The 144179-nt window shown below is 38.2% G+C and overlaps 3 protein-coding genes and 1 pseudogene across 4 annotated transcripts; 1 reads left to right on the forward strand and 3 right to left on the reverse strand.

The window, feature by feature from the left end:
* The first annotated feature begins 5305 nt into the window (after positions 1-5305).
* LOC127622908 (estrogen-related receptor gamma-like) lies at positions 5306-12251 on the forward strand. Its single transcript, XM_052097071.1, has 7 exons — positions 5306-5462; positions 6176-6570; positions 8973-9089; positions 9250-9360; positions 9666-9827; positions 10018-10287; positions 11471-12251. The coding sequence occupies exons 1-7, from the start codon at positions 5407-5409 to the stop codon at positions 11713-11715; spliced, it is 1356 nt and encodes a 451-aa protein (XP_051953031.1). The 5' UTR covers positions 5306-5406; the 3' UTR covers positions 11716-12251.
* A 1799-nt stretch (positions 12252-14050) lies between these two features.
* Positions 14051-25221, reverse strand: LOC127623053 (SH3KBP1-binding protein 1-like; annotated as a pseudogene).
* Positions 25222-29288: 4067 nt separating this feature from the next.
* LOC127622903 (zinc transporter 10-like) lies at positions 29289-37301 on the reverse strand. Its single transcript, XM_052097059.1, has 4 exons — positions 36819-37301; positions 32703-33365; positions 30424-30681; positions 29289-30256 (listed from the first exon to the last, which is right to left on the reverse strand). The coding sequence occupies exons 2-4, from the start codon at positions 33358-33360 to the stop codon at positions 29472-29474; spliced, it is 1701 nt and encodes a 566-aa protein (XP_051953019.1). The 5' UTR covers positions 33361-33365; positions 36819-37301; the 3' UTR covers positions 29289-29471.
* A 4541-nt stretch (positions 37302-41842) lies between these two features.
* LOC127622901 (protein phosphatase 1 regulatory subunit 37-like) lies at positions 41843-102098 on the reverse strand. Of its 2 annotated transcripts, none has more exons than XM_052097056.1 (13): positions 100325-102098; positions 77194-77291; positions 62854-62899; positions 62195-62295; positions 55290-55409; positions 55010-55160; positions 53227-53382; positions 52942-53054; positions 51745-51886; positions 51295-51461; positions 47459-49106; positions 43105-43206; positions 41843-42988 (listed from the first exon to the last, which is right to left on the reverse strand). In XM_052097056.1, exons 1-12 carry the CDS (start codon positions 101040-101042, stop codon positions 43118-43120), a joined length of 3549 nt encoding a protein of 1182 aa, XP_051953016.1. In that variant the 5' UTR covers positions 101043-102098; the 3' UTR covers positions 41843-42988; positions 43105-43117. The 2 variants fall into 2 exon arrangements, with proteins under 2 accessions (XP_051953016.1, XP_051953017.1); XM_052097057.1 differs by having other exon boundaries at positions 43102-43206.
* Positions 102099-144179: the final 42081 nt, after the last annotated feature.

The raw sequence follows: 144179 nt of genomic DNA on the forward strand, positions 1-144179 counted from the left end.
ACAAATAGGCTGTTCCCAGAGTGCTGTATCAAGGCACCTCAGTGGGAAGTCTGTGGGAAGGAAAAAGTGTGGCAAAAAATGCTGCACAACGAGAAGAGGTGACCGGACCCTGAGGAAGATTGTAGAGAAGGACCGATTCCAGACCTTGGGGACCTCAGTGAAGCAGTGGACTGAGTCTGGAGTAGAAACATCCCCGCGATTCCCCAGGTCAAGCCACTTTTGAACCAGAAACAGCGGCAGAAGCGCCTGACCTGGGCTACAGAGAAGCAGCACTGGACTGTTGCTCAGTGGTCCAAAGTACTTTTTTCGGATGAAAGCAAATTTTGCATGTCATTCGAAATCAAGGTGCCAGAGTCTGGAGGAAGACTGGGGAGAAGGAAATGCCAAAATGCCTGAAGTCCAGTGTCAAGTACCCACAGTCAGTGATGGTCTGGGGTGCCATGTCAGCTGCTGGTGTTGGTCCACTGTGTTTTATCAAGGGCAGGGTCAATGCAGCTAGCTATCAGGACATTTTGGAGCACTTCATGCTTCCATCTGCTGAAAAGCTTTATGGAGATGAAGATTTCATTTTTCAGCACGACCTGGCACCTGCTCACAGTGCCAAAACCACTGGTAAATGGTTTACTTACCATGGTATTACTGTGCTCAATTGGCCTGCCAACTCTCCTGACCTGAACCCCATAGAGAATCTGTGGGATATTGTGAAGAGAAAGTTGAGAGACATTCTGGGCCTCCATAACACCTCAGCAGTGCCACAGGCTGATTGCCTCCATGCCATGCCGCATTGAAGCAGTCATTTCTGCAAAAGGATTCCCGACCAAGTATTGAGTGCATAACTGAACATAATTATTTGAAGGTTGACTTTTTTTTGGTATTAAAAACACTTATTTTATTGGTCGGATGAAATATGCTAATTTTTTGAGATAGGAATTTTGGGTTTTCATGAGCTGTATGCCAAAATCATCAGTATTAAAACAATAAAAGACCTGAAATATTTCAGTTGGTGTGCAATGAATCTAAAATATATGAAAGTTTAATTTTTATCATTACATTATGGAAAATATGACCTTTATCACAATATGCTAATTTTTTGAGAAGGACCTGTATTAATGTATTTACATGAATACTTTTGTTTCCCTGTGTTACGTTTAATGTCTGAGAAAAGAAAATCTCCCCATGTTACTAATTGTTAATGTAAGAAATGTTTTTGTTTGTTTTATGTTTTCTGCCTTCTGTTAAAAAGTCACTATGAATATTATGTCTGTATTAATATTAAATGCACTGTATTGGGGGGAGGGGAGGGTCTTACTGCAGTTGTGTGAGTTTTTACACAACTATTATTGTACATTTTATTAAGATGTCTCAGATGTTTGCTACATATTTTTATGTATGTTTAAAACATGTTTAACCATGTTAAAATCATTTGAAAATATATTAGCACACATTTCATTGTATTGCAGTGTTTGTGCTTTTAAAACAATGTATTTGTTAATAAGCTTCCTGAAAACTAAATCAATCCTGTAATTTGAAGATAATTTGATTTTAATTTCTATCTTAATGAAGATAATTATTTGTTGTTCAAGAATGGGCTTTAAATTTTGCAGACTTTAACGACGATAATTGAAAGCCTGTTTGTTGTCATTCTTAGACAGAGTCTCTACACCTCCTCACATGCTTTGTTTGAGAAGGTTTGTAACCGGCTTATCTTTCTGCGTGGCCCTAATGTGCATAGTGTTTATATGAATCCAGCTCATAGTCCTTTTATAGGCCAATCCACCCACATTACAGAGCCAAGCTGATTAAAAAGGTTCACTTCGCTCCTAATGTACTTCAGTGGATTGCACTGACCAGCAGAATATCAGCTTTCACTCCTTTGTGGCTCATGTTACCATTCAACAAAACTTAGTGGAGAATTTAAGTTTTCCCCACAAACCGTTTTGCTGTGTACACTTAATACACTGACTGCTCTGGGCTGGCATGAGTGCAAATTACTCACACAAACACATACAATCAAATGCAAGGTTTCAATTGGCTGCCAAATGTTTATGGTGGAATTGTGTGTGTACTGTCTTCAAAGGACAACTGGCTCTAACAAGGACAGGAAGGGATGTGGAAGGTCAGACATACAACTAAACAAGAATATAAGTACATCAGAGTCTCTAGTTTGAGAAATAGACACCTCACATGTCCTCAGCTAACAGCTTCATTGAATTCTACCTTCTTAACACCAGTTTCATGTTCAACAGTAAAGAGAAGAATCAGGGGTGCAGGTCTTATGGGAAGAATTGCAATGAAAAAGCCACTTTTGTAACAAATATGTTAGAGTAGGTAAAGAACACAAACATTGGACAACAGATAATTGGAAAAGAGTGTTATGGATCTTAACCCCATTGAGCTTTTGTGGTATCAGCTAGACTGTAAGGTGCGTGAGAAGTGCCACATCTATGGCAAGTGCAACAGGAAGCGTGGGGAAATGTCACCTGAGTATCTGGACAAACTGACAGCAAGAATGCAAAGAATCTGCAAAGCTGTCATTGCTGCACGTGGAGGATATTTAGATGAGAACTCTTTGAAGTAGTTTAAAAAAAAACATTTGTAATAGTAATTTTTCACGTTATTAATGTCTTGACTATACATTGTGAACAGTTGAATGCCACTTTGGTGAATAAAAGTACCAATTTCTTCCCATAAGAGGAAAATCTGTACATTATTCCAAACTGGCTGCCAGTGTATATATAATACTATATATTTATACATGTTATTTATTTTGCATAATAAAACAAAGACCATTTTTAAAGGTTTTAATTATTATTATTATTACTACATTATTTTCATGACAATTAAGAACATTTTGTAAAACTTATACTCAAAAGCATACTCATCCAATAACAAAAAAGGGAAGATAAAAAATAAAGAAAAAAGTAATGTAAAATTATTTATTCCTTGAGCTGTGGTGTGCTGTCTTTTTCTTTAACAAAAATTAAGAATATTTTTCTAACAAAATTGTATTACAATAATGCAAGAAAATCTGATGTTTCCACATTACAGACAGCTACCAAAAATTATTTCCAAATGCAAAAAAAACAGAAATGTTAAGTGTTATTCAGTTAAGTGGTATTAAGTGTTAACACGCAGGCACAGCCTGCTCCTGCTCTCACCCACTGGCCCTGATTTATCAACTCTTGCACACTGTGTGTGTGTGTGTGTGTGTGTGTGTGTGTGTGTGTGTGTGTGTGTGTGTGTGTGTGTGTGTGTGTGTGTGTGTGTGTGTGTGTGTGTGTGTGTGTGTGTGTGTGTGTGTGAGAGCATGTATTTATCACTTTGTGGGTACCAAATGTCCCCATAAGGATAGTAAAACCCAAAATGTTTGACCTTGTGGGGACATTTTGTCGGTCCCCATGAGGAAAACAGCTTATAAATCATACTAAATTATGTTTTTTGAAAATGTAAAAATGCAGAATGTTTTCTGTGAGGGTTAGGTTTAGGGGTAGGGTTAGGTTTAGGTTTAGGGGATAGAATATAAAGTTTGTACAGTATAAAAACCATTATGTCTATGGAAAGTCCCCATAAAACATGGAAACACTACGTGTGTGTGTGTGTGTGTGTGTGTGTGTGTGTGTGTGTGTGTGTGTGTGTGTGTGCTAGAGAGACATATTTCTTTAAAAAAAGGATGAAGTATTTATGCTTAAGTGAAAAAGACTACAGAGGTGTGTCATTGATTACTTATGTGCACAATACGCACAGCATCCACATTGAAAGTGATTGCTGCAAATTTACATACTCTCACTGCATGTTTGCCAAAACAAATTGTCTCCATTTGTTGCTGAGGAGGGCTTTCCTGGATTAAGAAAACGAGGACAGGTGTTAATGGTTGAGGAACAAGACAGGTGTTACTTGGGCCTAGACAGTAATCCTCTCACCTGCCTGAGATGGATACCGGGATTGCGTTGGGCCAGAAATGGGTCAGTGTTACGTAACACTCCAAAACAGGGTCATCACCTCACACACAAAATAGGGTCAACATCTCACTGCCGAGTGAGTAGAATGCCCCATATTTATATGAAGCTCTCTAATCCTCCTCTCATTGGAATGTAACACTAGCAAACAAATATCAATTATGTTAAGTACAAAAGGTGGAGTGAATCTGAGAAATGGTTGTGCATATATATATATATATTTCTATAATGCTTTTCAGCCAAGAAAGTTTGCATCTGTAAAGGAAGTATCTGCCTGTTATTAAGTTGCATAGATTACACATAAGTATTGCATCACTGTGGAGTGTGCAAGACAGTTATGACACCGTTTTGATTCTTATACTAGGTCACTTGAGTATGAAGTGTGCCAGCGAATATTGCACCTTAGTTAATTTAACAGGCATCACCAAATCTGAAATCGTCCAACTCCTTACAAGTAATCTTTGCATCTGCACAAAAAGTGATGAACGCAAAGTATCCTAACACAATAATAAATATGTGTATCCTTATAGTGTCAGACCTATTCATTACAAATAACAAAAGAAAAACTATTGGCTTTCAGCTTTGACAACACTACACTACTAAAATGATAGATAACAACTCTTTTCATTTTAAAAACTACAATGTAACCAAGCATTAAAAATGCCAGAAAAAAGTATGTTAAACAATTCAACTAAATAGTTTTATTTTAGCAAAGAATATGAATTATAAGTAGGCAAATAAATTTGTTTTATAACGTAAATATTCACTTTCTTTACACTGATGTGGACCGATTAATACATCAAGCAATTGGATTTGACAGCTCTAGCAGTTCAACCCTTTAATATATTTTGGTGATGTAGAATACTTGTAATTCTAGTAAGGAGAAATCAAATTGGAGACTGTTTTGAGGGTCAACAATGAAGGCAGGAACAAGGAAATGATGATGATTTGATGCCCCGGGAGTGGTTTGTTGGTGTACTCAGCCAGCTAGAGATAAGGAATGTCTTTATATTTATTTACATAAAACAAAACAGCCAGGCAGGATGCAAGTCAATAGACATAAAAAATGGTGAACATTTACTTTAAACTCTCCATTGATCTATAGTCTTGTCATTAGAAAGCAGTCTGTAAATATGTTTATTTAAGAAACAACTGGCATTGCTTGAGTGATTTGCAGTTGGCCTGTATGTATTGTCATTTTTGAGGATTTGACCTGTCAGTTATGAGAACCCATCAATAGGGTTTTTAATCAGCATGCATCTGGATTAGACAGCTTGACCCCGCCCAACCCACTGCATCACTTAAATAAACCTGAAGCTCTGGAGGTCCCGTTCAGTGTGCCAGCACTATTGCCTCCCTCTATCTACTCTAGCATTCTCTCTCTCTCTTTCTCTTATTCATCTCTTGGACACAGACACTTCAAAGTCAGAATCCCTAGGAAGAAATAGTTATGGACCTGAAGGAGTTTTGCTTGAGTGAAAACTACCAGTTTCTAAACCAGCACAAGTAAGCCTTTTTACTTGTCCTAATAGAAATGTTTTTATTATATGAGTTTTATTTTGGATTTATTTCAATATAATGTGTTGACACATATCTGTTTTTAAGTTCCCTGTCATTACAAATGTTAATAACTCTAACAATACAATATACTGTAATATAATGTGTTTTCATTACTAGACTTTTGCAGTAAATTACTTCTAACCTATATGCACTGACTGATATAATAAGATAAGTTCCTTTTTATATATATAACTTTACTACTTGCATGCATGATATTGTTTGTAAGCTGTGCAAGAATTCTCATCTAAGCATTTTGGTAATGACTCACTATAGAATTGTTATTAAGTTTTGCGTAATCTGTTTACAAGCTTTTTTAAATCAAATATCTGGTCTCATTGGATATTACTCTTAAAATGTAATAAATCTTTTATTAAATAACTTCCATTTAAAATGTAGGCTATTAACATTCATTTGGGCTAGTGCTAAACAGATTAATATTCCATTCAAATATATATATATAGCTATATGAAATACAGGTGGCCTTATATTTGTAACACAATTTGAATGCACAATGATCTTCTGTGCACTAATTATCTGTTAAGCATTATGTTTGTTAATGACTAATGAAAGTAATGAATGCTTCACCAGTAGAAGTTTAGAAAAATCAAGGTCACTCTTTGAGTCCTAATGCATTTAAACTGAGTCTGAACATTTTTCAGCTTTTTGGATTCGTCCTCCACGGATGAGCCACCGTCCCCCAGTGATCCGCCGGTCAAAGCCGACTCTCTGAGCCCTTCGTTCGGCCTGGACAGCTGCGCGACCCCGTTCAGCCCCGGCAGCAGCTCGGACAGTAGCGGCTACAGTCTGTTCTCTCAGAAACACTCTCTGAACCCGGACTCCCCCATCAGCTCCAGCTCAATCTCCAGCAGCAGCGCTTCTGCTCTCTTCAACCCCGTTAGTCGCACGCAGTCCATCCTCAGCTGTGACTACATCTCTTCACTGACCTCCGGAGCCAAACGCCTGTGTCTGGTCTGCGGAGACTTCGCATCCGGCTATCACTACGGCGTCGCGTCTTGTGAGGCGTGCAAGGCCTTCTTCAAAAGAACCATTCAAGGTAATGAATGGAACTGTAAAATAGATATTATGTAGGGATTTTATTTATACACTTATTAATAAAAATTATTATAACGTAGGCTACTATCTAAAATTATTAAAATAAAATTTTAATAAATGTATATTTGTTTGTTTTTTTATATTAAATTAACTTTTTGGGGAGATTACTGAATTCTCAATGCAAACTATTATTGCATTAAATACATACAACTTTTAATGAAGGACTTATTCATGAAGCCCTTTATTATAAAGTATAATTATAAAAATATATATATATACATACTAATATGCTCATTTGTATACTATATAACAGATTGAATGTAGATACACCACCAAATCACTAAAATAAATGTTATTTTTTTAAAGTTATATTATATTATATACTGTAACTTTATCACAATAACTTCTTAAGTCTTCAACAAATATTAGGCTATGTAATGTTTAATATATCACTAGTTTCTGTGCATTTGAAAAGCATTTAGCATAGTCGACCTGTTGATGACATCATTTAATTTGAGTTATTTATATTAATGGTAATATATGTTATGTTACTGTTAATATCATTATTTAATAATGAAAGTTATAAAGAGTTCAAGTGCGTGTGTGTGTGTGTGTGTGTGTGTGTGTGTGTGTGTGTTGGGGGAGCTTAGGGTGCATTTCAAAGCAGGACTGCTGTTAATGAATGAAATGATCAATATCTTATGAGCTAACTATCTGTCTGAGATTGATTTGTGTGTGAAGACTCAGTGTGCTGTTTTAATCAAAGCACCTCATTTGCAGGGAGAGATGCCTTTGCCAATAGCCTACATTTCTCTTATTTCAACATTTGTCTTCTTTCAATATTTGTCTTCTTCCAATTTAGATGATTTTGGATGCTATTTTCAAATTACCATGCAATCAATTAATATATCAATCAATGATAGATCTAGCATTTTTGAAAATGTTTGACAATGTGCATTTACATTAGATAGAATCTGGCCATGATGTTTAAGAAAACTAACATTATTAAACTGTTTTGAGGGTCAACAATGAAGAAAAACTCTGAAATTGTATTGTCTATATGAAAGACCAACTCAAAAACATAAAAAAAAATAAAAATAGGTTCCTGACAGAGGGTATGTTTTTATTGCCATTGGTCTGAGGTGGACACGGACCAAGTGTAAGCAGTGTGTGTGTGTGTGTGTGTTAACATATCAATATATTGATGAAGTGTTCAATCACATAATCATAATGTAGGCCCTAATCTCAGCATCTTGTTCAGTGTCGTGTTTTAGAGAAATCTATTGATCGCTGTGAACTCTGGAAATGGAAAAAAGCATGAATCCAGGATTTGCTTCTCTGCACATGAATTGATGTTGAACAGTCGTCAATATTCTAGCCTTTGGGAAGCTACAAACTTTCTAACTCTGATTATTAAATTATCAGACTGTGTAAATCAATACACAAACTCTGTCTGGGCTCCTATAGATTTCTGTGTGAATGGTCAGCGTGTGAAGCGTCAAACAAATAGACGCAGTGTATGACTGAACAAAAATGGCACGTCTTTATATGTTATCAAAATACATTTTCAGAATGGCATTCATGAATGACATAACAGGAAAAGAAGATTTTTTTTTAAGTCAGATCTGTAACACATGAGTTTGACATATTGAGCTGTGGTGCCTCTACTGGCATGAGTTCGAATTTCCCCCCTTTTCTGTCTTTGAATCTACCTTGTAATTAGAAAAGTAGCTTAAGACCAACAAGAAATGAACAATAAGGTTCTATATGTTAACATTAGTTCATGCATTATTTGTTATCAGTATTTATAGAAATTTGCTGTTGAAGTGCTGTATTTTTTTATATAGAGGTTGACCGATAGTGGATTTTGCCGATACCGATTACTAAGGCAGTGGAAAAGAACAATAACCAATTAATCGGCCAATAGTTAAAGAATAAAAAAAATCTATTTATAGTTTTATAATGATTAAAATTGTCTTTGTCTTTCCTTACTGTGAAGGGCACTGACACTGAAGAGTCTGAAATGTATCAAATCCCAAAAGCAGTTTGTTGTGGAACCACAAGTCCCTATAATAAGCAGAAAATTGAAGATTTGGTGCATAACACGAGAATTTTAAATTAAAAAAAAGCTTGAAATACACCAAGGACTCTTATTTTAAAATGGAGACTTGGCTGGTACACTGCTAAATAAAAAATAAAAAAAATTAATAAATAAATATTGGCAGATAGTTCCAAAATGCAACTATTGGCACCGATTAATCGGTAAAAGCGATATATATCGTCTACCTCTAGTTCATTATGTGTTCATTAATGTTAATGTATCTATACAACCTTATTGTGTTACCAAATGCTTTTGAATGTGCTATGTACATTGTAAATAGCTCTTGATTGTTGATGTTTCAGGAAACATTGAGTACAGTTGTCCTGTGGTAAATGACTGTGAGATCACCAAGAGACGCCGAAAGTCATGTCAAGCATGCCGATTTCAGAAGTGCCTGCGTGCTGGCATGATGAGAGAGGGTGAGTTCCTGTGACACTTGAGATCGCATGTCCCTTACTGGTTTGACTCCCTTTCCTTTTTTCTAAAACTGAAACAAAAAGTATTATTTTGACCTTTTGAATGTTTCCATTTCTGTGCATAAAGTTGTTTTTCCTCAAAAGAATATTGTTACCTTTTCAGGTGTGCGCATGGACCGTGTGAGAGGTGGCAGACAGAAGTACAAGCGCAGAGTGGATTCAGGCCTCTCTCTTTTCACCAAAACACCTTACGCACATCCAGGCAGATCTATCAGTGAGTCTCATCAAATACAGTTGTGCATTACAACAGTGTGTGGGTGCTAACCTTTGTTTTTATTATTTATCTATAATATTAAAAACCCAATACAATTGCTTAAAGAGCATTTTCAAATTGATTAAAGAGCAAAGTTTTGTTTCCTGTGTTGATATATCCTATTAAAACAGGACATTTGAACAGGACATATCTAAAGTCTAGTCCCTTTAAAAAAACTAAATAAGACTTAACATCATCATTAAAACAAACTGCTTTTCAACCTGTTCTCTGATGCATTTAAAAGCATTATTTTTTGTCCTTTCCAGGAAACAAAGTGATTTCTCAGCTCCTCGTTTCTGAACCAGCTCCTCTGCGAGCTGCCCCTGACCCCTCGACCCCTGACAGTGACCTTAAAACGCTACTGACCTTATGTGACCTTTTAAACAGGGAGCTCCTGGTAATGATTGGCTGGGCAAAACACATACCCGGTAAACAGTCAATGGATATTAAATATATATACTTTTGTAACAAATATAAACCAATTTTATAAATCAAAATGGTTAAATAGTTATTCGATGGAGTATAGCATCACACCACAGTTCAACTTTACAAAAATATTTCATGTTAAATATCCAGTAACTGATCCAGCATTATACATTTTTTATTATATTTTTGCAGGATTCACTGCCCTCTCATTGGTGGATCAAATGGCCTTGCTTCAGAGTGGCTGGATGGAGACCCTGGTGCTGAATGTGGTTTGGCGGTCTCAGGGCTTGTCCGATGAGCTGGAGTTTGCAGAGAACCTGCAACTGAATGAGAACCAAAGCAGAGCCGCAGGACTGCATGACCTCTACGCGGCACTGCGACATCTCACCTCCAAATACCAACAGATGGGCCTGAACCAGGAGGAAGTGGTCACTCTCAAAGCCATGTCACTGGCTAACTCAGGTATATTTATACTCACATAGGTCACACTAATCCATTTTCCATTTCCTTTAATCACCGTTTTACAAAATATAATGATACTTGAAATGAATGCTCTGTTTTCAGTGGAGAAAAATGCAGTTCCAATGTGGATGAGAATCCTAAATGTAGCGATATTAAAGCATTTTCAAGTGAAAACATTTAAGTGTGGACCTGACCTCAAACAATTACCAATATTTCACATATGTCATCATTTGTGATGGATAAAGTGTGTTTATTGGTGATCTATAAAAGCTGTTTTGCTATAGCTCATAAGCTTTCCAAAATTAAATATGCTTTAATATCCATAAACAATAATTATTGTCTCGCTTATATATACAGTGGGATCCAAAAGTTTGAGACAACATTGAAAATCTGGAATTCAAAACCTGGAAGTTTTATGAAATGTGAAGAATTATGAAAAATGTAAAAAAAAAAAGAAACGTTATTACAAAATAATAATAATAATAATAATAGTAATAATAAAAAGATTCTGCACTATTAAAAATGTATGCAAAATGTTTATTAAAACATGTATTTAAAAAGTTATTAAATTAAACTAAAATTGTTTTAAAATATAATTGTTCACTAGTGGTCTATCTTAGACTTTTAGTTTGCAAATTGGTTCTGTTTTACCCCAATATATTGAATAATAGTTTTAGTGGATTGGAGTACCAAATTTACACTATTTGTCTTGCCAAAGTGTCCAGGGATGTATTAAACCGTTTCATTCATTTTCAGTTCCATTTTTAGTCCCAGACACATTGGTCAAGGAAAAAAAAATCAATATGGATAGAGGAGCAGTCCAGAGCACAGATCAATAAATCCATCCACTGCACAACGCTGGCTTTCTAAGCTACAAAACCATTAGCATTGTCTCTCAGTTTGCATCTGACCGCAGGGCATTGTGGAACAGACAACACTGAGGAAACTATTGTTTTTACTCTTGACACAGAACAATCCTTGGGGGTCCTTCCAGTTAACTGAAATGAGTGTAACCAAATAGATGCCCTTGATAATCCATTAAGCATCAATGGCTAAACAAAAAGGGTGGACAATGGGAGCTGATGTGGTTTTAAGGAAACACAACAGAGAGTTTAGCACTCAATCGGACACAAACCCAAACACCCAAGAGCCCAGTTTGACCTTGACAAACGTTTCCTTTCAGATGCGGAGAATGTAGAGGGTGCAGATGCCATGCAGTGCTTTCAGGACGTGCTCCACGAGGCCCTAGAGGACTACGAGAGCAATCAGCGACCTTCCGAGCCTCATCGCGCCGGCAGACTGCTCATGACGCTGCCCCTATTACGACAGACGGCCCACAGAGCTGTTCGCTGCTTCTGCCGGCTGCACACAGAGGGACAAATCCCAATGCACAAACTCTTTCTGGAAATGCTGGATGCCAAGATCTAGAATAGGACAGTGTAGAACGAAGGAAGGTACTGGGATGGTGGATAACCACTAATGTCATTATAGGGCAGCTGAACTTACATGGAAATCAGTGGAAGATTCTTTGCTGACTTATTCCTTTTAACAATGCATCAGTAAATAAAGGAGTTGGAGCAGCTCTTTGGAGTTGGGCAGCTAAACTGGACTTACTTAATATCACTCTCTGTCTCAATGAAGCACAATCTTGTTTTATTTTATTATTTATTTTATTTATATGAAATTCAAGGAGAATATCATTTGTATGGTGTTGGAAATAGTTTAGATGCATTTTAAATTATTGTATTTGTAGGGTTTTACATGATATATCATCATTTTTCTTTTGTATTCATTAGATTTTTAAAATTGGGGATTTGGTTAAAACTCTTTAATGGTTTTTGTTTGCAAAAAAGAAAAAAAGATGCAGCAATCAAAAGCTCTCACAATAATACATACTGTATAGCCTGCAATACTGCCAAGCTATGGAGCAGTATGCCTTTCTATTTATTGTCTAATTTATTACAACTACATTCCACGTATTTATTTATATATAAAAAAAATAAACAATTTTTGGAATTTTTAAGAGTGCTTTTTTCCAATGATGCACATTTTACTGAAATTATTCCCAACACAAGCACAAAAACTTGCACGCAGAAAAAAAGTTTTATTCTGTGCCATAGGAAGAATAAAGTTAAAAAAAAAGCAACTACACAATGTCTGGGTGCCTTTACAGTCATTGCCTGAACAAAGTTTAACATTACATTCTGGGATATCTTTCATGTAACAACTGCATATAAACCAATATTTAATCATACAATATCTGGCATATATACAAAATTTGCAAGCATCATCATAAACAGTATCACAGATCTTAGATGAGGGGGGAAAACATACATTAAAAAAAGTATTTTGAGTAAATAGCAGTAAAAGCAGATGACAGTCAGAGCAATAGGGGTCTATATACAAATATAATCATGTAAACAGAAACAATGTGCACATTAGCACCCCTTCAAAGTAAGACTGCATCTAACTGCATGGTTTAGGATTCTTTCTATACAAATACAATCTAATTCAAGCAGACGTTAAGATGCGATTTAAGTGGTTAGCATAGTAACGCCCCTTTTCTTGTTCAAAGGCACACCAATCCTCATACAGATGCGAAAACTTTAAACAGTTTGCTTTTACACACAACAACCACTCCTTTCAGGTGTATTGTTAAGTCCCAACTGATAGTCTATATTCTATTAGCAGTGTTTCCATTGATGCCTCACTGACCAGAGAAAGCCAGCAAGTGCACTATGAGCAAGAGTTCAAACATTATTAAATGAGTTAAACTCTCTCTCTCCTTGTGTTTTATACCATATACCACAACATTTGGAAGTTATTCAGATTTACACATTGTATCATTTTTTCAAGTCCTTCAGAAGACAGTTGGTCTTACACAAAACTAATGTGTATTGGCCATGATTTGGCATTTTGCTATTCTTCTCACCACAATTGTACAGAGTGGTTATCTGAGTTACTATAGCCTTTGTCAGTTCAAGACCTCTCCCAACAAGCCGCTCACTGGATGTTTTTTGTTTTTGCCACCATTTGGAGTAAATTCTAGAGACTGCTGTGTGTGAAAATCCCAGGAGATCAACAGTTACAGAAATACTCAAACCAGCCCATCTGGCACATTAATTTGATAGAAGTGATCATTTCACCTTCCAAACTGACAGTGCATAAAGTACATTTTCTGTTCTCAAAAATACAGTATTAAAATGTTCAATTGAAATTCAGCAATTTTGTGTTCATCGCATTTACTAACATTGAATTGTATGATATACTGTATATCTGCCACCCTGCTCTATTGATATCGGCATATGTATTGCTATTAAAAAATATATTGGATGACTACTAATTAGTTACACAAACCTATTAGATTGAAACATTTGGATTCTAAAAAGTGAATTCAGTAATATCAGCCAGTACACAACTAACCAGTGTGATGTACTGGACAACAATAACAAAGCTTCACAAAATTAAAGCTACATTCTACCATATTTTTGTATGGTGTCATTTAACAAGTCTGCATATTTAATACAATTACAGATTGTAGGCACTAAGCAGGAAATGTCTTTCATCTTTTTTCCAAAAATCTCATGGAATGTGAATTCATTTGTCATTTGTATGCAGTAAATCATAATGACTTCACATTCAATATTCAAATTCAATAAGGCACCTTGCAATAATAAGATTACTGACCAGAAGGTCGGGGGTTCAAGCCCCAGCATCGCCAAGATGCCACTGTTGGGCCCTTGAGCAAGGCCCTTGACCCTATCTGCTCCAGGGGCGCCATATCACGCATTGCACTCTGACTCCAGCTTAGCTGGGATATGTGAAAACAAATACATATGCAAAAAATGTATGTGTAATGTGTGCCCAAAATAAAGGTTTCTAAAAACTGAATTGGTCCTTTTGACCTGGAAGACATTCCTCAAGTGAAACAATAAGTAATATGAGCTGTTCTGACTTGAAAATCAGCCTTATATGGAATGTAGAAAATTCAGCCATTTGCACAACAACAAATGAATCAGAATTTAATTGTGTTGGCTTCAAAACAATTTGTTTTCTAGATTAATTTCTATATGTATATAAAAATAGCTCATTAGAAGCTGGTTTCATTCATATGAGGTTTGGGGCTGGTAGAAGGTGAAGAGGCAGGGCTTTCGTGGCCAGACACATTATCAGCGTTTATGATCTTGCTGGACTTAGGGGCAAAGGAACGGGGCATGGTTTTCATTGATGATGATTAAGATGATGAAGGTGGTGTTGACAAGCAGGCCCCTGGCAGCGCAGAAAATGATGATGGCATTCTGAGGCCGAGTCGTGCTTCAAGCTCATTGCAGACAGCTAAACTCCTCTTCCACACATCTAGGCTACCTGCGTCTGAGCACTTGGCTCTCTCCTGACAGCGCTCCACAAAGCTACCTCTTCAGATAGCTTCAAGGCCATCCTGGTCCTTGTCACAATCCAGAGGGGCCCTGCTGAGATGCGGGCTGTTGCTGCCACTAGTGTTACTGTCGAGAGAGGACTGGCTAAGGCAAGCCCGCAAGGTTTGCTGAAGGGCACTAAAGGAGCCTGGAGAGGCAGACTGCCATCAAGAAGAACTGGACACCGGAAACCACCACCAACACGACAACTCTCATTCAACTGGGACTGCAAACTGCGGAGGAGAGGAGAGTGGTTAAGACAGAATTCAAATAAGCAGACAGCACCATCTCTAGGTCATGGAGAGAACTGCAACCATGAACATGTCTTTTAAAGGAACAGTTCACCCAAAAATAAAAATGATGTCATAATTGCTCCAAACCTTAAAAATCCATGAGCATTGATTTTTTTGATGTAGTCACCATATTTGATTTGGGGCTCTGTATACAGGGGTTGATGAATGATATGATTTGAGAATGAAAAAATAATACAATTTTGGTCTACAATGTTATCCAATGGCTTTAGAAGACTTGGAATATAGTATACCAGTTGTATCAACTCCTTTGCTGTGGTTTTATGGTGCTTTTATTGTCCTTTATGGGTCTTGACAGCCTGGTGTCACTACTCACTTTCATTACATGCCAAAAAGACGACTAAAAAACCCAAACAAATTCCATTTGTGTGACCGACTTAGGGTGAGTAAATAATGGCTGAATTGTACATGTTGTGTGCAATATTAAGATATAAAATTGCAATATTTGTCTGTAAACATTGAGGTCATCTTTAAGTAGAGCAGGTTGAGGATGTGGGCAGAAAAGAGTTTGTGTAAATGTTTGTGCGTGTTTACCTGCAAGCAGAGATCAAGCAGAGATGGCTGGATCCTTCACATTCATGCACCACAAATGCAGTGATGGAGGTCACATCCACTGATCACACCTCACATACCCTTCAGAAGAGGGACAGATTGGAGTAAGCGTTCAAGCTACACTGAATTTAACTTTTCAACAGTTAAATAATGATAGGTTGGTGTGCTATAGCTATTAGAGTTTTTCAGTATATGCGAGTGTATTCAGGAATCCACAATAAGGATGTCCCGAAGGCCCGAGGCCAGTGTGAGAGTGTTTCGATCCAGTTGAACTGTCCCTTGCCTTATAAGACTAGTTCTGTTGATCATAGAAATGTGCTTTTAATGCATTGCAAACAAAAAACATTTGGATTTTTGTGATATATTAACATTGCTATCGAATTAAGGTAATTTAAAGGAATAGTTAACCCAAAAACAAAAATTCTCTCATCATCATTTACTTACCCTTGTGACATCCCAGATCTTGTGTTATTTTTTAACTACTGCTGAACACAAATGAAGATTTTTGGAAGAAAATCTCAAATCTATTTGTCCATTCAATATAAGTGTATTATTCCCAAAACTTTGAAGATCCATAAATCACATAAAGGCAGCATAAAAGTACAAAGCAAAACTTTAATAACACAGCAGACTGACTTCTCTAAAGTGCCATGTAAACAGATCTGCAGTAATATGAAGGGGTACAACAAAAATCAAACCAAAAGCAAAACATTATGAATTGGAATCTTACCAATTTCATTGCCATTGCCATCAGGACAGATAGCCCATAGTATGATCTCCGAGCCTGATGCCAGAGCAACCATCTTATCACTGTCCCCAAGTGAACCACCCATGACTTTAGCATTAAGAGCCACCCTGTCAATCACCCAGTCTAGACGTGGGCTTGTAAAGACCTGTTGCCATCCAGTAGACTCCTTAACCCTGACCATGGGACAGTGATATCAGAATGTTAACATGCCCTGTATAAAAATCCAATAGTTTTTGCCAGTTCAAGAATAACCATACCTGTAACACACCACAAACTGGGCATAGACCACAGCAATCCAGTTATGATGACCACATATGATTCTGACCATGCCAGGGTTAGACATCTGACCTAAGAACAGAGATCATTTTTAACAGAGATTTTTTTTTCAATGATTAGTAATAATAATAAAAAAAAGGTGTGCCTATGAGAAACGTTTATTGGAGGCTGCAGATACATAGAACAGACTAGAATAGAGCAGCAGAGTACAAAGTACAGAATACAGACTAGAATAGAATAGAATGAAAGTGAAGAGAAAAACAGAGATCAGAAACAGTTAAACAAAGTAGATCAGAATAGAATATAAAGAAAAGGGAATATTACTATAATAGAATAGAATTGAATAGAAAGAAACTTAGAAACAGAAAGAAAAACAGAAATCAGAAACAGTAAAACAAAGTAGATCAGAATAGAATATAAAGAAAAGAGAATAGAACAGAAAAGAATAGAAACAGAATAGAAAAGAGAAAAACAGAGATCAGAAACAGTAAAACAATGTGGATCAGAATAGAAAGGAAAGGAATTGAACAAAGAAGAGAAAATGGAGATATGTAACCCTTGTTCCCTGAAAAAAGCGGAACGAGATGTTGCGTTGCTAAGCACTACGGGGAACAGCTTTAGCTGTGAGCCGAGCTGAATAATGTGTGGAACACGTCAATGAACATTGACCGGAATTTATAGCCTCGGCTGATGTAATCATTAGATGCACCTGAGGCCAGGCTATAAATGGATACGTCACCAGGTGTCGTCAGATACTTCTTTTTGAAGAGCAGTCCTGGGACGTCCCAGTGCGGCAAAGCAGCGCAACATCTCGTTCCGCTTTTTTCAGGGAACAAGGGTTACACATGTAACCCGAGACGTTACCTTTACAAAAAGCTTCACTACGATGTTGCGCTGCTAAGCGCTATGGGGAACGCAATACCCACGCCACCGCACTTGGGGCTGTCCGGACCCCTACGGTTGTGCAGTGTACTCACAAAAACGCGAGAGGTCTCAGACATGAGCTTCAGATGTTGACTCAAGGGCATAAGAGCCCGGAGTAGCATAAACATCTAAACCATTAAATTTTGATGAATGTGTGCGGAGAGGACCAGCCTGCCGCATCACAAACTTGTTCAGACATGAGCTGAGATGTCGACTCAAGGGCATAAGAGCCCGGAGTAGCAAAGCATCTAACCCATAAAGTTCGATGAATGTGTGCGAAGAGAACCCTATCGCCACACAAACTTGTCATAAAAACTGATGAATGTGAGCGGAGAGGACCAGCCTGCCGCATCACAAACTTGTTCAGGCATGAGCTGAGATGTCGACTCAAGGGCATAAGAGCCCGGAGTAGCAAAGCATCTAACCCATAAAGTTCGATGAATGTGTGCGAAGAGAACCCTATCGCCACACAAACTTGTCATAAAAACTGATGAATGTGAGCAGAGAGGACCAGCCTGCCGCATCACAAACTTGTTCAGGTATGAGCTGAGATGTCGACACAAGGGCATAAGAGCCCGGAGTGCAGAACATCCAAACTAAAAAAGTCCAATGAATGTGTGCGGAGAGGACAACCTGCCGCATCACAAACTTGTTTAGGGATGGGCTGAGATGTCGACTCAAGGACATAAGAGCCCGGAGTAGCAAAGCATCAAACCCATAAAGTTCGATGAATGTGTGCGAAGAGAACCCTATCGCACCACAAACTTGTCATAAAAACTGATGAATGTGAGCGGAGAGGACCGGCCTGCCGCATCACAAACGTGTTCAGGTATGAGCCGAGATGTCGACTCAAGGGCATAAGAGCCCGGAGTGCAGAACATCCAAACTAAAAAAGTCCAATGAATGTGTGCGGAGAGGACAACCTGCCGCATCACAAACTTGTTTAGGCATGGGCTGAGATGTCGACTCAAGGACATAAGAGTCCAGAGTAGCAAAGCATCTAGCCCATAAAGTTCGATGAATGTGTGCGAAGAGAACCCTATCGCACCACAAACTTGTCATAAAAACTGATGAATGTGAGCGGAGAGGACCAGCCTGCCGCATCACAAACTTGTTCAGGTATGAGCTGAGATGTCGACTCAAGGGCATAAGAGCCCGGAGTGCAGAACATCCAAACTATAAAAATCTAATGAATGTGTGCGGAGAGGACAACCTGCCGCATCACAAACTTGCTGCAGAGGGAGACCTCTATCCAAGGTTTTAGAGGAGGAGAGCCATCTGGTAGAGTGCGCCCTGAAACCTACTGGCGAAGCTTGACCGCGTGCCTCGTAGGCCCGGGCAATAATGAGGATGCCTCTTTGAGGGCACCCCGCCCACCAAGCCGTGGCAAACCGCAGTGGCCACACAGAACCTGGCAGTGGTGAGGCAAGTGCCCGCTGACAGTTCTTTCTACAGAAAATCCAGAACTGAAACAAACTGGCAGTTAGCTGGTTCTGTAATAAGAACTTTAGTAGAAGGAAACGTATGCAGGCGCATTTGCGTTACTATGTTCAGCCCCTCCCAAGGGGAGGGGGGACTGGGCGACTCGGGAGAAGTAGAGGAGACATTGCGCTATCAACAGAGGCGAAGAGGTCCTCTTCTGCCCTGTAAAATCTACCCAGATCAGTTCCAAGTGGAGGGAGCCCTAGCACTTGAAATGGTCTCGATAATCTCAAGACAAAACCCTGTGAACCTCATTTGGTACCCTTAGGGGCCAGACATGAAAGGTTTCACAATTCGGGCCAAGGATGAGAAGGTCCTCCCTGTTCGGAATCGCCCAAGGCGAGCCGTCGAGGAGAGGAATTAGTTCCGAGAAACATATCCTGTTCGGCCAGCGTGGTGCCATTAATAGGAGGCAAGACCCTTGCTGGTGAACATTGCCAAGACTCCCGGGAGCAGATAAACCGGGGAAAGAAATACATACAGACGCATTCTGGGTCATGTATGTGTCTTAACGTCCAGACCCAAGGGGGCTGGGTGATTTCAGGGAGAAGTAGAGGAGACATTGCGCTATCCATAGAGGCGAAGAGGTCCTCTTCTGCCCTAAGATCTCACCCAAACTTGTTCCATGTGAAAAAAAGAAAAGCCCTGTGTCCCTCAGTTGGTACCCTTAGGGGCCAAACATGAAAGATTCCACAATTCGGGGCAGAGATGAAATATTGCCCTGTGCCTGAGATAGAAGATCCTTCCTGTTCGGAATCGCCCAAGGCGAGTCGTCGAGGGAAGAGATTAGCTCCGAGAACCAAGCCCTGTTCGGCCAGCGCGGTGCTATCAGTAAGAGGCAAAAACCCTTGCTGGCTAACTCTGGGCAACTACTACCTTAGGGTGGAGTTCTTAACTCCCCATTGGTATTTCCTGTCTGGACCGTGAATCTGCTCCTCGTGATAACGGGCATCTAGGGATATAACTGACCTGAGTGACAGGAGCTTACCCTGGGCCCTAAGGAGAAGCCGACGTGTCAGAAATACAGCTGACAAGAACGTGGGTCTCCTTGAAGATTTATGTAAGAGGCTACCGCTGTATTGTCCACCCAGCACCAAGACATGGCAGCCTCAGGAGGAGGTATTTCAGGGCCAGAAATACAGCCATCAACCCGAGACAGTGACTGTGACAACCGAAGCTGACTGACCCTCCTATCCCCTTAAGCTGGATCGACCACTTAAGGCCGCTACCCCGCCCGGTCAGGGAGGCGTCTGTCGTTAGCAGTCTGCGACAACAAGACGCACCTAGAGTGGGACCCAAGGCAGAAAACCGGGTCTGAACCACATAGAAAGGGAACGAAGCCTGAGGCGCGTAACCCTATTTAGCCCAGGGGTTTTGGCCCTTGGAAGAAATCCCCTGGCTTTTGGCCACAACAAAAACGGTCTCATGAGCAGAAGGTCCAGAGGGATCACCGTGGACGCGTTCGTCCTGAGACCTGGAAATCGTTGATACTGATAACAGTGCAACCTTGACCTAGCCTGACTTTGCTCAGGGTGATCTGAATGGACTCAATCCTAGCGGGAGACAGTTGTGCCCGCATTGTGATTGAACTCCATATGATGCCCCGATAGACAGTGTTCTGAGTGGGAGAGAGGACGCTTTTCTTGGCGTTGAGCCTCAACCCCAGAGAAACAGATGAGCTAAGACGATGTCCCTGTGCTGAACTGCCAGTTCCTGGAACTGCGCTTAGGATCAGCCAGTCGCCTACGTAATTCAGAATGCAGATGCCCCGAGTCGCAAGGAGCCAGTGCTACATCATGCATTGTGAATGTGCGGGTAAAAAGGGCTAGGCTGAGTGAAAGTACCTGACCCTGGAAGACTTCGCCCCCGGAAGTGAACCTCAGGAACTTTCCATGTTGTGGCAGAACTTCTAAATGAAGTATAGAAGTGCGTCATAAGATCGATGGTGACCAGCCAAACGAGTTGTAGGGCTTGAGACACGACCGCCTTGACAAGCATCATCTTGGACTTGAACACCCACGGGTAGTTCAAGCTTTAAGATCTAAGCCAGACGCCACCCCTCACCCTCCATGGGAAACGGGAAGTATTTAGTGTAATAACCTAACTCTCTCTCTGGAAGGGGAACACATACCATGGCCCCTTTAACCAGAAGATTGAGTTTTTTTTTTTTTACAAAAAAAGAAATCTGATTACGGTAGTGAGAACACGCCGTTGAAACACGGAAAAGCGGCGAGAGAATTAAATCCTGACGCTCTTATAAGACCCACAGAAAAGAATATATCCGGCAGAAGTTTCCATGCTACCAGGATCTCTGAGATGGGTATTATATTTTAACACTTCCTGTTGAGGGGTTGTCGGGTGTTTCAGCGCCCTGAATAAAATGCAGGAACAGCTGAAAACACCCAATTTTGACGGAAGCCTCTGCAACCCGAAACACCAAGAGGTGGCGGGAATGGAGGGGCTTCGAGGGGGTACCGGAGGGGTGAAGTGAAGCACGCTGCCCGTCCCGAGGGAGCTACCCCCAATCTAGGCGCAAGACCGTCAGGGTTTCTCTTACTAGAATTTATAGTCCTGAGGTCTTGCTTCGGGGCTGGCGAGGGCGGCGAGACTGTCCCCAATCCCTGGGAGGAGGAGCACGACTCACCACGCTTTGCTTTTGAGCCTCCCTTCATTCAGGACCGAGGTGGGTCTGAGGCTTGCTCGCCAAGCGCAGAACCCACACTCAGGTCGCCCAGGAGGTCAGCCTGGTACGCCTGAAAAACAGCATAGTGTGCAGAGCAGCACCAGCCTGACCTGCTGCTTGATAAGCCCTTCCCACTAAAGTGGAGGTTGTCCTACAAGGCTTTGAGGGAGAGAGGGCTTTAAGTGATGATGCCGAGCCCGGGCAGAGAGAGCCCGCAAGCGTCTCTTCGACCGGCGGCATCACTGAATACCCCGTGCCTCAGCACCCACGTATAGTCGAATATAATGACGCCGAGGGTATGTGAACACGGGAAGAAAATATATATATATATTTATATATATATATATATATATATATATATATATATATATATATATATATATTTATTTTATTTTTTTTAGAGGTTCTCCATGAGCTGAAAAAGCTCTTCATGGAGGTTATCAAAGAAAGGGAAGGGACCCATGAGGCGTTCCTTTCTTAGACTGGAAGATAAAATCTATCCCCTAATTTGGAGCTTTTGGGGGTCTCTTTTTCGTGTGGCCAGTCCAATCTGGCAACCGCACGAGTAACAACATCCAGCAATTCCTCCGTAGATTTTTTATCGCGGACGGAAAGCTCGGAGGCGGGAAGAGAGTCACCGTGATCCACCTCATGATCCGAAGCAGCGTCGGAACGCGCTTCGAGATCATGTGAAGGACCAGCTGTGTTTGGGGAAAGAGTGAGAGAAAGGGGTCAACCCGTCTCTTGCTCCTCAACCAAATCCATGCACGAGCCCCACGAACGATCTTTTCGTGAGTGCTGACTCCCGGAAGCAAGCGAGGCGAGCACGACGCACTCTGCCTGTTAAAGCAAATCGCAGTGCTCGCGACCGCCCTGCTGCAACGCCAGAGCAGTGTGCTCTTACCCCCAAACAAACAGCAAAAACTGATGTGTGCCGCCTTCAGCTATAGAGCGAGAAGAGGGGAACATGCACCGCTTATGCTTTCAGTCATTCTCTCTTTTTTTTTAGAAATATATATATATATATATATATATATATATATATATATATATATATATATATATATATATATATATATATATATAATATTTTCTAAACAGAAGAGAAAAATAGAACAACGTTCACTGCACACTGCCTAACTGATTCTATCTCCTAACAGAGGAAAGAAAGTTTTGACAGGGTTTGTGAAACACACAGAAACAGAATCGCTCTGAAAAAGAGTTTCTGACGACACCTGGTGACGTATCCATTTATAGCCTGGCCTCAGGTGCATCTAATGATTACATCAGCCGAGGCTATAAATTCCGGTCATTGTTCATTGACGTGTTCCACACATTATTCAGCTCGGCTCACAGCTAAAGCTGTTCCCCGTAGCGCTTAGCAGCGCAACATCGTATTGAAGCTTTTTGTAAAGGGAACAAAAACAGAATAAAAACAAATTAGATAGAATAAAAGAGAATAGAATAAAACAGAGCAAAACAGGATAGAATACAATACAACAAAAATAAATTGAATAGAATAGAAAGATATTGAAGAAGAGGAAAATAGAAATTAGAAACAGAGTAAATCAAGTTAGATCAGAATAAAATAGAACAAAATTTAATAGAACAAACAGGATGAAATAGAATAGAATTAAATAGAACTGAAGTAATTAGAGAAAATCAGAGCAGACACTAGACCTGGCACTCTCTCTTCCATGACAGTTTTGCTCAGTATGCCAGCATTGCCCAGATTAGGTGGCATGGTGTTACTCCTCCTGACGGGGGCTCTTTCCACTTGTCCCACACGTGCACCCATGAACTGAGGTCCTGCCACACTGTGCCCGTTTCTGCGCTTCACCGGGTACACTGTCACACAAACAAACAATGCATTATGACTATAGTGTCTTTCTAAAAGATGCTCTCTTTATATTGTGCAAAACCAGGTCGTTTTGAACACGGTATTGAATGGATTGTGCACTCTGTAGTGCTCACCTGGTGGTGGCAGGTAGCTATTGAACAAGACGTTCCCACAGGAGGAGCGATCCAACTCATCACACAACTGCAGCTTTCACACTGGGGATATAAAGACCTGATTAGAGGCCATGTGAACCACACAGCACATAACACTTCACAAGGTCTAAAACACACATATGTAGAGTTATTTTTATGTAATCTCATGGTAACATAGTTTTAAATAATTACTGTCCAGTTTTTAAATTAGTATTATTTATTTTGTGTCCTGGCATGAGTATTGGGGTGAATCACTTATATGATCTAGTATCAATCCATTAGAATAACCCCATCTTACCTAGAGGTGTGATTCCATAGAACTCTGCCTCGAGCATTAATTGGTGAACATCTATGGACCAGTAATAGAAAAATATTTCTAACTAAATAATTTCTACTCAATCCATTCTATGTTAAAATAATTAACTTGTCAGAAAATACCATACAGTATGTGGGCTGTAGGTTTAATCTGGGGTGTAGCACTTTAGTGCGCAATACATTTAGAATGGGAGCAAAGAGTGATGGATCTCTGTCTATAAATATCTGGAACTGAGAAAACATCTACATTTCAAAATGAGAGTATTTTTGAAAAAATGTGATGCAATATTTAATAGATCTGCCACACAACCGCAGTAGAAAAGAAACCTTACCGCTCCAGTCTCATCTTTTAGAGTTGATATCCGTCCACTTAATAAACTAAACAAAGAAGAAATACTATTTTTTATTAGATTTGCAATAATATAGAAATTTTAGCAGCCACAATATAATTTCTAAGCTGACTGATTTTATCAATCTCATGGTTTCATTTGTCAAAACATTATAATGTACTGTATAAAGTAAGGTTAAATGCTTATTTCTACTTTTTGTATTTATTTTTTTATTTTTATAAAATCAGTATACCAATATGGACACTCATCATATATCTGCTACTATAAACCTATGCACTATTATAATAAAATAAAAACAAATATTATATTTAAATAAATATAATATTTTGTCTTATATGCACTAACATTCTGAAGATAAACCTAAAAGTAAACAAATATCTGATCTAGTTTAGGGGATCTAAGACACAAACCTTGAGAAAAATGATTCAGGAACCAATGTCAGAGTCTGCCTGGGGGTACTGAACCTGTTTAAATACATTTAACAATACAATAAATACATTTTAGACCTAAACAAAGACTTCGTGATCAATTTACAGTATTTTAGCCGTCACAGCTACTTGCATTAACAGGAAGACTGCAGATCATCATGACAGTTTTAAGAGTTAATAATACATTTATAATCATCGGCATGAACTAATGGCCTGCTATGTGAACTGATGTGGGATCAGGCTTTATAGCTGCTTGTATAGGTATGATGATGTTTATTAACGCGCCTTTATACACCCTGCTATTACTTACAATGCGTAGGCTCGATAACAACAGTTGTTGGTAATTAAGCAACTGGTTCTAATAAAGATGTTAATAACAATTGTAATGTACAGTCTGAATAAATACACAATCTTTTGCCCCCTACGTTTAAATGAATGATCTCTCTAATCCTCGCCATGGTAATCCTTTTTACGGGAAAACACGAATATCTTATTTGATAATTAAGGAATTATCATTATTCATTTCATAATAAAAACTAGGGCTGCACAATTAATCGAAATAAAATCGAAACCGCGATATGACCTTTTAAATTAAATTGCAAAGGCTGCGATTTAATTAAATAAATAGTCTAATCCCTTCAACGTTTATTTGCGCTGCTCTGTCCAGGCTATATTACATTAGCGCATTGTTACAGTGTTTTCAGAGCAGTTCTGTGCTTCACAACTCCCTCTCATGCTTAGAGTAACAGAAGTGCTCTTGAGTTCGGTTCCGTTTGCTTACTTGCTCTAAACGCTTTATTTTCACTAAACTGGCACGTCCTACATGAAGCGTTTTTTATTCGTATCTGCGGTAGCAGCATCTCAGTCTCCGCAAGGCACAGGTATCATAATAATATCGCAGAATACAAGATGGGGTATAATTCAAACATCTTTATTAAATAATTGCTGAGCAAACAGCATTAACAGAAACACATGTAGAGTCCAGAAACATCATTCCTCCAGTCTCCTGTCATTTGTTTACCTCACAAGAGAGCGTGTCGCTCTTATTACACTCCCCGCGGAAACAAGTTAAAGCGGAACTAATATTACCAACATCCAACAAAATGAAAGGGAAGGAACATACATATAATAAATCTATATCAAATATTTAGTTACTATAATATAATGCATTGCTAAATTAAATATAATAAAATAATGAATACAAATAATTAAATGAAATGGTGACAAACTAACCAATATTTTCACTTTAAACTTAATTAAACCAATGGGTTATCAGTTCAACTTCAGTTTGAAATTAAGCCTCATTTTTAGGACTATCTTATATACAGTAAATAATAGTTTATATAAGCCTACTACTTTTAAGGCCTAGAATAAAGAGTAACATTTAAATTTTAAAATTATATTTTGTTTAATACTGAATTATTCAATCAATCAACGTTATTTTTGACAGCAAAAACTAGGCAACAACTATGGTTTTACCAACAGGGAAATGTAGTTAACAGTGACATTGAGCAGAAAGCTTATAACCAGTTTTGACAGAACTGCTGATAAAAAGTTAAATGATCAGCATCGATAGATGAGATGAAAATTGGAGGTCGGATGTTAAAATCGTGATTTGAGCATCCCTAATATTCAACTTGTTTCAAAAACTAATGATGATGATTAGTGGGCTGAGATCCTATCACAAAATGGACAAAAACACGTACACGGTGGATGGTAACATGTGGATATGAAGAAGACTTTGTTTCACTGTTTATATATTTATTTGTGGTTGAACTGAAAAAAAGGTCTAAGTTTGGTTCTTTTTAAGAGGGCTCAAGTGCAAAAATCCCAGTAGCATTTTTGCAGTTGAACATGTGTAAAACATTACATCATAATCGCTGTTCAAATCGCAATCGCAATATTTTTCGAAATAATCGCAATATGGCATTTGACAAAATCGTTCAGCCCTAATAAAAAGCTACTTTATCACAGTTGCCGTTTTCAAACAGCGTTTAAAAAAAAAAAAAAAAAGTGTTGCGGAAGTGGATACATTTCAAAATAAAAGTCTCTACCATTATAAATAAACCTAATTAAAGCGATGGAGTGTGTCGTTTTCTCTTTTAATTCTCAGTTCGATTAGATTGTGTTCAAAATGAAAACTACAAATGCACTTTTTTTTTTTTTTTTTTTTAAAGTATATAACAAATTAGAAGTTTGTTCTCTGTTAGATTTCATTACATATATATATATATATATATATATATATATATATATATATATATATATATATATATATATATATATATATATATATATATATATATACCAGGAATGGGTTAAGACCACTACGGAGGCAAGAAGCCCCTATGGTAAACTTGTTCCAGAAATGTCATCCGATTTTTACAGAATGTACAAAAAACATCTGATATCATTCTTAATAATGTATTTTTTTTATGTTTAAAGTTACATTTTAAATTCAATATTTTATGTAATTGTTTATTAATGATGTTAGGCTACTGTAATTATAATGATGCCCATATTTTTTTTATTGAAGGAATGCCATAGCGATACTATGAATTCAGATTGAATTCCATTCAATTAGCCTTTTAGGTTATTAGGGACAGAGAAGACGTTTGAAATGTACATCTAATGCATGGACGTGTTTAACAATAACCCCATAAGTGATAATGTTTATTCAATTAAATAATGACACCATAAACATTCTTCTGCCCCAGTTCTGAGAGCATCATCTTACCCCAAGGGTCTAACGTTACCTCGTTACTTCAAAATAAGAACAATGTTTTTTACTCCAAAAATCTAAATATTTTACTGTGTCCACAGATCCCCCATTAAAAAAATAGACATAAAAACTTTCATATCAAACATAATAGAATGTCACAGATCCCTACTTTTACAATAACACGATTAGATCAATTCACTTCAAAACTGTTTGGATGGAATAAATCTTGCAAACGTTGATATTCAGATGAAATGCAAAGCTTAAGAGGAGCACAGCCATTCAAAAAAGGTATTAAGATGAGATGAGATTTGGCATCTATGGTCAAGATGAGGGGATCGGACATCTGGGAGATCACTAATCTCAAACTATTTGTTAAATATAATATTAAATTAAAGTTCATCATTTAAAAATATATAACATCAAAATTAATCCTTGTTTTTAAGACACTGTAGCCTATAATGCTATTTACAAGCATTATTCATTTACCGATTATATACAGTATGACTTATGCCTAATTATGTAATCAACATGTAGGCTACTAAGCCATTGTTTTAATTAATTATTACAAAATGGCAAAAGAAAATGTAAAGCATAACAATTACAATCATAATGGCATTTAGCACTCAGTTGGCTGTCACAGTTATGAAATACTTATTTATAAATTATATGATTTTGGATATTTCTATTATGATATATATATATATATATATATATTTATATATATATATATTATTATTATTATTTTTTAAAGGGAATCTTGAACATTCATAAACAGATGTGCATAGGCTGCAAGAAAATGTTTATTAGTGACTTACTACAAAAGGCATTATTAATAGTGTGTGTGTGTGCATTTATTCTGTATGAAAGAACAAGTGATACAAATAAACAAATAAGTTTAAACAGCTTTACATATGAAGAATTCCACAAAATTATTATTTTATTTGCATGACCTCTTAACTCTGAGTGAGGATTATGAGGGGTAATTTTCTTCATATGAGTGAGGAACAATGCTTAATGTCTGTCTGGTGTTTTAGAGACTGGGGGAAATACATACCTCATCACGTACAACTGCATGATGGACTGGCCTGGAAGAACAGATGCACGCATATTTACATTTACATTTATGCATTTGGCAGACGCTTTTATCCAAAGCGACTTACAGTGCACTTATTACAGGGACAATCCCCCCAGAGCAACCAGGAGTTAAGTGCCTTGCTCAAGGACACAATGTTGGTGGACGTGGGGATCGAACCAGCAACCTTCTGATTACCAGTTATGTGCTTTATCCCACTACGCCACCACCACCACTGCATATTCCTGAAGCACATCAAAACAAGTCGTTGCTATTTGGGCAAATTGTTTGGATTTTCCCACCAAAGGGAATTTACTGCCAATTTTTGCTTTAGTACATTAATTCATTCTTTAATTTCATTGCTAAATGTATTATAAATATATATAGTGATAAAATGGATTCATCTAAGTGTCCAGAAAATCCAGTTTGCTATTAATCTCTCAAACCATAAGGCATCTGGGGTTAATTACATTTTGTGTGGTCAGTGTTTTTAACTCCATGATGACTGAGATAACAGTTGTAAGAATCTCCCCTGATTTTTGCTGCTTAACTTTTAGTTTCTATATTTGTTTTAAGCTTTAGCTCTTGATCGGTGTTAGACCACCATAGTAATATAAATCCACCATATACTTAAAGAACAATAACAGAGATGCAGCCTTCACTTCTCCGATGCAAAAAAAAATAAACATTCCTTCACAAAACAAAAAATGTAGACTGGTAAACAATCCATTATTCTTTAATTATATATTAGCGATATACATGTTGTTTGCAAAAAATGAATTTGGTTAGAAAATGTAGCTTATTTTGTATGGCCGACAATGGAGAAAGATCCTCTTTGGAACCAGATGGTCTAGTTACTGCATCTTCCAGCAAACTGGCCACTGCTTATTACCCATCTTGACCAATTGATTCGATTACAGGTATGTGTTCTCAATAACAATGTCTCTAATCATGCCAACACTAGAGGATGCAGGAGATAAGCTTTCCCCATGGAGACAGCAGGAACTCTCCTCCAGGCGACAGTCAGAGCTTCCCTTCTTGGGAGAGGTGGAACCATCCTTTTGGAGAGAGCAGGATTTCTCCACCCTTGGAGAGCAGCAGAGCTTCTCAGCACACTCCTGCCCACAGCGCAAGCTGCAAACAGGTTTCACAGGTACCTGTTCACTGACCACAGAATCACTCCTGTCTGAAGTGAGTAACTCAGGCTGCACGGTGCAGTGGTTTATGCCAAAAGTGCTCAGCACCCCTGTGATCTTCAGCATTAGATCTGAGCACTCTGCTGCTTTCAGCCCTCCTGGGCAGTGGACATGCACGGACGCCACAATACACGCATCTGAGAGCTGCCACACGTGCAGCTCATGGACCGACAACACACCTGGAATATGTGCAAGAGAAAGTCTCACCTGACTGACACAAAGATGCAGTGGGGTTGCCTGGAGAACAAGCAATCCATAGCGATACAGCTTGGGCAAGACAGTAGCCAACAGAACTAACACAACAACTATGGATAAAATTGCATCCAAATAGACCAGGGGATGACAGTGTGAGTGAGGACAATGGCATTGTGGTTCAAAGAGCAGGAAAACAAGACCATTAACCAAAATGAGGACTGAACCCAGAAGCTCCTGGGTCCCACTGATGAGGAGTCTGAAACAGCCAGTCTTCAGTCTCTCAAAGCTGGATCTCTCACGTAGAGGCACTTTTTTGAAAACAAAACAAAGGTTTTGTTGTAGTATTGCATGTCAAATTTCAAAACAATTGTCCAATGTGAATCTAACAATTTTATATACTATTCAATCTTGGGTAATGGGGAAATAATACTGGGATTAAAGAGTTTGACAAGCAGTTAAAAAAGATTGCACTCACCATCAGTGGGATCCATGCAGGTAGAGTGTATAGGTTCCTCTGGATGTTGGATTGTAGGCTGAAAAACTTCCTGAGAACTTTCACAGATGTAAGGTGTGGAGTTTTGAGCTGGACTGGACTCAATAACTGGTTTTATAGTGTGGGGGTTTGGCAACTCAGAGCATGATGAAGGGCAGTCCTGATATCCTTGATCTGGATCAAGAACACTAGATGCTTTAGGGTTGCAGAACACCAACGCATCGTCCTCGAGAGCTCTCTCTACAACAGAATGGTCATGATAAAGATTGGCCTGCTCACATGCTGTAGTAAAGCCAGTATGTTGCAGACCCTTGTTGTAATCATGATAAAAGGCATGAAAGAGAAGAATCAATTTTTGTATGTTTAAATTTATGAGTATTGATTTAAATTCACTGTATCACTAAATGCATGCTTAAATCCATTTGCGACAAGTACTGTATATATATTAATACATTTTAATAAAGCACTTACATAATTATTCTGTTAAAACTTGTATATTATTTGTTGAACTGTAAAGTTGTTTATATGGTCATGATATGGTTCAATGTCATTGTGTCACCATAGCAACAAAATAGTAAAATTGGATGTAATTGGTTGGCTATGGTTATTATTGATGTATATAATTATTAAATATGTATATTAATGGTTATTAAACAGTTTTATCACACTAAAATCTTTACTATTCCTTCAATAAAAAACTTTAAAACAGTGATTTTTTTTTTCATGTTTACAGATTGGCCTCATTATTCATTGTAAGTGCCTCACTGAAAACTTGATTGAGCTTAACTTGTATTAACCCTGAATATTCCTTTAATATAAACAAATATTTAACCTTTAACATTTAAAATAAATACTAATAACTAGGACTATGTAAGAAAATAAAGAACTTTAAATAATAAAAAAATAAAAAACAAATGTAATACAATTCTAGCAAAAGGCATGATTACACAGACTTTTAAATGACTTCAAAGTTTCATAAAATCACATCAAATGTGATTTTTTTGTATTTAATTTAATTAAAGATTAATAATGATTTGTGATGAAACTGAAATGCGTAAATCTTAAAATAATAAATTTTTCTGTAACTATTAATTAAAAATTCTAAAACACACAAACAAATGTGCTAATATATTTCATATTTTTTCTTGGTTAATTTCGAGTTAGATATCATAACTTCCAGGGCTGCTTTCCCAAAAGCAAGCATAAGTTGATTATAGACAACATTGGTGCCAAACGTAGCCCAGGTCAGTGAGAATTCACTAACTTGTGTTTTTGATTTAGTAAAAAGAACCCCCTCATATAAGGTGCAAATGGTTACGCTAAGTGCTTCACACTATATGTTCAAAAGATCCGTCTCATAAAAGTAACTCATTTGAGAATCTGTCTAAACTTGTAGTTCTGTATGTTACGTATGTTATGTGTTTAGCGCTATTCAGTAGTGCTACTCTGAACAGTAGAGTTCGGGGTGGCATCGCTGTTGGCAGGAAACACTGTCAGAGTATTTTATCGGTGAAAAAATGCACATTCAAGAACCATTAACGGAACCAAACAGACTGATCCGACAGTAAAATTGGAAACAATAGGTTGACTTTAGCTAAAATCGGTCTGTGCTCAACAAAATTCAAAACACTGCCCCCAGTGGCCAATTCTGTAACTATTGGCGGGCATATGGGCATATTTGAGTTCCATTTTCCAGGTGTAATGTCCATAAAGGGGATCCAAAAGAAAGTTGTGAAGCGAGCTGTTTTCAGCAGAACAGTATGTCATACATTGAAGAAGAATGCATGTTTAATAAATTGCGCCCCCAACCCAAACCTAAACCTAACCATCAGTGGAGTAAAAATTTAACCTTGCAGGGAAAAATTCAACCTCCAAATCAAGCTCGTCACTAATAATACAAACATGATTACGCTGACTTAATGTGCTTCCGGTCATGATACAAGGGAAAGTATACACACTGTAGATGATACATAAATGTCTGATAGGAGAGGCTGCTTGTCAGTGAGTTTGCATAATGTGGCCCTTCCTAAGATACCGAAACTCTGGGGAAAAAACATGCCGACTTCCCGTGTGATCATGTTGCACTAAAATGTATAAAAATCATACGGTTATGATATTTTTATTTAAAACAGATAGGGCTCCAGATGATGTAAGAAAGATCTAGTAAAAGACAATGTAAAAAAATTGCTTCTAGCCTTCCTCTTGTTATCTAGATTACTTTGCATTAATATGTAAATTCCATTGAAATGTATCATACACACCTTTATCTTCTGATGCAGAATGAGGGACAGTTTTTGTCAGTTCTGGACACTTATTGAACTCCTCAATGGCTTTATTCATCCCTCTAGTTCTGCTTCTCCAGGCCAATACTGTTATATTGAATAACAGACTAGCTGCCCCAACAACAATGGACAAGAATTGGTGTTGAATGGGTTCTGGCTGCACAAGGTGGTTGAGAATCTCCAGACTAATGGAGACACATTGTGAGGCCAACAGCAGAGATGAGATCAGAATGCCAAAAGGCTTGAGACGCATCCTGCTGTAGCATTCCCCATCAGGTAGAGGACTAGGTGCTCCAGTTGGGTCTGAAGCTGGGTCGGCTGGTAGGGAGATGTTTGAATTGGATGGGCCAGGGGTTGTGGAGGTAGCAGCTGAGAAGGGAGAGTGAGGATCAGATTTGTGTGACTCTGGGAAGGAGGGAGAGGAGAAGTTGGGGTTAGTGACAGAAGCTTTTGGCTGATGCTTTAATCCAGATAGAGCCATATGTATGAACATGTAGAGTGTGTGGAAGCTGTCCACTACGATGAGGATGGATCTGCAGATTTGGCCAACCACAATCTCACACACCAGGAAGGCAAAGGTCAAGACCAGTATGCATGTGCGAGTAGAGCCACCCAGGAAGGCAGATATCCTCGCCATTGCATCTGTACAAAACACATACACTACTGTGAGTCTTGAAGTCTTTTAACGCTTTCAAGTGAACCAGAGTCAGATGCATTGAACACATATCATAGGAATCTACCCGGTTAAATATTACAATATCTAATTTCAAAATAGCTTATGTAATTCATATATATATATATATATATATATATATATATATATATATATATTTATATATATATATATTCCCCACTTCATAGTGATCTATGTAAAGAAGTGGCTGTTTCCATTGTGTAAAATCTTGTGTAATGCCTTTAGGGTTTGTTGCAAGAGAAACAGTGAACAAAAAGCACAGGGTTGACCTGAATACTAAGTTTCGAAGATGTAGCTCTGTTGCCATGACCTCTGTCTCAATGCATTCAGACAGTAAAAATTTCACAGACTCAATAGAATTTTCTTTATGGACATGTTTCAAACTGAACTTGAATAACTACACTACCGAAAGACCTGGGAAAACAACTAGAGCACAACGTGAAGGTAAAGTAGGGAAAATAAGTGGTATAGCTTGAACTTCTGGATTAGATTGAGAGATAATGAATTTACCCTAGCTCAAACATCTCTCTCTCTCTCTCTCTCTCTATCTAAATATAAAAGTTTGGAATAATGTACAGATTTTGCTGTTTTGGAAAGAAATTGTTACTTAAATTCACCAAAGTGGCATTCAACTGATCACAAAGTATTGTCGGGATATTACTGATGTAAAAAAATCAGCACCATCACTATTTAAAGAAAGTTATTTTTGATCAAATCTAGACAGGCCCTATTTCCAGCAGCCATCACTCCAACATCTTATCCTTGAGTAATCATGCTAAATTGCTAATTTGGTACTAGAAAATCATTCTTTCAAACAATAAGCCATTATATCAAACACAGTTGAAAGCTATTTGGTTTGTTAAATGAAGCTTAACACTGTCTTTGTGTTTGTTTTTGAGTTGCCACTGTATGCAATAGACTCACATGTCTTAAGGTCAATATTAGTTCAAAAATGGCAAAAAAAAAAAAAAAAAAAAGGAATGAAGGCTATAAAATGCTTGAAATTGCCAAAAAAAACCCTGAAGATTTCATACAAAGGTGTATACTACAGTCTTCAAAGGACAACTGGCTCTAACAAGGACAGGAAGGGATGTGGAAGGTCAGATTTACAACTAAATAAGAGGATAAGTACATCAGAGTCTCTAGTTTGAGAAATAGACACCTCACATGTCCTCAGCTGACAGCTTCATTGAATTCTACCTTCTTAACACCAGTTTCATGTACAACAGTAAAGAGAAGACTCAGGGGTGCAGGTCTTATGGGAAGAATTGCAATGAAAAAGACACTTTTATAACAGAAAACAAAAAGAAAAGTTTAGAGTGGGCAAAGAAACACAGACATTGGACAACAGATAACTGGAAAAGAGTGTTATGGATCTTAACCCCATTGATCTTTTGTGGTATCAGCTAGACTGTAAGGTGCGTGAGAAGTGCCACATCTATGGCAAGTGCAACAGGAAGTGTGGGGTGAAATATCTCCTGAATATCTGGACAAACTGACAGCAAGAATGTCAAGGATCTGCAAAGCTGTCAATGCTGCACGTGGAGGATTATTTTATGTGAAAACTTTGAAGTAGTTTAAGAAAAATATAAATCTAATTGTAATAGTAATTTTTCACGTTATTAATGTCTTGATTATACATTGTGATCAGTTGAATGCCACTTTGGTGAATAAAAATATAAATTTCTTTCCACAAGAGCAAAATCTGTAAATTATTCCAAACTTTTGGCTGCCAGTGTGTTTGTGTGTGTATAAATATATAAAAAAAATATTTTGGTAACACTGTATTACAACCTATTAATAAGCCACTGACATGCTATAATGCTTGAGAGATCAGTTGGTCAAGTGCATTAAAAAATGAAAATGGGACAGACCTTTTGCATTTAAACATTATTTTCACTTTTCTTTACAGTCATGTGAAAAAAATTAATTACAAATATGCCTAAAAGTAAAACATACAGATGCATTACAGTACTGATCATTAGGGGAAAGTGTACTTAAATGTCATGACACTAATGTCACAATGCAAAATAAAAAAGGACTTGATGAAGTCCTTTAATTCTCTCATCATTTACTCACCCTCATGCCATTCCAGATGTGAATGACTTTCATTCTTCTGCAGAACACAACTGAAGACTTTTAGAAAAATATCTCAGCTCTGTCGGTCCAATGCAAGTGAATTATGCCCATATCTTTGAAGCTCCAAAAAGCACATAAAGGCAGCATACAAGTAATCCACATGACTCCATCCCATGTCTTCAGAAGTGATATGATAGGTGTGGGTGAGAAACAGATTAATATTTACATTTGCTTTTATATCAATCTCCACCTATGACCAGCCCCAACCAGTAGATGGCAATGTGGATGAAGAATGTGAATCACCCAAAAAATCTAAAGTTTATAGTACAAAAGGACTTAAATATTAATCTGTTTCTCACCCAAACCTATTATATTGCTTCTGAAAACATGGATTTAACCACTGGGATTTATGGATTATGTTTATGCTGCCTGTATTTGCTTTTTGGACTTGCAAAGTTCTGGCCACCATTCACTTGCATTGTATGGACCTACAGATCTGAAATATTCTTCTTAAAATCTCCAAATTCTGCAGAAGAAAGAAAGTCATACACATCTGGGATAGTATGAGGATCAATATGAGATCATTTACATTTGTGGGTGATCTTTGTCTTTTTATGCAAAATGTCATTTTTTTATGTTTTAATGAGATTCACTGATACATTAATCAAGATTCAAAAATCACATTAATCAAATAATGTAATCATAATGTTAAAGTTAGTAACAAAAGTTCTCTTATATTTCCTATTTTAATTGTTAAAATATAAAATATTTTGGAAAAAGTAGTCTTACTCAAACAAAAATCTGGATTTAAAAAAAACAAAATATGTAAATTTTTAACACTTGCGCATTTAAATTGTAGCCTATGACAAACTTCCATCAAAAGGAATTGAGTAATCGTAAAAAAAAAAAAAATCTACATTATTAGACTGTAAAATAGACAATAATGTGCAGTATTAAAGTTTATTGAAATACTTTTGATTAAGTCGTCATTTTTATTTGTATAGAGCTTTTCACAACACAAAGCAGCTTTACAGGAAATCATGCAGTAAAAAAAAAAATCAAACTAATATCTATAAAGTTTTAGATTGAGTATTGTGTAGTTTGATTAAATATGATTGTAAATGATGTATAAAATGAAAAAATTATTGTATTTAGAACTTTTATTGTTGTATTGACATCAATTGTATTTAGATTAATTTATTATACAATATGACATTTTATTAAGGATTACTCAGTTCATTTTAATGGAAATGTATCATGCAATAAAATGTGTTAATATAAAACATAGATTGATGTGTGTGCGTGTGATGCAAAATATTTACCAGGTTGAAGCGTAATGTCCAGAGTTTTACAGAAACTTGGGCTTCTCTCCAGCCTGCATGTGATTCTTTTTCAAATTCACAGTGCAATAGAGTAAGTTTATAGACAGCCCACCACTACAAAGACCACCAAAGAGAGCTGCCTCTAAGCACTATCATGTGAGATGACTCTCTGTCCTGTCTCATTCACACAGGCGGAGCTTGTGTAGTTCAGTGCGATCAGAAGCAGACTGTCAGTGCAACAGCGGTGTCTTACTGCCCACATCATTTCACGACTTGCATTTAAAACTCCAACTGTTCAGAGAAAAAGAAGAAGAAGAAAAAGAAAAAAGAAAACGTCTATGAAAGGAATTCACATGGAAAGCCTGGGGGCTCTTTTTAACTCTTTGCCTAAGGGTTTCTGGTCGAGAACAGTGGGCAAAACTAACAAGTCTGATTGACTTTGACAACTGAAAAGCTCTTTAAAGCACTAAATAAACAAGAGGCCATTCACCACACCATGTATGCAAAAGGACACATGCAACTACTAGATCCCTGGACACAGCTCTGACCAGTCTGTTCATTACCTAATTTTCAGGTTGATCAGTATCCTAACAGTGAAGAATAAATGCAATACTCTGGCTGATCTGTCAGCAGATTTTAAAGGCTAACAGGGATCAACGTACAATCTTCAGTAGAGAAGCGTATTCCTTACTTTTTGCGCATGCACAAAGAAATTCCCCTTTTCATTATGCTGTAAAATCAGTTTGTGAAATAGTCATTACAACTACTGACTAGGGGCCGACAATCCTCCTATGAGTTCTCCCTGTGGTTATGTAAGAGGGAGTGCAGATTACAAGGAAAATTCCTTTAAAGTAGACTTATAATATTAAGCCCCAAGTGTCAAATGCCTAAAAAAAAAACCTTCTATAATGTATGGGACTCCCAAAAGTACAGTGACCAAATTGCCTTTATGTGGGGTAATTAAAATCTGTCAAACAAACAACACTTGTGTTTTAGAATAGGAATATACAGTGGCCCCATAAAGTTTTTGGACACTTAAGCCACACTTAAAGGAATATTATGGGTTCAATATAAGTTAAGCTCAATTGAGAGCCTTTGTAGCATGATGTTGATTACCACAAAAATTAATTAAGGATCGTCTCTCCTTTTCTTTGAAAAAAGTAAAATGGGTTACAGTGAGCTACTTACTATGGAAGTGAATAAGGGCCAACATTTTCTTTTTTGTGTGTGTCGTGTGTGTGTTAATCAACATTGTCACAAATGCTGTCGATTGCGAATAACTTAAGCACTACATTTCACAAAAAACACGTTTTAACATTTAATTTATAAAGCAGAAGATAGATATGAATCATTAATGTGATGAACTACACATGGAACACCTGTGTGAACTTGGGGAACTGAAATGGTAAATGGTCTGCACTTATATAGCGCCCTTTTAACCTTAACGGTATTCAAAGCGCTTTACACTGTGACTCATTCACACACACACACACACACAGTAGAGCTGCCATGCAAGGCGCTAGTCTGCCATTGGGAGTACATCTTGGGGTTCAGCGTCTTGCCCAAGGACACTTCGGCATGTGGAGTCGTGTGGGCCGGGAATTGAAACGCCAACCCGCTCTGCCGCCTGAACTAACTTCATACATCCACTAACATTACTGTGGGACCAGCTTGTTTAGTCATTTTTATTGAAAATAATTTTTTATTTTAATTTGCTATGCAAATCAAACATTTGAAGTGATCAAATAGCAGAATTTTTAAGGCCACTGTACTTCTAATTCAACAACAAAAAAATGGTTCATACAATAACTCAAAATATCTGTCAAGCTTACTTTAAGTTTGACTGCACTCCGATGCTTTTATTCAAATATCTAAACTCAATCGACCTTTTTACACAGGTAGAGAACTCCATACTGTATATCTAAAAGAACAGTATTTATAATGTATTATATTTACTCTCATCTAAATAATGTCTTGGGGTTGGCATCCACCAGAAGCTTGATAATCTCAAACATATTGCACTCCTGGGGCAGGGCTGTTTGAATTTGCTAGCATGCAACTCATGGTGTGTAAGCATACCAGACCACCTGAAGTGTGGCTTTCTTTCATATAACCCCCCAAAACAGTTACATTCTCCTTTGTCAGTCCTCATGTATACACTGGCAGCCAAACGTTTGGAATAATGTACAAATTTTGCTGTTTCGGAAGGAAATTGGTACTTTAATTCACCAAAGTGGCATTCAACTGATCACGAAGTATTGTCGGGACATTTTGATGTAAAAAATCAGCACCATCATTATTTGAAAAAAGTAATTTCTGATCAAATCTAGACAGGCCCCATTTCCAGCAGCCATCACTCCAACACCTTATCCTTGAGTAATCATGCTAAATTGCTAATTTGGTACTAGAAAATAATTCTTTCAAACAATAAGCCATTATATCAAATACAGTTGAAAGCTATTTGGTTTGTTAAATGAAGCTTTAATGTCTGAAGTCTTTGTGTTTGATTTTGAGTTGCCACAGTATGCAATAGACTCACATGTCTTAAGGTCAATATTAGGTCAAAAAAAGAGTTTCTTTCTCTAGAAACTCTTCAGTGAATCATAGTTTTGAGGAATGAAGGCTATACAATGCTTGAAATTGCCAAAAACAAAAAACTGAGGATTTCATACAAAGGTGTACACTACAGCAGGGCCCCAGACTAAAAACATTCATTAAGAGCCATTGGCTGAAATATTATGGAGCCAAATCACAGAATTGCTTGATTTAGATTGCTGTTCAGAAACAACCTAGCAAGCCGAAGAAAATGAAGACACCTGATAACTCATAAATTGGAGGCTTAATAAACAGAATACATAGTTGAGAAGATAAGTTTGCATTCCCTTGTCTCAAATGTTCACACCCCTTTTATAATTTATACAAACATAAGAAATAAAACATTTCATTTAGTTCTGCTCTTTAGAATCTACATTACAGATATTTACATAAAGTAGGCCTATAGTATGCATATAGTAGTGTGTTGCCTTCTTGAGCATCAATGAATGTTTGCACCTTATGTAATAGTTGTGTACAAGTCCCTAAATTGTCCTAAGTGTCAAAAGCTTGATCTCTTGAGATACATATATATATATATATATATATATATTAAATTGTTTTAAAATATTGGCTCTGTCTTTCTTTACTATTACTGGATGGACCAGACACAGAGACTACTAGAGTGCAAATTGAAAGAAATTCCAGATGCAGTTTAGTGGTAATAATTACCAATAGAAAAAAATGTGGTATATAATATGGGACTTTTAATTATAAAGAAACCTGAAATACAAATGGGACTCTTATTTTGAAATGTCTGCACTCCAAGCTGTGAGCTCACTGACTGCTGATTCAAACAGCAAACCTAAGCTCCTGAGTTCAAACACTCTGTTCTTTTCGAGTGATTCATGAAAAAGATCCGGTTCAAGAGTAATTAAGACTCTCACGCCGAGTTTGTTATTGCATGCAGTGCAGCGACAGAACGGGTGAAAAGTGGCGCCTGCTCTACAGATGTATTCAATATCTCAAAAGATTATATCTGACGAAACCGCATAGGAACGCGCAGTTTTTGTGGGATCTGCTAGACTGTAAGGTGCATGAGAAGTGCCACATCAATGGCAAGTGCTACAGGAAGTGTGGGGTGAAATATCACCTGAGTATCTGCACAAACTGACAGCTGGAATGCCAAGAATCTTGAAAGCTGTCATTGCTGCACGTGGAGGATTTTTTTATGAGAAAACATTGAAGTAGTTCAAGACATTTTTTCAAATTGAAATAGTAATTTTAACATTATTAATGTCCTGACTATACATTGTGATCAGTTGAATGCCACTTTGGTGAATAAAAGTACCAATTTCTTTCCATAAGAGCAAAATCTGTACATTATTCAAAACGTTTGACTGCCAGTGTACATAAAGGCGTGCACACACACACACACACATTATATATATATATATATATATATATATATATATATATATATATATATATATATATATATATATATATATATATACACACACTACAAAAGCATAACACTATCTCATTCATAAGTGATAATTTTTTAAATATTTTCTTTATCCTAAATTGTATAACAAATAAATAAGTGTAAATGCTACACACATTCTAAACAGGTACACTATTTATCTAGAAACATTTGCCAGACATGCTATTTTTGTCATTACATGCATTTATTTGAGAGGAAAAAAGCCATACACATCTCTTTTATTTACCAGTACATTTTGATTAATTTAACAGGTAATTTTAAAAATGACTAAAAATAAAGCTTGGGATGGGGGCAGCACGTAAGTGTTGATTTTAAAGTTAAAGAAAATCTGGATGTAGAAACAAAGTTTCTCTGGAGTTGATGAAGCCTGGTAGATAGAGGTCTCTTTTCAAAGTCAGAGTCAACATCCACCAGACATTTAAAAGAAAGAAAGAGAGAAACCAAAAAGCACCAACCATAAACCCTGGAATGGTGGTTAGAACATTTATCAGGTCAAGATTTCCTTTGATATCACAACCTTTCCATTTGTCTTAAAAATCACATCTTAAGTTGGTGACTTGGTCTTTCTCTCGAGGTAAAGTTTAGACTCTAGTGACCCCAGCAGCAGTAGCTTCACAAGTGTAGTGTTTTCTTCATAAAGTCTTGTGGTCCAGCACTCCTACTGCCTTCAAACACACTCTTGATTTACATAAGGTACTTTCCCCAGAGCTCCACCCCCATTAATATATATTAACAGAGTCCCGCCCTTTCTCCCAAACCCCCACCAATCAAAATAGGAAAACTTTAAACTCAATATTTGCTTTTTATAGAATCTGAAAATATACACCAAAGGGGTAATCCCACAAAAACAGCTTAAAAAAGATGAAGAACATTAGGTGGAAAGAAAAAAAAAAAAAAAAAGAAATCACACAATAGAGATTGTTTAAAAATAAATACAAACTGATTCATCAAAGCAGCCAGAATAAAGAGCTGGAAAAATTGAAGGAAAAAAAAAAAAAAGGGTTTCAAGGCAAACGTGTCATGTCCTGTCTTCAGATGAGTAAGTATGGTGAAAAAGAGGGTTATACCGATGGAGGACAGGATGAGTTTTTGTGTGTGTGTGCAAGAAAGAGTGAAGTTTAAAGTTCATTCATTTTAAACTTTCATGTTGTGTTTCTTCAGCAAAGGATGAAGTATTCTGTGACACCCGAAACATCTTGTTGATTCAGATGGCTCACTCAAGATCAACAATTTTCCAGCCAAGGCAGATGTCAATTGTTCCACTTCCAGATATTCACGCAGGTTTCAAAATGCTTTCGAGTCTTCAGAAGTGCTGGTTCATGGAGGGAACTTGGTGAGATCAGAGAGTGAGAGTGGAAGCCAATATGTTTTGACAGATCAGAGTCTCGCCTGGTGCTCAAAACACAAACAACAATTCCTGAGCAGGACACAAGCAGCAGGAACAAATGAAAAGTGGATGTGTGCCACTTTGGTAGAAGTCTTTTTTGTTGTTGTTAATGAGACACTTTGTTGAACACACATTCACATGCAACAGCACACACACTCTCAAACTAAACAAGTCCTGTCTGACCAGCATGGTCTGAGAGCCTATTCCGATGAAATGTCCCTCACAAGTTCAACTTGTTGCGGTAATTTGAGCAGGTCAGTCGTTCTGCATTATGACTTCCAGTCCATTTGGGGGCAGCAGTGAGCAATGTGCCACAGTAAACAGCATAATGGGATGAAACTAAAGAAGGTTGGCAGTGAGCGAGTGTGTGTTTCTGTGCATGTGTGTCTTTGGTAAATGCATGTTTCGAAAGAACACCATCACTGAATGAATGTAGTGACAGGGGACATGACAGCTTTAATGTCTCATTATTACATAAACATTGAGACTTGATATTTACCACAATGCACAAATGAGATATTCCTAATTTGAGGAGAATGGCAATCTTTTTTCAATCATTTTAGGGGTGTAGATGTGAGGGAGGGTAAGTTGTCTGTACTGTAATGAGTCAGTACAAAGTCTTGGAAAACTTTGGGAAATGACACAAGAAGGACAGACATAAAGAGAATGGGACCCAAGGACTTTGAGCAAATTCCAGGTGGTGAAAACAAACTGGTCCTTCAATTTTCACTGTATGTGTGCACCCTGAGAAAAAAAACAGAGGGGTTAACTGAGCCTAATGGATTTAATAAAAAAAAAATCCTTCACGACTTTAGAATTCTTGATATTGTTTGCTCTACAAAGGCACAAAGACTCACTACCTTGGTTACAGCATTAGGGTGCATCTCTGCTGGTGTCCAGACTGGCATCAAGAAGTAGCTCCTCTAAATCCTGCCCACAGCTCAGCTTTGCTGTCACGCTCACTAACATGCACACATGACAATTAATACACCTTTTATCACACTGTGTCATAATCTACATGTTAAAATGTTCACAGGCCTTTACGTGATTCCAATAAGACAAGTACAATTCTGAATTTTCAAACAAAACAACGCATCTCTACGAACTCCTTAACATCAAGTCTGAAATATAATATTGTGATGACCTATCTATCATATTTTATTGTAGGTCTGTTATTAAATAGTTTGCATGTCAAACGATTCAATCAGGTATCCAATTTTTAAGACAATTCCAGAAAATCAGACAAAAATGTTTCACAAAAATCTTATACTGTCAATTTGTTACTTCAGACTTTGATTGAACAGGCCTTAAATGAAGAGCTCTCCTAAACATGTATATTAAAATCTACTCTTCTAAGATTATTTTGCATTTGTGCATTTCAGATGATGGCAGCTTCTCCCTGTTTCTCAGAATAAAACTAATTGAACATAAAGTGCCCTGTGAAAGCATTGACCAGGTTTACATGGACACCAGAAAGCAGTTTATTGCGAGAAAGCTGCTTAGAGGAATATTCCGGGTTCAATACAAACAAGTTTAGCTCAATCGACAGCATGTGGCATAATATTGATTACCATAAAAAAAAAATCAATTTTCACTAGCCCCTACGTTCCTTAGAAACAACAACACAAAATCAATCTGGGTTACAGTTGAGGCACTTACAATGGAAGTGAATCTAAATGTAAGTAAAACTGTATGCACGTATTTCACTGCACGGAAACAAAACTCTGTGAATCCAGATATCATATTTAATGGTGACGCAATTACATTTGTGACGCATGTTAAATATTTAGGAATAATAATAGACCAACACCTGTCTTTTAAAAAGCAAGTAAAAAGGGTTATAAATAATGTTAAATTTAATTTGAATAATTTTAAAAGCATCAGGCACCAGCTCTCTGAATCAGCTGCACTTCTTTTAGTACATACTCTGATTCTACCTCACTTGTCGTATTGCATAACAACTTGGTCACAAGCAGATGCAACTACACTTAAGCCTGTGTACTCCCATCATAAACAAATCATGAAAGTGTTAGATAAAAAACCAAGTGACTACCATCATTGTACTATTTTGAAAAGGTTACATTTTTTAAATATGAATAATTTTGTTTTTTATACTGATGTTTGCCTGATGTACAAAATTATTCATAATCTTGCTCCACCCCCTCTTCAGGGATGCGTGACCAATAATAGAAGTGCAGGTAGGACTAGAGCATCTGCCAGGGGAGATTTGGTACTGCAGTACAGAAAAACAGCCTTTGGGCTAAAAGCTTTTTCAGTTAGAGTAGTGGGGTTGTGGAATTCCCTACCTACAAACATTCGAAGCCTCAATAGCTTCTTAATTTTTAAAAATAAGCTAAAGTACTGGCTACTATCACAACAGATCTGCAACCACTAATGACTGTGTCGTACATTATCTGTTTTATATTCTGGTTTTAAATTTTATATTCTGTACATGTATGTATTGTGATGTTTTATGTGGGGTATATGTAATGTATGTTATTTTATTTGTTTTGTTTACCTGCCCAGGGACAGCAGATGTAACTAGCTATTAGCTAATTCTGGTGCAATTACTTTTAATTGTGCATTGTCCCTGTAAAAATAAACAATAAAATGAAATTAAATGAATGGGGACCAATTTTTGAATGTCAAAAAACTCACTTTTTCAAAAGTTAAGCCACAAGACAAACAACATCCATGTTAACATGATTTTATTGTGGTAAAATCACTTACTAACCTTTTCTGTGTAAAGTAATTGACAATTTTACAACTTTGTTGCCATGATGATGAAATGTCAACAAACCCTAAAATGACTGTAAAATGTCAATTTAAACAACTTAACATCTCAAATAATACATGTGTTTTAACAGAAGAATTAAAGTGCCTAAAGAAGTGAATAAAGTGCCTTTATAAAATTATAAGCTTCAAATTTCTGCCTTTAATCCCTTCAAAAATTGGCCACATTCACTTCCATTGTAAGTGCCTCACTGCTTGATTTTTGCTTTTTTTTAAAGAAGAGTCTAAACACATTTTTGTGGTAATCACCATTATGCCACATATGCTGTCAATTGAACTTGCATTGAATTCGGAACAAGCTTAAGGCTCCTTGACGCTTAAAATCGGTGTATGCATTTACATGCACTGTATAAGTGCCGTACTCTTTACTCCTGTATGCATGAGGCCCGTTCAGTAAGCAGTTTTCTCCACAGAAATTTAATTTCCCTGCGATACTTGTGTAAATAACAAACTTGGCATCCGAAGAAGACTGCTATTTTATTCTTGGTTGCTTCACTTCATTTACAGGTATTACAGAGTAGTTGTTGTTTGTTTCCTAAAACTTTATAGTGCGACCTGCAGGGGAATTGCGCTGCAATAGTGGGGTTTCCCTATTACATAAAACTTTGGGATTCCAAAGTGCATATACAAACTTGAGCCAATATTTTACATTTGTGTTTATAAATGGGTATGGTTTATAGTCCCACTGTACTCCCAGAAAAACTGAATTCTTTCCACTATTTTCACTTGTTATTGGGCTCAATCCTATGATATTTGTTATCCAGTCAGTCCACACTCCTCAAAATCTGTAACAACACCGCTTATGCGTTTACATGACCACAATAAGCCATGTTTTCTGGGAGAAACCCAGGTGTGTAATATCGCTTCCTCTTGATCCCTTAAATGGCGTAATGTAATATCTGCATTCTTGTTTACATGTTCATGTATCAGTATGCTGCTTTCTGCAAGAACTGGAATAAACAATTTTCTTAAGAGCATGTAAACGTGCTCATTAATAGTGGCCTTAAGAGCACTTTAAGCTCTTTGAATTGCTCACTTTCCCCTGCGGATCCAGCGAGAGCAGTAATATCCTGACCGCTTACAGTTTACACAGCCCATTTCACCGCCTTTGTGTGTCACGGACTGTTCATCACGCAACATTTGTGAGTCAAAGGGACACAATTTGGATCCAGACTGATATGACATGCGCTTCAGAGAAAGATCTGTGAGCGCTTCACACACTGATCTATAATATAGAACCAGATTGCTGATAACGTAATAACATTGAAGCCACTGTGCCGCCATATTTGTATGCCCAAACATTCGAGTGTGCCTACTGGCTTAATAGATAATCTTCTAATTTCAATCAGTAAACAGCCATCAAGTCACAGATTTGATATCTAGAATCTGACTGTACAGCCTAACAGCACAAGCTTCCTTCACATGTAATGTTTTATTTATTATAAATCAAGAATTTTCCTGCTTCTTGAAAGCCTGTGCAATTTATGCAGATCTATATTTGACAGTAGCTTTAACTAACTTCAGCAGTGAACAGATCAGCTGAATGTAAACAAGTTCACTGAAACTAAGGTAAGATACAAATAGACATTTTCAGACATACGTATTTCAAAAATCGAAGTATTAATTCTAAGTTACTTTTGTGTAATTTTCTTCATCACCTTTTTCTCACAGTGACTTGCCTAAAAAAGCGGTTTCTAGCTCTCTCTCTCTTTCTCTCTTTATCTCACAAACGGCAGGCATGCAGAGGGAGGAAGACAAGCAAAATAAAGATGGTTAGATTTAAACTGATGCGCTAGGTTTAGATGTTTTTTTTTTTTAAATGGAAAATACAAAAACAGAATGTATGATATGTATGTTTGAATAAAGCCAACTTTCAGACATTTTAAAAATCCTGGCCATTCTTTTAGGTCCGAAAAGGGGATGTCGGGAAAAAAGGAAGCGTTGTCATCCAATAAAAAGCAGACTTAACAACTTTTATGAGGTATACCAATACGGCGGCTCAAACACTTCCGGTTGCTTCACCTCCTGCATGCAGTTTACCGTTGTGTCTGCTTTCCAGTTCTATATTATAGATCAGTGACTGTGCAAGTTTTGTAAGGTTCGCAAATTAAATCTTTGAAAGATAATCAATCATTTAGTTTAAATGAGATATCTGCATATCTACCTTTTAACACAATGGCTAGTAACAACAAAACAAACTGTGATTGGTCATTTACATTCTGAGACAGCTCCTTCACATGCGCAGTCACGGCTTCCAAAACTAATCAGGAAACTCTTTCGAGTTCTATAATTTTAAAAGAGCAAAAATTGGCCTATTTACCAGTTTCAACAATAAATTGGTCAATCAATACCCAATATGCATTTTATAAGTGAAATGGAATATGCAGTAACCATCTAATGTTGGAGCAGATGATAACTCACCATGCTCCGTAACGTAGCTAGCTGGTTTGGGTCCCTCTGGTTCGAGCAGGTGAAAGGCAAATTCTGGCTTCAGCCCGTTTGGCAGTGCTGCCACTGTGGTGACAGTGAGTAGCCCTTCTGCTTCTTCTGAAGAGATTTCCTCATGATATCCCGTTGACGACTCCACTTCTTCTGGAGTAACACAGCCTTCTGCCTCTAGGGGGCCATGACTATCAGTGACATCTGGTGAAGTCTGAATATGAGCAGTCTGTTGCTGCTCTTTGGATTGCACTTGTTCATCTTCACTCCTGCCCTGCTGAACAGATTTGGATTCAGCCTCTGCGTTGAGCGTCTCCTCCCAGGATTGTTCTGAAACCGATGGCTCTGTTTGAGAGGGACCAAATTCCTGCACATTGTGATCACAACTTGTTTCCACACAAGAGGACACTGCTTGGTCCTGCTCATGTAGTCTTTGCATGCTTGTATCAATAGTTATTTGTTGTCCTAAGAGAGACTGATTTTCAAGGACAGAGTCTGTTTGGCTTTCTAAAAGCTGCTGTTCCATTGAAGTTTTCATTGTAGTCTGATTCTCTGAGCTAACAATCTGAGATTCCTGTGTGCTTTCTGATATTGAAGCTTGCTGCTCAGAGAGAACCTTATCAGAATGAATGCGTTCTTGCACATTGTCCTGCTTATCCACAGGAAATGAAGGCGTCAACGTCTCATCTTTGTGGCTGAGTGGCTCAGTGGGGGCCTGTCCTGGTGTTGTTGCTGCATCTAGTTCATGTGAGGTTAATGTAGTGAGCTTAGACTCTGCTGGTTGTGTCCGTGCTGGCTGTGGAGACTCATGTTTGCCCATGTCTGACTGCGTTGGTGGCGGCTGTTTTTCAGAGCACTGCTGGACCTTTGTTGGTGTCTCTGTTTCATTAAGGCCAGTAGAAGAATTGGTTGATTTCTGCTCCGACAGCTGTGAAGGTGCTTTTGTAGGTTCTTGAGGAGCCGTTTTATTAGTTTGGCTCTCTGCTGCCTTCTCATGGATGCATATAGACAATGCAGTTAGCTGTTGCTTCTCTGGAGGGCTCTCCACTCGTGTCACCATAAATATCTTGTGCCCTCTTCCAGGGCTGGACACGGAGAAGCACCGGCCAGGGGATGGTGGTGTTCCGGGGGCAACGATGGCATCGCTCACTGCAATCCCCGAAATAGCTGGAGATGCATGGGGAGGGGGAATAGGTGGTGTGGCCTTACAGGCAATTGGAGATGCATTTACAGCAGAAGCTGAGAGAGGAACCGGCATTGGAGGTGTTGTACTTGCAGAAGCATTTACCTCATCGGTTACATCCTCATCCTCTGTGTCGGTGTCAGAGTCGTCTTGCTCTGATGTTATTTGATCTTTGTTCTGTTGGTTCTCAGATAACTCCTCACTGCCCTCCTCTGATACGTCTTTCTGGCTAGACGCAATTTCATCCTCTTGCTTCTCAGCAGATGCAGAAGGGTCCTCATCTTCATCATCTTGAGCTAGGTCCTCAGTGGCAATTTCTGCCATAGAGGCTGAATGCCTCATCTTCTGCTCTGTCTCTTCCTTCTCTTTGGCTGAAATGAAGTTCCTCTTGCAGCCATTCTGAATGTCTGCCAGCAGGGCGCGCTGTGTCTCAATAAAGATCTTCACCTGAGAGAAAGACAGCAATTATGTAATGTGAAAGGCCTATAGCAAAGATGCTGGGCCAAAGCAATACGAGTAAGTAACTTTATATTTAGGCTGGGCAATAAAGACAAAAAATAAAATAAATATATTTAACCCTTTTGACAATATTCAATATCTAAAAATGTATGTATTTGCTCTGAAACTGCTAAAAAAGGGTGATTTATTTATTTGTATTTTTTCAGAGGAACCATCCATTCAACCAAGTGTAACCAATTGTAGGCATTTTAGTTTAAAATAGTTAATGTAATAAAACACAGTAAAGAAATTATCAAGGCGTCTTTTCCACACAGTTTTTATCTAAATAAACAAAAGAATTACATTTTATCAATTTCATTTATATGCACCAGTGTACAGCCGTGGCCAAAAGTATTGGCAGTGACATACATTTTGTGTTTCACAAAGTTTTCTGCTTCAGTTGTTGTGGTGTTGATTCACATTGTTTCTAGTTTATTGTGCAAAGCGATCAGATGCATTTTAAATAATTGCAAAAAGCTTCATTGGTCAAAAGAATTTACTTTATCACAAAAAAACAAATTTCACTGTTTTTTGGTCCTGGCACAAAATGACCAGCTAACATCATTTCACCTATCATATCAGCAGCTCCTGGGAAAGTGTGAATGAGTACTAGTCAGGTGAAATTACTCTATCATTCTGATTGGATTATAAGAGCAGACTGATTGCTATAAAAGGAGGGAAGAAGTACTTCCAATCATTGAGAAGCCATCATCGCTTTGCCTCAAAATGGCCTCACATGCGAGGAAATTGCTGCAAAGAATATTGCACCTGAAAGAACCGGATCATCAAGAACTTCAAGGAGAGAGGTGCAGCAAAGAAGCCACTTCTCTCCAAGAAAAACATCAAGGACAGACTGAAATTCTGCAGGAATTACAAGGATTGGACAGCAGAAGACTGGTTCAAAGTTATTTTCTCTGATGATGCCCCTTTTCGACTGTTAGGGACATCTGGAAAGAATAGTTGAATGCTACCATGAGTCCTGTGTCATACCAACAGTGAAGCATCCCGAGACCATCCATGTGTGGGGTTGCTTTTCATCCAAGGGAGTGGGCTCTCTCACAATTCTGCCCAAAAACACTGCCATGAATAAAGAATGGTATCAAAACGTCCTGCAAGATCAACTTCTCCCAATGATCCTGGAGCAATTTGGTGATGATCTGTGTATTTTCCAGCATGATGGAGCACCATGTCACAAGGCAAGAGTGATAATGAAGTGGCTCAGAGATCATTACATAGAAATTTTGGATCTGTGGCCAGGCAACTTCCCGGATCTTAATCCCATAGAGAACCTGTGGTCAATCCTCAAAAGGCAAGTGGACAAGCAGAAGCGCACAAACTGTGATCATCTCCGAGCACTAATAAGGCAAGAATGGATCACCATCAGTCAGGATTTGTCCCAGAAGCTGATATCCAGCATGCCAGAGCGAAATGCAGAGGTTATGACGAACAAGGGTCAACACTGTAAATATTGACTCTTTGCATATATTGAATGTTTTTGCCAATAAAAACCTTTAACACTCATGAAATGCTTATCATTGTTTTCCAGTGTACCATAGAAACATGTGGAAAAAAAAAAATCTACAAATACTGAAGCAGCAAACTTTGCAAAACACAAAATTTATGGCACTGCCAATACTTTTTTGGACCCGTCTATACCAATATATAGTAATTACCAGCAATATTTACCTAAAGATATTTTTACTAAAACAACGTAATATGTGAAATATGCCTAATGGATACTTAAAGTACCTAAACATTTTTAAGTGATGACATACAAAATCATTTAAAACAAATCAAATAGTTCCAAGAAATCAAGTTTAAAATCAATTCACTGAAACAGACAGTTTGAACTGATTCACGGAAATGATTTCAACTTTCCAAATCTACTGTGGTTTAAATCTCAAATGAAAAAGTAGACTTTAAATCTGTCTTGACAATCTCATACTCTCAAAAAGAAAGCTTTTAGGAAACTAGTCAAATGAAAACACAATCTTTAAGGAACTTAATGGCTAAACAAAAAGCAATCCCCAGAAAAATTATTGTTGTGTATTCACAAATATATTGTGAATACTCAATATATGGCCCAGCCCTACTTTACATTATGTGAAATCTCTTCTCTTCTTTAACCAACTCTCACCGTCTCTTTTTTGGGTTCTCGGTCCAGGTCGAGTCGGAGCAGAGATGTGTTCACCTTAAAGGCAAGCGAGAGAGCCATGAGGCCCCCGGTCTTGATTTCATTCTCCCGCAAGTCTAGGCGGAGAAGCCTTGGACTGTCAGCAATGAACTCCGCTATAGCGACCGCACCTATCACACACACACACACACACACATACACATCATGTACATGCTAATACACACTACAAAAGTCAGGCTCAAAGTCATGTTATACTCTAGACCCAAATTCATAAGATTTTCTTCTGATCTACAATGGCTGCATCTGAAAGCTAAGGCCTTGCTGACTCACTGCCCAGTCAGTCGATGACTTCACATGCAGCATTTTGTATATGAAGGCACCTCCTAAAGGCTCCGCTAACATAATGTCTAATTTCTCTGGTTTGCAGACACAAATGTGTCTTCTAGAGCTCACCTTCACATGAAAGTTTGGTGGAAGCCAGACCCAGCCTGAGGATGGAACGGTTTGCTATTAGTCCATCTTTTAGTTTGTGCACTCCCTCATTCCCCACTGCATTATGTCCCAGGTTCAGTGTCTCCAGGCTCTGAGTGAATGGCTACATCAACAGAGAGACAGACAGATCAGTAAATTTTAAGGTGTATAAGAAAAACATATAGAGGGATTGAAAGTCGAACAGAGGGGGAGAAAATTGGATTCATACTTTCTTAAAGGAATAGTTCATCCAAATGTGAAAAATTCTCTCATCATTACCCTCTTGTTGTTCCAAACAATTGCGACTTACTTTCTTCCATGGAACGCAACAGGAGCTATTAGGCAGTATGTTATGTTATGTCTCAGACACCATTCACTTGCATTTTATGTTTATTCCACACAATAAAAGTGAATGGTGACTGAGGCTGTCATGCTTCCTAAGATCTACTTTAGTGTTTCACAGAATAAAGAAAGTCATATGTGTTTGGAACAATACGAAGGGGTGAGAAAATAATGACAGAATGTTGCCTGTCAGTGTGAACGCATCTGATAATGAACGTGCAGTCTTTGTATCTAGATATTTGCTCATGATGATCGCTTTGATTCTACACCTATGGTTATTTTTGTAAGAGAACTAACATGAAATCCAGTTTTTTAAAGGCCTACAAAGACTGCAGTGCATTACACGCAGACCTGTGTGTGTGTCACAATCACACACTGGCCTAAATGAACATACAGACATAAGGACAAGCAAACAAGTGTATTGCACAGTCAGCAGCTGGCAGACATGAAAAATAGCACAGGATCCTTTCTGGCAGCCTCTCAATCTTCATAATGACAATCTGACTGAATGAAGACTAGTGCTCCTGTTCATCTCATACTCATCTGTTTTGCGTGTGAACGTGCTTTATTCGGAGTAATTTTACATTAATTCACAAGGTGTGATTGCATACTCATATTTTGTTTATAAGAGGTCTAATGGATTGCAAGCATGTAAACAAATGCATGCAACATTTGTGGCCTATTTACACAAAGCATGAATCTTCACAATGAAAAAGATTTTTAAAAAGCTCATCACACAGACGTTGAAACAAATTCATCTGTATTGTCAGATTGGTTGCATTTGAATTTAAGTGAGTGTAACCTTGGATATTATCTATTGTAGGTCTGTGTATTTACCAAAGCTGCAGCTAGGTAACCCATGCCATTGTGTGTGAGCTGGTTGTTCCAAAGCACCAGAGTGACCAGACCTTTCCTCTGTTCCTTGAGACCCTCACAAACATACGCCAACCCTGTGGAACACACACACAAGAAACAAGCAGTCACGTCATTCAGGGTAACTACAGCAAAGTAGACAGGAATTAATGAGGGAAAATCAAACATGTGGAGGGAGTGACATAGAATTTACAAAAGAGAAAGAGATAGCGGTACAACTGTTTGAAAGAAACAGAGTTGCAATTAGACCTGAGTCTAATATGTGATTGTTTCTCAGGTCCAGAATCTGGATGTTGTAGTTGAACTTCAGCAGGTTCCCCAGCTGAGCTGAATCCTGCAGACCATTGAGCTTATTATCAGCCAAATACAGCTCTCTGAGGTTCATGTTCATCTTCAATGCTGTGGCTGCACACATAAGACAAGTTTATTTGATTCATTCACATTCCATTGTGGGAAAAAGGTCATGAACCACTGAGATTTGCTGAAGGAGTTTCAGAGTAATCCACTCCTCTTCTAAAAAGTGGCATTGCACAATTAATCACATCAGATAACAAGAACATCACAAGTGTTAGAGTACATCACAAGTAAGTTACAAACCTAAATCTGATTCCATCCCATATCAACCATTAATTTTTTTTTTGTATTTGAAATTTACTGTATCTAAAATATCTATCAATATTTTATCTTGGATGAAAATGTTCACTAAGCTTGTTGAGATGCATTTTGAGGTTTACACATGAAGGATACATGCAATACTGTCTTAAAGGAGTAGTTCACCCAAAATGAAAATTCTCTCATCATTTGCTCACCCTAATGCGATCCCAGATATGTATGACATTTTTTCTTTTTTCATCTGCTGGACACAAACAACGGTTATTTTGAAGATTATCTCAGCTCTATCTCAGTATATTCAAAGCAAGTGAATGGTGACCAGAACTTTGAAGTTTTAAAAAGCATTTTAAGGCAGCATAAAAGTAATGCATATGACTCCAGTGGTTAAATCTATATTTTCAGAAGTAATATGAAAGGTGTGGGTGAAAGACAGATCAATATTTAAGTCTATATTTTTTTTTATTATAAACCTACTTCGAAAACAGCCCTACTATGCACTTTTAAGAAGGTTTTTATTCTTCTGTTTTTTGCTGATTCGCATTCTTTGCTATCTCCACTTACTGGACTGTTGAGCAAATATGATTCATTTTCTCTTTCCTTTGTTTTATCTCTCCTTTTTTTCTTTCTCCTCCCTGCCCAGTAGGTGGTGATATGCATGAAGAATAAGAATCACTAAAAAACAAAAGAAGTAGGTCCTCTTGTGAACACACATTGGAGGGCTGGTGAAATTGTAGATTTATTGTAAAAATTACTTAAATATTGATTTGTTTCTCACACACACTTATCATATCGCTTCTGAAGACATGGATTTAACAGCTGAAGTCGTATTAATTACTTTTATGCTGCCTTAACATGCTTTTTGAAGCTTCAAAGTTCTGACCACCATTCATTTGCACTGAAAGGACCAACATAGCGGAGATATTTTTCTAAAAATATTTGTTTGTGCTCTGCAGAAGAAAGTCATTCACAAATAGAATGGCATTTAGAATTAACATTTTTGGGTAAACTATTCTTTAAAATTTTGGCCAAAAGGACAGCTCTTTGAAGGCAGCATAATTGTTAAAGTTAAATTGTTAAAATTGAGGTTCTATTAACTTGACATGGGGTCTTAAAAATGTGATGCTCCACTGCAAGATGCAAAACAAAACAGAGATGCAGTTACAGTTTCACACATTTGTACATTATCCACTACAATGTATTTTTTTGTTGACTAAAATTGTCATTTTAGTCAGAGTAAAATCGACTAAAATGAATGAACGTGACATGATGAAATACTGATTCAATTTAAAAGGCATTGTTATCAAAAGATTACATTTATGAATAAAATACAAAACTATGTAAAAATGAACACTGGTTCTGTGTGAATGGCCTCTAATTGGGCAACTCAGTAAGTTGAGTCACAACTGCACTCCAGTCTTACCCAGTAGCATGAGTGGTCGTCCTGAGAGGCTGGTGTTCTCCAGGTGCAGAATAGTTAGACTGCCGCTGATCCGCAGAGCTCTGGCCACAAATGGAGCAGAATGGTCCAACAGCGGGGTGTTACGGGCTTCCAAGTACTGCAGAGAACTCGTCTGCACATCCACATGCAGATGGGTGGAGAGAAGTTAAAACAACAGAATGTTTCGCTTGTGACCACCCGACTAAACAAAAAGTGTAAAATGATAGTACCGGTGACAGCTCAACAAAAGCTGAATCCTCACCTTCCTCATCATGTGGGCGGCAGCCTGCCAGCCCCGGGTGCCGATGTGCTTGTTGAAGGAGATATTGAGATGAGTGGCAGATTCATAATACTCAATCATATCAAACAAAGCTGATGCTCCCTGAGAGAGAGAGAGAGAGAGAGAGAGAGAAACATGCTTTATTATTTAAGTATTTTCTGCATTGTTTATGGCATTTCACACTAAAGAGTGAATCAATAGCAGTGTCTGTTTGCTGTTTAGATTCCAAGGGCATGTCAGCAAAACATGACACACGCCGGCACCTTGAGTTACCATGACAACAACCTGCTGCACCTGTTCAGAGACTGCTGATGGATAAAACTTCCCTCCCTTGAACACACACACACACACCTTTTCAGTTTAAAATTCTATTGTCACTCTGCTGCTCTGTAGTAAAACAAATTTATATGAGCTTATTTCCACTTAAAAAAAGCTGCGGTACCATGGCAAAATAACATACCATGATACTAAATGATCATGCTCATTAATCATACATTTTCATGGCACTTCAAAGAGTACCATGACATTACCATGGTGCATAACCAAAGACCATGGTATTCCCTTGGTACATGTTAAAAAAAATACATTAAAAAAATGGTATTGTCATGATTCAAAAGCATGATGAATCTTTCTTGGTTCAAACACCAAACAGTGTCCCATCTGATGTGCTATGTTGCTGATAATTAGCGTGCATGTTTGTGCATAAGCATGTCTATACATATATGTGTCTCAAGAGAAAATATGGTTTTGTTTCTAACAATTTACACTAGAGATTTACACTATCCTCTGATGCAGCAGGAGTAATGCCCTGTTCACACAGTGACAACAGACAAGCCGAGACAAAACACCCTAAATATTCCTTTCTGACACAATGAGTTGAGAGAGAAGACAGACAAGCTGTCAGAATAGGGCTGTCACGATTATGAAATTTGGTTGATGATTGTCAAACAAATAATTGCCTGTTTTAGGGCTGTGACGAATAATTGTCATGTTAAGGGCTTTCACGGTTAATTGTAATATTTTCTAAAGTGTACTTATTTTCTGAATGTGTGCTTCATACACCTTAAGTTATTTTACTGTGGAAGTAGACACTTGTCTACCTGTTTCCTCCAGCATATTCAGGTTTGCCTTTGCTGTTGTTCTGAGATTTATTTGCACTTTTCACACCAAACTATGTTCATTTCTAGGAGACCGAATGCATCTCCTTCTTGAGCCGCTTGATGGCTGTGTGGTCCCATGGTGTTTATACTTGTGCACTATTGTTTGTACAGATGAACATGGAACCTTGAGGTATTTGGCAATTGCTCACAAGGATGAACCAGACTTGTGGAGGGCCACAATTGTTTTCTGAGGTCTTGGCTGAGTTATTTTTATTTTCCCATAATGTCAAGCAAAGAGGCACTGAGTTTGAAGGTAGGTCTTAAAATACATCCACAGGTACACCTCCAATTGACTCTAATTAGCTTATCAGATGCTAATTGTCTAAAGGCTTGACATCATTTTCTGGAATTATCCAAGCTGCTTAAAAGGCACAGTTAACTTATTGTATGTAAACTTCTGACCCACTGAAATTGTGATATAGAAAATTAAACAATCTGCCTGTAAACAATTGTTGGAAAAATGATTTAGTTCATGCACAAAGTAAATGTCCTAAATGATTTGTCAAAAATAAAGTTTGCTAATATTAAATCTGTGGAGTGGTTAAAAAATGAGTTTTAATGACTTTAACCTAAGTGTATGTAAACTTCTGACTTCAAATGTAAATATACAGTACTGTGCAAAAGTCTTAGGCACATAAGATGTTTCACAAAAACATTTGTTTTAAGATGGTTATTTATATCTTCAGCTTTAGTGTGTCAATAGGAAATATAAAGTTTAGACTCACAAACTTAACTTTTATAAATAGAAACTAGGGCTGCATCTAACGATTATTTTTGTTGTTGATTAATCTATCGATTATTTCTTCGATTAGTCGACTAATCTAACGATTATTTTTCCGATTAATCTAATGCATATTTTTGGGATTAGCCGATTTATCCATTGGCAAACTTTCCAATAAATAATAAGTACAACTTCTACATTAGTATTTCAAACTTTTATTAATTCATTTTCTGAATTTTTTTTTGTATCTGTCCCTATTCAAATAAACAATAAATAAATAAATACACTAGATTACAGCCTAGGCTACTGTTAATATGTAAATATAACGTTATTGTTTGTTTTTAAAGTCTACATTAGAGACATGAGCGGGACAGATTTCTCCCTTAATAATTCCTAAAAAGCGGACATCTCTGTTATTATCAATGAAACTGACTGCACAATGAATCTTTCATTATATCGATTTGCCAGTATGCAGAATTCAGCACTGAACAAAAAGTCCATTTTGAGCGGTGAGGAGATTCCATCTTAAATGCTTCTGATTGGCCATTGCGTTCAAGAAATCTACACATATGTCTGTGATTGGCTACATTGTTAAACGCTGCAAACATGTTATACATAGAAACGATTTACAGGCCAGGGTCTATCTATTTTGTTTTAGTTGTTCTTGTTGCTTTTGTGCAACAGATGAATGACAATTTATTTGTTTTGAGATGTTCAATTTATAGATTTCTATTTTGCGGGAGTCCTGCGAATCGTTTTATTCTCCCGCAACCAGCACACACACGAGTGCATTACCGCCCGCGCCCGCACTCGGCCATCAGATCCCGCGCCGCACTCTGTTGTGTTGGGTCCCGCGGGAGTGCATGTCTCTAGTCTACATGTGCATACACAACTTTTAAAAACGGGCAATTTAAATGCACTGAAGGCTTCGTTGACAGATTTAAGTTGAAGTTATAAATGAAAGTCCATTTTATTGTCGCCGAATGGGCCAATAAATTACATCTGCACCGTTAGCAATTAACACTATTAACTAGCACACAAGCTGTAATAGCTGAAAAAGAAGGTATGACCGCAACAACAACTCCAAAAACTCACTGTAATAAAGCCTACTACTTACCCAGCTGGCTCGTCATTTTGAGTTCGCAGAGTCACAGGATGTTTCCTTTTAAGATGCTCGTTCATAGCAGTTGTGCTGCCATGGTATGACATTTCCGCTTTGCATAGTGAACAAAGCACCTTTCTGTTCGGCTGTAGTTTAAAGTATTCCCATACTTTGGATGATCGTGGTCTGGCTTTATGTGATAAAGCCAGATTGTCATTTTCACCATGAGCTGGAGCAGAAGCCGCCATTACTCGATATTTAAACGTAAATAATGCATGTGACGCGTCGACGCATTTCATTCGTGTCGACGTATTTTCATAGTCGACGTAATCGATGACGTCGACGCGTCGTTGCGGCCCTAATAGAAACATTTTGAATAGAAGAACAGGGAGCCCTGCAACAGATGTCATGGCCCCCACAAAGTCCCCCACTGAACATCGTGTCAGTCTGAGCAATTCAGAGCCTAAATAGATAGAAGAACTGTGGCGAATTCTCCAAGTTTGGATCATGGGACTCAGACAATGACCCTAAGCACACAGCCAAGAGGATGCATGAGTGGACTTTCGAACATCTTTTGAACATCTCTGGAAATACCTGAAAATAGCTGTCCACCGATGGTCCCCATCCAACCTGACAGATCTTGAGATGATCTGCTGAGAAGAATGGCAGAAAATTCCCAAATCCAGGTGTGCAGAGCTTGTCGCATAATACCCAAAAAGACTTGAGGCTGTAATCACTGTCAAAGGTGCTTCAACTAAGTACTGATTTAAGAGTCTGAATACTTATGTCAATGTGCTATTTCAGTTCTTTTTTTTTGTTTTTATAATTTTGCAAACTTATCAAAAGTCTGTTTTTTGGTTTGTCATTATGGGGTATGGAGTGTAGATTGATGCAAATTATTTTTTGGGGTTTGGTAATTGTATAATTTTTGTTTAATTATGAAATGTGGTTATTATGAAACACTGGTTTACAAATCATGCACAGACACACATACACTTCAGGAGCCCTGCCACATTGAATGATGATGACAGAAGCTAAGCTCCACAGAGTTTAATTAGTCCAAGCTCAACAGAAGAAGCCCAGTTTATGGATCCACCCAGAACACACACCTTCACACACCCTGCAAACACAAAGTGACACTGTAAAATGTCTCAATGTTGTTAAAGGACTAATAAAAAAAAGAACAATACTTTCTTACAGAGGGATTATAGGTAAAGAAGATTAGGAGTGCTACAGAAGTATGGCCGTGTGCTTACAGGGACAGGAAATCAACATGCTGATTTAAATGCTGAGTATTTAAAGAGGTCCAGCAGGGAAAAGAAAATCTCAACAAAAAAATATATCAGAGCCAAATTTAGGTCCAACAACACCTGACATTAAAATAAACCAAATAGTGTTGCAAATGTGGGCAGTCACATCTTAATGTGCTGATAGTTCATATAATAACCAAGCAGATTTCTAAATGAGTTATTTTCCATGAATGTGTGATTGGACTGCAGATAAAGATTTGCATTTTGAAAAATAAGAGTATGTCTATGAAGCACACAGAACTCTTATTTTACAGTATAAGAGCAAAGAAAATACAGTTTTCCATGACACATCCCCTTTAAGTTGTGTTGTTAAGGCGTGTATGTGCGAGTGGGAGATGTTAAGAGATACGTCCTACTTATGACTTACAAATTAGCCCCATTTGCCCCTACTGCTGCTATACACAAACGCGCGCACGCACACACACACACACAACTTCTAATCAGTCAATCTTGTGGCAGCTGTGCAGTGCATAAAATCATGCAGATACAGGTTAGGCTCTTCAAGTTAATGTTCACATCAACCATCACAATGGGGAAAATGTTTTGATCTCAATGATTTGGACAGTGGCATGATTTTGGTGCCAGTGAGTGGCAGTTGTGCGGATGGAAACACCTTGTTGATGAGAGTGGTCAACAGTGAATGGCCAGAATGGTTCGAACTGACAAAGTCTACAGTAACTCAGATAACTACTCTGTACAATTGTGGTGAGAAGAATAGCATCTCAGAATGCTATTCTTAGATGCGGGTTGGCGCTGTTTTGGCAGCAAGACAGGGACATACACAATATTAGGCAGGTGGTTTTAATGTTGTGACTGATCGGTATATATATATATATATATATATATATATATATATATATATATATATATATATATATATATAAAGTGGTGTGGGACTTTTAATTATAAAGAAGCCTGAAATGCACATGGGACTACTATTTTGAAGTGTCTGCACTCCATTTGTGGACACTGACGGATAATTAGCTGAGCAATTGACTCTGATTCAAACTGCTAACCTGAGTTCACACCCTCAGTTCTTTTTGGATTATTCACGAAAAAGACCAGGTTCAAAAGAGTCATTTGATCATGACTCTCTCGCGCTGGGTTTATTGTTGCATCCGGTGTGGTGCAGTGAGCTCGTCATCACAACAGATCGGGTGAAAAGTGGCACGAGATGTATTCAATAACTCAAAAGATGATATCTGACAAAATCGCATATGAATGCAGACTGTCACCTGACTGGAGCCCTGGAAATGTGACCTGCTCATTTGGACACATGCTGGAATAAGAAATGCATTAAACCATAATAATTGCTATCAAGTAGAAGATGCAAATTAGATGTCATCAAAAGCGGTTCACTTCCACGATTTGGTACGATCATGTTCATATCAGCAGTGAACCACACCGAAGTTCACATGAACCGTACCACCTTTTAAAGCGGAATTGGATGCAGTTCGCAGGTGCACACCTGAGTTCAGAAAACAGCGTTCACACCACACAAAAGAACCAAATTTTGACGTAATTCGAACTCGGCTGTGCACCAAAAGTGCTAGTGTGAAAGCATTCTTAAACCAAGCCTGAATCAAGAAAAGTGAAGATAAAATCAGACATGATATTTGATATTTTGATTATATTCCCACATTGAATTCTTATACATAATATTCAGCATTGTATACAGTTTAGTAGATTAATATAGCACTGTCATTAACCGCTTTAATTTTCTCTCATGCAGTCAGAACTGATCACTCTAGTGCTTCAAACAGACATTCAATTCCTTGCACTGTCACTACATACAGTAGGCTTAGGACGTTGCGCGTATTAGATAGAACAGGCGCAAAAATAATAATAATTAAAAAAATCAGATCATTACATTTTTGAACCACAATGTATCGTGCCATGAAAAACTTTTATACAGGCCTAGACTGCAAATGATTGGCTGAATTTTAATGCAGAGCCAATGTATCCTACATTTAGACAAAAAGTAAGAGTGAGCTTATTGGACAATCCTGATACCTGCGTGAACAGAAAATATGTGTTTACAATATGTATTTACTCACAAATGTGTATGTATGTACTGTTTGTGAATAAGACCCAATGTATTAATTAAAAGCAAAGCAATCAGAGTTTAAAAACAGCCTTTAGTAACCTTTTAGAAATATGCTCAATTTGGGTTTCCAGAGCTCCTATCTGTGTTTATATTGCACAAACACAAACCATATAATAAGGAGCACAAGCCTAATGCATTCCAGTAACAAAGCACATATTAAATGTACGTACACACACACACACACACACACACACACACACACACACACACAGGAATGCCTTAAGAAAACCCATTACCATCACTGCTCAGCCACCATTTAGATTCTAATTAGAGCACTGACGAGCATTTTGTAACAGCACTGATAAATAAAATCAGAACTCTGTACGCTACAAAACAGAAGCTCACACAGTTTGAAAGATTCCCCAAACAAAAATCAGTGACCCTGCGGTCAGAAATCTAATTCCATTTAAGGACAAAGCAGGAAATAATTTGATAATGTACTCAAAAGGGGTAAATGGGGTGTGACAAAAAACAGATCAGAACTTACGTCCTCGTCCAGGTTGGTCTGTTCCAGATCTACCACTTTAAACTGCACCCTCTTAAAGATCTCCTCCAAAGATTCACTTGATTTATAGTCCAGCTTCTCTCCTACAGAAAGACAGAGAGATTGGACTTACATTGCAAAAGTTAAACGATATAGTTCATAATTTTCGGTGTATTTTAACATTCAGTGAAGTCCAAATGTCTGAGACCACATTGAAAATTTGGGGATTTGTTAAATTTAAACTTGACAATAAACTGTACTGTATTGTTATATTCTACAAAAATGTAAGATAGAAGACATTTAACTTGGTCTCAGACTTTTGGACCGCATTGTACATCAGTGTGATACATCTAAGTTTTTAAAAGTCAAACACATGGCTATTCTTACAGTGACAACTTTTCTGTTTCTTTTTTATTTACAGTAAATGTAAGTCATCTGATGGTGAGATCAGTGGGGAGACATCTGAGACATCATTCACAACAAACAGTTTGTAGGCAAAACTTTGTCTACGGTCACACACCCATTAACTACACAACCAAAAAGGATACAAACCAGTCTCAGCAGGTTGAAATCACCAGATGGCCAGTGTATGGGTTTGGGTGTGTGTAAGAGAGGTGAATTACAAAAAAGTTTGTGAAACTGTGATAAAGTTTTTAGCTCACCTTTAAGATCTAGGCACTCGTTTCGCTGTGTCAGGTCTTTTAACTCCTGTAGAGAAGAGTGAAACGGCAGCATTGTATTGATATTCTTCAAGCATTCTAGTAAAGGTTTGCTCTACAACCAAGCCATTTAACACACAGATTTTATTCAGCCAACCTAATGGGTCTGTTCAAAACTTAGTGAGCTGCCTCACTGTCTACTGCCTACATAGGCAGCTGTCTTCTATAACAGCATCCTTACTAAAATGATGCCTCATAAGAAACCGATTTGGAACACTCTATATAGGCGGCAGCTCCACGCATCATTCAAATAGCGCTCCTCATGCGCAGCACATGGGTAACTCAAGCTCAATATGGTGCATTCTGGGATCGCCTACCAGGGAAAGACCTTATTAGGCAGCATAATTTAGATGACTAGATTTTGGGACAGCCTTAGCATTGGGAATGCACCTATGATGTCTTAAAATGCTGCCTCCGGAGAACACTCGCTAGGTTTTAGAACGGACCCAAAGATTCTATTCAAACTTTTTAAAGAACTTAGTCAGCCTAATATTCATTGTGAATATAGTCACAGCTGAAGGGTGTTGTCAGGCACAACACTAAGTGAATACGGAATTGTGATTGGTCAAGTCTTCTTTGCAGATATTTATCAATCAAAAAACAAGACGCATGCTAAGCGTTATGATAATGGCAAAGCAGCTCTGAGGTGGCATTTCTGCAGAACCAAAGCCTAAAAACTAAACTTACCTAGATTTAAGGAATATTCCAGGTTCAATGCAAGTTAAGTCCAATTGACAGCATTTGTGGCATAACATTGATAACCACCTAAATTTATTTTGACTTGTCCCTCAAGTCCCTTCTTAAAAAAAAAATCGAAGTTACAGTGAGGGACTTATAATAAAAGTGAACGGGGGCCAATTTTTAAATGTTAAAATACTCACTCTTTCTAAATAAATTTTTGTAGTAATCAACATTACGCCACAAATGCTGTTGATTGAGCTTTTGTATTGAACCCAGAATATTCCTTTAATGCTATTCTTTTGCAGCCTTGCAAGCATGGGTATTTTTTATTTTTATTTTAGGAAGAGCAAATCTAGTTGCAAAAAATCATTACATTTATGTTTAAGAAGTAGGGATGCACGAATCAATAGGTCACCAATCTAGATAGAATCTGTGATCACAATTGGCTGATCGTGCCTAGATTCAGGGAGGATTTATTTTTAATTACAATTTTTTTGAAGCATGCACAAAAATGACACAAAATGACACACTGCTACTCTAATGAATGAGCACTTGCTCAGTACTTGAAGCATGACATTGCGGCCACTGGAAGGTGAGTCGTTGGCAATTCTAAGCATTTACGAGTTTACTCTTTTAGACATGCTATAATTCAGATGAATATGCTGGTTTGTTTTAAAAATGTGTATGAATTGTAACACACATACTGCAAGCGAATGTAAAAACAACAATTAAAACATGCAAATACAAATATGAGTATACATGATGTAACATGAGTCAGATGGTGTTGTGTAGCAATAGAGATAGTTTGAACGATTATCCGTGCTCTGTTTTACTCCCTCCAACAAGCACTGTCTCTTTGTCAATCAAACATGAATGCTCTCAGTCTCTCATCAGTCACTCATTCCAGCACTATTTTGTGAGAACTCCTGATTTAAATCAGATTTATATGTTTGTCACAATACCAGCAATTTTAACATTCAATAACAGGAGCGCGTCTTCACACAGTAGCTTAATAATTCATGAATTGCGTTACAACAAAATACCAAAGACGGTAAATAAATCAAAGATCCTAGTGATCACACAGAAGCGTTTTTGGAGTTTTTAGTAGATATATATCTCTCTTATTTTTCTATTATATGGAGTGGTGGTGGTTAGTGGTCTAAGCACATAACTGGTAAACCGGTAATCTGGTGATCAGAAGGATGCTGGTTCGAGCACCACAGCCATTGTGTCCTTGAGCAAGGCACTTAACTCCAGGTTGCTCCGGGGGGGATTGTCCCTGTAATAAGTGCACTGTAAGTCGCTTTGGATAAAAGCGTCTGCCAAATGCATAAATGTAAATGTAATGTAAATTTTTGAACGTATCTGCTGTGTGTGATGCTCTCATGGTGTATACGAAGATTTATGAAAGTGACAACAGAACTATTCATCACCACTTTCAATTCAATTAATGCTATCATTTCAAAATGAATGTGCATTTAATTACATTTTACAGTGTGGGGCATTCAAATAAAACTTCAGCATATAACTTGCAAAAGTGTGGCCAAGGGCACTTATGAAAGGAAAATCTGTGATCTGATTGGTCTCTGCGGATTACTGTGTTAAAAGATTTGTTATTGTATCAGCCTCAAATTTCCTGATCGGTGCAACCACTATTAACAAGTGTCTATGTGTGCTTCTGATGGAAAGTGCATTAAAGGAGACTCAGCCCCATGCTCAGACATGCTGCACACACAAAACTGTAACCAGACAGATAGAAAAAGAGTCAAATACACAGTTTGCATGTGTGTTTGTGCCAACATGCAGAATAACATGGTGTGTGTATTAGCATTCTATCATTTCAGTGTCTGAGAGAAGAACGACACAACATTAGGGGCAGCAAAACATCTCAGGATCACACTACAAACTAACCTGCTGAACACTAGGAACTATGCTAGCATACAACTTTACTTCATATTTTTGTAAGGTTTGGTAAAAACTGTGATGTCTTAGCTATTCAACAGCAGGGGGCATGCTGTCTCTACATTGATCTCTGATCAGCAACGATAACGAGTCAGAACGACTCCGACGCATTCAGAGCCACCACGTGGCATTTAGCGCTGCCATGTAAAAAGCGTCTCACCCTGAGCTTTCTATTGACTTCATTGAGCCTTGTGTTTCTGCTGTTGCAGAAGCCACCAGTGGTCATCTTTTACTCATGAATAGGAGAATCCTCAGTTGGGGTGAGACTTGTATCAGTGTGAAGGGAAATTACTTTTTTTATATATATATAAATAACAATGACCAATTTATTTGTCAATTTTTATTTTCCAATGTTATTGCTGTGTATATTCTGTTATGAAAGTATATGAAGACTATTATTTACTCCATAACAGCAGTAATACTAAAACTTATTGAGTACTTATTTTGTAGAACATCTAGTACTTATATTGTCATTATTACTTTAGTAACTATTTATAGTTACTTAAAATAAACCATTTAGAAATATGGTGAATTAAAAAATAAAATCATTAAAAAGAATTAATATATATTAAGATATATATATATATATATATTTATAAGATATATATATATATATATATATATATATATATATATATATATATATATATATATATATATATATATATATATTTTAAGATATATATATATATATATACACACATACACACACATATATATATATATATATATTTTAAGAGATATATATATATATATATATATATATATATATATATATATATATATATATATAAATAACTCCCCTCTCCACCAACAGCTAGTGTGTTGCGGGCATTCTGGTGTACTATGGCTGCTGTCGCATCATCCAGGTGGATGCTGCACACTGGTGGTGGTTGAGGAGATTCCCTCTATACTATGTAAAGTATTGTGTCTAGAAATGCGCTATATAAATGTAAGGAATTATTATATATATAACCACAATTCCGAAAAAGTAGGGACAATATGAAAAATTATAATAAAATCAAAAAGGAGTTACTTGTAACAACTAAAAATGATATGTTTTATCTTGTGAATTTCATTGATTTTTTATGTACAGTAATTTAAAAATCACATGATTGCAACACACTCCAATAAAGTTGGGACAGTCAAATCACCATTTGTTCTAATAACACTTACAAGGTTTAAAAGTGGAATTTTCCCCATTCATCCATTATGCATGTCTTCAGCTGCACAATTGTACGGGGTCTTCATTGCCGTATTCTACTTTCCATCTAAGATGAGACCGGGCCAAGAGAAGTCGGCAGCGCTTTTGGACAGTGATGATGTAGGGCTTCTGCTTTGCATAGTAAAGTCTTTACTTGCATCTGTGGATGCAGTGGCGAGTGGTGTTGACGTACAAAGGTTTACTAAAGTAATCCAAAACCCATGTTCATGATATCCATTATAGATGAATGATGTTTTTAAGACAGCGATGTCTGTGGGATTGGAAATCACGCAAATTCAGAAGTGGTTTTCGTCTTGCCCTTTACGCATCGAGATTTGACCAGATTCCTTGAATCTTTTAACTAGACAGCCGTCTAGATTGTGCACTGTAAAGGTTGAAATGACCAAAATACTTCCAAATTGTCTTTGGGGAACATTGCTGGATTATTTGCAGAAGCATCTATTGGCAAATTGACAAGTCTTAAATGATCCTTGCTCTTGAAGGACTAGGCTCCTTATACAGTATACAGTATTATGACACAATTGCCTCATCTGTTTAACATCTCATGTTTCACGTCGCCTTATTTTAACGCGTTATATTGTTATTAGTCTTAAATTTCCCGTCTCAACTTTTTTGGAGCATGTTGCAATCATCTGATTTGAAATTACATTAAATAAAAACAATGAAATTCACAAGGTAAAACATGTGTGTAGTTGTAGTGTTTTCAATTTAGCAAAGGGTAAATATAATTTACAAATCACTACTTTGTTTTATTATAATTTTTCATACTGTTCCAACTTTTTTGGAATTGTGGTTGTATATATAGTTATTTATCATTATTAGTATAGTAACTAACTAATAATAGTATCTTAATACTATTTTATAAATGTAATACTAACACACTTTAAACAAAAATGTTACCTTAAAATAATATAAAAGTATTTAATAACATAATATCTTAAAAGAATGTAAGATATAATTAAAAGGTTTACTAAATATTTCATAAATTTAAATATACTGTATATATATATAAGATATTTTGCTTTTAATATTTTAAAGATGATTCGATTGTGTTGTGAATAAGTAGAAAAAGGTAACAAATGGCATTCGAGAACATACACACCAGCACTTTTTTCACCTTTTTGACAGTATCACTGTCAGGAAATAGAGGAGTTGAGAGGAAACAATAAGGAGAAGACTAGGGGTTGGCATCGTGAAATGTCATGAACTAGATTCAAACTCGAGTCACTGGCACACAAGAGCCACCACGTCAGAACATGTGCACTACCCACCAGGCCAAATCATGTAAACACAAGGCTTAATAAAACACACACAAAATGAAAGACTGAATTCTTTAGGGCCTTAAAGGAATAGTTAGCCCATAAATTACAAATATCTCATCAGTTTCTCATGCTGTCTCAAACTTGTTTTACTTTCTTCTGCAGGACACAAATTAATAATTTTTGAAGGATTTATGGAGCTTTTGTCCATCCAATGCAAGTCAATAGGCCCTTTCCCACAGGACGAACTAAACCCCTTTTTACATACTTTTCCCCTTTTCGCACACAAGGAACTAGTTCTTTTTAGCAATTAAGAGGGAATTTAGACTGACTTTTTTGCTCCTACTAGGTACTTCTCCCCAAAGAAGAGGGTCTGTGGGAGGTGCTGCAGCCTGTATGATGCACAAAGCAATGAGAAACGCGAGGAGACGGCAGTCGTCATAATAACAAACCTGTGGCTAATAGCCTACTATTTAGAGGACTGCGGTAATTCCCCTAACAGAAATAACATAAAACCAAGAAACATTTCAAAGAGTATTGCCTGTTTCACTTGTGTGTGTGAGGGGCGAGCAGAGCTGCTGCGTGAGTTCATCTGGAGGCAGTTTGTGTTTTTATTGCATCTGTACTCTGCACTCTGACTATACAGAAAATAAAGTGATTTTTTTATTACAGCATTGTTTTTTTTTGTGAGATAACAGGCATAAATATTAAGATATTTACACATACACATATTTACACTATACATTCCAGGTGAATTTGCATTGTGTTACCTTGTTTTACCAGCGCAAGGCCCAAAGTGTCACGAAAAGGCTAAAAGGACAAGCTAAATGACTAAGCAAATCGAATAGCTCATAGGAAAAGGAAAAGCAGCGGGGAAACGGAATTGCCATTTTAAATGCCTGATTAAAACCTGTATTCCTAATTCAATTTGTAAATCCAGTTATTATTTTGCAATTCCACTATTTATGAATTAATTAATGTATTTTTAAATGATGTACCGGTACTTATTGAGTGTTTTATGTTGTTTTTGTAAATCCCTTTTTAATTTGTTAAATATTTAATGATGGATATTTCATTTATCAATACTTTTTATAATTACTCTTTATTACCCATTAAAATATCAAATAATGAATTAATTTTTAATTTAGTCTATTTATTTATAGATTAATACATTCATTTGTAAACAAATTTATTAATGCCTATTTTTAATGTACAATTAGTTATTAATGAAACTCTTTATTACTATTTCCGGGACACTTGTTGTCCTCCATACCGTCGCAGCTCTCGAGCTGAAATCTCTAAGCTGCATTTGAGGAGTTCATTTAAGCGTTAACAGCCATTTATACTCTGAACACACTGCATGAAAATTAAGCACCAGCAGTGTGCGTTGCATTTGTGTGAGTGTGTGCGCATTAGGGATGTCAATATAGCAGAGAAACTAAATTTGAATTTGTACCTTAAATACTTTTAAAGTCAGCTGATTCTTAAACTGATGTTGTTTCCTTAGTCCACAAGAGGGCACATTGAATACATAAACCATACAGCACTAAATTACTGCAAAGAACATTCCTGTCTGTTAATAAAGAGCATTTCATTTTCAACTAATGTACACAAAATAGATAAACAAAATGTTTTAAATCGGTCCATATTCTCAAATGTTAAATCAGGTGCTTCAATATGCAGTCCACATGATGTTACACTTGCAGTTTATGCAGTACAGTTGTATGTAGGGTAGCAATATTCGTAGATAGCAGTGGTATTCGGCTGAACTCGGTGGTGAAACAGCTCAGAATACGTGCAAAGGTCAGGGGCTGCTCAATCACACAGAACACAACAGAATGAAACAGAACGTGAGGATCTCGAGACACACATTTCCAAGTTGAACATCTTTCCTGACAAAGCTTTTAAAAAATCATTGCTTAATCTGAGAAATGCTTATAAGAGAGCAAGGGGCTGTTCCACCGAATCCTTTTGCAACCATCCATTTGTTTTTCTTTGTAAACGCACGCTAGACGAACGTCTTTGTTTCGATTTGTTTTTGTTTATTCAGCGTCTCCTGCAGGAGCGCTGCTTTTAGATGCTCTGTCTAATTAAAAAGAAATGTAAAAGCATCCAGAGACTCCTGCTTTCTGTTGTGCTGTGTCTAGCCTTTTTTTAGCGCAAGAATGCGATCGATCTGAAGTCATCGTCAGTGCTTGGCACACATCCAAAATTGTAATGCACAATTGTAGCACTTGACTGTGCAGTTTGTTCTTAAATTCAAGGAATATTAAAATTTTGAATTTTAACCTGACAGCCCTAGTGCGCATGCCTGCGCGTGTGTGTGCACGTGCATGTGTGTGGGAATCATTTGATAGCAGAATTATGTAATTTAATTACATAATATGCAGTTTAAAGATCACACTTGGCCATATCCTTTTATTATCCTTTTATATTTAAAGGATTAAATATCCTTTAATTGCCATTGATTTCATCTCAAATTTGTCACATATATCATTTTGCTAATGACAGCATACTGTAATACGGTACCGATATTAGCAACAAGATGATATCGTACCGTTTAAATTTTTTTGGTATTGCGGTACTTCGTTAGTACCGGTAAACCGTGCAACTCTAAGCCATTAACTGATTAGGCATTAACTGATTGGACGTTTTAATCCAAGTCAGCAAATACAGTTGGATAAAATTATAGAAATCTATGTCATGTTTGTGCATCATCTATAGGGCATTTGCAAGCGTGATATATTATCAGCCTTTATGAATTTTAAAGATTTTGCATGGCCTATAGGTTACTAATCTAAAAGACCGACATATTATAACCCACCTTTTTTGTTTTCTCCCATGTGAACGGAGAAGTTTGTAATTTTTCAGGCCACAAGTCTCTTTATTTCCACAATGAATATTTGCTTGAGGTAGTTTAATATTACTGTAGGCTACCTCCAGCACTCATGTTCATTCTCAACATCTGTATTTTTCTGTATTTGTGATCAAGCTGACTTATAGGCCTATTTGACCAAATCCAGCTTCTTGGAAATGTGAGCCTATGCTCATGATGGAGTGGTATTGGAGCAACGGATAGATGCTGATGTCCTAACTTTCAAAGAGAGAAAAATACTCCTCCATGGTGGGCAAATTTCGCTGTTTCGCTTCTATTCCGTAACACTCCCGTAATGTGAGTAACATTCACTGATCTGGACGATAGTGACCACAGTCGGCTACCATGTATATTGTGCAGTCTGACATAATGTCGCACAGTGTGCCATGGCGATATCAATGCATTCATATCGTACAGTCTGACAAGCAACAATCGTAAAGGACTATTATAAATCATAGAGTGTGCACCTGCCTGAAGACAGAAATTCTTACGAATCTGAGATGGCATAAAGGTTGAGTCAATGATGAGAGAATTATAATTGTTAGGCAAACTATTCTTTTAATTCTGCAGGCATACACTGCAGCTACAGGGCCAGACTGCTGGTACAACAGCATAGTTCCTATGATATACAAGAGTACTACCGGTATGTGTTTATGAAAGGAAGTGAGGTATACATGACACACTGTAAAGGGATACATATCACACACTGTTGAAAGTATAAATTCCTAAGATGGTCTGTGTGTTTATATTGGGAAAGTTTTGTGGCACGCAGCTGTGAGCGCGCAAAAGACGTGTGTATTTCTGCTGCTGACGGCAATAGATTCAACACAAAACTGTCAAACGAGCCACTGTGCTTTTTTAGTGCAGAGCCAACAGGCTTCACACCCGCTGTATTTCCTACAGAAGCATTTTAAAAATCGCATGGTGAGTGACTACGTTAGTTGTAGTCAACTAGTCTGTGCAAACCCTATAAGATGCCCAATACAGATTCAACACAATCTCTGAGCAGTCAGACCAGCTTATACTTAATATACTTAATAAGATTTTAGCAGAAAACCAAGACGTTATAGGTTTGACTCCCACAAGGGCAACCTATGAACTAAATGGTCACATACAAATACCCCAAATCCGTGAATATTTTGCTTTATTTTCCGAGTTCTGCCTGAGAAATCATTTTTTACATTTGGACAGGAAGTTACAAAAATCTACCCATATTTTCTGCTGATTTCTTTGGTGTTTTCTATCTGACACTTCAAAGAGTTTTTCATGTGCTGTCTATCATTGATTTCAGATTTACACTCCCTTAATATCACGTTAGGAAACAAAAACTTCTTTGTCTTTGCTTGCTTAACATGTCAGTCAGATGGTCTCCTTCTGTCAAAAGTCTGCTTATGCAAGCCTAGTTCTTCAGCAAAATCCTTCCCATAAGATTCAGCCCCAAAAAATATTGAGCTGTTGTTGATCTTTGCCTTGCCAGAGAGACCTAAACTTTACATATAGGTTTTTCAAACCAAACATCTACAAAATCATCCACTGTTCTGTGAACAGATCAGATGCAGTACAGTAGCTTGTCTCGATTCTGCTGTGTATCTGTTCAAGGAGTTTACAACCCTGGGATTATACACACACCCTCAACATACAAAATCTATAAAGAAAACTGTCTGCTTGCCATCTGTGCAGGGTAAACAGACGCAATGAGAGTGCTATTCTTTTTTTGTTGCTCTCTTGTCAGTGCACTTCTTTTACAGGCCTGTTTGTGAAGTAATTTTTCCAAGGGTGACTAAGCAGTTAAGAGAGAGAGAAACACAAGAGCAGACCGAGGTGGTGGAAAAACACATCCATACACGCGCACACAGTAATGACTGGCTATTTTCTGCCCTGAGGACTCCCAGTGGAAATTTACTATGATGCACTGCAGATTTAACAGACTTGTGCCTTTCTAAACAACTGCATGTTATTAGGGCAGGGCTATGTATTGAAAATTCACAATATATTTGTAATGATTTTACTGAGGATATAAAATTAGACAATATCATGAATATTGGTTTTAATGTGCTTTTTATTTGGCCATTAGGTTTCCTTCCTTTAGTCATATCATTCATTTTACCATTCTTCCTTTTATCACAAGTATGAGAGTGTTAAGATCTCCTAGTATGACTTTGTTGCAAAAATGGCATTGGATTTGGAAGTTGGATTAAACCACGTTGAGTCCGTTTAAACTGCCTGTTTGAACCGTTTCAATGAATCTATTCAAAATTCTGATTCAATGATTCATTTTCATCATCGCTCAAATATGGCATTTTTATCTATTAAAATGTTTTATTAAAACAATTTATGCAGGTAAATAGTGCTTTTTTTTACCATGCACTGTCATATTGGTGCATATACTCACAATGGCTTACAATACATTGGTTAAAATGATGGTTCCCCTGACTGAAAGAAATTATAAAAATAAAATACAAATATAAAACACCCTTTGAAGCTATTTCAGAGCAAATGCAAACATATTTAGAGGCGTATCAAATATTGTCCAAAAGCTGAAAACTTTCAAGGTACAGTATGTTACATATACATAAAAAAGGCAATACATTCTCCATTTATTAATTGTGGCACAGTAAAAACTAAACCTGCAGTGAAAGGTAAAGGAACAGCAAAGAACAGGACTAGTGAACAGAGGCACAGCAAGAAAGGGTAAGAGAGAGGAGGAGAACGGGAGCAAGTGCTGGTTGGTGAGTGATGGTGGGTGTATGCTGGCATCTCTGTGCAAACATCAGGCCATGATAACTTGATCACTCTCTTTCTGTCCTTCTGTTCTATGACTCAACTAAGCTGTCCCCTCTCTCTCTCTCTCTCTCTCTTGATCCATCAAGATCTCGCTAGCATGCGTGAGTGTATCCACCTGTTTTAACAAGTTGCCAAGTCTCACACAAACTCTTCTGAGCATTTTTTAAGAGGGACATAACATACATTCATTGTCATTTTTTTTTCCCCGTACAGTCTACTTATTATGTTAATAAAGTATTTTTGCAGTCACATTAAAGGTTTTTTTCATTCAGATTTAAGAAAAAAAAAAAAAAACAGGCTGATGTAAATGTTTCTTCCCACACGAAATGAGTAACATCGCTTTGCTGCACGCACACATGAGAAGTGGGTTTGCTGTTGGGTCCAATTGTTGTTGTTTTTTTATTTTTATTTTATTTTTACTAAGGATTTAGAATAAGCCATTTTTGTAACTTAGTGCCAATAAATTGTCTTTTGGACTGGAAAGGAAGTTTTGATTTCTGAAAATTACATTGTTTTCACAGTATATAAAACACTTATTTCAAAGCTCAATTAAAATTGTATATGACACGTTTAAATACTGTAATGTTGATGATTACAAAATATAATTGCAATATTTGTAGTGGTGCACCGATCAGGAAATTTGAGGCCGATACGCTCTCTGATTTTTTTTTAACTAAGATCGGCTGATACTTATTTTTTAAAAAGTACCCATTGCCACACTTTAGCAAGTTATAGTGTGCAGTTATACACTCACCTAAAGGATTATTAGGAACACCTGTTCAATTTCTCATTAATGCAATTATCTAATCAACCAATCACATGGCAGTTGCTTCAATGCATTTAGGGGTGTGGTCCTGGTCAAGACAATCTCCTGAACTCCAAACTGAATGTCAGAATGGGAAAGAAAGGTGATTTAAGCAATTTTGAGCGTGGCATGGTTGTTGGTGCCAGACGGGCCGGTCTGAGTATTTCACAATCTGCTCAGTTACTGGGATTTTCATGCACAACCATTTCTAGGGTTTACAAATAATGGTGTGAAAAGGGAAAAACATCCAGTATGCGGCAGTCCTGTGGGCAAAAATGCCTTGTTGATGCTAGAGGTCAGAGGAGAATGGGCTGACTGATTCAAGCTGATAGAAGAGCAACTTTGCCTGAAATAACCACTCCTTACAACCGAGGTATGCAGCAAAGCATTTGTGAAGCCACAACAAGCACAACCTTGAGGCGGATGGGCTACAACAGCAGAAGACCCCACCGGGTACCACTCATCTCCACTACAAATAGGAAAAAGAGGCTACAATTTGCAAGAGCTCACCAAAATTGGACAGTTGAAGACTGGAAAAATGTTGCCTGGTCTGATGAGTCTCGATTTCTGTTGAGACATTCAGATGGTAGAGTCAGAATTTGGCGTAAACAGAATGAAAACATGGATCCATCATGCCTTGTTACCACTGTGCAGGCTGGTGGTGGTGGTGTAATGGTGTGGGGGATGTTTTCTTGGCACACTTTAGGCCCCTTAGTGCCAACTGGGCATCGTTTAAATGCCACGGCCAACCTGAGCATTGTTTCTGACCATGTCCATCCCTTTATGGCCACCATGTACCCATCCTCTGATGGCTACTTCCAGCAGGATAATGCACCATGTCACAGTTAAATTACAGTAACACTTTACAAAAAGTTTTCATTTGTTAACATTATTAAACAACATTACTGTAGTTAACATGAACTAATGCAATTATTACATTTTTAAAATCAAAATTTGTATTAGTTAACATTAGTCAATGTACTATGAACTAACAATGAACAATTAATAAAGGCTGTAAAATTATATTGTTCAATGTTTGTTCATGATACCTAATGCATTAGCTAATGTTAATGAACGGAACCTTTTTATAAACATACCAAAATTACATTAAAATTACATTAATTGTGAATAGCTAAAATGTATTTGCTTAGAAATAGTTTTGAATAGTTCTGTTGTTAATATCAAAAGGTCATTGTGACATACTGGTAAGCAGTAAAAACCATGTGTGAGAGCATCACACACAGCAGAGACACATTCAAACATAAGACAAATATATCCATTACAAGCTCTAAAACTGCTCCAGTGAGAAATCATTAAAATCTATGATTTGTTTACTGTCTTTGGCATTTGGCTGTAACACAAATCACTAATTATTAAGCAAATGCGTGAAGACGTGGTGACATTATGCCGTCTCTATAACAGTCTCTATTGCTCGACACAACGTCTGATTGTCACGACTCACGTTGCATTAAATATACTCAGATATGTATATGCATGTTTATTTGTAGTTTCATTTGTTTGCAGTCTTTTCATCCTCTCAGCGCTCACAGTGTAGCGAGTCAGAATTACTATCGTAATGACTCTAGAAAATGGGCAACTTAATATTCATACATGTGTAATTCTTACATATTTTTAAAAACAAATTTGCATATTCCTCTGAATAACAGCATGTCTGAAAGTTTACGTTTGTGAATATTTAGAATTGCCAACAATCCACACTCCAGAGGCCACATTGTCATGCATCAAGTGCTGAGAAAGCACTCATTTGTTAAGAGTAGCAGTGTATGTGTGATTCCATGTGTGCTGAAAAAAGATTGGCCTTGATTCTAGGCATGATCGGCCGATCACAGACTTAAGACAAGATCGGCTGATTTAGATCGGAGGCCGATCGACTGGTGCGCCCCAAAATATTTGTTATATGAAGCCTTGTTGGTAACTACCAACTAATAGGAAAAAGGCACGTTCAAGTGAGATCCAGTGTGTCACTATATGTAAATAACTGGTGTCTGGGAATTTTACTCGCAGGGGCTGTGTGTGTGTGTGCGCGCGTGCGTCTAACTAACGTGTAACTAATGATCTTTTTTGCTGACTCTGTATACATGCAGTTAAGATGTATCTGAATATACTTCTCTATGTAGTCCTCCACAAAACACAAAAACCTAAATTGAATGAATAGCTTTTTCAACCTTGGGCACAATCCTGCACCGATAACAAGTGTGATGTAGCCAGAGGGAGCTCAAGCTTAAGAGTCAAAATGCACATGATTGGTCAGGTGCCATAGGTTGTCAAAGTTATTGGTTTGATTGATGGTAGATTGGGGATGCTTTCTGATCAGAGTCCAAATACAATCCAGTGTACCAGAACGCAATAGGCCACATAAGTATACAATGGAGACATCCAACTAAAATGTGGCATCAAGCTTTGCCTTGTTCAGTATGTGAACATGTAGAGCATAATGATTTATGAGGAGGATTTGTCGGTCTTGAACAAATGTTCAAATAATTTTGGGTATGCTTTTTCAGAAGTTGTAACTGAATCTAAAGCCAAAAACATACTGTATGCAAGTTTCATATTTTGTGCCAGTTGTACAAATTATCATAATGTCCCTTTCACCAATGCCGAGAACTCAACGAGTATTTGCACTGCATTATGTGCTTTGACACATTTCAGACTGCAACGAGGTGTGTCCTACCTGTAGCTGTTTGAGCACTTTGGGGATTGGTTTGCAGTTGAGTTTCTGGCATGCTTGTCTGTAGGCATTCAGAATTTCCTCCACTGTCACATTCTGGGCTGCAGAGACAAAACAAGGACAAGGTCAAAAGTCATGGAGAGACATATCGTATATGCCACTTTTCTGGTGTCTAATTAGCACATCTTCATTACCATCATAGGGTCTATTTACACTTAAGTCTCTTGATGCATCTTCGACCGATTGGAAATGCTATCTGATTAGGTATGCACCTCCCATTTACATTTGCCCAAATAAATGTGTCTTAGCAAAAGTGATAAAAATCCAATCTACTATTCCACGCTCTATGCAAATATAAACTTTTGCCTCATTTGATGTGGCTCACACACTAAAAACAAGAGGTGCTTGATTTTCCTGATGAAAAGAGACACATCCCTGGTGGGACACATATACATATATTTACACTTGGCCAAGTCATGTTATGTATGTGTCCCAAACCACTTCCTAAGTCCATTTTGAGCGGTCAGATTTAAATCTGATCTGTAAGCCCGAGTGTATATACCCACATAATCAGAAACTGGATGGATCTGATTCAATCCAAACTGAAGAATCAGTGTGTATGTGTCTATAGTCTCTCTATGCGAGAGATAGTATGAACAATGAAAGGAGTTAAAGAGAGAGAAACTAATCTGTTCTCATAGAGTCTGGCAGGAGATCAGTGCCCAGAGAGAAGAGTGTGTACACCACAAACCTTAAGCTCTCTCAGTAGAGCCTTTGTGAAACACACACAAACACACACACACACACACACACACACACACGACTAACCGGTCTACACCTTCCAAGCACTGTTCCTCAGTCAGATTATTCTTCACATATTAAGACTTATTGTTCCAGCAGGGAGCTCAGGATACACACACATCACACTCATATGTACATACAAAATTCAGGGTGGTCCAAGGCTAGGCTAAAATGCTCTGTGCTTCATATGGATTTAAAGGAATAGTTCACCCAAAAATGAAAATTCCCTAATCATTCACTTACCCTGATGCCATCCTAGATGCGTATGACTGTCTTTCTTCTGCAGAGCTCTGTCAGGTCCTTATAATGCAGGTAAATGGGTGCCAGCACTTTGACGGTCCAAGTTACATTTAGGCAGCATAAAAGTAATCCACACGACTGTGGAATGAATGCATTCTGAAGCAAATCCAAACATTTGTGAAAAAAAATTATTTGATCATTAATACGTTATTAAAAAAAAAAAAAAATGGTTCCTGTCAGCAGATGACGCATCACGTAGCTGTCGCGTTACATAAGCGCATCAGCGAGGTCACACAAGAATTTGGAATTGTCGCTTATTTACAACAGAAGAACAAAGCGAGTGTTCGGCCATTTCACACAGCATCAGAGCCCTGGATGGAAGCGGCAATTTAAAGTTTAAAAACGTTTTAATTATCGACTTGTTTCTTACAAAAAATTATCGATTCACTTCAGAAGACATTCATTGATTGAGTTTAAATAAGACTTTTGGACCGTCAAAGTGCTGCCACCTGTTTACTTGCATTATAAGGGCCTGACAGAGCTCTATATTCTTCTAAAAATCTTCACCTACTGTGTTCAGCTGAAGAAAGACCATCATACACATCTAGGATGGCACCAGTGTAAGTGAATAATATGATCATTTTCATTTTTTGGGTGAACTAATCCTTTAACTGTGAAATCTCTACTCATCTGCATTTCGGTAAAATCTCACATTTAAAGGAATAGTTCAACTAAAAATCAAAATTATTAATATGACTTTCTTTGTTGTGTAGATTTTTAGAAGAATATCTCAGCGCTGTAGGTCCATACAATGCAAGTGAATAGTGACTAAAATGGGGATGCTCCAAAATGCACATAAAGGCAGCATAAAAGTAATCCATATGAATCCAGTGGTTTAATTCATGCTTTTTTAAGTGATCCAATTGGTTTTGGATGAGAACAGACCAAAATATAACTCATTTCGATCATGATTTCAAGCTTAATTACACCTAGTGCTTGAAATCATGATCACAGAGAATAATGCTGGTGTCAAGATTTATAGTAAACAAACTGTTACATTTTGGTCTGTTCTAACCAAAAACAGATTGAAAAAAAAAACAGCTTCAGAAGACATGGATTAAACAACCTGAGTAAAATGGATAACTTTTATTCTGCCTTTATGTGCTTTTTGGAGCTTAAACATTTTGGTCACCATTCACTTGCATTGTAAGGACCTATGGATATTCTTCTAAAATCTTAGTTTGTGCTCTGCTGAAGAAAGGAAGTCATACACATCAGGAATGGCATGTGTTCAGCTTTAAATATTCGACTAGTAAAAACTACAGAAATGTAGCAATTTGGTTTTAATTAAACTCCTATCACCTAAATCTTGCTGTTACAACTTAATGCATTGCTTGGTGCTGTGGATGTATGACGATGTTAAAGGAATAGTTCACCCCCAAAACAGTTTTTTTCTTTTTGATATTTCATGTAATTTTTAATCCACATGGTTTTATTAATGCATAGTGCATTTTTTTTCACTAGAAAAAAAAATTATTCAAAGGTTGAAGGGTAAACTTAAATTCTAAATATCAAGTAATCAATTACTTTTTTTTATGTGTTTGAGTACTTGACAACAAAATTACTCAAAATGGCCATCCCTAATTTAAAGGTGCACTCAGTAAGTTTTTACCCATAGGGGGTATTTACACTTCTTCACTTCATGCATTTTTACTGATCGGATTGCTAGTCGATTGAATATCACATTCCATTTAGACTTGACTACATCAATGTGTCTCGGTCAATCAGATGTAAATCTGATCTTTAATTCCTGTGGTACACGCAAATAAAAGAGAGTTCACTTCTGTGATCATGCTAATGCAGGGCAGCAAATTTAAAAGATGTGGTTATTTGATTCCAAGGGACTTTGCCTTGCGTGATGTACATTTCCGCCCTCTGGGCTTCTCATAAGCAAGATGCATTACATGCGCACAAGCTGTGCTCATTGTCCATGTTTAGTTTCCATTTCCTCAGCAATCTGCATCAAATAAATGAAGAAAAATATATGTCACTTACAACGTGCATCCGTGTAAAAATGTATTATTATTTATTGTGCAATTCGAGCCCTATACAAATACTGCAGTTGTGCCTGTATATTTTGCAATTCCCCAATGCTGACATAGCACTGTTTGGGTTAAGGAAGTTAACACGTGTAGCTTGGAGAGCCAGATGCATTTACACTTGACTGAGTTTCATCTGGAATGCATCTCAAACCATCTCCAGAAGTGGTTTGGGTGATCGGATTTATATCCAGCAAAAAACGCATGAATTGACCAAGTGTAAATACCCCCACAGTTTTCCAACATGTTTATACCCAGAGTGATTGTTCATGGTAATCAATAGCATGCCACACACATGGTGCATGGTCATAAAGTTGAAAATAACTTAAAAATATATTGTTAGCTACTTTAACTGCATTGGCAGGAAAATAGGGTTATTTGTAATATTAATTAAAATGATATAAACTGAAAACTAAAAAGCTGAACCTGAGACAAAGGCTTCCTCATTCACTACACACAGACGCAAATGTGTATAGTGTCACCTTCTCTCTCACAAACAAATGCAGCCTATACACACTCCATACAGCAGAAGACGACCCGCACCCAGTAACTATGTGCTAGAGCGATGAGTCTAATAATAATTAACAGATTGGATGCAGTCCTTCCACACTTGCTATCCTCTAATAAGTGGCAGACAAATCATGACCACCATCACTAACATGGACTATCAATATAAACTATTTATTAAATTAATGTGACGATTCAGCTAAGAGTGACTCATGTGTATTTCATCTTCTCCTCAGACAGAGTCTAATTAAACTCCTAAGACAGCTTTAAAATATTTCCCATGGTTCACTTTTCACCATCAGAACTCTAGAACAGCTTGTGGTGTTTCAGCAATAGCCTACTTCTTCATCTGTAGAAACCAATGCACACACAGAGAACAGAAACTATTCTTAGAAACAAGACAAGACAAATAAATTAATTTAATGGCAGGCTAATTGATATCTAACAAATGTAATATCTGGGTTTTACACCTTGACAAGCTCAAATGAGCCATTGCATATATATATATATATATATATATATATATAATTCATGAAGGGTGCCCAGACCTGGCAATGTCAAGTCACAGAAGCTGGGTAGCACAGATAAAACATCTCTCACAAACTCAAGACGAAAATTTAAGTTCTGACCTTTTCAGTACACGTAGTACAACTATATTCATAGATTGTCCCAGGAAAAGTCATTACTTAAACTTTGCCCTGTGTTAAAGTGGTTAATATTTAACAGTTAGATTATGTTGTTTTATTAGAAATGTAATGAGCACATGTACAGTAATTACAGTTAATCAACTCAAAGCCACAGTCAAACTAGGGATCTGCACAAATAACAGACTAATCGAGTACTCATTCTGCACCAAATAGTCGACTATTAAAAAAAAAAAAAAAACACTACTCAAATATCGTAAATTGATTCCCCTATGCGCATTTGCCTGCCGTGAGCAGCATTGAATATTTGACTTTTCCTTTGAATCTCTCCAAAATAAGCAGAAGCAAACGAGTCCATTGGTGTGTGTGGACAGCGTGGATGTTTTGTCGAAGAGATGATCGTGTGCGCTTTCAAAGCCACGTGTGGCAATACTAATGGAAATATTTTTATTGATATTGATTTCTACTAGAGTAAGGAGTCAGGTCACTAAAATATTTTGGTGCACCACTGTGTATTGTCTATTCATTAAATCTCTTTACACAGATGAAAAGCATTTTGTAGAGATATTCTGCACACAAGTAATCGAGTAACAAGTAACAAGTAGTTTTTTTTTAATTACAGGGCTGCAAAATTACAAAATAAATAAATCAATTCTGTTGCCACTGCTTAGATCGTGATTCTAAAAGAAAAAGAAAAAAATACATTAAACAGTAGCTCTCATTTTAAACAAGTTGTCAGAACTGCACTAACTAGTAGAACTAGTAAATTATTCCTTTTGTCCAAAATTAAGGCATGTTTTGCCCATTCTTTACTGCTAATAGAAACAGTTACTTGGGGGTTTACACTTGCATCCTCTTTTTTGCATCCATTCTTTAAAATATTATTATTATTAACATTATTATTATATCCCCATACCCTAAAATAATATATAGGCTAATAGTAATATATTTCTGTAATAATTAAGCATGCAGAATTGCTATACAGTCTCAAGCATCATTTTGAAAGAAGCCTAATTATTTCATCAAGCCTTTTATTTTGAATGAAGACAGTGTTGTTTCTGTGTGTTACCAGCAGAGTTGACAGTGGTGTTTTGTGCTCCTTTCAAACTCTTCCTCGCTCCACACAACCCCAGTACCATGGGGTTATTTTAGATTTCTTACACACTTGTTATGGCCAAATATATTTGGAATTAGTCAAAATGTGCAACTGAGGTAAATGCGTGGCACTTTAAAATATCCCAGTCAGTGCATATTAACTACATGCACAAACTGAACTCAGAGAACAGCTGTTCTGTATAAAACATACATTATCAAAGCACATGATGGAATTAATATCATGTGCATCGAGCACAGAACGCTGTATCATCCTCCTGTGCAGCACATATGAGACTCGTAAACATCTGAGGTGCGGTTCTGTATTTCAGCGCGTGCTCAAAAGAGAAACTTCTGAGGTGAAAATGGACTAAGAGCTTGTGATTTGGTCTATCATCCGTAGACAGCCTATAATGAAAATTAACAATTTGCAACTTTACCTGGCTGACACCTTCTGTTTGCTAACTCAATTATGCTTAGTTAACCGTGAAAGGCAAAAATCGGGAAATGACCCATCAAACATCATCTCTCTATCGCTTGATTTTACCCCTACTGCGCTTTTTTTAAAAAACTTTTACAAGGTCCTTGAAGTGCTTAAAATGCTTGAATTTAGCTTTTAGAAATGTAAGTACTGGATTACCTAGAAAATCGGCATGTTTTGTTAAAAGGGCTTGATATATAAACATGCCCATTTCTTCCGTGTAATGTGTCCATCAAAGATGAGATCCCACACTCCACTTTCATTGAATTATATGTCTTTTAATATCCTTTCTATTCTTTATAGTCAGACAAAAAAAGTTAAAAGAAATAATAATTTGAATAACAAATAGCATGGTTGGGCTAAAAAAACCTAGAACATCTCTCTCGTTAATGAATGAACCGCAAAACCTGTGCAAGTCTGAGATGCACGGTTAACTCTTAAAGTCACAGTACCGTTATAGTGCATGTTATACGAATGAATGTAAACTCGTGTTATTTCTTGGATCTGGATTTCTCAGATCATTATATACTTTCAACGTCATGATATATTAACTGGTAGAATTTAGAATTTTTACATTTAAAAATATTCCAAATGTGATTATAATAATGATGACAAAAATAATAATTTCACTTACAGTGGATTCAGAAAGTATTCAGACCCCTTCAGTTTTTTCACATTTTGATATGTTGCAGCCTTATGCTAAAATGCTTTAAATAATTTTTTTTCCCCCACATCAATCTACACACCATTATCCATAATGACAAAGCAAAAACCAAATTTTTGATAACTTTGCAAATGTATTAATAATTATAAAATCAAATATCACATTGACATAAGTATTCAGACTCAGTATTCAGTACTTAGTTGATGCACCTTTGACAGTGATTACAGCCTCAAGTCAATTTGAGTATTATGCGACAACCTTTGCGAACCGGGATTAGGGAATTTTCTGCCATTTTCTCAGCAGATCCTCTCAAACTCCTTCAGGTTGGATGGGGAACGTCGGCAGACAGCATTTACAGGTCTCTCCAGAGATTTTTGATTGGGTTCAAATCCGGGCTCTGGCTGGGCCACTCAAGGACATTCACAGAATCGTCCCTAATCCACTCTTGCATTGTCCTGTTGGAAGGTGATCCTTAATCCCAGTCTGAGGTCCTGAGCGCTCCAGACCAGGTTTTCATTGAGGATATCTCTGTTGTATTTTGCTGCATTCATCTTTTCTTTAACCCTGACCCCCTGTCCCTGCAGCTGAAAAAAAAAAAACCCACAGCATGATGCTGCCACCACCATGCTTCACCGTTGGGATGGTATTGCGCAGGTGATGAGCGTTGCCTGGTTTCCTCCAAACATGATGCTTAGAGGCCAAACAACACAATCTTTGTTTCATCAGACCTGAGAATCTCGTTTCTCACAGTCTGGGAGACCTTTAGGTGCTTTTTTATTATTTTTGTATTTATTTTTAATAAATTTGAAAAGTTATAGAAAATCTGGTATTTGCTTCGTCATTATGGGGTATGGAGTGTAGATTGATGTAAAAAAGAAAAATTACTTAAAGCATTTTAGCATAAGGCTGCAACAAAATGGGGAAAAAAAAAAAATATTATTATTATTGAATACATTCTGAATACACTGTATTTTTCAGGACAGGTTCTGTTCAGTTCTATTGCTTGTTCTGCAACTGATCAACCTGAATGTAGCCCACTAAGGCTTATTTGTTTGTGATATTTTCTCATAGTGAAGGCATATGAGAAACTCTTATTATTTTAACGTTGAGCAATTATTTTGTATTAAAGAACTTCATTTTGACATGAAATTATAATGTGCACTTTGCACGATTGTTTTTCAAAAACAAAACCTTTTTTTTTTTTGCCATATTTTGTCATTCAAGTGTTATAATATCGAATTGTGAACCTCACATCGTATATTGAACTGAGTAATTTACAAGCAATTGAGTGCTAGAATAGACTAGAATACTCAACCACAAAATTACACGAAAATGCAAATCCCTAGTTTATTTATATGCATTACTCTAATGCTGTCAGTATTGGTTACTATGTAAGCTCTGAGTGGCTGCAAATGTGTTTTTCTTTTTGCATATTTCATCCCCCCCCCAAAAGACAAGCATATTTTGTTGAAATTAGCTTATTTTGAATGCTACTTGTCTAATAAAATTACATCAGATGCTGAAAATTGGACCAGAACTAAGGCTCTGTTTCCACAAAGAGTTTTTAGTGATCCGAACATGTAGTCAGCCAAGACACATTCCAGTTTCAACCTGGTATTACCATGCTTCTCAAATGTCAACTGTGACCACTTTTGCTTGTATTACAAGGGTAGGTTCTCTGATCTTATGACAACAAACAGGTACATCAATCACTATATCAGTCTGTTTCTGCATTATAATAAACCACAAAAAAAGTAAAGACAAAGAGTGTGTGAAAAAAGTCACACTGTATCTCCCAGATGCAGCAAAAAGTTTATCTAAGAACAAATGCAACATTTCAAGCAGAATTCTCCAAAATTTTAGTATTAACCTGAGCTTCAGATGTATGTGCTTGTCATGTGTGTCTCTAGATGTTGATATTGGACACTGAAGAATTTCTGTGAAGTTCTTGTGCTTGTATATGTATTTGTTTTTTTCAAATGTTCCAATCAGATGGTTGTCCTTTTAAAGCTGCACATAACAGAGCAATGTTTAAAATCTTTTTTTAGTGCAGCAGTTGATTGACAGGTGAGGGGTTGTGCTTCACTGCTGTCTGGGACACATTCAGGATGGATTGCGTTTCACACCTCAAATGCGATGTGGTCACATGGTTTTTTGACTACCTCCATATGTGGTTTCAGCGATCCGATCACAAAAAGTTTTGGACCTCTTGTTCACCTGTATTTAGCACCAACCACATGTAATTGAATCACAAAAAAATGCATCTCAACATCAGGTGGAAACAGGCCCTAAAATGCCTCAATGTCAAAAATTAACTTAATGTCACGTATTTAACTTATTCTGTATACTTTTTTAATAAAAAAAATCAGCAGACATAGGTGAGTCTGCTCATGATTAAAACTGTTAAGCGCTAAAAACATTTCAAAAAGATTAAAAGATGCTGATAAAACATTTCCAATCTTTGTGTGCATTTTATGGACATGTGGGTCCGGTCAAAATCAGGGCACTGAATGTGCTCCATGTACAGCATGTCCTTGAAAAAACATTAGCTTGGAGAGTGCTTACTAATTCTCAGCGTGGGAAGGTAATCTCACTAAGAGAGAGAGAGACTTTCCAAAATGGCCAAACAATACCAATCATTCCTTAATGTTTCCAAACGCACGCACACACACACACACACACACACACACACACACACACACAAGTAAATGCCTTACAACACATTTCCTTCTATTTAACCATGTTTACTACTTGGTAGCTGACACTTATATTTTCACAAATAATATCAGTGCTGGTATGTTGTACAAGATAAATGTTTTTTGGGGGAAAATTTTTCAAGTTTCACAACCCTCTCCAGGTAAAGGTTCCTGATCTACATGGGCCTGCACGCTAGTATGACTACAACCTGTTTTATTATACATTTGAAAAGGCACATTTTAGTGATATGGACCACAATTCTCAGTACCTCTTTCTCTTTACAGTAGGTAGTAGACTTGACACAATATCATAATTTTAACACAAGTGCGGTGTTAACATTCAAGCTTAATAACACCGGTATTAACGCTGTTTGGACTCTAAGTGATACAATGGGATCATTTTCATTAAGCAATAACCTACACAATAATGAAAGGCAGCTTGATTTCAAATTTAGAACTTTCAAATGAAAGTTTAAACTTTCAAAAAATTCTAATGAAACTGAAAGAATTAAGTGCAATTAAAATATGTGTTGCAAGGGCAGCACAACATCTCTTTGGCAATGAACCTACTTCATCCGTGCATTCTATCTATCATGGGCTACAGGTTGGGTTTTTCATTGCTCTGGCAAATACATCACTTATTGTGGGTCGCTGTGGGTTAAATGTTGGTGTTTTATTACCTTTCATCCTAGGACCCAGTTTAGTCATTTCGAAAGCGAAATTACTTTGAATGTGTGTGAATAATTTTGTTTTGTTCCCTCCTAGGGCTAGGCAATATGTTCACAATATTTATAAGTGATTTTGTATTGTGAATTAAAATGATAATTTTTTTTAATTAAAAAATGAAAAACTTAGACCAAAGACATTTCTAAATTTAAATTGCACTTCAAGCAAAATGAAAAAGGCAATTAAAATAACTAAGAGTTGAAAACATTATATATATATACCCACTTATCCATTTACCTTTACACAAGTATCGGTCTAAGACAACAGGCAGAAAATTACTAATACATAATAAGATCTACAAACAATTATACATGTAAACATAATAATTATAATGATGATAATAATCACTTAAATATAAATCATGGTTCGAGATGGTGTTTTTGCATTATTTTATGATTTAATCACAGAAGTATATGCTATACATAAAGTGACCCTGCAGAGTTGCGCTCACAAAGAACTGCTCTGTGGAAATAAAAGTGAACTGAACTCAAAGCACCTCCTGAGAGGTCATTTGAAGCATTCTCATAGACAATACTATTTTGCAAAAAAGTTTCAGAAGACTTATTCAAAGAAAGAGTGATTGCCCTTTATACATGCGTGTTCCATGAGACTGCACACCTCTGAACAAACAGTGCAACAGACATGCGCATTGATGGCTTTTCTGTCATATGTTCTTAAAAATACAATAAAGTGTGTTTCTTCAAGTGAGTGTCTAACAGCATTTCTTGTCTCATTCCGAATAAGAGACGTCTTCCAGTTACCCACCATGCACATTATATGCGCTACCTGCAATTAAATGTTTTCTGTCAGTGCATGTACTTTGCTGCCAGTGTAAAATTATATGTTGGTAAAGAACATCTGGCTTTCAATGCGTTATTTATCATGGGTCGCAAACTCTTAATTAGGCAACTATTCTTTATTTAAGGCTATTCTATTTGTTAGGCTATTGTATTGAAATTGGAAGTTCCATACATAATGTTTCCCCCTTTTACCCGGTATAAAATTTCAAACCAGCGTTGTCCCTTGTGCCGAGTAAAACCGGTAACACCATACACTGTGGCAACCCTAGTAGGTAGGTATGTCAGTGAATAGTCTAAATTACGGTATCACAAGAGTGGGGATAATCAATGAAAAACTATCTTTCAGCAAACAGGCTTTGAGAAAACCAATGGTTTGCATTCCTGTAATTAGTGATGTTCCAAGAGGACCACTGGAGAACACTTACTTAAAGTGTCCTGCTGAGCTGTCTGGATTCCTAATTAAAGACTGCTACGTCAACAGACTGAAACTCAATACATTTAGATCAATACACACACAGTAGTATTGCAGTACAAAATCCTTGAAAGCATGCAGAAACTTGCAGAAAAGTTGAGACAGTGTTTAAAAGACTGCACGTTGATGAGTGAGATACAAAGCAACATATGATGTACAGAATGTGATTAAGCACTCGGAAGTGAACTTATAATTCATATTTAGCTGCAGAGTAATTTCTGGAAGTAACAACCACATTCTAACAGAATTCACTTATGAATACTTCCGATAGTGACATGCAAATCTGCATTAAATCCACAAGGTGTGAACAGAACAAACTCATACATTCTAGTCTAGAGTGTGTATCCATTTAAAACAGTAGCTTATTGACAAACAAAACATTGCACCGATCTTGATAGTGATGTCAACAATTGCTGGATTATAGGAACGTCATAAATATTGATTCATCAATTACTGATCGGCATGTTATTTTTTATACTTTTTTTTTAAGGCATCGATACATTAACATTAGCCGAGCTTTAACTTAGAAGCCTAATTTGTGTGCTTTCTAATTCAGTGGTCTAAGACCACAAGGGGGTGATGTAACATCTACTGAAGCCATTTGTCGGTAGAACAAGGCACAGGTATCACACACACAGAATGTGTCGATGTGGTGCAGGTGGCAGTCCAAAGTTGTTAATCAAGTCATACCTTTTTTATTCTTCAAGAATGAACAAAGTCACATCGATGAGTTTGTAGGAAAATGCATGAAACTGGTGTAACTGTGAAAACTGAACGATTAGAATACCTGGACCGGTATCGGCACCGATACTGACGTTTTTAGACGGATGGGGTATCGGTCTGATGAGCCAGTTCCAAATCCGATACTGTGCGTTAGTAATGTTCGTTACTGTCAAACTCTCAAAATTATATTAAAGAACCATAATAGCACAATTTAAGTTGTCCATATGATTCATACACTGTATTCAAAGACTCTTGAAGACATGCAATAGCTTTTTGAATTATAAAAGGATGAGTTTAATAAGTGAAAATACAGTGTGCATGTGCGGCACTTTTCAGTGAATGGTGCTGCTCTGTTGGCACACACACACATAAGCATGCGCAGACTGGTGATGCACTCGCTGCTATTTGAGTGCACCACACTAACAACATCTCAGATGTAGATACTCTATATTCTAACATGCATTTAGAACAGTATTTAGAAGAATTTCACCAGATTTTAAATAAGCTAATTAAACTACTGTGAACTAACCTTTAAACAGACTAGTTACAGTTTACAGGTCTTCCAGTAGTGTCCTGACTGTCAAAATAAAAGCCAGAGGGTTTTAAAGTTAAAGGTGCATGACAGAAAAAATTACTCTTGTTTTATAAAATTCTAAAAGTGAAAAATTATATTAATAACAATAACAATAATACTCTATTATTATCATTATTAAAAGTTACAACAATATTTAAGTTTATAGGGTTTCCAAAAAATTAACTGTGCGAAAAGTGGACTACTGTCTTATAACTGTAGTGAACATAAAAGAGATATGAATCCATGAGTCCAGATACAAGTTGAAAAATATGTGCAAAGAAATCTGGCATCTTTTCTACTGAATTATTGTTCATTTTCCTGCTACATTATCCATTAGACTAGTTAGCAATAATGCTTTCCTTAATAGCCTATACATATAAAATAAAATAAAGTGTAGTTAGAGGTTTGCTTCTTTACATAAATAAAATAAAAAATTACCCCAATTAAATTCACAGTGAGGAATAGATATTCTAAAATGATTAAGAAAAACAACACTGGTATCGGATCAGTATCGGCCGATACTGAGATTTCAGGTATCATTATCGGATCGGGAGAGAAAGTGATATCAGTGCATCCCTAGGCTATAAGACACATATAAACAATGCATCATCCAGTGATGGCTAAAGTAAATAATCTAGCCCTATGTCCTTTTGTGATGATTTGGGTAAAATTTAATGGAAAAGAATGAGAGTTGCGCTCAATGTTGCTGCAGAATTTTCAACAGCCAGTGGAGTCGTAGCAGGCCACTGCCGACAGACGACGAGCAACAGTATGCAGACCTTCATAGAAAATGTTTTAACTTTAGAATGCACCATTTTGTCCACCAAACGCATCCGATGTATGACCCCTTTTATACCTGCCACTCACACTTTACCAAAGTTGTGTTGCAAAATATGTATAGAGAGACAAGAAAATACTGTGCAACGTGTAGCCCTACTTATATCGTAAAAAAATGCAAATATAGATAGATAATTTTTATTATCGATGCGTGAAAAAGGCATCGATCCCAAGCCTTCTGGCTAATAATAGGACCCCAGCTGTTAATTTTTAAGTTACCAAATTTTAAATCAAATATTCAAACATTTAGAAAAATATATAAACGTATTAGTTTAAACGTATCAAACTTTGGGGTGGGCGATATCTCCGAAATCTTATTACACTATATAAATATATTTAGTTTTTGTCACAATAATGACATAAAATCACAATATAGAGTAGTTGTATAAAAAAACATAAAAAAACATTTTGTAATGCTTATGTTTAAATAAACCAGTCAGTGAACTAAATACTTTATAAATTAAAGTTACTTCCACTTTTATAAATTCTCTCTTCATTTGGAACTTGAGTTCCAAGTTAACGTTTAAAAAAAAACAACAACAACTTGGCTTTAAACCAACTTTACCATAATTCTTAAGTTTAAAAAACCTGCATGTCACAGTATTGTGTGGAGCAGATTGAGCAGTGTGAGTGATCCAGCTCTGCGTTCTTCTGTCTCTGTGGAGCATAAATGGGAAGCCTGCTGGTCTCACATGCACTTGCATGCTCCAGAGATAGCGCCCGCGACAATCACGTGAAACACAGCTGCAAGTGTAAGATGAGAAGCCTATTTAGAACGCAAGATGAATGTCATTGAATTTTCTTCAGCGGCCTGTAATTTCACTTGGGCGGCCGCCGAAAGTTTGCCAGTGCCTGAAAAACCCTATCCATGTAACTTTAATTGTCGATTGCAAGTCTCACGTGAAGCCACTCTGCCTTAGTCCTCCATTTCTTCAACAGAACGTGAATAGAATGAGGTGCACATTTCTTGCCAAGCGGTGGCAATTTTGCTTATCCAAACTTGAATCTAGTTATCTACTCAGCAAAAATATATAAATAACTAGCATATCACAATAGCACTATTGCACTACCACAGTCAGATTCTTTGTTCAGCCAACTACTTTGAGTTAATTTCCACCTGTCAATCATCATACCTATTCACAGGAGTTGATATGCTGAATTTTTTAGTCTGGCCATGTCAAATCAATTGTCAAAAACAGTATTTCAGTAAGGTATCAAAATAAGATTCACTTTAACTGGGTAAACTAGCACACACTACATAAAGTCCATCAAGCTTACTTTGCATATCCCTTTATCTTATCACACACACTATCCAATTCATTCAAATTCATTCTTGCACATACTTGCAAGCAAACAGTTGATAACTACAGTTATCATCAGACCAGAAAACATCAGTAAACTGGAAGACCTTGTTATTGTAAAGGCACCTTGAATACAATGCGCCCTTTTTGGGCAGGTTTGTTAATCCCGTAGAAACTTGAATGGCCAGACGACATTGTTCAACAAAAAGCAGGCCTGTTTACACCCAACTAACAGCTTTGAAGTTATTAATTAGATCAAAGGTGATAAAGGTCTGAGTTTTAATGTTAAAAACATTTTGATGACAGCAGTTTAGTACACAAAAAGCATGTCCCAGAGCTATTGGTTAAAACCTAGCCACAGAATATCAATTGCCAGTGTAAAATAACTATGCCATCTCACTTTCCTGTGAAGTACAGGTCTGGAATTCTTGTGAAGAGTCTACATGCCTGCCCTGCAAGTATGTTACTATGTTACCAAGTATGCAACTATGTTAACGGTGTTATAAATTTTTTTTAAATGATGCAATAAAGCCAGAGGCCAATTCAAACTGGCTGAAACCTCTTTGAAAAATGAAAGGTCTGTTCACACCATATTGATTCAACTAAACAACACAAAAGTAAAATATTCAAAATGTTCTGAAATAATCCAATTCAGTCTGGGTCCAGTGCTAAAGTTTTGTCATTGTCATATACAGTTTTCTATTCACCATTGTAATAATTTGTTGTCACAATACCAAAATTTCAGTAATAGGTACCAACACCAAAGCCACCACCATTGTGTCCTTGAGCAAGGCACTTTACTCCAGGTTTCTCCGGGGGGATTGTCCCTGTAATAATTGCTCTGTAAGTCGCTTTGGATAAAAGCATCTGCCAACCCATACATTTATATGTAAACACCAGTGAAATTTCATGGTTTTTGTTACCAATTTTGATACCACAGCAAAAATATGGTAATGTGCTACTGAACATACTGCTTTAGCCTAAAGTTAAATTTCAATGTAAATGATAAATTAGTGAACATAAATTTCATGTGACCAGGCTGTTTAAAACACAACATTAATATGATTGTGTCTTTAATGGGACACCCAAAAACAAGCATAATGGTGAAAAAACAAGTTCATTAAAAAGAAAGATTAAATAGGAAAAAAAAATCCACTGTAGGAATGTAAGGCCTTGGGGATCGATATCAAACAAGTGGGGAGCTTTGCTATATCCTCAGGAACAACAGGGGGCAGTAACATCTGAGCGATACATTCAAAAATAGATCTTCACAAAACCTCATGCTAGCTAACCTCAAAGTCATTCACTCAGCAGTGTCATGATCATGAGGGCAGTGTGAGTGTGTGTGTGTGTGTGTGTGCAACCATGCCCTTTCTGTGTAGCTAAAAATCTTTAAAAAAAAGACCACAGCATTCAAAGGATTAATCGTTCCATGTGGTTAAAAAAACAATTATGAGATTATAATGTTTTTTACACTGGCAGACCAGTTTTAAGTAAAATAAATGAGTCCTTTCTGTACTGTTGGTCTATTCAGTCATTTTATCCTTTACCATACACCGGCATCACTACAGCTTTAGGTTGGCTGTTACGATTATTATTGTATGTTTCTGTCACATGGTTGTTATTTTCTTACTGATTTAGACAGGGGTCCTGGTTATTGATCAGTCCGTCTGCTAGACATGAACCATAAGTGAAATCTGCTCTATAGAACTCCCTAAGAAACTTTTTTTTGGAATTTGGAATGCCCAATGTGCTCTTTAAGTCCTCGTGGTGGCGTAGTGACTGACCTCAATTCGGGCGGCAGAGGACACTGCCTCCCTGAGACCGTCAATCTGCGCATCTTATCACGTGGCTTGTTGAGTGTGTTACTGCGGAGATATAGTGAGTGTGGAGGTTTCATGCCACCCACCCACCCACAACTCACCGTGCGTCCCACAGAGAGCAAACCACATTATAGTGATCACAAGGAGGTTACCCCGTGTGACTCTACCCTCCCTAGCAACCGGGCCAATTTGGTTACTTAGGAGACCCAGCTGTAAATAAATGGAAATCTTACGTTTCTTGCTAAGGAAAAAATACTGTGTAATAGATATATACATATAATCAGCCAGCGGACATGCATTTTAATCCTGGCCTTCAGTGCAATTCATGCCATTAAGAAAACACAGTTTCACAAAGAATGGAGTGGTGGTGGCGTAGTGGACTAAGCACATAACTGGTAATCAAAAGGTCGCTGGTTCGATCCCCACAGCCACCACCATTGTGTCCTTGAACTAGACACTTAATCCAGGTTGCTCCGGGGGGATTGTCCCTGTAATAACTGCACTGTAAGTCGCTTTGAATAAAAGCGTCTTCCAAATGCATAAATGTAAATTGTTCACCAAGAACAAATAAATCAATCTGATTGGCTGATGAATCTGACATTTGTTGCTCATTCATTTGCACTGTTGAGGGATTCTGTGGAAATTCTGAAGGCCTGAGTGGGTGGAGCTCAGACTTGTGCTGCTTCGGGCATGCGATTTGTGAAACTCAGGCCTGTTATACCATAAGAGAAGGCTTTGCTGGCCCTGAGAATTCGCCAAAGCATATAATATATATATATACACACACTGTAAGAAAAAAAGGGTATGGTCGAGTCCATTTGTTTAACACATAGGTTACAGCTTATGAGGTTGTACACTCACTGGGTCAAAGTTACACTTTAAGGTACTAATATGAACCATCTAGGAATAGATAAGGTACAAATACATTTATGTCCATCATTGGGTCCATGTATGTACTTTTCCCCCAAAAGAGATACAAAATGTGATCAAATGATTTGCCTGGTGAGGAATGGGGTGGTTCAAGGCAGTCAAACCCAAACCCTTCAAGTGCATGAAATTCACTACATTGTTCCAAAAGTGATCTCAACAATTCAATAAACAAGCAATTGAAATTCACCCAACACCAACATAAACTTAAACAATAATTGCGCAGGAAGTTTGGGATGTGCATGGACCAAAGCTCGAAACAAGATGTTGGATCTCTGACAGTCGACAGAGGATCTTTTCCTCAAGTTAAAAGAACCTAGTAGTCACTGAAGAATCACAAATTCAGAGGCATGTTTAAATTTAAGTGTTATACTTGGTATTTAGTGTATTTGTCTGCTTGTTATGTGTTAGTAGGTAGTCATTTTCATTGACAGGACTGCTGATGTATTCGTGTGCTATTTGCTCTCCTCCCAGAATACTTATTTAATTATACAGGCTTGAGAAAGCCAACATATTGTTTTCCTACTTCAGTTTAGAATGTAACCATTGACGTGGGACTGTGAAATTATGGAAATATAATTGCAAACCCTGTATTGGTAATTGAGTTGTGGCATTGCATTCATTTTCAATAATTCAACGTTCGAGACAATTATTACACTTATACTAAAGCTTCTACACCTCAAGTTGTTTTTTGTCATGTTTTCTTCATTTAAGCACAGTCTGTCAAACTGCTTTCTTGCACCACATATTGAGCATGTAACAGTACATGTCCGCTGGTGTGGAAGAAATTAGCTCAACGCCGCTCACCACGCCAAAGAGCTAGTGTTTTGGGCCAGTACAGCAAGTGTGTTGTTTTTAGGCCACGAGCAATAAATACATTTTTAGTATGCGCGATTACAGTTGGAAAGATGCCAGCAATAATTCTGAATGCCCAAAGTATTAAAAAACATTGTAGATTTATGACACTTTTGCTTCCTCAGCCACAGTATTGCCACAAACTATTATGAAATTGTTTGCCTGTAATCCTTGATCATGCTTATATATTATTCTCTGTTTTTGTTAGCATGCTTGGCAACTATGATTTTTGTTCTTTATATCTTATATGCTTTCTTTCTAAAATATTATGATATAGCCTATATTATTTCTATCACAAGCATTGATAGAGTTAAGAATACATGTACAATTAAATAAAACAGGCAGGGCTCAACATTAAGCATTGTAATGCGCTTGTTCTCTGGACAAGTAAATTGGTCATTCACAGAAAAAAAGGACATTTAAGTTACATGCTCAAGTAACATGTCAAAAACATGTTGTATATTTGTCTAAAATTATGAACGATGCCCAACCTAATGGTGTACATATGCAATCAACTCAAATCTCTGCAGCAGTAATGTAAACTGCACTGGAAGGGGAGGAGGCTATAGTCATATGCCAATTATGTTATGTTACATATGGTAGTCATATAAAGAAAAGCCTCCATCGTAAAATTCTCTTCACTTGCCCCTCCAAAGGGTTAATGTCGAGCCATGACAGGCTTAATACTAGGAGCAAAGTGAATTAGCACTGCTAATGGCTCTCCAATTAATAGAAGTAGTGTAGATAAACACACAAAATTTCCATAAAGTTTCCATAATACAAAAAACCCTGGGTGAGAGGAAATGGTGTAAGAAACCAAGCAACAAAAGTGGGAAGTTCAGCTTCAGAATATAGGGAAATTATAGAACATACAGAACAGACAGGTGATTTAAACAACTTCCTCTTACCTAAATATCAACAGAATAGTTTTTGAATGTGAAATAAGTCGCTTCAACGCCACTGATATAAAAAAAACTACCAACCCCAAGAAAGCATGACAACTACTGTACAATTATTTTACATCAAGAGGCAATTGGAAAGATGCAAGTGGACAATGAGTTTGCCTTAATTTTGTTCAAGTTAACAATAGGACATTAGAAAAAAGGTACAGGCAACTAGAAAGTCAAGTTAATATTAATTTAATCTATTCCAGCCCAGTGCAGACTAATCCTACAGTCTCTTTATAATCAGATTAAGGTTGACTCAGTATACACAATATCATAGTGATTTAAATGGCTAGTAACTCAGCTACTGCATTGCAATTAACCCCCAGCAACTTCAAGCAGGCTACATTTATTGCAAGGAAAGCCTCGCTAAAGAGACCAGGTGTACGATGCTCTACTCAAAGACACAATGATTGCAGAGCAGATTTGGGATCACTGGAACTCTCTGGGGACAAAATTACTTGGAAAAATACCAGCAGCCTTTGTGCTAGCTCATCAGATCTTGAAACATTAGGCTAATAGCCAAATAGTCTGTGATAGCAGGACCTGGATCCCTTTAAAACTTACATAAACCGTATAACCCATGCAAATCCAAAACACACTTTCCCAAGAAGAGGATTATATAATAAATACTAAGTAGGTTGGTTATACCAAAATAGGCAACACTTTACAATAACTTTTATTAATAACATTAATAAACATTATGTACACTAACACACAGTGCTACACGTGTACATAATCTACTGATCTGTTAAGCTTTATTGACCAATTATTGATGTTACACCTAAAATTAAGTGAAATAGACTGCCAGACAAAAGACAAAAAAGGGGTCTAAATAGTACTGACAAATATCTCTTGGTGTATTTTACAAGCCCAAAGCAATTTAATTAAAAGAAACATTCTTGGTTGAAAGCAATTTAAGATCAATCCAAAGCATTTGTGGCATATTTAATAAACAAATATATATATTTCTAATGTTCACTTGTTTCTTTTAAAAAACCAAAAATTGCGGTTACAGTAAAGTACTTAGAATACAAGTTAATGGGGCCAGTCCATAAACATTAAAATTCACAATATTTCAAAAGTATGGCAGGAAGACTTAAACATTGCCTTTAAACATAATTGTAGCTTTTTAAATAGCTTATTTACCTTATATGTGTACAGTTTAGTTATAGCCAATATTACAACTTTGTTGTCATGACAACGTAACACTGATAAACCCTGATTTTACCCCACTAAAATCATTAAGATTAAGATTCAACTTTACTGTCATTGTACAGAGTACAGGTACAGAGCCAATGAAATGCAGTTGTTTTCGCATATCCCAAATAAGCTGGGGTCGGAGCGCAGGGTCAGCCATGAAACAGCGCCCATGGAGCAGATAGGGTCAAGGGCATTGCTCAAGGGCCCAACAGTGATATCTTGGCGGTGCTGGGACTTGAACCCCCGACCTTTCGATCAGTAACCCAGAGCCTTAACCTCTAGCAATTAACAATTTTTAAGAAGCTTACTGGTTTGCTATTTTATAAACAACCAATGAGTCTAAATTAGTTTAGGGGTATCAACATAAAGCTTAAAGTGATAGTTCATACAGAAATTAAAATTGTCTCATCATTTACTCTCATACCATCCCCGATGCGAATGACCAACACTCTCTCATGGCAAAATCGCTAGTGGCTAATTTGTATGATATCATGTGACTGCACTCATTTGAATTTCTAGGACTTTCACTACAGCCAATGACGTCGCTGGACATCCTTTCCATTTAATACATGACAATTACTTGATTCTGTCACACACAACAGCTTCCTATCTTGAGTACACACACTGCACTGGTTGGTTAAGTTTAGATAAGTGGTTTGGGTAAGGGCATAATATTAATAAGTATGTTCTTAATGCTTCGTGTGATGAACTCATGCTTCCGCATTACACATCCGGGAATTTGCACGTGATGAAGTCGTACGAGTTTATGCAAACTACATAGTGCGAGACCATACGAAATAACCAAATCGTAAACTATGTAAACATTTTCACGAGATTGGGTTGGAATGACTAACTTCCTTCTGCTGATCACAAATGAAAATTATCAGAAGAATATCTCAGCTATGTAGGTCCTCACAATGCATGTTAATGGGTACCAACATTTTATATAATTGTCACGATTCGGTTCGACATACGAAATGAGGTTCACGATTCGATATAACACAACTTAAAATTTTACAGAATAGTTTTTTTCTTTAAAACTGTTTGAGCAAAATAAACATTAGAATTTCTCATCGAAATAAAGTTTTTTTAATACAGAATATAAATGCTCAAAGTTTAAATAGTTTTTCTCTTTAAGAAAAGATCACAAACAAATAAGCTTTCAAAAATTGTGGGCTACATTCAGGCTGATCAGGTTCAGAACAAGCAAAAGAAAAGTATGTGAAAGTGACTATTTTAATTTTTAATCATTTGTCATAATTATTATAATCACATTTCAACTTTGTCAAAATACAAAAATGTACATTCTATCAATTAATATTATATAATAAAATGGTATAATAATGACATGAGCTATCAATGTTTGAATTAATGTGTACAATTTACAAGTAAAACCACTGAATTTACATTCATTTGTATAAGAAATGCTAAAAAAAGGCACTGTCGTATTAAGAGTTTCAACGTGCATTTCAGTGTTCTGGTTGAGCGAATCAAAAAGAATAGCTTGGTATTGCCAAAAACAAAAGAAGAAGAATGTGAAAGTGGATATTGATAGTAAAAAAGGACTTAAATGTTGATATGTTTCTCACCCACACCATTCATATTGCTTCTGAAGACACGGCTTAAACCACAGAAGTCGTATGGATACATTATATGCTGCTTTTATGTGATTTTGGAGCTTCAACTGCATTGTATGCACCTACAGAACTTCTTTGTTTGTGTTCAGCAGAAGAAAGTAAGACAAACACATTGGCATAGGAGTAAATGGTGAGAGAATTTTCATTTTGGGGTAAACTATTCCTTTAACTTGTGTAAAACCTGGAACATTTCTTAAAAAAATTAAAAACTTTCCTTCTTAAGGTTACTTAATTGTGTTAAAGTCAGTTGTTTGCGGTCGCGGGTGAAAAACATAAAATAAGCAAAACTTTGTGCATTGAATCTACTTCTATGTGTGACACCAAAAGGTAAACAAAATGGTCAGACAAAACATTGTTTTTATTGTGTCTTGTTGGCTTAATTGTTAAGCTGTTTGAAGCATCTTGACCTGTGCGCAACACACAAAGGCCATTCCCTGCAGGCTGTGTAGAGACACACCTCAAAACCTTTGGCCTAGATGAAAGCAAAGAACGTGCTGTTATTTTTCTGCTGGCTCATAAACAACTGATCACGACTTGACACACTACAGCCGAACCAGCGGAATAACATAGCCTACTGGGTTGCTGGGTCATTGTGTTTTACACAAGAATAATAGTCAACAAGATGCTGATATCGAAGAATTTGTGTATACGCAACACTGTCTGGAAGGGTTATAGAGGTCTCTCTTTATCTTTCAGGCTTTTGCTAGAGGCTCAGATTGATAGTTAGAGATCTCTGTAGAGTTGCAGTTGTTATGGAAGCGTTGAATGACCCTGGAGGACTTAAGGATCAAATGTCATTTGGATCATGGGAGACTTTCAGTAAAACTGCTGCTGCTCATACTCTCCCTTTCTCTCTCCCCAAGTGTAACAGGTAACAGAAGCCATGTTCAAAGCCTTGGCTTCAGCTCAGCCAGGACTGAATAGTCTGACCACAGAACATAATTGCGCAAACCTTTTAGAGTGAAGACACAAAGCAAGCCACAGGAGATGAGCTCTGCATTTGGGATGCAACTACATTTTTGTTGGTTATTCTCAAGTTCAAGGTGCTGAAAAAATGACAAACAGAGATACTGTAAAGTTCCACTTACCGTGTCTCCAAGGGTCCTTTGGCTCAACCGCACCTGAGACGATGTCCTTGTCCGATGGAAAGGTCACCCTCTTTGACCCGTGCTTAATCCCAGCTCCCTCTCCTGGAGTGGAGGCAGGAGAAACAGCTTCCACGGCCAAAGTACTCTTGAGCACGTCCTCGCTACTTTCTTCTGAAGGTTTCTGTGAATGCAGTTCTATGACAGTTTCTGAGATTAGGGAGTTATCGCACCTAGAGGCACTGTCCTCCCTTACAGTAGCTGTCTGGGCCGCTGACTCAAACTCCAAAATACCATTTTCATCCAGACTTAAATCCACACCGATATCCATTTCACCATCATCGTCACCCCCTTCTCGAACAGAGCATTTGGAAACTGGTGGTTCCTCAACCTCTACAATCCTTTTACTTTGTTGCTGGTCAGCACTAGAACCGTTAACAGGGTCAGCTGGCTCGGCAGCTGATGCAATGGATCCATTGGGTGCTTTGATGTCTGTGGAAACCTTAATGTCCTCATCCTTATCATTGAAATCTTTTAACCTTGCTAGGACAGCGGCGTCCGCAACCTCTGTTGCAGCACCCCTTTCCCCTTGGTCTCCATCCAACAGCTTTAGGCCATCCCGGGAGAGGATTTCATCCACGGAGTGTAATGTAGTGTTGTCATAGATGTTGGGATTTGTCATAGCATTGCACAAATCTACAGCTTGCTCCTCGCAATTCATTTTCTCATTTCCAGAGAGCTGGAGCACACCACTGCCTGTCACGTGCTAAAAGTTGAAGCAAGTTTCTTCAACCACCTAGACTGCAGTTTAATCCTCTGAAACCCAGGGAGAAACAGTTAAAAATCTCCTTGACAAGCGCATCCCGGACAAAAAGTTCACATGTCAGCAGAAATCACTGCTTTGAACGGAGCATCAACATATATTTCCTAAATGCTTGGTGGCTGCCCTGACACTTCACTTACAATTAATTTGATTCATACTATTCCTGTAGTATTTTTTATATTAAAAGCTTCATCAGGTAAATCCACATTAGCTATGTTTGAAATCTTTCCCTGTAGTGTCTTTGTCTAATCCTGTGCTGCAGTTTAGGCTGTAGGTACCTACAACATCTGTCACAGAGTTAAAGTCAAACTGAATCAGTGTCAGCCACATTAAATTATTATATCTGACCTGGGCATTATGTTGACATCATCACAAGCCTCCTATCAGCAAACAAAATGTGTCTTAATGGTCCCTGTCCACCGTTAATAGAAATGTAACTAAACTCTAATCAAAAACAAGAACGAGCAAGGGATTGGCAGATATATTTAAAGCAAACAAAATAAAGACATCAGACTGTAAATCAGACTGACGTGTTGAAATGATGATGGTAATGATAAGCAGCCTTTCACCACTGGCCTGCTCTCGCGCGCCAACACCTTTGCGTTTACAAATAAAGTACTACAAAATCTGACTCTCTTAGGCTAAAGATATAAAGTGCAATAGCATGTTTAAAGGTCCACTCGTGTCTTTAAACAGTCAAGATAAAGAATCCTTCGATTTCACTTTCGGAGTGTCATACACGCATCGCAGCGCTGAACACAAATAAAAACAGGCGTCACACTCCGGAGCGCGTTCTTATCCTCAAAACTCGCCACAAACGGCCTCATTCGCACCCTGTGAACACTATTCTGCCGCCTTGTATGAATGATATTGAAGAGACCGCGAAAAAGCGCAGACAGCAGAAAAATATGGAAATATTGGCCCGGGAGCAGCTCCAATCCGGACCGACTGTGTGTGTGTGTCTGTTGACTATTCGGAGTACGTCATAAACCCGGATAGAAATCACACATGAGATTCAGCGGTAGCACTTTCAACGCAATGTTGGAACAGAATGATACTTACAACAAATGTGTTACAAAGTCGTTTGTGTCCTGTTTTCATCTTTAGGTATTTTTTGTTGTGCAACGTAAATGTCAGTAATTTTTCGCAGTTATATTTATATATATTTATTATTATTACTTGTTATTAAATGCTGGACACAGAATATATATACAAAATACACCCATATAAGCACCAACATAGGAATACAAAAACGGGGTTTACATAAAAAAAAATAAAAAAGACAGCATTTACAATTTTTACTTTTCAATTATAATTAACAGTTTAGCAACAAAAGTCGTATATCTAGATTTTTTGTTATCTATACCGTTAATAGAGTCCATAAACATAAACAATTCTGTCATAAAAACCTTAAAACACGGTTTAAAGTTGCTCGTTTTGCTTTTGTGAATATGAAATGTTCCAAAGTAAATTAGTATTAATAATTTGACGAATCAGATTGGTGATGACGTTTCTGCTGTCACGATGAATAGTTTATGACGCGTTTCATACGGAAGAAAATAAACAATATAAAAAAATATGACCCCTAATTTGTCAAATTTGCCCATATTTTACTATTATAGAGTCTTATATATATATATATATATATATATATATATATATATATATATATATATATATATATATATATATATATATATATATATATATATATAGATAAGTGAAATATGACCCGTTTCCTGAAAAAGTTTTTTGTTTTGTTTTACAACAGATCTATCAAGTAGGCATCTTTTCTGGCACATCTCCCAATAATTATTATTATTTTTTTTTTTTTTTTTTTTTTTATGGGTTTCCCAAATATATACCCCACGAAATTGATTTTCAGATGCATTATAAAATACTTTATGACGGGATTTGTTTTCCATGTCAAACAAACAATGTTTTTGACAACAATGTTTTGAAACTTTAAATCAAGGGCGTAGATTCCAATTTTTTAAACTGAAATAAAAAAATGCGTGTGTGTGTGTGTGTGTGTGTGTGTGTGTGTGTGTGTGTGTGTGTGTGTGTGTGTGTGTGTGTGTGTGTGTGTGTGTGTGTGTGTGTGAGTGAGTGTTTAAGAGTGTAAGAAAGAAGTCAAATATTTCTTCATTCTCTTGTGCTTCTCCAATTGTTTATGCCCTTTAATCAGTAGGGGGCATTGTTTTGTCACATTCAGTGAGGTTAAACATGAGTGTTAATAGAAAACTTAAGACTATTTCCAAATTAAATTATTTTAAAGCATTCTCTTATTTTATAGTCCTTTTTATCCAATTGGTGCATAGATCAGTTTTGGTTAATGAGTTACTGTATACAATTTTATGATGGTCTACACACAAATAGATGGATTGTATTCTTTTACATTTCCACCGTTGGCAAAAAAACAACAAACGTTTCAGCCTTCCTCTTGTGTCCAGTGTGTTAAAGTTCAATATGTCCATCCCTCTTACAGAGATGGCATCTCCCGGTAGTATCCCAACTCTAACTATAAGTAAACAGCAATAAAAAAAAAATTGTTCCAGTCAATTAATCAAAATCACAGACATAAATAAGGATGACCTGATATTGAGGCATCAGACATACTGTATGTCATTATAAACCAATGCTGATCTGTGATTCAACTTGTTTTTGTTGTTCTTTCCCCCAAAAAAATTCTTAAAGAAATATCGGCGGGTCAAGTTAAGAAGCTAATGATTTAAATTCATAAATCCGAAACGCTGAATATGCCATCATCCTGTGTAAATGTTACAGAAATTCAGGATAAATTAAATCTCCTGCATGACACATGAATGGGGGGGGGGTTACGTGATATGAGCGCAAAACGATCAGCTGCGTTAACTGCTTTTGGGTCCTTGAATAACATATAACTTGAGTTAGGGCAGCCGGTGGACTTTCTGGTGCCCTCCAAGGTTAAGATGGCGCCACCCTAGGGAGTTGGTGCGCTACGCAGACTGCATAGTCTGCTTATTGGATGCGGCAGTACTTGGTCAATCCAATGCCATACTCTGGATCGGCAGAGAACTTCTTGCTCCAATGTTCGCTCACCCTAGAGATGCAGCCACATCGATTCCCCACAGAGCGGGCGAAAATAGCTTACATCACATCCTTGCTATCTGGACGAGCGCTGCAGTGTGCCCAATCACTCTGGGAGCAAAACAGCCCTCTGACTCAGTCACTCGAGAGTTTCACCCAACACTTCAGGGAAATATTCGGATGCCCAGTGGGTGATTCTTCCATTTGTGAACAACTCTATAATCTCTGTCACAATTGAAAGATAACAAAAAAGATCCATCAACAATTGTACCCTCGGGGGCGCTATCGAGCAACGGACCAAGATGGCGGCTTAATGTGGATGCTCCGTTCAACTTCGCACTAAATAACTTTAAAACTGTAATCAACAATACAAACTGAACTGGGACTATGTCCAAAGCTGCTACAGTCAAAGACAGTGACTTTTTCACTCGAAAACGCAGCTCCCAGAGGCAGAAAATCAGCACTCCACCAACTGAACGAGACAAAGAAAATACAAGTAGCATGGCGGACCTGTCGGCGGTGCTTGCTGAACTTAAGTCACTTCGCTCTGAGTTTGGACCTAAACTAGACAGTATAGATGACCGCCTGGGTATGATGGCCAACTCTGTCACTGCTTTGGAAAACAGTATGTCAGATGTGAAGATAAATGTAGCTGCTAACACCACCCGAATGGAAGAAGCTGAAAACCGAATAATGTCGGCAGAGGAACAGCTGGAAAAAAATACCGCTGACTTGACTAACGCTATGAAAAGAATTGTCTATCTGGAAATCAAGACCGAGGACCTTGAAAATCAAAGTCAAAGAAATAACCTGAGGTTGTTCGGTCTATGGGAGGGCTATGAAGGCAACCAAACGCTAATGGATTTCATACAGAACATGCTACCTCGCTGGCTGGAACTGGACACCGACAGAACCTTCATCCTGGAGAGAGCTCACCGAACCCTAGCATCACTGAAACCAAACCAGGATAGAGCGGTTCTCATTCGGTTCCTGAAATTTCAGGACCGGGAGTTTGTTTTTCGCTCCGTTAAACAATGTGACATCAAGCATGAGGGAAACAAACTTTTCTTCTTCCAGGACCTCTCAGCCGAGACCATGTGACAGCGCTTTGGATTCAACTCAATAAAGAAAATGTTAATTGAAAAGGGAACCTTTCGTGGGTTTCAGCTTAACCTTTGCAAAATGAGAATCCTCCATAATGGGAGGATACACTTGTTTTCATCACCAAAGAAGGCAGAGGAGTAAACATGTCTGAGGGATTGGATGAAGCGGTGAGGTGTGAGACCCGTTTACTTCCTTCACCATGAAAATCAGCTGACAGTGCTTGTTTAAGAGGTATGGTGTAACCCTGCAATGAGTCCCAGGAGAGTTATTTTTATTTATTTTTTATAATTTTACAATGTAAGTTGACTATATATTGTTGAAATATAAGGTGCGTGGTTGGCGGACTCCTCTGGTCATTCATGGAGCTAGTTCGTGTAGTTTAGCTGCTCCTCTATAGAGTGGATCGGCATAAGCCCTCCAGGTTCTGTTCTGAGTAAGTGTATACTGTATATGGTGTTCTTTTTTCTTTCTGTATGTCGTGCACTCAATGCAGCAGAAACATTTCTTACTCCTTTTCCCTGTACAACTGACATGTATTGTATACATTGTATATGGAACAGATGGTCACTCAGAATATCTCTGATATAAAAGTTACGAGATGGAATGTTAGGGGGGTACGGAAGTTGAACAAAGTGAAACAGGTTATAAACAGGATCAAACAACTCAAGTCAAAAATAATAAAAATAACTCATCTGACAGTTTCTGATATCAAACCGATACAGAATAGATGGCCTGGTAGAGTGATAAATGCATCATACAATAATTATGCTAGAGGTGTACTTATTTTAATTCATAGAAGCATACCTTTCCAACCTATAAAAACAATCCAGGACCCAGCTGGGAGATTCGTCATTACACACGGCAACATCTTTTCCCTCACATTAAATTTAGTTAGTATATATGGCCCAAATGAGGATAATCCTAAATTTTTTGAATTATTTTTCCTTATATCTACTTTACAGGGCTTCTACATTATTGGAGGAGACTTGAATTGTACTTTAAACACGGAAATTGATCGCTCTACAGGTTGTGATACTTATAAGGCACAGACAAGAAAATTACTAAAGCAATATATAGATGATGTAAATTTGGTTGAAGTTTGGCGATAGCAGAATCCTAGTAAAATAGAGTATTCTTGTCACTCAAGTATGCATATATCTCGTTCCCGTATTGATTACTTTCTTGTCTCAAGGGAACACTTGTCAAAAATAAAAAAATGTTGGTATGACAGCATAGTAATAAGTGATCACGCTGCTATTTCATTAAATATGCATATAGAGAGATTTGTTTATAACCCCCTGTGAGGGTTCTTGTCAAGGAAGACACGGGAAACAGCGTTGGCTTCAAAGGTAAGATTCTTTTAATTCTTTTCTGACAGTTAAATGCGGGTATCTCTTTCTGTGTTGGCGACGGGTTCTCTCTCCCTCTCCTCTGTGGCTGCTGGCATTTTAACCGCTCTCCTCACTCTACTGCAATTAGAGACAGGTGTTAGACATAATTTAGCCCAGGTGTGAGCGCCCTTACCGCTTTTCTCTCCCGGACGGGCGCTTGACCACGCCCCCGCTGCCACACCCCCCTATTCGTGTTTGCGTGGGCCCAGTGAAACTTCAAGTTGGAAGTTTACACAGTTAAGACATCACCCTACTGGTTCTGGAGCGCTCCACCTCTGACGTTGTATTGGGACGTTCATGGATCATACAACATTGCCCCGTCATGTCCTGGTCTACCGGTGACATCCTGAGGTGGGAACCCCAGTGCTTTCCTTCCTGTTTCCCCAATCATCCCACTCCAAAACCCTTGGCTTCTGACAATAAATATCCTCCTCTCCACCTCAACACTACCACCATCGAGAGTCCTGCCAAAGGGGAAGGGGAGAGGAAAAGAGGGCAGGAGAGACAGAGAGAGGAAGAGAGAGAGAAAAGAAAAACTCCAGTTCCCGACCATGGCGCCATTCGGTCATGGCCAGCTGGGCAGCGGTCCTCTGCGACCCCAGGCGACGGCACTAGTCTGGATCGTCTCCTGGCGGACAGCAGCGAGCTCCCTCGCCTCCCGGCAGACTTCATGGCTGCTCCACCTCCCAGCAGATGGCGGCGAGCTCCTCCACCCCATGGTGGACGGTATCAGCTCCTCCGCCTTCTAGCGACCGGAAGCTGCTTCTCCACTTCCTGGTGGATGGCCCCAAGCTCCCCCGCTCCTTGACGGACAGCAGCAGCTCCTTCATCTCCTGGCGGACAGCAGCAGTCTCCTCCGCCTTCGGGCGAATGCTCCAGAACCACCGTATCTTACCTCCTCCACGTTGCAATCCTCTGTCAGAATATATGTAATGGGATTAAGTATTTAAAATACAAAATATTAGGAACTGTATTCCACTACAATAAAAATTTGTATAATTGGTAATTAGAATACAGTTACATTCAAAAATCATTTTGATTACTGAAGAGATTACGTTGCATTTTATTGTCATTGTTTCGTTTAATATTTAGTCTTTCAGATGGAAAACATTTATGCATATAAATGATGCGATCCAAAGTGAATTTGAACAACAGTGAAACACTTTCTTAAGTCAAGTCAATTTTATTTGTATAGCGCCTTTCACAACACACATCGTTTCAAAGCAGCTTTACAGAATATCAGCATTAACAGACGATAAAACTGTAATGTCTGTAAAGTCGATTAATCATCATTGTGTAATTTAGATAAAATATGATTTTTAATAGTGTTTAAATGATAATTGTATTAATAACCCCAGTGAGCAAGCTGTAGGCGACTGTGGCAAGGAACACAAAACTCCATAAGATGTAGATTAATGGAGAAAAATAACCTTGGGAGAAACCAGACTCACTGTGGGAGCCCGTTCCCCTCTGGCTAACATCATGAATGTAATGTAAATATTAATTATGTATAGGTAAAATCATGGTTTAAAATTATTAAACTAAGTGTTAAGGGTCAGTGATTAAACATCGATTGTGTTTGAACTGTAAGATTAATGACCAAAGTCTTTGAAGTCCATCTTGATTAATTGTAGAAGTTCACATAGATGCAATTGTCCTTGTTAATTGGCTGATGAAGGCTTTTGTTGGCAATAGTTAGTCTAAGCATTTCATTTCAAGATCGTAGTCCATAAATAGACCGAGGTGATGCAGGTTGGAGTTGGCATCATTTCATCCTCTGAAGTCCGTCATAATAGACTGAAGTGATGTTTGGCTGGCACCGGCTGCATTTAGTCATCATCATTCTTATCATGTGTTACATTCATACGAGCAGACAGAGAAGTTAGTTTGAAGTAAGTTTGGAGGAGAAGAAATAGAAATAAACCTTATGTTCATTTTCAGCTTTACACTAAGCTAAAATGCTATTTCTTGCCATTTTACATGCACGTTACCAGGGACAATCATATTTTTTTATAAAGAAAATTCACACTGGATCATAATTTCTTTTTTCTAGTAAGACCTTTGCTATTAGGGCAAAAATCATATTCTTGATAATAATTTTTAGATCGTTTTCCTGTAAAAATATAAAACAAATCCTTAAAAGAAGATTTATTTTGTTTTAGAAACAACCCTACATAAGATATTTAGGTTTTTCAGAGAATTGACTTTTAACATGTGTATTTGTCTTACTGTCCTAACAGGTGCTGAAGATGTAATCCAAAGTATTTAGAATACGTTACTGACCTTAGGCAAACTAAAGGAATACGTTACAAATGACATTTTACAGCATGTATTCTGTAATCTGTAGTGGAATACATTTAAAAAGTAACCCTCCCAACCATTATGCGCATCTTCCTCCATTCCCGGGTTTCAGCACCAGTGTAAAAGGGTTTGGGAAAGGAAGAGGTGGGAACCGGATTAACACTCAGCAAGACTATAATTATAACAAAACATCAAACTGGAACATAATAACAGAAGTCGACCGTGTGTGTGTGTGTGTGTGTGTGTGTGTGTCTCTCTGGCATCCCAAGTTCCTCCTCTTGTCTCTCTCCTGCTAATTGGGCTACTCACAGACCTGGCACAGGTGTGCATGTACACAGAATTGAGTGAATAACATATAACGTGCGAGTAAGGGCAGCCAGTGGACTTTCTACGGAACACGCAGGCCCCCTTCTCCCCCCAGGGAGTTGGTGCCCTATGCAGACTGCTTAGTCTGTTTATAGGGAGTGGCAGTACTGTTGTTGTTTAATCCAATAAGCATTAAGCTGTGTCATCAGCAAGTCATTTCCCACCATGCCTGCAGTTTGCGCAGCTGAACAAATCCTACTGTGCCACCTGGCTCATACAACTGTGCGCACCTTGGTCTCACTTGATTTTTTTGCCAGACATCACCTTGACACACAACAAGCCGGACAGATTTCAAACTGGCATGAACCTGCCACTGATCACTGGTGATCGGTTCTGTGCAGAACTTGCTCATCTCAAAGGAGCCTAACAAATTGCCACCTCAAGCAGCAATACGTGTGTTTGACTTCACGCAGCACTGCGCAGGCCGATTGCGTTTGTCTTGAAGAAGTGCATGACAGTTCGAAATTTTGTGGACTTGAACTGCCACTGCTGTGTCACCGTTACATATGTCATCAAAGTATACTGCGAAGAGCAGCCGGCTGGTGTAGCCTCTGCAGTTGTCCTCTCTATCTGAATCACATTATGTCTGCAAACATTGCGTGATATTGGCTGGTGTTGGTTCAGCAGATGACGGGAAGAGCAATGAGTCTGGCCTGGCTGCTCTCTTTTCAACTCCTCGCCCGACTGCAAATGACAAATCTTGCCGATCGTAAATCAAGTCGAACACACCTAATGACACGGATATGACGTCAGAAACTCATCGATTATGCCATTGAATCTCACGTGTCTTGTGATCAATTAAAATGACCTCAAGTTTTGATTAAAGCCCCATTTTATTGAGATATGCCTGTAGAATCAGGATGACACAAGATCAGGATGCCTTCACGGAGGGGGAATATTTTTACTGATTAAAACCTTCAGTTTCACTCTGCTACACACACAATGCAATCGGATGGTTTGAAATATTATTATAATGAATTTAAAAAAATAAATGATCGTGACTGTTCTTTATCTGCTTGTTACTTTCTGTTGTTGAGAACTGGTTAGGTTTAGGCATAAATGTGAGGTTGGGTGCTTAAATATAATTGTCTATTTCATGTTTTATATTGTTGATTATTGGTTAGGAATAGATATGGGGTTGGGTTATATATAAATATATATCACACTAATATATTTTACAAGTATAATAAAACATTCAGGTTAAACACATACAATAATATTCAAAGATTGATAACTGCCGACAAAGTTTTCTCATAGAAAACATTGGGGTTTCTCACTGTGTCAATAAGAGGATGCCAGGGGGCACCTTTGGTGTCATCATGCAGATGCGGACGGCTTCTGCACTAGAGGAAAAATTGGATGCTTAGGGAATGAGAATGGGTTGAAATTTAAATCAAGACTATTACATTAGTATTGGCAAATCAAGTTTAGACTATTATACATCATTCACAAAACTTAACACACTTGGCCCATTATATCCTCCATTACAATTCTGACATTCCTTACAAAACCAATTGCACATTCAATTATTAATGAAATGGCTCTATTTGTTCTAGCCTGTGTAGAAGACAGAAACAATTTCCAGAACACTTTTGCATTTTGGGATTCCAGCTCTAATGCAATTAACAGCGATTTAATATGCTGCTCTGGTTGCGAGAGTAAGCAAAGCCAGGAAACAGAGACCTCCCACAGGTGGCTTAAAATAAATATTTTAACATCAAATTGGAGGCACTCACTTAGCTTGTTTTTTTAAGTAATTTCTGGGCTCTCTCCATTTCTTCTGCAATTATTATTGGCTGGTTGTGTTGCTGCCAACTCCTCATTGCCACAGATTTGAGGAAAACCAACTGTATACTCTCCACATTTTCATCACCCAACCATGAGACAAAACTGCGACCGAACATGGGAAAAACAAAAGACTGATTCGAAGCCTAAAGGCAAAAGCATGATTCTGCTGTCCAATACATATTGTGCATTTCAACGTGCATTTTTGCAATTGTGTGCACCAGTTCACGTACAGGTGCATAGTATGTGCACATGCCTGCAATCGACTACACTAAAGAGTATGACAAAGCAGTCCTGTTTATGTGTCAAACTCGTCAATGGAGTAAAGCCTTTGAATGGCTAGAGCAGAATGATGAAGAGTACACTAGGCCTTAGACTCATGCCAATGTGGCACAATTGCTCTTCGGTTAATCGGTAGCCAGCCCTACTGTGCTGACTTCAAGGGGGCACTTCCACTGGCAGGTGTGGACATGCCTTATTTGGTGCAACAGGAAACCGCAGATCTGTTTGAACTTCCTGTAAGTTTGCCATGGCTGTTCTCTTTAAAAAATGTATTAGGGTCTCCCTTAGCATCTGATTTATTTTGCACATTGCACAAATTAAACAATGATCCTTGTCATATGGGAGGTTGCCTTTTTTGTCAGGACATTACTCATGTATTCTTCTCGAGAGATCCATTTAACTGACATTAGTTTTGGGATTGCTAGGATTTATCTGCTTCAGGGTCTAAGAAAGTCATAGGTCTTGTGGAGGTTTTAGACCGAAAGCTGCAAAAAGTCCAAATATCAAAGGGATTTATATATGCCGGGAGTATTGGAACAATTCTGAGGTGTGTTTATCCCATTCATCGTTTTGTTAACTGAAAACAGGACATCATATGAGATGATTAAATCTTAATGTTTGTGTAAGCTTTCTTTGAAAAGCTTGGTTGGTTTTGGGGTGTGGCCTCAAATTATATTAATCAGAACTACTTATTCCACCTGTTACTACACATCAACTATCAGGTGTGTGTGTGTGTGGGAGGCAGGTGCACGGTCACAGGAGTAGTTTTACTGCACACGTTGTTTGCCTCACACTGTTATCAGGGGGCCCACATCTCCCCCAGCCAGCTGTAAATCCACAAATGTGACAAGTTGGAGGATTTTACTGTTACTGAAAACTGTCGTTTTTCTTCCTCCGTGCTTGCTTTATGGAGATGTCCGGCAGAAGCTGGGGGAGAAGCCATTGGGTCCCAGGGAAAGAATTCATCTTCTAAATAAACCAAATCCAAGAGTTAATCGCTAATGTTTTTCACACATTTTTGGAGTGAGAATGGTGCCTCGGTCAACATCTTTTTCAAATGAAAGAACTCTGGCTGTCCATTAGCTCTCTAGAAACTGACCTTCAGTATGACTGTTTTAACTTCTCAAAGGAATTACATCAAACCGCTTGATGCTTGATAGTTTTCTTGCCTGTGTTAACATATTTCCTGATGAAATGAAAAAAAAAAAGTTTTTTTTATCTGCAGGGAAATATCCATTTTGATAGCTGATGGACTTTTAGCTACATTACAGCAATAAACCATAATTTGCTATTTATTTTTACATTCACGTATCAGCAGACTAAACTTGCTTGGTTACAAGTGGTATTAGGGGGTGGGACATTCTCATCCTGGTGAGCATTTGATTGAACACATATTTGTTAAGTTCAAGATGAGTCATAAGTATTTTTGGTCTGTTTTACCAAAAGAGAAAGTCTGTAAATTTAACGCATTTTATCTTATGAAAGATTTGAAAGTGTTTTGATTTTAAAAGTACAGTAGCATATAGATTGCTTCAAGGCTAAAAGCCCCATACACACATGCAGCGTCTTCCAGCAACAAAGTGACTAGATCTCATTAATTTTCAATGAGAGCTGGCAACTTCCACCGACACGAGCAATAGAAACCTCTGGCGACTAGATGAGGGCATGTCGAGTGACTTTATTTAATTTTATGCAAATGAGAAGCGACTTTCAGGAGCGACAACCAATAGGAGTGAAGAGGGTGTCAGTGAAGGTCACTCCTTTGAGAAGATGTACAGTAGTTGGGTGAAGGCAAGACAAAGGAGAAGTTTGTTAGCGATATAATTTATCTCTAACCACATACACGGATTGGATATAATACAAAAAAAATGCGTAGAAAAGAAATTGCAGGCAGTCTGAGTCAGACATGTTCAGAAGTCCCTGAGGATTAACTCAAGTCTCAAGTCTTTCAAGGCCAAGTCTAAGTAAAGTCTGAAGTCTTTGGTCACAAGTCCAAGTTGTCAGGATATAAGCACGGAGGCAGAGGTAAGTGAATCCAAACACAGCTTTATTTTCAGTGGCAAGAGTGTTAGGTGAGTATATAGTAAGTTCAGGTGTAGAGACTGTGAAGATCACTCGGTGCAGGGCATTCAACAGGTAAGCACAAACACTTCGGGAATATGGGCATCGGGTAGTAACAGCTTAGTGATATCAATCCTCTCTTTCAGAAGCAGTCTTAGCAACCAGGTTCGGAAGACTAACTGGCGAATCGGAGGGATACTGGAGAGCAGACGGTAGGGGGTACGAACAGGAGTCCTGGAGAACAACAGAATGAGGACACAGGGGTTAGAGGTTTTCAGGTGAGTAAACGTTACGTTTTTCAGCAATCGGGATGCTTCAGGGGCTCAGAAGACGAAGAAGAGAGGTCTGTTCCTGTTGGAGGCTTGAAGCTGAACTGGGGTTATGGTGAGTGATTTATAGTGCGTGTTGATGAGGTTGCTAATAGTGAACAGGTGTGTGTGATTAGTCATCCGGGGAGAGTGATCGTTGAGTGGAGAGTGGAACCAAGCTTGGCTGATCTCTCACAGTACCCCCCCCTCCAGAGTCCGCGCCAGCGGACCTTGGACCCCCACGTCGTGGGGTGGATGCGGTACTGAGCAGGCAGGTCCGGGAGGCAGCCATAGGGCAGAGACTGGGTCAGGGGGCCTGGAAGGCGACTGTAGGACAGGGACTGGGTCAGGGGGCCTGGAAGGTGACCACAGGACGGGGACTGGGTCAGGAGGTCTGGGAGGCAGCCATGGGGCAGAGACTGGGTCAGGGGGCCTGGAAGGCGACTGTAGGACAGGGACTGGGTCATGGGGCCTGGAAGGTGACCACAGGATGGGGACTGGGTCAGGAGGTCTGGGAGGAGTAATGGTTACTGGGGGAGCTTGCAGAACCATGTGAGGAAGGGTTTCTGGGGGCGGAGCCATGGGAGGCGGAGCCAAGGCAGACTCCGGGGTGGAGCTGTGGAAGACTTGGCAGGCGGAGCCCTGGAAGACTCGGCAGGCGGAGCCCTGAGAGACTGAGGAGGCGGCGCCGAGGAAGGCTCGGGAGGCTCAGGAGGCAGAGCCATGGGAGGCTCAGGAGGCGGAGCCGAGGAAGGCTCAGGAGGAGGAGCAGAGGCAGGCAAAGCCGTGGAAGACTCTGAGGGTGGAGCAGAGGCAGGTAGAGACTGGGAGAAGGTGCCCTCTTCTTTCTCTTTCGGCCAACAGGGAGCATGGTTATGGGGATGGCTGAGGCTACAGGCGCTGGCTCTGGGACGGTCGAGGCTACTGGCGCTGGCTCTGGGACGGTCATGGCTACTGGCGCTGGCTCTTGGACGGTCATGGCTACTGGCGCTGGCTCTTGGACGGTCATGGCTACTGGCGCTGGCTCCTTGACGGTCGCGGCTACTGGCGCTGGCTCTTGGATGGTCATGGCTACTGGCGCTGGCTCTTGGATGGTCATGGCTACAGGCGCTGGCTCTTGGACGGTCATGGCTACAGGCGCTGGCTCTTGGACGGTCATGGCTACAGGCGCTGGCTCTTGGACGGTCATGGCTACAGGCGCTGGCTCTTTGACGTCGGAGGCTAACGGCTCGCTGGCCGTGGCAGGCGTGGGCTCTGGCTCGCTGGCCGTGGCAGGCGGAGACTGGAGAGCAGAAGCCTTTCCTCTTCTCCTCCTCAGGGCAGATGAAGTGGACCGTGCAGGCTCAAGGGAATCGACTGGTGTGGGGGTTTGTTTGCTGGCTATGTTGTGGAACACCGGCTCGGTGTCCACCTCCCCCACGGTGAACGCAGGACCAGCAAACAGTAGGGCGAGGTCAATATATTGAACCAGGCTGAGGGAACAGCGACCACCAAGCATACAAGAAGTTGGCTCATTTAGCCCATAATGAAAAATGCCTTTAAGGGCTACCTCATTGAAGTTGACCTGGTCTGCCAGGGCACAAAATTCCACGACAAAAGCCTCCAGGGGTTGATTCCCCTGACTGAGAGCCAAGAGCCGAACTGCTGGGTCCATAATGGAGATCTTTGATCTTTCTGTAGGATAAAATTGAGGTTGTTGTTCAAGGATGAGCGATGATTGCAGCAAGAATCCGTTGCAATCTTCTGCCCGACCTGAGAAGGGCGCTGGTCGGGAGGCGGAGTTGGCGACGTACACCAGAGAGGAAGCGGGGTTTGCGGAAGTGCCGTCTTCGGGTGGTTTGGATTCACTGGTGGTGTTTGGGTCAAGCCTTCTGTCAGGATATAAGCACGGAGGCAGAGGTAAGTGAATCCAAACACAGCTTTATTTTCAGTGGCAAGAGTGTTAGGTGAGTATATAGTAAGTTCAGGTCCAGATACTGTGAAGATCACTCGGTGCAGGGCAGGCAACAGGTAAGCACAAACACTTCGGGAATATGGGCATCGGGTAGTAACAGCTTAGTGATATCAATCCTCTCTTTCAGAAGCAGTCTTAGCAACCAGGTTCGGAAGACTAACTGGCGAATCGGAGGGATACTGGAGAGGTACGGTAGGGGGTACGAACAGGAGTCCTGGAGAACAACAGAATGAGGACACAGGGGTTAGAGGTTTTCAGGTGAGTAAACGTTACGTTTTTCAGCAATCGGGATGCTTCAGGGGCTCAGAAGACGAAGAAGAGAGGTCTGTTCCTGTTGGAGGCTTGAAGCTGAACTGGGGTTATGGTGAGTGATTTATAGTGCGTGTTGATGAGGTTGCTAATAGTGAACAGGTGTGTGTGATTAGTCATCCGGAGAGAGTGATCGTTGAGTGGAGAGTGGAACCAAGCTTGGCTGATCTCTCACACAAGTCAAGTCTTAGTTGTTTTAGTTTTTTTTTTGTTTTTTTTTGGCAATAGTACTTTATCTGCAGCTGGTTAGTAAATAAACTCTGTATATGGCTAATTCAGTTTTGAAATGTTAAAAATGACTATTTTAAGGGATTGTTTATTTATTTAAACTTATCTAATAAAGTACACAATGTTTTACTTGAATCATGTATTTTATTTTTTTTCAGAAAGAAATGAATAAACTATCCATTTTTTTGTTGTTGCATTAAAAGAGAACATATTTTACACATAAGAAAAACTAGCATTGTCCATAAATCTTAAGGGCTTAAAATCCATTTATTCTATTTTGCATTTGCCCTTATGAAAATGTACCATCAGATTTGGGCTTCTTTTAATGTAAAATCTTTGAATCTGGACTCCTTTAAATGTCATCTTTAAATGAAATTTAAATACATTTCATTTATTTATTTCACGGATCACTATCATGGTTAATTTGTCTGCTTTATTAAGATCCATTTGACCCACAGCTGCTGTTGTTAGATTTAATTTATTCACTAGTCTTTTCAAAAATCACACAAACTCTGATCGCAAACAGCAGTTTTTAATTTCCAATGAGCAATCGCTGTTACAGATATGGGGCCAAATATGATCTTCTGCCACCTTGTAAGATCTATGGAACACGCAGGCCCCCTTCTCCACCACTGCATGGGGCTACTGTAACACTTGTAAATGTAATACTTCTTCAATTATGTCTTCGCATTTATTTTGAATGTAATTTGTAACTTGTTCGATCGAAATTGACTGTTTTTATGTTTGAATGCGAAATATAATGATATTGAAGTTAAATTTCATTATTTATTATATGTGAGTTAATAATTTACACAGAAAAGAGGCATATTGCATGTTTGATGCTAGTTTTCATTTTTATATGCTGCATTTCTTAGGCTTTAGAAGTGTGTTAAACGTGTGTATTCCATGTTACATGTCCGACATAATCATACAGGCCAACTGAAGTTAAAACTGGTTTTGCCAAAAGTCTAGAAAGAACCTATTGTATATTACTTTACTGTAAACCATAGATATCCATTTATAATACATTTTATTAACATTTACACACTTATTACATTAAATAATGCTTAAAGTATCATTAAAGTTGCAGCATATCCACCATTGAAAGCTTCTGCTCAGTCGACTTGGTGATTATAGCTGTCAACTGTGAACGCACCTGAAGTCATTTTGCACGTTTCTGCTAAATGTCAACCAAAACATTGATACATTTTTTCAAGACAAAATTTTTTCTTTTCCTTTTTTTTTTCTTACAGATAATAATTTGAATTTGCGAAAAAAACAAACACAAAAAGCAGGAAGAGTCTGCAATTGCCATTGCTGCATTGTCAGCAATGACTTTCAATATGATATATTGCCTCCAGCGATTGGCAACTGATATGATCCTGAAATCACCCCCGATAAATGAGGAAAAACTGCTTTAGAGGAAGCTTGAATGGCTCATCTCCTCTCATTTCTGCTGTCTTCAAGGAGATGAATGACCACATTTATTTCTGTTATTGCACAATTGAGAATTTTGTGTACACACACATAGTGAGAATAGGAGAGGGAGAGAGAGTAATAAAAAAATGTTAGTTTTATATTTTCCCCTTAAGGATACTTCTTATAAACAGGCTATTACAGGACTTATGTGCAACTGAATGTACATATACACTTGCTTACATGAAGATGCGCATACTCAATTTCAAAGAGAAAATCCCCACCCACAGGGATGAAAAATCACAAATAAGAGCTATATTATATCACAAGTGTTCCTCCTGCTATCCATGTTAATTTTATAGCTCTATACTCTAAGAAAGACACTTTAGGAGACCATGTTGATCCTTAATGGAATCAGTTAGAGTTCATTCAAGTCTCCTGAGTTATGACAGAGTAACCTCTGAGCATGCCTCATGCTGTACGTTCAAGACATGTTTATATGTGAATGTAAATTCTGCATAATTAATATTAATATAAAGGTCAGTCAACACAGATATTAAACAAATCAATCTTTCGAAAGGCACACATGGAAATACAAACACCAGCCCTACAAGCTTTCTTTCACTTATACCATCAGTTGCATCTTCTGGCCCGCAACCTGCTGCCATTAATTAATGAGCTAATGAACTCAGATGGCAGACAGGCATTAAACCACATTCTGCCCTCACCTTTCTCTCCCTATTTCTCTTCCTCGTTTTCTCTCTTTCCCTCCAACATTTCTTGGGCTGCAGGACAGAACGGGGTGAATGAAGAAAGGACAGGACAGTCCTCAGCCAAGCTCTGATAACTTCCACATGTTTGCAAGGTTTTTGAATCAAAAGAACATCTCTCTTTCTTAAACCCTGAAGAAAGCAGCAGAGGAGATATAAAAGCCATACACCTATCTGATCTGCATCCGAGCACCTGTGAGTGGGGACTGATGACTAGCCAGTGCAATTTCTCTTCCTTTGCCTCATCATTAGAGACCAGACGGCCTGATTTTCTCCTTTTCCTTTCATTTGACCATCTGTGCGTCCATTTATTGAACTCTGCCTGTGCTGCATGACCCTATTTCCTCTCCAACATGTGATTAAATGGTCTTTATCTCTTCCTCTGTCCAAACTCTCTGGCCAGAAACATATTCTATACAAGCATGTGAATGTCTCTAGGATTTGTTTGTCGATAAAACATATCTTGAAATTTTCATTCTAAGCAAGTTGCATTCTCAAAAAGGTGTAGACTACAGTCTTCAAAGACAAAGGACAACTAGCTCTAACAAGGACAGGAAGAGATGTAGAAGGTCAGATGTACAACTGACCTTTCCAACTAAACAAGAGGATAAGTGCATCAGAGTCTTTAGTTTGAGAAATAGATGCCTCACATGTCCTCAGCTGACAGCTTCATTGAATTCTACCCACTCAACACCAGTTTCTTGTACAACAGTAAATAGAGGAGTCAGGGGTGCAGGTCTTATGGGAAGAAGTGCAAAGAAAATACACTTTTGAAACAGAAAAACAAAAAGAAAAGGTTAGAGTGGGCAAAGAAACACAGACATTGGACAACAGATAATTGGAAAAGAGTGTTATGGATCTTAACCTCATTGAGTTTTTGTGGGATCAGCTTGACTGTAAGGTGTGTGAGAAGTGCCCGACAAGACAGCCACATCTATGGAAAGTGCCACAGGAAGTGTGGGGTGAAATGTCTCCTGAGTATCAGGACAAACTGACAGCTAGAATGCCAAGAATCTGCAAATCTATCAATGCTGCATGTGGAGGATTTTTTGATGAGAACTCTTTGAAGTAGTTCAAGAAGTTATTAATTAAATGTTTTTTTTTTTTTTTTTATAGTAATTTCTCACGTTATTAATGTCCCGACTATACATTGTGATCAGTTGAATGTCACTTTGGTGAATAAAAGTACCAATTTATTTAAATAAGAGCAAAATTATTAAAAAATGATGGCCTCCAGTGTATCTATTTATTTTTTCATGAAACAAACTAAATATAAAAAACTATAACTTAATGCAGATGCTCCTGATTAAAATATGCCCAAATACATTGTGATACACTGCATACATTTTGGAGTAATCTTGGCATGCTGAGCACCTGATGGAAAGTAGTTGTTGGGTCCTGCCCCTTTAAGGACGTTGATTTGTGGGCTCATGTGATCGCCTAGAAAAAAAAAAAAAAACTGAGGAAGAAAGCCATGTTGTTCTTGTGTTGCTTGCTGAAATTCATGCATATAAATTAAAACTATCTATTCCCAGCGTGGTGAGTAATAGTTTGGTTATTATACGTATATTGATGGTTCTTGATGTGTTGATATATATATATATATCGGTATTTGCGATCAAAGTCTTAATTAGCGCCTAAACGCCTAATGTTATTTACTTGTGTTTTTGATGTTTGTGTAGACATCTACTGTTTTATATTACCTGTTGAAATATTCTTTCAATATATGTTGCATTTGGTTGGTAAACAAAGTTTAAATACGTTTTTTGTAATGCAGAGACTTTCTCTGTATTGATGGTTGTATCACATTTGTGATAATTTTTTCATGCAAAATGTGATATTTTGCATTGTAGGGGATATCTTTGATTTATAAGCAAATATTTTTGTGTTTACCATGTAAAAGCTGATGTTATAATTTGTATACATTTATTTGGTACAATACTTCATATTAATTGTGAATTGTTTTGTTTTACAGTTTGACCACATAAATGTGCACATAAATACTCAAACCTACTCTTAAACTACAACAACAGCAACTAAATGTGTACATCGTGAGTTCTGCGCAAGAGGAATAAAATACAAAATCAAAATCCAAGTTAATGTTATCATTTCATGTGTAACATTAAAGTCAAACATGAGGAATTAAGATTAATGACAACATGGACAAAGATTCAGAAACAAGTATTACTCCTGATCAACAACAAAAGTGTCTCAAGCGTCAACGTGGAGGCGCAAAGGCTGCAGTGACACGCTTGATGACACAGATTACAACCTCTATGAGCTGTAACCAGCCCAAAGAGGTAGAGATGAAACTTGCTGCTTTGGATGAGGCTGTTATGTGGTTTCATGAGATTCAAGACATGTACCATAAAACATTAGAAGATGATGATGACCTTGATGCTTCTAAGGGCTATTTAACATTTGTCTTACGTGATGTTCAAGACTTGCAGCACACAGTCTTGAGCTGGCTTGAGGACTTTAAGCCATCAATGGAGGTTCCAAACATAGAATCTTCAGATGCACTTAATTTCCAAGAGGACGAGTTAATGCTTGATGAAGCTGTTAAACATCCAATGTCTTCTGTAGACCAACTATCTACCCAGCTTCAAGGGTTACAAAAACTAAGACAGAAAGAAATGAAAGAGTTTTCCATACTTGTAGCACAACAGGAGGAACGTCTGCGTGCAGAGTTTAAATTACAACTTCAGCATGCCGAATTGGAAATGGATGGACTGAAAAGCTTACTGAAACACAAAGATGCTGAGTTAACAACAATAAATAAAGACTTTTCAACTCCTGTCACAGGTAACCCATCCCTTAACTTCCGTCCATCACTCTCAGCAGTGAATGAGAATTCTTTATGCCAACTACTAGAGCTGTCAAGGCAACAATATCAATCACACATCGATTCTATGCACCTACCACCTGTTGACATCATCAAGTTCGATGGAGAACCCTTAAAATACTGGCAGTTCATGAGATTGTTCTCCTCTGTGATTGATAAAGAGACAGTGCCAGATCAAGAGAAGCTGACTCGACTGCATCAGTACACTGTCGGCCAAGCTAGAGATGCTATCTCACATTGCTTGTACAACCCCAACTCTAGCCTGGGCTATGCAGAACCCATGGCTATTCTGAAGAGACGTTTTGGCAATCCATATGCAATATCACAAGCATGGGTTGACAAGGTGCTTAATTACAAAGACATTAAAGACAACAAGCAGTTGCAAAGCTTCGCAGACATTCTGTGCAGCTGCAGAGACACTTTAAAGGCAATGAAGTGCGAGGAAGAGCTAAATGGTGGACACACTTTGCTACAAATTGTGGAAAAGCTACCTGAAGACATAAAGAAAAGATGGCTCACAAAAAACTACGAGATCGTCAAGTCTGGGCATTTACCAAAGTTGGATGACATAGTCAGTCTTGTTCAATCAGAAGCTGCCAAGAGGGCAGATCCTATCTTTGGGAATCTTCTTTGCCCTGCTAGTCGAAATTCTCCAGCAAGTTCTAAATCAAGTACTAAGTCAAGTTTCAGTAAGAAAAGGCAGACTTTCGCAACCGTGTCAGTTACTAAAGAATCTATCACATCATCCATGCCAAAGACAACCTCAACATTTAAGTGTCCAAAGTGCACTGAAAGGCACTTTCTGAACCAGTGTCAATCCTTTAGGGCTCTGTCTGTTCAAGAGCGTTTGACCTTTGTTCAACAAAAGCAACTCTGCCTGAACTGTTTCATGAAAGGTCATCGCAGCACAGACTGTACGCGCAGCTGGGTATGCAAGGTGCCTGGATGTGGGAAAAAACACAACAGTTGGCTGCACTCCGCTATTGTAGCTTTTAATAATGACAACAGCCAATCTAATAACCAATCTATTGGAGATGAGACAGCTGCTGAACCACCACAAGCCATTCAAGCACATGCCACCAGAAAGTGCATTGAAGCCAGTCGAAAGAAGATTGCGCTTCCCATCTTGCCAGTAGTGGTTTCAGACAGACACAACCGATTCTCCATGAATGTCTTTGCTTTGCTTGACAGTGGCTCCAATGGGACTTTTGCTTCTAAGAAGCTAGTTCATTCATTTTGCGTGAAGCTAGCTGGAGTCACGCAAAATGAACATTAAACTGAACACCATGGAGACCAAAAATCTCAACGTAGTCACCTTAGCAGTGGATCTACAAGTTGAAGATGCTCAACAAAGGAACTCTTACCTGATGAAGGGAGTGCTCTGTCGGGATCACCTGAACATAAGTCTGGACATCCTAGTCACACAGCATGAGGTGTTCCAATGGCCACACCTGCGGGAAATTGCTGATGAAATCAGCTTACCTGATGTTAATCTAGCTGATGAGGTTCACTTGCTGATAGGTCTAGACCAGCCTGACACACTTGCTCCTCGTGAGACACGCTGTGGTGAGTCAGGCGAACCTTACGCAGTTTTAACTGGACTGGGGTGGACACTCCATGGACCAGTAGGTGATGGTTCTACATCTACTCCTCTCTACAACAAGCTGTTGAAAGATTTTGGAAACTGGAGGATCCAGTGCACAACAGTGACTCCTTGTCAATAGTCGACAGGCAAGTTGTGGATATATGGAACAAGCAAGCAATCAGAGAGAATGGTCACTACACACTACCAATCCCTTTCAAGGAACATCCACTACAACTACCCAGTAACTATGCAATGGCTAAACATCGGCTGGACCTACTGGGAAGGCGGATGAAGAAGGACCCAACCCTGCTGAAAAGGTACATTGAAGGTATCTGTGACTCTCTGCAGAATGGCTATGCAGAGGAGATTGTTGACATCAACAGAGATGATGGTTGTGTGTGGTACCTGCCACATCACCTGGTGCTACATCCACGTAAGCCGGGAAAGATTCGTATTGTCTTTGACTGTGCAGCACGGTACCAAGGTACTTTGTTAAATGATAACATTCACCAAGGCCCAGACCTTACAAATAAGCTACTAGCAGTACTTCTAAAGTTTAGACAAGAACCCATTGCTCTAAATGCTGATATCGAGAGCATGTTTTACCAAGTCCGGGTGCCAGTTCAAGAAAGAGATGTGCTTCGTTTTCTGTGGTGGGAAGATAATGACCCTGAAAACCCACCTAAGCACTACCGCATGACTGCTCACATTTTTGGTGGTGTTTGGAGTCCTAGTGCTGCCAATTTTGCCTTGCAACGAGTGGCAGAAGACAACCGTGGAAACTTCTCTGATGACAGCGTGGAAACAGTGAAGCGAAATTTCTATGTCGACAATTGTCTAAAGTCGGTACCAACAAAGGAAGACGCCATTAAACTTGCTTCTGAACTACGCAAACTGCTCACCTGTGGAGGCTTTAGATTAACCAAGTGGTTAAGCAATTCTAAGGAAGTGATGAAATCAATACCAGCTGAGGACTGGGCAAAGTCATTACATGAGGTCAACCTTGACCAAGAGGATTTGCCATTTGAACGAACACTAGGTGTCCTTTGGGATGTGGAAAGAGATTGCTTCATGTTCGATGTCAAGGCAGTAGAAAAACCTGCAACAAAGAGAGGAGTATTGAGCACTACCAGTTCCATCTATGACCCTTTAGGGTTTGCAAGTCCATTCGTGCTCAAAGCAAAGGCAATCTTTCAAGAGATGTGCCGCATGAAAGTCGACTGGGATGAGGAGGTACCGGTGGACATAGCAGCTCAGTGGCGCAGATGGTTAAATGACTTGCCTCTGTTGTCTGCATTGACAATTCCAAGATGTCTTAAACCAACACCCACTAATTGCTTGATATCGACCCAGCTACATCACTTTTCTGATGCTTCAGAACTGGCTTATTGTGCTGTTTCATACATCAGGATTGGTGACACTTGCAGACTAGTGATGTCAAAGGCCAGACTTGCACCAATCAAGCCAATTAGCATACCACGACTGGAGCTACTAGCAGCGGTAGTTGCTACAGAGCTGGACCAGCATATCAAGCGGCACTTAGAAATTACAATCGATAAGACTTACTTTTGGACAGACAGTACCATCATACTTCAGTACATCAACAACAAGCATTGTCGTTTCCAGATATTCGTTGCCAACCGTATTTCAAAAATACATGAGCGTTCAGAACCGTGCCAGTGGAGGCACATTGATTCTGCTTCTAACCCTGCAGATGATGTCTCTCGAGGAATGACTATGGAAGAGATCTTGGCAAGTGAACGATGGGTATATGGTCCACACTTTCTTCAACTTGAAGAGGAACATTGGCCTTTTCAGCCTATCATAAATGACTTGCCAGAGGAAGCAGAGATTAAACGAGCTAAAGAGGTCTATGCGGCTAGCATAAAACCAAACCAAGTGATGAAAAATGCAGTGGACAGACTACTGGAACGATACTCCAGTTGGCATCGATTGAAAAGGGCTACTGCTATCCTGTTGCGCGTCAAGGCTTTGTTAAGCAAGAAAGCAAGTGTGCATCTTTACGAACCCATTACTGTTGGTGATCTCCAACAAGCAGAGATAGCCATTCTCAATTACATACAAACTGCATCTTTCGGATCTACTCGTGCAAAACCCAGTTCCCTTTCCAAGCTTAAACCCTGTAAAGATGAAACCAACCGACTCCTTCGCGTGGGAGGCAGACTAACAAATGCCCCAATTCCTTTCGAGGCTAAACATCCAGTGATCCTATCTAACAATAATCACGTCACCCAGCTGATTATCAGTCACTACCATCTTCGCTTGGGTCATGCAGGTCCAGAGCGAGTACTTGCAGAAGTTCGTCAACGTTTCTGGATTCTAAAGGGACGTGCTGTCATTAACCGAACTCTCAAGTCATGTCTACGGTGTCACAAGTTAAGAGCTAAGCCACAAAACCAGCAAATGTCAGACTTACCTGACTCTAGAGTGACACCAGGTGAGCCTCCATTCACTCGAGTGGGCATAGACTACTTCGGGCCATTCTTGGTTAAAAGAGCACGCAGTGAGCTCAAGAGGTACGGATGTTTGTTTACATGCCTCACTACGAGAGCTATCCATTTGGAAGTTGCACACACCCTTGATACTGACTCCTTTATCAATGCCTTACAGCGATTTATCGCTAGGAAAGGCCCACCTACGGAGATACGATCAGATAATGGGACTAATTTCGTTGGTGGATTACGAGAGTTGCGGAAAGCCTTGAGTGATTGGAAACAACAAAGGATTTCTGATTACCTGCTACAGAACAATGTAAAATGGATCTTCAATCCACCTGCCGCCTCTCACATGGGTGGTGTTTGGGAGCGACAAATTCGCACCGTTCGTTCCATTCTAAACACTGTCCTATCGCAACAGGCACCAGATGATGAGGGTTTGGTAACACTGTTTTGCTGCCTTGAGTCTATTGTCAATGGTAGACCAATCACTAAACTCTCAGACGACCCATCAGATCCTCTACCACTCACACCAAATCATCTGTTGTTTCTCCGTTCCGGTCCAACTTTACCTCCGGGAGCCTTTGTAAAACAAGACCTTTACCGGCGCAGATGGCGCCAGGTGCAATATCTGGCAGATGTCTTCTGGTGCCGATGGCTCAAGGAATACTTGCCTGCACTGCAACAACGACAGAAATGGCTGCAACCAAAGAGAAATCTTCAAGTAGGAGATCTTGTTCTTATTCTGCATGAAAACACACCACGCCATCACTGGCCACTAGGTCTACTTACTCAAGTCTATCCAGGTGCAGACGGACTTGTGCGTACTGTGGAAGTGAAAACAAAGGCAGGGGTCTTCATCCGTCCTGCAGGAAAAATCTGCCTTCTGGAAGCCAGTCTTACCAGTTGAATTAGTTTAATTGAGCTTTCCTAAGAGACATCACCCTTCCTTTGTTTGAATGACCTGTTTTTGGGTCATTGGGGCCGGGATGTTGGGTGCTGCCCCTTTAAGGACTTTGATTTGTGGGCTCATGTGATCGCCTAGAAAAAAAAAAAAAAAACTGAGGAAGAAAGCCATGTTGTTCTTGTGTTGCTTGCTGAAATTCATGCATATAAATTAAAACTATCTATTCCCAGCGTGGTGAGTAATAGTTTGGTTGTTATACGTATATTGATGGTTCTTGATGTATTGATATATATATCGGTATTTGCGATCAAAGTCTTAATTAGCGCCTAAACACCTAATGTTATTTACTTGTGTTTTTGATGTTTGTGTAGACATCTACTGTTTTATATTACCTGTTGAAATATTCTTTCAATATATGTTGCATTTGGTTGGTAAACAAAGTTTAAATACGTTTTTTGTAATGCAGAGACTTTCTCTGTATTGATGGTTGTATCACATTTGTGATAATTTTTTCATGCAAAATGTGATATTTTGCATTGTAGGGGATATCTTTGATTTATAAGCAAATATTTTTGTGTTTACCATGTAAAAGCTGATGTTATAATTTGTATACATTTATTTGGTACAATACTTCATATTAATTGTGAATTGTTTTGTTTTACAGTTTGACCACATAAATGTGCACATAAATACTCAAACCTACTCTTAAACTACAACAACAGCAACTAAATGTGTACATCGTGAGTTCTGCGCAAGAGGAATAAAATACAAAATCAAAATCCAAGTTAATGTTATCATGTGTAACATTAAATTGACTCTTGGGTCTTATTGCCTGCTGCATGCAACCTCAGTCAGGCTATCAGTGCGACTTTTTTTCTGTGAAATGATTGTACTATATGTTCAACGAGACAAGACACTTGGAAAGCACTGGCCAAGCATTCCTGTCTGCATTTGTGCACTTTTGTAAAGTATGCTTATGGCCTCTTTCAATCATCCTCACTTTTGCTAACTTTGTCTCTTTCATCTAGACACCAGGGTTTCACAAGTTTTCACTCTTTACTGCTGTCTCACCCCGCCACGCCCTTCGTCTCCACCCCCTGTTTCTTTTAAATATTTGTTTCCATCCTGGAAATGTTTGGAAGCATTTCCTGCAGCAGTTTCACTGGTTTCCTTGGGAAAGGTCTGTAGGAAGTAAGTGGATGGAGTTTCTGTGTGTCCTGGCATCCGAATGCATCCAGAGAGTCGTTTAAACATTGAGTGTTGGGTGGGTGTCTGCATCACTCAGTTAGTTTGAACACATCAGAATTCTCTCATTACCGACATGAATTTTCTCTTGACTGTAGTAGTTGTGCTTGTTCAGGACTCTGTCCATGGCATCTGTTCTTTGCTTTGACATTAGCAGTAGAATAGGGAGTCCTGGAGGGAGGTTTAGTTGCTGTTTAAACCTCTTTTTCTCACTGGTAATATGTCAGATGTGTCATCTAAAAACACCTGTAATAAGTCTGAATAACTGCTTGCATATTTCTCTTTAGTAAAAAGCTGACACATTAAAAAACAGAAAGAGTTTATAAAACTTTATGCCGAATTTACACTACACGATTTTAAGCCCGATATTCACTCACTGACATTTCTGTGGAAATCGCAGAGAAAAGCCTGAAATCGTGGGCAAATCGGAGCTCACTCCTGTGAGCAACGATCGCAATGTATGAACTATCAAAGACGCGATTCGCCGACATGTCGCCAATGTCAGCGTGATATCTAGAATGTTAAATATATGGACCTGTCTGTGACTCCAAATCATACAGTGTGAAATATGTTTTGACTGAATACAACAGCAGTGTTGATCTACAGCCAATGAGAGAGCAAGAAACGGGGGCACGGGAAGTTTCAGTGGGAGGAGTCCTGAAGTACCTGCAACAGAACATCAACTACATGCAACATCATATACATGCTATAAAATCAGTGGACATGCTGTAAATTAAACATTAGACAAAATCTTCTGCTGTATTACAGTGGATATTTTAAATAATAGGATCAAATGGGTAGATTAAATTCATATCAAACTTTATAGGCAAGTGAAACTTAAGTGTACATTGCCAATGTATTATTAGTTACTATACACATATATAAAACATATTGAATGCTGAAGTTTAAAATCTCAAAAATATTATTTTCTCTGGCTGCCGTGCAGTCCCTACAAGTATACCTGGCTGCAGCTTGTTGAACGGGTGGGCCCTTCTTATTCTATATCATTCGGGTCTCTCTCATGCAGTTTCAATTTTGAGAGTGGTTCAAATGAAAGAGTGTTGAGAGTGTTGCAAGAGATGCGTTAGCTTGCCTTTCTCTCAGATGCCTGGTACACCGCTTGAGGGTGGTCTTCATTCTCCATACAGTAAATCTGCTCCTGTGTTTATAATACCAGGGACATGTGTCATGCATAACCAAAAGTTGCACACCAAAAGTTACACACTTCCTCAAAAGCTTCTTTATGCAAAATCTAAACACATCATTTCTTTTTCTTAATTTTGAAGTGAAATATTACTTGGACCATGTTTTTAACAGGTTTAATGAGATTCATCTTGCTATCGTATCACGGATGTCATCATACTGTTTTTGCAACCACAGCAACAACCACTATGGTGATTCAAGTTATTGGCATACTTTTTTGAAACTTACAGTTTCAGAGGCTTGAAAACATAGCAGCTTTTCCCCATTTCATTCCAGATCTACACATGTGCTGGTTAACAAAAGTCAGACTTACTGGACATCTTGACTGCAATTATAATGCTACAGTTTGTGAACTGCGGGCATCCCAGTCCAAATAAAACACAAACTGGCCCCCGCAATACATGGCTATACTAATATGAGAGTCTGCATATAATTGTGGCAAATTTTTATTTGTATAGCACTTTTCACAACACACATCATTTCTGTGATGTCAAACGTAGTAGACTGAAGTGATATCTTACTGGCACAGGCTGCAGTTAGTCATCATCACACAGTGACACGTAGCAGTGTTAGTCATACACCATGAAGGAATGGAGCTGGATCTGGTAGACTCTGGTAACCTTGATATGTATCCTGAGGTTGAGACAGTTCTGTCCATGAGAGGGGACCAAACCAATGGTTCTGTTTATTTTCACAGCTCACTACTGGGGAAGCTTATGAGTGATTATTGACTTAAATTTCAGGCTGCCACCTCAAATGAAAAGTGGTGATTTGCGTTTTTGACCACAATTATATTTGTTTTTGTGATCCGATCACAAAATATTTTAGACCCCGTTTAGACCTGTATTTAGTACTGACCACATGAGATCGGATCACCGAAACACATCTTAATACCAATTTTAAATGGGTATTTGAATATTCTGTACAAGTCACAAGTTTACATGTTTAATTATGTTTATGCAGACTTTTTGAAGCTTGAAAGCTGCAGTACCCATTCATTATAATTGCACTGAAAAAAACGAACCAGTAAACATTTCTCAGTTTTATGTTCCACAGAAGTAAGAATGTCAGGTTTAAAACAAGATGAACTTTTCCTTTAATCCATTTTTGCACAGTGGGTTGTACGTGTTTTACAATTAACATTCAGATCAACCTGAGTCTGCTGTTAGCGTGAGGACTTCAGATTCAACTGCAGGTGTGTGAGCGATACAGGTTGTGTTTTGTTGTGAGTGTGCTTGTGTGAGGGATGTGATCTAGGCTGAGCCAGGACAGGATGTACTGTATAATGACTTAGCACGTTTGGTTTTCTCATTCTGGCAATAAACGGTGTGTCATTTATCTTTAATCATGGCCAAAAAACAGAAGGTAAGTTACTGATTTCTGACTCTTGAACTTGTGATTCTTGAGGCCTTACATTGCCAAGCTATCAAGCTGCCTGATCACTCTCTGAATCAAACAATACAATATCAAACACAGGCAGTTTGTTTACTCAAAATATCACATGGTTTCTTTTGCTTACAATAACCAGTTTTGGATTTTCAAAGTGTTACAAGAATGAAAAATGAAGTTTTTTCTTCAATTTGTCACCCTCATGCCTTTTTAAATCTCTATGACTTTCTTCCTTTTCAAAAAAACACAAAATGACAAGTTTAGAAGAAAATCCTGGTTGCTCTTAATGGGGGTTAAAGGGGGGGGGAGGGGGGGGGGGACAAATATCAAAAACATGGACAAATATCAAGTCAAACCAAATATGGGGCCTTTATACGCACCACATCAGATTTGACATGACACATCTAGGTGCCATATTTGATTAAAGTCTATATTTTGTTGCTGTCTGATAAAAAGCATGTAGCTTGAAAAAAAAAAAAAAAACATTTTTCAAGAGCATGGAAAAAATATTTTTTTCATAAACAACCTTTTGTTCAATAACAAAATTCATCGAAAATAACATAATTTTAGGATATAATCTCAGTTTTCTCTTACTATTTTAGATCGAAATCAGTTTTATGACTAGGGGTTTCTAGTCTGGTTGATGAGTTGACAGTTTGTCTTCGAGACATGATTTCCAGGTCCAAGTCAGAATTAGAACAAGCAAGTACAACCCCTCCCCCCAACCCCCCTCCCCCCCTCATTATTTATACCATGATCAATGGAAACATGTAAATGCTTCACGCTGCAACCCCCCAATGTTTAAACCAAATTGATTATTTACACAAATCTATAATTTTGAACTCTATGCTTTTGGATATTTTAATGTTTTCAAAGAACAAGAGGAGATACTTCACCTTGGTGGTGGTGTTATAGATGAGCAGACTGGCTTGAAGTGACAGCTGGAGAGCTTTCCTGATTACCCCCCCAGGACTTTACTTATTTAGATAAATAATGAATTTAAAGAATATGTGGAGATGGGGTGGAGGTGGGATGTCAGGAGTGTTGTCACAGGAAACAGGTAAGCAGCGACTTAGATACTCCTACTCGTGGGCTGTGATTTGTCAGATTAAAATTAACATGCTCTTCCCAAACCTCTGTTAATTAACTCCATTTCAGTAGTTCATATGTTAATGTAATCTTGTGTTGAAGTGGTAAGCGTCTTTGGCTTTCTGTCCATATATGGAGGGCTTGGAGCTCGAGACTCAACTTGAGGCCTGATTACCCCCCAAAAAGTCATTAAGGTGAAAGATCGGTCCACGATTCTATTTGGTAAATTGGCTTGGTGGATATTTCTGAATTGCTCTTCCCCCCAAAAACTATATAGAGTGAGCTCTTTACACTTTGTTTGAAGGTGCATTCTTGTAAGATGGCTGGTCGAGAGGGGCTACACTGTGATTCAATGGGAGACCTGCACGCATCATAGAATTGGATGGGGTCACGGCATTCACACGGGGAAGGTGATAACGAGAGATGGATCGCACTGCGTTTGAAAGGGAGGGCTCATGCTGCGATCTGAATGGGAGGCTGCTCTAACAAGAGCATTAACCATTATTAAGTGCAATATATATATAATCCCCTTAAATTGGGTGAAGGAAATGCCAAATCGAGGGCTGACATAAGTGCTAGATTGTGGTTAAATGCATTGAAACAGCTGGCTTTTGGAAGCACCCTTGCATGAGGGCCTGCTCTGGGTGGAATGTTTGGACGAGGGACCTTTATGTGGATGTAGGGGGCTGTGACACTGATATTTGCATCTAATCAGACAGTTTATGGGGCAGCCTCACGTAAGTGCCCGATCCGGATGGAAGGATTAGATTAAAGGACCTGTGTACAGCTGTAGGTAGTTGTACCGTAGGTATATGGTTAGATTGGCTTGCTTGCAGAGGTAGCCTCACTCAATAGTCTACACAGAGATGGGGAAATGTGATGCTTTGAAAAGAACAAGATGACGTGGTGGCCGCCATCTCCTGTAATGCTTGTTGCAGCTGCTAAGAAGCAAAGACAAAGGGCTTCGGCAGAAGCATGGTAAAACGCTGTGGCTGTAGAGAAATTAGCCTCCTGCAGGAGTGGAGTTTAGAGTACTGTTGCTGCAGTGGATTGAGTATTTTGGGGCATGGTAAAGGGGGTCCTCTGGGGGTCCTCTGGGAGCGCTATGGTGTTTCCATTGCTGTAGATGCACATCTATAAATGTATGGAACTTAAGAACTGAAAGTGCTTGTAGAGAAAATAGTAATAACTCTGTTTACACTCATTTGACATGGGCGGGGCACTGTTGTGGCAGTGTCAGGTGGTGCACTTTTGCTGCGGTACCAAGTAGGGCACAAATGACTTTATTAGATTATCAACTTTCTGTTGATTACCTGTAGGTGGAGCAAATTGTTAGTTAGAATACATAAATGTATTACCTTTATATACGCCTGTAAGGGAAGCCAAAGTTTAGTCATGGAAAGTACGTAAATTACGTTTATATGCAGCTTTGAGGAAAGCAAAAGGTTAGTTAAAAAACGTTTTACATTTATCATGGCGGGGCACTGTTGTGGCAGTGTTAGGTGGGGCACTGTTGCTGCGGTACCAAGTAGGGCACAAATGACTTTATTAAATTTGTCAACACCTGTAAGGGAAGCAAAGGCTAGTTTGTTCTTACCTATAAGGGAAGCAAAAGGTTGGTTATGGAAAACATGTCAATTATATTTATATGAAGCTTTGAGGAAAGCAAAAGATCAGTTATAAATACCACTTTATTACGTTTGTCATGATGCGAAGAATAATGGGAAATGCTAAAAGGCTCTTAAGATTACTGTGCTTGAATGGGAGAGCTCATACTGTGTTCGAGCAGGAGAACCGTTGGTCCACATTGCATTGGTTCACACTGCATCCGAATGGAAGAGCCCACCCTGCATTCGAATGGCGAGTGGTGCAGAGTAGAGAACCTTGCTGAATTGTGGTTTGCGATGTGTAAATATATTTAGGAACTACACCCCTAGACTTTTAATAATAGGAAAACAGGCCCATGAATGCGGTGCTTGGACAGTGCATTTGTGTCGTTTGCTGGAATGATGCCGGAGTTGTAGCACCTGTACGGCATGCTTGCACTACTTTGCGGTGTCGGGGGAGATTGTCATATGACAGCCCATTTGTGCTGCTTAGGGATGTTTTGAGCAATGGTAGGAACACTGCAGTTGTGCTTTCTGGAAACATAAATGTTTGTCGTTTTTGGCTCCTTGGAAGGTAACGGTGATATCTTGGATTGATACCTAGATAGCGACAGAAAGAGGAAAACTTGTGAACAATCCCGTGGAAGGGATTTTAGATGGGCTCTCGTTGAGACATGCTGGAAGTAATATTAGTGAAACCCTTGCGGATGGCGCAATTTCAGACATTTCTTTAGAAATGATCAAATATTCATATTTAGGGGAAATGTATATACATTTCACAACCCTAAGAAATCTGTGAAAAGTTAGATCCATGGCCACTGGAGTGTGGGTTGCACTTGCACCGGTAGAGGGGTAACCTCAGGCTGCTACTGCTTATTATGCTAATGTTTCTGGGACATGAGGCTAGAGAGAAGAAAACAATAATTTTAGAAACCTTTAGAAACAATGTGACGAGCAGCATAAATTAACTAGAAATAAAGAGAGTTGCTGCTCTTCAATGCATACGGAAATACAGGAGTGCTTGGAAATAAATCTCAATAAATGATGTGAAGAAACAGCATAAACTTATCTGAGAAATAAAAGATCTATGGCTCTGGACTGTATACTGATATGCAGGAGAATTGGACTTGCAATCATTATTGAAGAATTCACTTGTGGTCATTCGCTCCTTAGGAGTATGTCTGCCACCTGCTGTACAATATACGTCTTGCATAGGAAATGCATCACATAGCAATAGGTGTGAACGGCATGAAATTATCTAGGAATCAAGAGAGTTGCAGCTCAGCACTGCATAAGTAAATGCAGGAGAAGTGGATTGATTTTACTTGTGAATGCTTGTCCTGACGGGTAGGAGGGAAAGTCATGTTATAGTGTAGAGATGAGTGGAAGTTTGTAGCAGCCCTTGCTTCGTGTTATAGGGTCTGCGCGGTGGGGCGAGCTCGAATGCTGAGAGGAGGCGAGACACATTGCAGGATGATTATGAATGAGCTGGGACGTGGCGCTTGTTTCTGTTTGGAAAGAGGCTGTGTATAACTGCAGTGTGCTCTGAAATGCTGCAGCGAGTTTGAGCTAAAATGTCTTTGCTGGTTTGGAAAGACGTTGTAATTAGAGTATCGGTCAATTAGAAGGAGTTTACTGTTGCATGATTGCACCTGTGTTCAGAATGGAATAATTCACCCTTCAAAGGGCACTTTGGAGGAAGAAACAATCGTGATATGTTAGTTAGAAGATGTACAATCGCTGGATAAAGCACGCCCTAAACGAAATGCGGGTGAGGTAATGAGGCCGACAGGGATCACCTGTGTGGAAAAACCAGATTAAAAATGCTGGGGGGTTGAAATGTTGGTTGGATTGAATAGTTAATCTTTGTTCTCTCGCTTTCGAATAAAAAAGGCACTGTAATGGAACTCGTTTGTGGAGGCAGCTCACGCGATGGACCGTTCCGGGTGGAAAGTTTAGATAGAAGAATTATGAGCAGACATGGAGAGCTGTTTCACATGTATACAGAGCCAGAACAGCCAGTTTGCGGAAGCAACTTCACACTAGAAACTGCTTCGGCAAATGGAGCATAGAAAAAATGACAGAGAAAAAATAATATAACACTTAATGCGGTAGCTATCAATACTGCAAAAAACAAATGAGCTGCTGTGGCAGCTTTTGTTGAATAACGAGATTGTTTGAATGGAAGAGCTGTTCTGATGAAGGCGAATGCTTTGCATTGAAGTTGCATCCGATGATCTGACTGCCTGGGTCTGTTCATGGGCAATGGGTGGGGCTGAATGCTGGAAAGACTGTCATGTCAGGAGAGCTGTCACGGTAAGCAGGCAAGCAGCTCATGGGCTGTGATTTGTCATATTAAAATTAGCATGATCCGCCCGAATCTCTGTTAATTAACTCCATTGGGAAATGTGTAATGGAACGCCACTTCAAGTCAGACTTCCAAACTCGTGTAGACTTCCAACCTAGATGCCTAGATGCTGGTGCGTGACATTCACCCAAGAAGATTAACAGAGTCCATGATAAACATTCACTTTACGGTTGCACTTTTTATTTTACAGTAGGTGTACTTTTAATATATTAGAGTGTACTTACCCAAGAAAGTACTGAGTAATATTAGGTAACTACATGTACTTAATACGGGTTAGGGTTGGGGTTAGGTTTAGAGTTAGTAGTAATAACTATAGTTGTTATAATTACAGTAGATAGTATGTAAATGTAGAGCAGTACTGTAAATAAAGTGCTACACTTTACAGTCAAAGTCTCTACATTACATGATAATATAACTTGTTTAACAAACATTTGCAGAGACAATGGTTTTAAAAAATGGTCAGTTATGTTTTGATAATCATACACCTGTTCTACAAATGCTAACATTGTAGCATAATTTATCAGTTTGGTTGCTAGGAGAAACTTCTGTTGAAAACCGAACACCTGCAAAACTAACTGGAGCATTGTAGTTTTGTTTTCTTATACGTCATCTTCCGAGCATCTGGCAAAGCAGTGCCTTTATGGCTTTATTGGAGTTATCAAGTAGCAATATCCAACATCCGACTTAGAATGGAACTCAGCATCAGTCAATATCTAGAAATTCTAGATGATGTCACTTCCTTTCTGATTGAGCATGGTAAGGGAATTTTTTTCCTTTCATGTTTTGTTTTTTATGCAGCTATTAAACCTAATATGTTGGCACCAGATCCCTCTCCTGTGACACAAAACAAATCCACTTAGTAAAATTATAACTGTGTAATAACCTTTTATGTCAGATATCGCTGATCTGCTCCAATGTCAGCACAGTTAAAGCATGTGATACTTATAATTATTGCTTTTATTTTGAACCAATGCCACATCACGACCAGGGGAGGCTCTTTATAAGGTTCATTCAACACATGTCTGACCCATTATAGTCCTAGAGTTCCACTGAGTGCCTTTTTTACAACTTTGATTTGAGATATATCCAGAGAACGCTCATCATACCCATTTAAACTCATATCCTGCAGTCTTGAAGTGTATTCTTGCACTTACAAAGTGACCTACTGTGGTGACATATTTTGATTACCTGGAAACCAATCTTTGGATTAATAGAAGAAAAACATTAATATAATGTAACTCTTTGACTGCATCAATCCCTTATTAAGGCAAGCAACACTATTACTATTGCTTATAATGAGGCAGATACCTAGGAATGCTCTAGCAACCACACTTAATAACTTAACATCATATTGGCAGTCAGTTTTACACAGCCAAGCACCACTTGTGTTTGAGAAAAAGTAATTATATATATACTACTGTATATACAGGTGAAACTCGAAAAATTAGAATATCGTGAAAAAGTTCATTAATTTCAGTAATTCAACTTAAAAGGTGAAACTAATATATTATATAGACTCATTACAAGCAATGTAAGATATTTCAAGCCTTTATTTGATATCATTTTGATGATTATGGCTTACAGCTTATGAAAACCCCAAATTCAGAATCTCAGAAAATTAGAATATTGTGAAAAGGTTCAGTATTGTAGGCTCAAAGTGTCACACTCTAATCAGCTAAACACCTGCAAAGGGTTCCTGAGCCTTTAAATGGTCTCTCAGTCTGGTTCAGTTGAATTCACAATCATGGGGAAGACTGCTGACCTGACAGTTGTGCAGAAAACCATCATTGACACCCTCCACAAGGAGGGAAAGCCTCAAAAGGTAATTGCAAAAGAAGTTGGATGTTCTCAAAGTGCTGTATCAAAGCACATTAATAGAAAGTTAAATGGAAGGGAAAAGTGTGGAAGAAAAAGGTGCACAAGCAGCAGGGATGACCGTAGCCTGGAGAGGATTGTCAGGAAAAGGCCATTCAAATGTGTGGGGAGCTTCACAAGGAGTGGACTGAGGCTGGAGTTACTGCATCAAGAGCCACCACACACAGACGGGTCCTGGACATGGGCTTCAAATGTCAAACGTCTTACCTGGGCTAAAGAAAAAAAGAACTGGTCTGTTGCTCAGTGGTCCAAAGTCCTCTTTTCTGATGAGAGCAAATTTTGCGTCTCATTTGGAAACCAAGGTCCCAGAGTCTGGAGGAAGAATGGAGAGGCACACAATCCAAGATGCTTGAAGTCCAGTGTGAAGTTTCCACAGTCTGTGTTGGTTTGGGGAGCCATGTCATCGGCTGGTGTTGGTCCACTGTGCTTTATTAAGTCCAGAGTCAACGCAGCCGTCTACCGGGACATTTTAGAGCACGTCATGCTTCCTTCAGCAGACAAGCTTTATGGAGATGCTGACTTCATTTTCCAGCAGGACTTGGCACCTGCCCACACTGCCAAAAGTACCAAAACCTGGTTCAATGACCATGGTATTACTGTGCTTGATTGGCCAGCAAACTCGCTTGACCTGAACCCCATAGAGAATCTATGGGGCATTGCCAAGAGAAAGATGAGAGACATGAGACCAAACAATGCAGAAGAGCTGAAGGCCGCTATTGAAGCATCTTGGTCTTCCATAACATCTCAGCAGTGCCATTGAGGCAGTAATTAATGCAAAAGGGGCCCAAACCAAGTACTGAGTACATATGCATGATTATACTTTTCAGAGGGCCGACATTTCTGTATTTAAAATCTTTTTTTTTATTGATTTCATGTAATATTCTAATTTTCTGAGATTCTGAATTTGCGGTTTTCATAAGCTGTAAGCCATAATCATCAAAATTATATCAAATAAAGGCTTGAAATATCTTACTTTGCTTGTAATGAGTCTATATAATATATTAGTTTCACCTTTTAAGTTGAATTACTGAAATTAATGAACTTTTGCACGATATTCTAATTTTTCGAGTTTCACCTGTATACAGGGTTGGGTAGTAAGGGAATACATGCAATGGGATTACTTATTTCAAATACAAAATACAAGTAACTGTATTCCAATACAGTTACAATTTAAATCATTGGTAATTGGAATACAGATATATTCAAAAAGTATTTTGATTACTGAAGAGATTAATTTGCATTTAAAAATGATAAATTTACATACATACTGATACATTTAATATTTAGTCCTTTCAAATGGAAAACATGATGCAAATGATGCGATCCAAAGTGCATTTGAACAACGGTGAAACACTTTCTTATAATGTGTCATTAATAATAATTCATCCAAGCAAACAGAGAAGTAAGTTTGAAGTAAGTTTGGAGCAGAACAAATAGAAATAAACCTTGTGTAAATTGTCAGCTTTACACGAAGCTAAAATGCAATTTCTAGCAAATTTACATGCACATGTTACAAGGCACGATAATATTTGTATCAAGACAATTCACATTGGATCTTAATTCCTTTTTTTCTAGTAAGACCTTTGATATAAGGGCAAACATCATACTCTTGATAATAATTTTTTTTATCGTTTTCCTGTAAAAATATCAAAAAATCCTTTGACCGGTAGATTTATCATGTTTTAGAAAAACACTGCATAAGATATTTTTTTTTTCAGAGAATGAATTTGTCTTACTCTACTGGCAGAGTTTTCATAGTCTAAACAAGTGAAAAAAAAAAAAATCTACCAGTGCTGAAGAAGTAATCCAAAGTATTTAGAATACGTTACTGGCCTTGAGTAATCTAACGGAATACGTTGCAAATTACATTTTATAGCATGTATTCTGTAATCTGTAGTGGACTACATTTCAAAAGTAACCCTCCCAAACCTGTATATAGATAGATAGATAGATAGATAGATAGATAGATAGATAGATAGATACATGCGTTCTGGTGCGTTCACATACAATGTGAAGCGAGCATTTCGCGCAGTGCGATTACATACAAAGTCAATGCAAAGATGCATATAGATGCGAATTAATGCTGGGCGGTGCGAATAAAGCGAATGGCATGACTCAAACACGCGAAATCGCTCCATTCGCAAATGTTTCAACTCGAGCGAGAAATCTGCATGACGCGAAAGCCTATCAGCATAGAGATTGTCTATATGTCACTGACATACTGTCGTACTGATGTAATAGCAGAAGAAATCTGAAAAAAGTTATGAAAAAACTGATGTAGCGGTATGTGGGCACCCGGAATTGTATGACACAACATCATACATGTACAGAGACCTGACGAAAAAAGACATCGCTTGGAGGAAAGTGAGCGAGGAAGTTGGACTACCTGGTAAGATCTGAAAATATGAGCATCTACTTGATTCCAGCTATTGGTTGTACTTACTATAAACCAAGTCGTAGAAGCCCCTCCTCCTGTCCATTTCCGGAAGAGAAGGGGAATTCTCGCGGGTTCGCGATTGCGAGTTTTATCCAGACAAGCTGTCATTCTGATCCTGCTTTGATTTTGTTTGGTAGTATATTTATTAGCTGAGAAAAAAAAAAAAAAAAAAAAAAATATATATATATATATATATATATATATATATATATATATATATATATATATATATATATATATATATATATATATATTCTTAAAACAACTATTCTTAGTAAATCACTCTAAATAAGCCCACAAAGAACACATACACAATTTGTTAGACTGCATTTCCAAATTGTACCTTTTATTTTGGATCTTAATAAATCAGGGCTTTAATTCCCTTAATCACTGGATTTCCAACTAGTTGTTTACTGAACAAAAAACAAGGAAACTACTAAAATATCCAGTGGGCAAAGAGGCTCTGAAGTGAAATATTGAGAAGAATTAGCCAGTGTCAGATTCGATAAACAGAGAGACTGATTTGGGTTGGCGTAGGCTTCACAGATCAGCACCTCTCTGTGGGAAAGAATAATGAAGTCCACTGGGCTAGCAGGAGTCTAGTGGGGATGTATATCATCCTCACACTTGCATCTAATATACTGTTCTATTTCACATAGAAAAAGAAGGCCCAATGTTATATGACAAAAACTCACTAACCCCTGTCCAAGATGACATATCCCTCTGGACTGTGTGTGTGTGTGTGTGTGTGTGTGTGTGTGTGTGTGTGTGTATATGTGTGTGTGCGTGTGTGTGTGTGTGTGTGTGTGTGTGTGTGTGTGTGTGTGTGTGTGTGTGTTTATGTATATTTGAGTGTTTATGTGTGTCAGGGCATGGGATAATGTTGTCTTTCACACTCCATGAAACATTCTGAGCTGTGTGTGGGAGGAAAAGGCATTCAAATTCTAACGCAGATTTTTAAATCCCTTTGCTGTTTTTCCTGGATGTTCATAACAGCATTGCACATTATCACTTCTTTAAGATCCCTCTCTGATTTTCCATTGACTCTTAGGATGGAAATGTTGACAATAGCAGCAGACAGGACCGAGAGTTTTAAGGCAGCAGAATTTCTGGTTGAAAAGCCTAATCCATCTGTAATCTACACACAAAGCTTGCTTACTTAAGGGAGTGACTGCTGTCTACAATCAACATTAAATCTGCATAGTTTGTACAGAACATGACTGAACAATCAGTTAATGAGATCTGAGATGTGTCAGCCCTGTACGCTGTGAGTAAATCACTCGCATAGGTGAGTAAATTTCACGCAATGCGACGATATGGGCGTTTTCCAAATGGCATTTTCGCGCCCTTGACGGGCACTTCAGGAAGCGGATGCCACTCGAAGGGTTGTTCCAAACAAAAGTAAGAAAGTGCATTTTTTCACAAAGGGCCCTTTCACAACACTTTTAGTGAAGGGTAGATTCAAACTGTAATGCCATGCTCCCGACAAAGTACCCATATCAAGAGCTCTGTCCCTCGTAATGAGTAGGGCATAGGGATGATCACTTTCGATTGGAATCCGCCCTATGTCTGTTATTAGCCACTGGTGAGTAAATATTAACATTTCACTCGCCAGTGATTTATTAGTGTAGTGTCGAAGCACAGAGACACTTTTACTGAATAAAAAGCAGGTGATTAGGAAGCTGGATTCAGCCTCGTCTTTCCCTGCATGGCGTGTCTCCTGAGTGCGCAGGTAATAAATTAATAGTGAATGCAAAGCGCTCCAGTTTCACATTATTTTAACGACTGTGTAATGGCAAATTGTCATTGCGGTTTCATTCAAGTGACAGAGAGGACACTCAGTGACAGAGAGGATGAGATGGACACCTTCTCAATTTCTGTGGAGATGATAAAATGCAACAAACAAAATCTTAAAGTCTTCTTTCATGAAAAATAAGGGCTCATGAGTTAATCGGAGAGCCTTAATTGAATGTGTGTACGGGATGAATTTAAGGCAGAAATATTTTACGTTTGCATAATACAGTATAATGTAGTATTGCGTAATACAGTTTATAATATAATATAATAGCTACAGTATAAAGGTAAAAAAAGAAAAAAATTGAAAATGTAAAATGGACCAAGACTAAATCTGAAAAATAAGAGACATATTTTAGTTATTTAGAAATATTTTGTTAATTTAAATATTATTTTGATTATTATAAAATGTATACTTTTATATACTTTTATGATGGGATGTAACAGATTTTCATTGTATGATAAAATCACAAAAATATATCTGATATAATAAAATATGAAAAGTATTATTAGATCTTTAATATTAATAATAAGAATCATTATATATATATATATATATATATATATATATATATATATATATATATATATATATATATATATATATATATATATATACTGTATTATGCAATACTATATAATACTGTATATTATACTATTATACCTGATAAAGGATCCAGTGAGCGAACCTTTGCTTGGAGGAGATGGACATGCCTCTTGTGCATCCTCCATAACAAACAAAGAGCTGATCCAACAGCCTAAACATGCACAGGGGATAACAAACAAAAGCATCGACTGCTCCTCATCTGAATTAATCAGTGGGGGAAAGAAGGCTTGTAGGCAGATCACCTGAGCCCCGAAGGACATAGAACCTTAGGTATATAGCCTTTCCCCCAAATACCAGGCATGAGCCGTCAACCAACAGCACCTGCATATCACCAATCCATTTAACTGAAGCCAGAGCCCGTAGGAGTGCAGTCTTAGAGAAAGCACATGCAACTCAACAAATTCCAATGATTCAAATGGGGGACTCGTGAGCACCTTCGGCACCAGGTTTAAATCCCAAATTCCTGGCACTGTAGCAGGGCAAGAGGGTTTAGGTGCCTTGACCCCTTGAGCAACTAAAAAATAGAACATATCTGCCCATGGAGAAGCCAGCCTCCAGGACGTTGTATGCTGACATACATGCTACCTAAGCATTGATGTGGTGAGATCCACGTCCAGCCAGATGCATTTACCGAACAGTGAGATGATGGATGCTTTTCGCCCAGATTGACATTGCATTTGTACAGTCTGGGCCTCAGAAAATTAAATTCACGTGCTCGCACAACAGAGCCTCTGATCGGGCTAATAATATCTCATCATAGAGGCTCTGAATTAATAATCTGATCCGAATCTCAAAACATCCTACGACGAGGTGCAACTCATTCATGAACATATGCATGCATCCTTTAGATTTATTGACGTAAATCAGCCTGAGGGCAGATGCGCTGTAAGATCTGTTTTTGAGGTACTGTTTTGAATGGCTGCTTTGCGAGCATGCGATTCAAGCATCTTGGGTCTAAAATGGGCTGAAACCCACCATCTTACTTAAGACATCGGCTGTAGAACCATTGTGTATGCCACAGTTCGGAACAATCTCTATTGCACTGTCTGCAAGGAGCTTTTGAGTTCCTGCGTGCAACAGAGGCACATCCCGAGCCGGGACCACAAATGACAGAACGGCATAAGCAAGATAATGGGTGCGTCGGTAAAAGAAGCTTCGAGTGTGTGCGCCTCGTGCAGTGCAATGAGTGCTTTTCTCTTTATGATAACATCCTTTATTTAAACACAACACATAGATACAACATTCTGTGTAATATCCCAGTCCTATCAAACTCTGGCAGGGAGGCGTAAATTAGAATGTCACAAGTGCTTTTCTCCTTTTTGTAAGGGTCATTATTTATTTAACATCACAAGGAAACAACTTTTTGTGTAACATCCCGGCATCAACCTGGCGAACTCTGGTGGGGTATGAGCAGTGTGTGAATGTGTGTTTGCGTGTGTCTCTTGCAACAAGATCTTTCTATTTTGTGTGAGAGCATTGGTTGAGTGAACACAACACACAGAAACACATCTGTGTATAGTCTCAGTGACCTACAGTGGGGAATGAGCAGCATATAAATGTGTGCGTCTCAATATTTGCGACTAGCACATTTCTGATTTTTATGAAAACATAGTTTATGTGAACACAATACACAGAAACAGCCCACGTAAAGCCACAACAAGCACTTTCTCTATTGTGTGAGAAAAATGTTTATGTGAAAGTCATCACAAGAACAAAACATTTAATCTCCCAACAAACTCTGGTGAGGAGGGGAAGTAAACAGTGTGTAAATGTGCATGCATCTCAAGCCAGTGTGGCACAAGCAGACGCAACAATCACCTTCTCTATCGTGTGAGAAATGGTTTATGTGAAAATCATCACACAGAAATAACATACATGCAATCTCCCAGCAAACTCCAGCAAGGAGGGGAATTGAACAGCCAGCAACCAGTGTTTTATTGTGTGATAACATTGTTTATGTGAACACAACACAAAGGAACACACTTGTCTACCATCACGGCTTACCTGGAAGAATGAGTAACGTGTGGTTGTGTCTCCACACATCTCAACAGAGAGTGCATTTCTGTTTTTTTTTTAAAGAATAAAACACACAGAAACACATTTATCTATCATCCCGGCATACCCAGCAAGGAGAAGCAGCGTATAAATGTGGCATCTCACAGCGAGCGCATTTCTGTTTCTTGTGATTTGTTCTCTATTTGAACACAACACAGAAGCTACACAGGGCGCTGGTCTGAAATAGAGCGTTGAGTCATCAAACGGTGACTAGAGCGTTGAGTCATCA

The sequence above is a fragment of the Xyrauchen texanus genome, chromosome 29, assembly GCF_025860055.1.
Source record: "Xyrauchen texanus isolate HMW12.3.18 chromosome 29, RBS_HiC_50CHRs, whole genome shotgun sequence".
Taxonomy (NCBI): domain Eukaryota; kingdom Metazoa; phylum Chordata; class Actinopteri; order Cypriniformes; family Catostomidae; genus Xyrauchen; species Xyrauchen texanus.

Excerpts from the sequence above, each read along its gene's own strand:
- LOC127622903 (XM_052097059.1), bottom strand. The coding sequence starts at position 33,360 with ATGGCGAGGATATCTGCCTTCCTGGGTGGCTCTACTCGCACATGCATA. Across the intron at positions 30,682-32,702 it reads TTCTGCATCAGAAGATAAAG|AGAGAGCTCTCGAGGACGAT; the intron begins GTGTGTATGATA and ends ATTCTGTTGTAG. Across the intron at positions 30,257-30,423 it reads CTGCATGGATCCCACTGATG|TGCCTCTACGTGAGAGATCC; the intron begins GTGAGTGCAATC and ends TTTTCAAAAAAG.
- LOC127622908 (XM_052097071.1), top strand. The coding sequence starts at position 5,407 with ATGGACCTGAAGGAGTTTTGCTTGAGTGAAAACTACCAGTTTCTAAAC. Across the intron at positions 5,463-6,175 it reads CAGTTTCTAAACCAGCACAA|CTTTTTGGATTCGTCCTCCA; the intron begins GTAAGCCTTTTT and ends AACATTTTTCAG. Across the intron at positions 9,361-9,665 it reads ACATCCAGGCAGATCTATCA|GAAACAAAGTGATTTCTCAG; the intron begins GTGAGTCTCATC and ends TGTCCTTTCCAG.
- LOC127622901 (XM_052097056.1), bottom strand. The coding sequence starts at position 101,042 with ATGAATTGCGAGGAGCAAGCTGTAGATTTGTGCAATGCTATGACAAAT. Across the intron at positions 77,292-100,324 it reads AAAGGACCCTTGGAGACACG|CCCAGAATGTGACAGTGGAG; the intron begins GTAAGTGGAACT and ends TTGTCTCTGCAG. Across the intron at positions 49,107-51,294 it reads GAGAACCCAAAAAAGAGACG|GTGAAGATCTTTATTGAGAC; the intron begins GTGAGAGTTGGT and ends TCTTTCTCTCAG.